The sequence below is a fragment of the Argiope bruennichi genome, chromosome 2 (assembly GCF_947563725.1).
Source record: "Argiope bruennichi chromosome 2, qqArgBrue1.1, whole genome shotgun sequence".
NCBI lineage: Eukaryota > Metazoa > Arthropoda > Arachnida > Araneae > Araneidae > Argiope > Argiope bruennichi.
Window position 1 is genome coordinate 32144284 of NC_079152.1, and position 133067 is coordinate 32277350.

The 133067-nt window shown below is 30.2% G+C and overlaps 1 protein-coding gene across 6 annotated transcripts; it reads right to left on the reverse strand.

Moving 5' to 3' along the window:
* Positions 1–22770: 22770 nt before the first annotated feature.
* LOC129961564 (P protein-like) lies at positions 22771–120056 on the reverse strand. 6 transcript variants are annotated; one of them, XM_056075057.1, is made up of 19 exons: positions 120013–120056; positions 65148–65262; positions 60596–60668; positions 59289–59437; positions 57000–57112; positions 55333–55483; positions 51050–51121; positions 49120–49242; positions 47228–47352; positions 44440–44578; positions 42471–42606; positions 39432–39576; positions 35307–35358; positions 35018–35123; positions 33128–33255; positions 28001–28165; positions 26953–27046; positions 24785–24878; positions 22771–23275 (listed from the first exon to the last, which is right to left on the reverse strand). In XM_056075057.1, exons 1-19 carry the CDS (start codon positions 120039–120041, stop codon positions 23188–23190), a joined length of 2097 nt encoding a protein of 698 aa, XP_055931032.1. In that variant the 5' UTR covers positions 120042–120056; the 3' UTR covers positions 22771–23187. The 6 variants fall into 6 exon arrangements, with proteins under 6 accessions (XP_055931032.1, XP_055931033.1, XP_055931034.1 ...); XM_056075058.1 differs by lacking the exon at positions 120013–120056 and adding an exon at positions 118555–118595; XM_056075059.1 differs by lacking the exon at positions 120013–120056 and adding an exon at positions 110756–110962.
* Positions 120057–133067: the final 13011 nt, after the last annotated feature.

Below are 133067 nucleotides of genomic sequence, written 5' to 3' on the forward strand. Positions count from 1 at the left end.
TCACCATTTAGCCACATCTGAATTTAAAGCATTTTAAATGTTTTTGGTGTTTCTTCTTATAAACATACTCCGAGAGCTTGTGCCCTTTTTGAAGTACGCTGAAACATTCAAAACTGGTCAAAGTTATATCTTGTTCGAAATAATTTATTTGAGTATAATTGATGTTTTATCTTTTAGTAAACGACTTCCACCTCGAATGTCCCATTTAATTCCTTTTTAGTAATTGCAAATCACAGATTAATGAACTTCGAATTTGTTAATTCGTCTATGCTTTTGATTTTGGGAAGCTCATTTATAAAAATGATCACTTGCAACAGGCTTCTTTTGTTTAGATGGTCCGAGATAAAAAAAAAATTGTTCAGATTTTCGAAAGTGTTAGTATCTATTCCACTTATTCTTTCTTCTGAATAATTTTACAAATGCAAAAGAGCCCAGCAAGGCAAATGATTGTTTTGTTTAGTGAAATTTGCAAGCGTTTTCAGGAGCAATTTTCTATTCATTATTATTAATCTATTATTCATTATTCCGTATTGATTCCCCATTAGCATTATTATATTTTTAATTATATTCTTTAACTTCTAGATGAAGTACTGACGTCAAAAAAAGGAACATTTTTGGAACTTTACTTACTATCGCATCTTCACAAAATTACTATCATAGAAAATAGCTTAAAGAAGCAGGGTTTCTTTAGTTAGTTACTAATTCTAGGTACTTCTTTAGTGAAACTTAGGTACTTTACTTAGATAAACTGGTTAACTAAACTAATTAACATAGGTAATTAATTAGTATATCAAAACTTTCCCATTACGGAAATTGAGTTTCTTCAAACACTCGATCCAACAGGCCTTTCAGTATCAGTATCAAAAACAGTATCAAATTTTGTTTCGAAATTTCCAGTAGTTCTTGATACATTCTTAATTTTCTTTGCTGTAAACTCCACCCAAGAAGATCCTACCTGCCGGGGATTATATATTAAGTAAATGTCAGCTTGTTAAAACCAAAATGCGACTTTTATTTTACCAAAATTCCAGTAAAAAATAAGATTTAAATTTTGAGTTTTTCAAATTTTAAATATTTTTTATTTAAATGTAGCCACTTTTGGTTACCAGCTGGTTCGTCGTCATGATGATTATATTTAATTTTAATTAAATCGCTTCATCATAATTTTATGCCCATGTCAGACTTTCAAAGAATGTTCTATTAATAGATTTGCATATGTTCTATTAATTGTGTAAATGAACCTGTCTAATAGATCAGTCGTGTAAAATCCTAATTTTATTTTTTAAAAAAACGGAAATGTGCAGTCTTTATCTATTTTCTAAATTTCCCAGTATTTTGATACTTTGGTTTAATCTTGTAAGTTATACAGATATTAAACAGATACTACCTTCTTCCTTAGCTTTCAATAATTGAAAGAAAACTACGTGATTAAATGTTTGATATAACGGTTTAATTCTTAACCTTTATAATGGTTTGAACTCGAAAGTAATGATTTAATCTGTTTTGGAAACTGGGCAAATTGAAAGACACTGATGCAATTTTGGAAAAATTTGCACGTTTATTAGATGGATATCATTAAAAGGCAATTTTTTAAAATTTCAAAATGATGTAAATTACATTTTCTTTTGTATGCTGTAAACGTTTTGGAAGTTATCATAGAAAAACACCAAAATTCAATTTAATTTTTAATTGATTAATATTTTAAATTTCTTTTTAAAAAAATCCTACGAGATCACATTTTTACTCTCCAAGTTTATGTATATCCCAAGTTTGGTAGCTCTAAATCGAACTGTCTGGATTGTACAGCCCCAACACGTATACACTCGCACTCGCGCACACTTACTTTCATCTTTACTATTAACTGGTCACCTCAGAATTCCCCAGGAATACTGGTTATAGTTGATAATTGTCTGGCATTAAAACCGTGTTATTTTAATTGTCAGTTAAATTCCGCTTCTCTTGTACATGAAACATTCTATAGGATATCAGTCATGTGACATGATGTCAGAAGTACACTCGTGTCCAAAATTAAGGTCACAAACATAAAATCTGCGAAAAAGCAAACTATTCACTGTGTTGCCACAAAATTTGGCACAGAGGTACACTACAATGGAAGAAAGAACATAGACACATAACAACATGGAAAAGATTTTAATTGGGAATTAAGAAACAGGGTATATCAAAAAGTGTTACATTATGAATCAGAGTCAAAGCATTTATCTCGAGGAAAGCCTGTCTAATATGGAGTGTGACCATCGTGCACTGCTATACATACTTCGCAATGAGCTTTCATGCTGCTTATGAGGGTGTCAATAAATGTTTGGGGCAACAAAGTCCATTCTTCCAAAAGCGCGGCTTTTAACTCTTGAAGGGTATTAAGAGGGGGGTTACGCTGTGCAAAGGCTCTTCCGAGACCATCCCAAACATGTTCAATAGGATTGAGAACCGTCGACATCGAGAGCCATTCCATACGTCAAATATCCTCTTCCTCAAGAAAATCATTAACGATCTGGGTTCTGTGTGGACGCGCGTTATCGCCCATAAACATGAAGTCTGGGCCAAAAGCATCCCGGAACAACCACACATAGGCTTCAAGGATCTCATCCCTATACCGATGTGCATTGACAGTACCCGCATCGAAGACGTACAGTGGTGTACAACTGCCCAACATTATGCCACACCAGACAAGAATTCTTCTGCCACCAAATCTGTTGATTTCTTTTACGTAGGAGGGATGATAGCGAGCTCCTCGCTCTCTCCAGATGAATATTCGACGAGTGCCACTCTGTGCGGTAAATCTCAACTCAACACAGAAAAGAACACGCCCCCATTCTTGCTGTGCCCAAGACTGATGTGTTCGGCACCACAACAACCAGGCTTTTCTGTTGGATGCAGTCAAAAGGACGCACTCAACTGGTCGCCGGGCATAAAGGGCCCTCTCTGCTAGATGTCTGTATACTGTTTGTCTGGAAATTCTTATTCCAGACGCAGCAGCAAGGTCACGAGCAAGTTGAGGAGCCGTTGTCAGCCTATGACGTCGTGCGCTTATTGCTAAATAGCGATCCTGTGCAGATATCGTTGCTTTGTGACGACCTTGGCCGGCGTTCCTGGTTACAGTACCACTTGTTTGGAATTGATTACACAACCTGGATACCACTTTCGGTGCCTCTTGTAACCATCGAGCCACCTCCGCTTGAGACTGCCCAGCTTCAAGCCTGCCAACGGATCTCCATCTCAAGGAATCGTCTAAACGATTATGAGAATTCATTCTCACTGGAAACAGGTTAAATTTTTAGTTTTAATGCAATATTCACAAAATTGCAGGCAAAAATCCTAGATGCTTAAACGGTCTAATTTCAGTAGTTCCTCAAAAACTAATGCTAAACAACATTTTTTTTTCCACAACAAAGGTTAATGTCGTGTTACAGCTCCTTCACAATATATAAAATATAATTTGTTTAAATTTTACTGGTAGCCATTTAAAATTACTTTGAAAAACACTTTTGTGACCTTAATTTTGGACATGAGTGTAAAAATGTAAATTTGTATTCATAAATCTTATCAGTATCTAAATTCACTGTTTTATGTATCTGTAAACTATGTAGAAAACTGACTGGTTGCAAGATTATTTTTAAACTTTGTTGTATCTTTCTTGTATCTGGCAATTTCTTTTTATGAGCACTTCTGTTTTCAATGTTTATGTTTTGATGTAATGTTTTGTGTGCGTCGTAGTTTTAGATGTCCGTGAATGTTATTAGATGTAGTTAAAGTAGATTGAAAGCTTTAGTAAGTCTTTGAAGAGCATTGAGTTTTATATACTACATCACATGAGTATTGAGAATTAGGAGTATTGGTCCATAATAGAGTTTTTGGAGATCGATATCCGACATCTGGCGTCCGCGACAGGATATCTGCTACGATTCGAGTAAGCCATAATTTTTGAGCTTGTTATGTTTTCGTAATGGAGAAACTAAAAAAATTCTCGAAAACAGTATCGGTGACTCTTTACGATTGCTCATAGTGATTTTTTGAACTGTGAAAATGAGTTGACTATCGAAGATAAAATTTTGAAATCAAAAATTGTAGAAGAGAAAGCGAAACTAATGATAGCGTGTGAGTACGAATTTCGAGAACTATTGTTTGCTTCCGAAGAGACTGAGGAAAATATCAATAATGAAATCGACATTTCAGAGAGCTATATTGATAAGTGGCGAATTTTAGAAAATAAATTACATGATCTTTTGGATGAGGAAAAAAGAACATTCTTCGGCTTCTACTGTTTCCGGAGCAGTGAGTACTACACCGAACAATTTATTGCATTATCCTAAAATCAATTTACTCACTTTTGATGGAAATATAAAAAACTGGTTGTGTTTTTGGGGACAATTTCAAAAAATTGATAACAATTCCAACCTCGATAATCATAAATATGTTTATTTAGCACACGCTATGGAGAAAGGTTCACCCGCTGACGAGTTGATTAAAAGTTCCCCCCCCTGGCTGCGAAAATTATGAAAAAGCGGTTAGACAGTTAAAGCTACGCTATGGCAAAGAAGAGTTGCTTGTCGAGCTTTACTTGGGACATCTGTTGTCTATTATACTATTAAAACAATAGTTGCTTTATGATAAGTTAGAAACGAAACTAAGAGCTTTAGAGACTTTGGGAGCGACCAAGGATAAATATGCAGCTATGTTGTTCCCTCTAGTTGAATCTTCTCTCCTTGACGAGACTTTAAAGGCATGGGAGCGATTCCGAATTACACATAGACGAGTGAGTGAGGAGCTGACGTATAGTTTAACAACCAAGGAAAAATATGCCTCTTCAAATAAGAAAATGCCAAGTAATGATCTAGATAGGCTTTTAGACTTTCTCCAGGATGATGTGGAGGGAGAAGAAAGAATTTTGTTAGCTTCCCAAAGTTTTGATCAATCTAAAAAATCAAGCTTTTCCAACAGTCGTCGAGAATCCAATGAGAAGTTTCAAACAAGAGTATCCTCAGCAACTGATCTTTTGGCCTCTAATCTCAATAAGAAGAAGCTTTGCATTTTTTGTACTGAGGAAAATAATTCATGGAACTGTAAAAAAGCTTCTAAACTGACTTTGCATGAAAAACAAAGTGCAGTAGAGAAGGCCCGTTGTTGTTTCTTGTGTTTGAGAGAGGGACATGGAGTGAAGACGTGCCGTTCCAAGTTCAACTGTCAATTATGTGGGAAGAAACACCATTTATTTTTGTGTAGAACATTGTCACCAGAACCCAATTCTTCCTCTGTCCCTACCCTACAGATGTTAAAGTTCAAGAATCAATGATACAACACGACGAAGCTCTGGCCAACTTGTCTAAATCTTCCAATGTTTTCCTACAAACTTTAACCATTCTTGTGAGAGGAGAAACCACTAAACGTAAAGCTCGAGCCATCATTGATTCTGGATCTCAGCGGTCGTATAGTCTGAAAGTAACAGCTGAAGAAATGAATTACAAGGCCAAAAGGAGAGAGTATTTACAACACTCACTGTTCGGAGGTTCTAATACCTCAACCTGCCAACATGATGTATATATGATATATTTGTCAAGTGTTTCAAAGGAGTATAACTGTCATTTTGAAGTACTCGGACAGGAAGTAATTTGTGACTCAATATTATCTAGAAAACGAGGGTCACATTTTGAAGAACTCAGAAACTACAACATTCATTTGGCGGAAGATTTGGATGGTCCAATTGAAATTCGCATAGGAGCTGATATTGCAGGAAAGCTGATTACTGGAAACCATTTCCAACTGAAAAATGGAATCACGGCAATTGAAACAAAGCTAAGTTGGACAGTTATTGAACGTGCCAATAGTGAGAATACAAGTTTATTAATCACTTCAATGCTCACGACAAGTGCTTGCATAACAGATTTGTGGACTCTTGACTCTCTTGGTATCAGACCCATCTGAAAAGAAGACAGCGGTTGAATTACAAGAAGCAGCGAGGCAGCATTTCTTAGACACAGTTAAAATAGAGAACAACAGGTATATTGTGAGTTTACCTTGGATTGAAGATCATCTTCCACTTCCTGACAATTTTGAACTTTCTGAGAAGAGATTACACAAAATTGTAAAGAGACTTAAAACCGAAGGACTGCTCGAAGCCTATGAAGCAGTGTTTAAAGAGTGGTTGGAAGAAAATATCATAGAAGTGACTAAAGACGAGGTTAATCTCCCTGCACATTATTTACCACACCTTCCTGTTTTGAAGGAGAATAGTACAACCAAAATCAGACCTGTATTCAATGCTTCTGCCAGACAGAAGGGTGCCCCTTGCCTCAATGACTCTTTAGAAACTGGAGTTGATTTGATTGAATTGATATCAAACATCTTACATTGTTTTCGGTTGGAAAAAATTGGAGTTATTGCTGATATTCGAGGGGCAACTTGTCCTGTTGCATTCTTTCCAAAATTGCTGTTACAGAAAACTTGGGAGCGAAAATTGAATTGGAAGGAAGAAGTGGACTCTTAAGTGGAGTTTCTGAAAGGGATGGGAGACATATTTCATCTCGAAAAGGTGCAAATTTCTCGATACTTAAAGACTGGTAATGCGGATGAGAAATGTTCCTTGCATTTTCTCAGTGATGCGAGCATGTATGCTTATGCAGCAGTAGCTTTTCTTCGAGTTGAGATGAGTGAGTATGTCAAAATTCAGTTAAGTGCTAAAGCCAGATTTTCCCCAACAGGAAAGACCATTATTGCAAGACTAGAGTTGTTGGCGGCTACAATCACTGCTCGCCTTGCCTCATCTATCATAAGAGAGATCCCGCATGAAGAAATCTATTTGTGGTCTGACTCAACAACATTGATAATTTGGAGAAAGAAGATGCTTGGAGTACCTTCGTACGAAACCGTGTTGTTGAAATCAGAACTTTGACTTCCAAAGAAAATTGGATACATATGCATGTTTCGTTTAATCCTGCCTACCTTCCAAGTAGAGGTTGTTCTGCCAAGAAACTAGTGCAGTCCAGATGGTGGGAGGGCCCTGACTGGATACGTTTACCTGCTGATCAGTGGCCTTTCTCGGATGTAGTAGTCAATGAAGATGAAGTGCTGAAGGAACGAAAGAAAATTCTTGTGTCTACTCCGACTGCCTGTTTGAGTGCTCACGCCATCGAAAACGTGAATGTGGAAGAACCTGATTGGTACTATCGTTACTTTTCGCAGTATGAGAAAATTGTATGTATGATCGACTGGATATTGAGATTTTTTAGAAACTGTAAAAAACCAAAAGAGCTGAGAAAATGGGATATTCTGCATGCAGAGGTCTTTGAAGAAGCGGAGAAAATTGTAATAAAGATCATTTAAAGTGAAGCATTCGTTAACGAGAGAGACGAGAAATTGAAAACTTTAAGAGTTTACAACGATCAGGATGGCATCATGAGAATAAGAACAAAAACTGAGTTACGCGAAGACGACCGTTCTTTTCGAAGACCTGTAGTTCCTTCTTCTCAACACCATGTTTTGAAACTTTTAATAGTTTCTTTTCACAAAAGACACGGCCATGTCGGGACTCAAATGCTAGTTAACCTGCTGAGAGAACATATGTGGAGCTTAAATAGTCGAAAAACTGTGCGATTGATCATCTCAAAATGTGTTATCTGCAAGAGGCATTCTGGGAAAAGATTCAGGTCTGAGTATTTAGGCTCGTTGATTCAAAGGCCAAAACGGCAAAATAGGTCACCTATTTCTGTTGGTGATATTGTTCTTCTAGGAAACAATCAGAAGCGTATCAACTGGCCCCTGGGACGTGTGACAGAAATCCTCCCAGGAAAAGAGGGAATTACCAGACTTGTCAGACTCATAAACAGCCCTTGGAGAAATACTAAGACCGATTCAACGACTGTTCCCGTTGGAGATACTTATGATGTGGCTAAGGATGTCAAAGCTAAATTGCAACAAAAGCAAGCTACTCATGAGGTGTCGCAGACACGAGATCCCATTTCAGAAACAGTTAAAACTCGGCCTGGAAGAATCGTCCAGGGACCAACAAGACTTTATTTGAGACTTTGTGACTTGTTGAGTTGCGAACTTTCCCAACTCAAGGTGGGAGGATGTAGAAAACTGACTGGTTGCAAGATTATTTTAAAACTTTGTTGCATCTTTCTTGTATCTGGCAATTTCTTTTTATGAGCACTTCTGTTTTCAATGTTTATGTTTTGATGTAATGTTTTGTGTGCGTCGTAGTTTTAGATGTCCGTGAATGTAATTAGATGTAGTTAAAGTAGATTGAAAGCTTTAGAAAGTCTTCGAAGAGCATTGAGTTTTATATACTACATCACATGAGTATTGAGAATTAGGAATATTGATCCATAATAGAGTTTTTGGTGATCGATATCCGACATAAATCTTATCAATATTTAAATTCACTTATTTAATCAATATCTGTTCACTATCTGTAAACTGCACAGACACAGATATTAAGTTCTTTAGTTATCAACATGGAAGAAAAATCAATCGCTTTATCATTTGATTGATGAAACGATGAAAACAGTTTGAAATTCAGAGTAATGATGTAATTTATTGTTAAAAAATTAGGAACAAAAAATTATTTTTAAATTGCTAAAATTCAGCAAAAATTCATACGACTGCTAAACTGGTATGAAAGGGAACATTTTACATCGTTTCAACATTTAAAAAATTTACTTTTTTGCAGTACTATTTTCGCAAGCTATCGTGAAATAAGACCAAAATTTAGATTAGTTTCTAATTAAAATTTCAAAAAAAAAATCGCTCCGAGTTGCACATTTCCGACATAAAATATACATGTATCAAATTTGGTAATTATAGATCAAAAGATCCCACCTGGGTAACGCCAACACGCACGTGCGCACACACACAATCATTAGGTTGATTCCTGTAGGAAGACTACCTTTTGAAGTGGTTCTCATGGCGCGACTTTAGGAAACTTTCTGCATGTCTTCACCGATTAAGGTCCCTAGAGTCAAAAACCCCCCTTCGTTCAAAAGTGTATACATAATATGCGTATAACGCTTTCCCCTTTTTATCTTGTGAACAAGACAACTACAGTAATTTCATTTGAATATTAAATGACTTGGAATATGTTAAAAATGTGGAAACCTCGGATGAGTTCGTAATTGGGCCCTCCAGCTCATGGAAATGGTTGGAGGTTGAAATTTTCCTTTCACTATAACTACCTGGTTATTAATGATAGTAAAGTAAACCAAATTAACCCAATTAGTGCCTCATTAAGACGAACAACTTCTGTACTTAAGGGTTTTTTGATGACTAATATTTCTTAGAAATGAAGGGCTAACGAATGACTTTCTAGCCCTGCTTTTGCTTGAAATTAAATTTACAAACTATTAACTTGGATGAAAAGGAATCTACCTTTGCTTAAATCAGCTTGTCGAGAGGAATTTTTTATTACAAGTAGTAATTGCAGCATTACCATTACTTCTTAAATTAGAGATTCGTTCTGCCTTTTTAGTTGACACCTCAATGAAAAATTAACTGCAGCTAAATTCTTATGTCGAATGAAATACATTACTCTAACCATTATTTTAAATCCCCAATGGATGGAATTTGCATTTCTTACACACATTTTAAAACAATTGTATGTGTTAACTAAAAACAGGGAATTTTATTTTCAAGCTGAAGAGATTATTAATGGAATAGGATATTTATTAAGTGTAATAAGGTTACTTTACTATAAAAATATTAATTTTTTACATAGTTCAACAATATGCGGATATTATTGTTGTGGATAATGTGGACAGTAAGTGGATTTCAATGCTGTAAGCAAATGCTGAATATTCAAGATTTAACTTATAATAATAATAATAATAATAATAAAATTTACAAAAATATCGAAGTAAAAGTTCGAGGAATAAAATTCCACTTATCTGGTTACAGAAATGCACTAGGGTAATATTTATGGCGATAAAACAATATTTGGAATAAATTTTTTTTTTTTGTTCTAGGGCGAATTATATTGAGTAAAGAGCTGTTTTGCTTCAATACATGAACTACTAGATTTTAGCAAATCTTTACATTTGGGAACATTCCGAGCCCGAAAAAGCGCATTTGAAATGACATGCATCTCTCAACTACAACGCAAACTTAAAAATGAAGTGAGTTTAAAAGGATGAAATTCGTTATGTTAATTGAAAAATTGACGACTAATCTTTTGACACGCAAATCTTTAATTCTGGAAATTTTCATTAGAAGCACAGAAAAAGAAATTTGAAAGCTAATTTCATGACAAGCAATCGATTGAACGAAAAACATTGGCAAACGTAATGGAAAAAATTGGCATAATTCGTTAAAATGTCTAAACTAAGATGTCTTTTTGAGCTATTTCCCAAGACACCAGTTTTGTGAAAATGCGATAGTAAATAATAAAGCTGCAGATCGGCACAGTTCAGTGGGGGGGGATACCATTTTTGTTTTCCTCGGTGGAAGGAAGGGAATAGAAGTCGCTGCTTTCATTAGAAATCCTAAACTCGTCATAGATGCCACCATATTGTTCTCTTGGTCAGTATTGGGGGGGGACAACATATGCGTAATGATCATTTCAGTATTCTGAGACGACCACTTTTCGCCGGTTCTATCTCACTAAGGGGTGAGACGCAGAAAGATGCGGGCTTTCCGGAATATATTAACTTCATTGTTAAATGTAAACATCTCCTTTCCACTTTCCTTTCACCCATATTTTGCCGAATTAGACCCATTCTAACGCATATGTAAAAGAGCGGAAAGTTTTAAAATCTGTTGGCAAAGAATAGTTTATTTTTATTAACTAAAAACTAATTCACTAACACTAAAACTTCCGGTATTTTGATTACATTTAAACGTTTCGACACCGCGATATAAAATAATTTTAATAATGAAATAATTGCGGGACTACTGTTCAGTAGGGTTTAGTTTTTAAGACTTTTTAATATTATTTTATGTAATTACCATATATTATGACCTGTAACAATACAGAAACTGTAACAAAACAAATTTGTTAATTTTGTAAAATGAAATAAAAAATAATATTCATAAATATTAGTATAATAAGCAAAATCGTAATTTTTGTGAGAACGCAAGTTTTTCAATGATTTATGGTTTTTACGCATAATGTTTTGTGCATACCTCATTTGCAATGGATACAGTGATATTCAATTTTTTCTGTACATTTTCCGCACACCATTTTCGTGCAAGAGACGCACTTTTCTTTAATTGCATTTTCATTACACTTCTTAATTTAGAATCGAAAATCGAATGATTTTTTTTTGTATGAGCAGATAAGCAAATGCTATGTACCGAAACACTTAGACACAACAATTTCAGAATAATTGATTCTTTTCCGCTGTGAACCCAATAACACTGCATTCAAGGTCAAATAAATGTGCGGTAGTACTTCGGGAAGTTTGTTTTAGAATTGTCGTTTGTTGAACGACAGCTATTATAGTGATAAATTGCCTTGGTATCGAAACGACTTATAGGTATATTTAGTTGTTAAATCTCTCCTAATTACCCTAGAACCACAAAACTTTTTTCTGTGTAATCACCATGTTAAATGATTAAAAGTCATGAAATTTTTTTAAATTCCTTGCTAAAATGCGGAAAAGAGAACCAACTAAACAGGCTGCGGTGTCCAATACACATCGACGGACGTTCTAGTGTTAATTGTCCCAAATCCTTTCTTATATTCCAATAGCATTTGTGAGAAAATCGTATTAAAAATTAGTAATTTGGATTTTATGAGGTACAAAAGATTCAGTATTCGAGTTTCATTTACATAGATTTTTACTTACCAAGCATAGAAAGAAAATTCATTTATTATCATTAAAAACTTTTGTCCCCACATTTTGAATTTCTGCGTTTTAAACATGCACGTCACAAAAGTGCAACGATCTAGGTGAATGCAATTTGTTATATTGTCAATGTTTAGATCTGTACCAAAATTATTGCCAGTTCTTCTGGGGGAAGTCTGTCTTTATTTGAATTGGGTACCTAAAATGGGACTAATGATATCAGGATACCAATCGAGAGCTTTGCCCCCCCCCCCTTTTTTATATCTGTCCAGAATGAAAAGCTTCAAATGATTTAAGTAATTAATTGGTTGAAAATTATCACTAGACATTATTACAGAAATAAGATTCTAGCATCGCATGAATTAACTGCATAGAAACGAAGTAAAGGCGTGGCAAAAAAAAAAAAAAAATGGAGAGTGTCGAGACTGCTATTTCACAAGATATAACTTTGAGATTACGCAAAACGATGGATTTAGATTCCGTCTAATCGAAGGAACAAAGATGCAGATTAAATAAAGGTGTTAATTTGATTTCAGAATTTAATCTACTCAAACATATAAGGGACAGCTTTCAATAAAATCTTACTTTATTTATCTAAATCATTCCGGCTATTTAGATATCTTGTTCACCGGCACATAATTGTACATACAGAATGGATGATCAACGAAGGCGAAGTTGCACTGCCACGAAAGTTAGTGTGTAATTAGAAAATAATTTGTTCGGTTGCTTGGTTAATGGCATTGTGATGCTATGAGATTTGATTTATGTAGAGTTCATTTATACAGTGAATGGAGCAAGTGAGAGGATTTTAAAATGAAAGTTTTAATGTCTAGAACAATTTTATGCTTAATGCATTCATTTCCTGTGATTCACACCTTAAGATGCTTAATCCTTAACTATATTTTAATTATAATAGAGATAAGCTTAACTAATTGAATAATAGGTTTGAATCACGGCCGATTCACATTATGGACAATGGAAATTGCAAACATAAACTGTTTAAAGATACATAACTGTAAAACATAGAAACATAACTGTAAAAAGATATAAACTGTTTCATACGCATCTAATTTTACACTGAATGGCAACTTTTGCTGTCATCCAAATAGGGGTTACATGGCATTTGATTAAAAAAATTTGTTTATAGAGCATCAAGATTTTTTTTATAAAGGATGACATTAAAATTGAACGCAATCAGTCTGTCCGATGAACTAGCTGGTCACCAAACATTGCTTATAAATTTGTAAATGCATACAAATTTTCACAGAATTGTAAAAATAGTATAAAATAAACTGAAATAAATAATTAACAAGCTGTTTAATTTAAATAACTGGTGAAATATGAAATCAAATTGATCAATTTATCAAAGGAGGGACCGCGTAATATGTAATGCCTAGGATCACCAAATGATTGAATCCACTTCTGCCTTCCAGTGAAATTCAATTTTTTTTTATCACTGATTCTTTATTTTTCCTCAATTTTTAATACGAGATAAGACAGCGAACACATGTATTTTTTGGCAAAAGCAGATAGTAAGTTCTATCTGGCGGATATCGATTTCTCGCTTGCGATATAATTGACTCGATAAAATTTACGTTTCGGCTACACCTGCTACTGATAATGAAATTCTGATTTATGATGATTAGCGATTATATCCATTTCTTTAAATTAATATCTTTTCACTAATAGATAATGTAAGAAAGGCACTTGGCCAATCCTAATCATAACGAGAAATGGACGCTGCATAAAGACCAGCGGCAGTGGTCATCCCAAAACTTTCTAGTATACTCTAATAAAGGTGTGATTTCAAAGAATGCCTTGCCTGGTTATTGGCGTACAGTAGTTACGAAATATCAACCTTTGGCGTAGTTTTAGCATTTTTACTGAATCAATCGTGTGAACCGTGGCGTGTGTTTTGGCGATGAATCCCTGGCAAATGGTAAATAGTATCCAAAAATCGAATTTGTGCTTTAGGCACGTTATTCCCAAGTAACTAAAACGAAAATTTCACGCAGAATTACATTTATATCAAATTTGGTATGTGGTTTTATGACTACTTTAAAGGTATTGTAATCCCGTCCACAGGCTTCTGAAATATCGCGTTACAGAGCGATAGACGTTCAACTCCTAATGATTTAATTCAAAATTTGATGCTTGTCTAGTATTCAGTGAAATCTGTGTCTCAAATCATATCTATCTAGCTATCTTCCTTCTGTTTTATCGTGTTAACTTATATTTGAACAGCTGGACAGACAACTTCCACCGAACGAACTTAGCTCAAAATAAAAATTTGGAGCAAAGCTAGTATACCAAATTTCATACGTCTAGCTCAAACCATTTTTGAGTTATCTGGCATAGACGGACAGACATACAAACATAATGCCAGAAATGTGTATTTCGAATTCGAAAAGAACTGAAACATGAAGATTCGTCAAAATCTCGATTTCGAATTTTTTTGACTGCGATATTTTCTCTCTCTCTCTCTCTCTCTCTCTCTCTCTCTCTCTCGTATGTAAGAAAGTAATCACTAATAACCATTTACTTCATAACAATTGCAAAATGTTGCTCCTGAATTAAACAGAAAATACTTCAGAAAATGTTGAACTGTCTAAAGCAAATTCATTACTGATTTTTATTATTGCCTTTTATGATATTGTTTTACTTTTGTGCATTGCATTGTCATTAATATAAATTTTTTTTCTTTTCTTTTCTTTTCCATATCTCGTGAGGCGAATACTCTTCTCCCAGCATGCTACTGGATGGATGTGAATATTGACTTTTGCGACATGTATGCCATGTTCATACTACAGAGTGATAAAACTTCAATTAAGGAAAACTGACATTCAGCGATGGATTGGACTGTCCTTTGCTCTAATGAAGAATTTTCGCAGAAATTATTACTCATAAGTGAACAAACTCCGTGTTTTTTTCTCTGCTTCTTTTGTGGATGTTTTGTGGAGAATTTGGACTTTTTTTATGAACTCAGTCATCTGAATTTTATTTGACATACTTGAGCCTTATAGAAAAAAAATGTTTGTATGTATTTTTATCTTTATCAAAATCAGATTGATTTTAATTGTATTTAAATTTTGAAAGAAAAAAAACTTCGTTATTCTCTTACAAAAGAAAAAGGAGATACTTGGGTGGCCAATCAAAAGGCTGCTGTGACCCCACATCTCTCGCATCCGGACGCCGTTTTTATGAGCCGGCATGCGACTGCTGTGTGGTTTCAATGCGACCGCGTTCTGTGTTTGTGTTCTTTTATTCCCCATTACATACGCGAACATTAATTCGCTGGTAATGACTAGTGTATCATATAAACATTTTCTGCTCCCAACTACTCTTATGAAAGTTTTTTCTCCTTTCAAAGGATTGTTTCCTTTCAAATTCCCTTATTAAAATTGTACGTTGTTTTTTTAGCAAAGATACTTAATGTGAGGGAAGATTTATAAATTTAAGCAAACAGCTCTAAATTCTTTTTTATTGTTAGTTTAAAAGGTCGTTAATTTTAATATTAAGCAAACCATACTATCGTAAGATCATATTTAATTGATTTAGGTTTAAGTAGTAAAGAACTAGTTCAGTTGCCATTTATTTAATTTAAAACGTACCGGGTAGCGTCGGATGCATTCACTTAAAAGGATATTTGTGATCTGAACCTCATTTATTTTTCTTTAATTGCAATCCCAATCGTTTTTATACATTTGTGATTGATCGAAATCTTCAATTAAAAATTTATCTTAAATTTTTAATTCAATTGCAGCGCTGATGTTAAGAGTTGACCCCTTTTAAATCATTTACACGTTTTCATTATTTGATTTAATTTTTTAATGTCCGGATTAATTGAATTTCAAGTATCTGTTAATTTCAGTAGGGAAACGAAAGAAGTGATTTTATCTTAATATATAAGAATTCGAATTTCTGGTAGAGTGCGCATGTTTTCGACTTATTCACTCCAGTCTCGTACAATCACGAGTCTGTCTCGTTCCTCGAATCACTGAATTTAAAATCTTTAATGAAGTGGAAAGTGCACAATCATTTAAAATTCAAACATCATTTATAAACGCATCACCATTTCAGAAGTCCTTATATTATTATAAGATTTTAAATAATTGTACAATTAAGATGTCATCGTGTAAGGAAGTCAAGTAAATTACTATGTCAAAATCTTCTTCGCTATAATTGTTATATATATATCACTCGAATCTTTTAATTATAAATTTTGTCGATTTACTTCTTAATTTTCAGTTTTTGCGACCTGAGGCTGGGAGCTTCTAGTTTCATAAAACTAAACATTCCTTTCATATATATATTTATGTAGGGTTGGCAACTCGGTGATTGCATATTTTAAATGAAAAGGGGGGGGATTCAAAATTTTCGCTTAAAAGCTTAACTTTATTCATTTAAGGCTTCTCATCTTTTTCGCTGACCTTTTTCCACCTTTCAAGCAGTGTCATAATTCCATATTCATAGAATTTCCCATTTTTGCAAACAAAAAAAAAACGGAATTAAATGCGATTTTGCATCATGAGCGTCATTATAAATTTTACCGCTTAAGGAGTTCTGCTTTTAACAAAATAAATGGTAATCTGAAGACCAAAGGTATATATGGTGGATGCTACAAAACAACCCAATATAGTTCTAATAATTTTTAGTGAGTGAACAAAGATATGTGGGGCTTTGCATTATCATAATGGAAAACATCGTTAAGATTTGCCAATTCTACCCACTTTTCTTGAGCCGAGTCGCTCAGTTCGGCGAGTTGTTGAATGTAACGTTTGGTTTCTTGGTAAAAGTTCGAAGTGCAAAATTCCTTTATAATCGCACAAAACTGGCAGCAATTTTTTTAAAAATGAAACTCAGTTTTTGGTATCATCTGGGCTTGGCCCTTTTCAATGCATGATCTTTTCTGATTGACGTTGTTTATCCTTTTTCATCAGTATTTAGTCGATTCAGGATGAATTTATATAAGCTTATAAGAGTTCCATAAATCGACTTTCTTGACGCAGTTAAGCTGTTTTAATATTTTTAAATGCATGTGTGCAATAAATACATCGAGCTTTTCTGCATTCTCACGTGTTGCGCTAAGACGATATGAATTAACAATATGCTTGAAATGGGTCTCAAACTTCAACTGGGCGGACAGATTGTGGCTCATTTTTCAGTGAAAAATCATCGGAACGATATTTTCAAACCAGTTTTGATACTGTCTTTCTTTCAAATCCTCATTCCTCTATACGGCACATAACTTTTTGTGGGTGTGCAATGGGTTTTTGTCTTTTCGGAAATAATACAATAAAATATACTTGACATGCTCGGCTTGTTCTTTTATATCTAAATTGGGATTAAAGCGGAATTAAATAACTAATCGATGCAATTTTTTTTTTATTAAATTGAAGGTGAAAGTTCAAACAATATAAATTAGGTGCTTTGAACATGTTGACAAAACAAAAGAAGGTGCTAAAACTATCTATTGACAAAATCCGCAATGACTTGGTTGCCAACCCAATATTTCATTTTTTTATTACCTGGATCTACAATGTAAATAAGTTTTAAAATGATTATTTAGACTAAAAGCGCATGATGAAAATAAGAAAAAATACTCGCGGAACAGATGTAATTTTTTTTTCTTTTAGTACTTACTAATTTACTCATGAATAATATAAATTTCGATGGGTAATTTAAAACCCAAGTTAATCTTTCAGTACAAGACGGCTGAATATAATAGATATAATATAACAGAGCTGAAGTGGAACTTATCTACATACATTATAAAATGAAACTATGTTGTCAGTCTACATTAATATCTAATCCATATTTTGTTCGCAATCAACACAAGGTTTCGATTTAGTAAGAGTTTGTCCCTTAAAAATCAGTTCTGGCAAATACTAATTGCTCGACTGCCATAATCATCAGAACAGGGTCAGAAAGAAATATTGTACAAGTATCAATTTATAAAGCAACGCTTCGACTGTTTTCATTTCGCTTTCTTACTGAAAACTGTTACTATGTTATGCTGAATTTGCTTCAAACAAATCGTTTCATCTAGTATGACTATTTTGAATCTAAATATAAACATGACCCATAGAAGAGGGAAGTGTCTGTATCAGGAGAGTCAAACCAAGCCTGAACTGGATTGAGAACATCAGTTAACTCTAACAAAAAGATGCCGAATATTTATGAGATGTCCAAGACTCAATCGAGGAGAGTAAATTTAATATGCTTAAAATTTCAGAGAGGGGTTAATTTTTAGAAATATAGTAAAAATAACATATGTGACCCAGTACCGCATTTTAAACCTCTGCACAATAGAAATCAATCTTTTTAAATTTAGCAATGTGAAAGTGAATAAAAAGTTATTAGATGATAAAAAATACCCACGGAACTTAATTTATACATTAAAAGAAAATAAATTTTCACAAACAACAACAAAAAAAAATGAGCAATCTAAATAAAGCAGGGAAAAATTGAACTCGGAAGTACGGATATGTATTTATATATTAAAAACATGGCGAGCAAAGGGAAAATATTTAGTTCGACTATAATAAAATAGTAAAGAATATGTGAAACTTTTTTTGAGCCTTTCGAAATAAATTTATAACATACCAAAGCAAAAAAGAAATTTAATTATTATGCATTTTTCCGTTATGTAATACTTAATATAAATATTTACACATAAATTAGAAAAAGAATTGGGTATGAAGTTATAGATAATTAAAAAATTTCCGGCTATGAAATTTCAGTAACTATATTTTGCCATCCGAAATTACTAACCGTTCTGTCACTGGACCTTTTTATTTTTAACCTTTGCTAGGGTCATGGACAAGTATGCTTCGCACCAAATCATCAATATTTGCATGAAGTTATGTAGGCTGGTATAAATTCTGACAAACTTTTCAATGGGAAAGAAACAGACGGCTAAATTCCTTATCTCTCACAAATTGGTGTGACTTGATTTTTTTCTTGGTTCCAAATTAATTTATTAATTAAATTATATTTATCTCGTAAGCTAAATGAATCACTTTTTATAAGCCAATTTCAATTCTAAAAATATTTTAATATAACGTGATTAAAAAAATCTGTTTTTTAAGAGTTAAAATAAAATTAAATTCTTGGAACTCGTAATTTTTTTCTCAGTTTGTGAAATCTCGCTACGTTTACCTTATTACAATGAATTAGAATTGGAACTATTAGAAGCTTAAAGTATCTATCTGCGGAGACAAATTTTTGAAATATCCTTCTAATCAGCTATTTCATTTCATTTTCTGGAGCGGGAAGTTCGTTGCCAATTGATATTCTGTAAAATGTGCCAATTTGGGTAAAAATTGCAACAAAAAGCAAAACATTCTACAAAAAAATAATACTGCACATATTCCAATTATTTTTTTTCACAACACATTCACAGCTATGGTGAAGGGAATGAACTGGAATCTAAGAAATATATCCATTTTTAAAAATTTTATAGCCAATCGAGTATTTCTGTATTGAAAATTTCACAAAATTCGTTGTTGAAAATTACATTATGCATCTCTAAAAGAAAAACTAGTCAGTTTAAAGTAATATCCATTGTTTATTGTCTTTGGAAACTTGAGGTATCAAACGTGCGAAATTTCAAGGTAATATATTAATAAGTTTTTAAGATATCTTTTTGGGTATTAAATTTTTTAGGAAATCCAAGTTTTTTAAGAAATCAATTTAAAGTTTTCATTTGCCTTGTACTAAAAAGATTTTGTAAATATAACAATGTTCCAAAGGAGATGTAATTGCCAATCCTTTTGGCATAAAAAGTACTCAAAACGTATTCTAATTCGCGTAACTTGCTTATAGAACATATAAAATGAATTATAATTCAGAAAGGCATGAATTTGATAAAATGTAGGAAAACATTTTACTTCCGGTTTTGTTTTCAGCTCCAATGGTTTATAAAACATCACATATCTAGTTCTGTTTATCGTAGAATTAAAACAAACACAGCTTTGGAAACCTAAATAAATGGGTTTTAAAATAAAAAATGTGGGAAGTTTGACCAAAGGCTGCCTTTTAAACGTAGATAGGTACCTTAAAACCATCCTCGAATGCCCCATTAATCGAGTGCCAATAGTTCAGCCTGAAGCAGAAGCGGAAAATTTTAAATTTAAAGCATGAATTTTAATTGCATCTAAGTGTTTAATGAACATACTGCTTATCTGCATGCACTTTTATTCTGGAAACTGGATTATTATGTTTAGAAATTACATTTCTAAATGTACTTCAGGTGCCTAGTTTAACCCTTCAGTTGCGTATCTGCGATTTCTGTGGGTTGGCAATCAGTCCATTTTTTGTTGCATCCCGCGTTTTTCGGAGTTTAGAATGTTTATTTTTACGCTTACGGATTTTTATTATATTGTTATTGTGTGACATATAGTATCAGTGAACTTTCTTTGAAGAGTAATTGAACTTATTTGCAAAAATTGCATCTAAATATTGATTACGCAGCGAGAGGGTTAAGACTTCTTGGATTTCAAGTTCCCGGTGAAGGTCTTTCTCCTCTATCTGATTAAGTGGAGATTAACTTTTCTGGATAAAATGCTATTATTCAGTTGCATATATTTGGGGGAAGTAGCACTTATTTTAGCACCCTCAATAAAAAATAAGACTATACAAGCAAAAAAATCGTCACTCCTATTGGAAAATCCTGCAAACCCTCTTGAATGGACTGCAGTGTTTTCTATAAGTGGTTTGTATTAAATTCTTTTTAATTTGTTGAGCCCGTTTTATTGTATTACTCTTTCAGTTTTTAATAACGAATAATCGTCATGTAAAATAGCATTATACATAATTCTTTTTTTTAAATATATTTTTTCATACATATAAAATGTTGCCTGTCTTAAACACTTTGGGCATATCTATGTAGGCAGTAGCAATTAGAATTAAAAGCGACTTGAAAAGATTTATAGCCAGTGTTTAAAAATAATTTTAACATAAGCTAACATTTATTTATAAATTTAATGTTGAATTCAATACTATAAAAATTTAATCATTAATCGTGTTGAAAAAAGTAAAAAATGTAGCATAAAGTTTATCTCTCTTAGCGGCAAGCGTTTTGGAGTCTTATATTATCTTACGAGGTGGCGGAATGAAAAGAGTTTTAGCTGTAAGAGATATTCATTATGTCTTTCAAGTGTTCGATATCTTATCCATTTTCAAACATGTATTCGCTATTTTATGACTTTTTTTTTGTCTTCAGTGGAAGTCAAAAAATATTGAACAGGTTGTTTCATTGTAGGTTATGTGACTTTCAAAAATAAGTGAATAATCGAAATACTTTTAAACTGCACGAAGGCAGATACTTTAATCATTCCTACAGAATTTTGCATTATGTTTCGACAATTATAAAATGGTATAGGGCTATTCTAAACCAGGCTTTAAAAATCGGCTAAGCATACAAAAACGAATCATTTTTACAATAGAACAAGTGGCCGCTAACTTAAAGGGTGACCTGTAAAGAGGTTTATTTTTGGCTTGCGAATTAAATGATATATTTGTGCTTCATTAAACATAAAGTGTTACTATATGTTTAATGAAGCATAAATTTAAAAGATCAAAACCGCACAATTGCAGGAATAAGAACATGCAAAATGTATATAGATTCAGATGGCCTGTAAGCATTTATTTTTAGGTCTCTAAACGATCTTTGTTTATACTGCCTTCTTTTTGCCACTGCATCTGTTATACTACTTATCACTCTTAATGATATTAGTTATGCAACTGCGCTGTTGTAAAATTATATTCCTCTTAACTTGAATTGAGCATTTTATCTGGTATATCCGTTCCTTTTCATTCCATTAACCATACAAATGCCGCCTATAAAAGTCAACCTTTACTTTTGTGTCTCCATGTTCTATTGTAAATGCAATATTTCTGTATACCTAGTATATTCTTTTATCCGTTTTCCTGTGATTTCAGAATTGCCCTATACATATGGAAACACTATACTTGTGAAATTGGCACTGGTATATTGTATTTTTATTAACACTGTTATATTGTACACTGTATTTGCTTTGTAATATTAATGTGCATTTCATTATTTTCTTTGAGTTGATTGCATTGTTATTTGTATTTTTTTCTTCATATATATAAATATATATCACCCTATATGTATAAAATGGCAATCATCTTAAATGTATTAGACTCACACATATCAGCTTTGAAATAATCGGTTTTCTATCTTTATTTTGAGTATGTGAAAGAAGATCTCTATAAACTATGGATATGGGACTATTTAAACTCTTCTTTAAAAATGGCTGAAGAAATTCTTTGTGAATCATGGATATATAAGAAAAAGAATCAGAAAAGTACACTTCTCTATTTTTCTTAAACAAATCTCAAACGATAGTCGCATTTCGATATATACTTCGAATCATGTTATTCCTTCAGTCAGCAATATTTAATGAATAAAGACTTGCTCCACTGCATGTCTATTTGGCCCATATTAATAAAAAGCCATTATGCTTCCAGTGATTGTCGATTCTTTAAAACTTGATCAAAAACAGTAAAGATAAATATAAAAAACAATAATCACTTATGCATATCAGATATAAAAGTGATTCTTTTTCTTCATACTGACAGAATTATTCTTTCCAACAAGTGACAAAGCATTAATCCACTTAGCGGATATCACTGTGTACGAGTTTCGCCAAAAGAATACACCCATGAGCCATGAGAATAGTTTGGCAAAAGTAGCAGAGTATTCTTTCATTTAAATTATTCAAAATTTTAGTAGAACGGAGTACCATCGATTGTCTTTCAATAATACGCCCATTTATGAATTGGAAATATTATGGAACTTAAAAGATTAATTTTAGAATTGTTTCCTTTCCAAGCCACCTTTGAGGCTAATCACTTTTTAGTCCTCATTCGTTGCTAAAGAGGACTTCTGCAGAAAATGTGTCTAACTTTAAATCGAAATAGATCAGAAAATTAATTCCAATATCAAATCTTAAATGGCCAGAAATAAGGATGAATTTTATTAGAAACATAATGTACTTACGAAAGGTTTTGCTAAGAACAACCAGTTTTAAAATGCAATGAATATACAGGAGAATGCTGGGAATACAAAAGATTCAGAAAAACACATTTCACAACTATACATTTAAATGAAAGCAACAAAAATATGTGTTTGAATACTTCTGTCATGGCTGTCGTTTTCTCAAACAAATCTTGTTACGGGGTTAAAGCAAGTTTAGAGTTTGCTTTTTTTTTACCTTCCTGGGATGGATTCAAAAGCAAAATAGAAATAAAACAGATCCATTAGATAACAGTCGCTTGTAGACAATATCTTGTCACTTGAAAAAAAGAAAATCATAAAGTCTGTCGTTTCTGAAATGTGCGACTTCGCGAAATTTTTTGTTCGGTTTCAGTCGTTCCAACCCAGCCAAACATGACAAAAAAGAAGATAAGCTGTTGACAGAGTAGTTGTCAGGAGCATAACTGGAAAACCAATCCTAAAATTTAAAAAAAAATAGCGTTAATTTTTAAGAAAATAAGGCACGATACATAAATTAACTAGTTGAAAACATAAATAAAAGTTGGTACGAATATGTAGCTTTGTTTTCCTACTAATGTTATTAGAAGTTGTACTTGAAAGACGTAGGTTATTGGGATTTATAGCTACAATGGCTTTTATCCCCTATTTTCAGATGAAGTTTCAGTCAGTTAACAGTTAAGAAGCAGTTGCGATGATGCGATTTAGTTCATATTCGAGATTCTAAAGTTCCAGTAATGTTATTAGAATATACAAAATATTTTGTATATATTGGCCCTAGAAAGGATTAAATAACTACGATCCTAATTTGATAACACTAGGTCCAACAGCATTATTGGAATAGCGGATTTTAAGTAGGCAAATTAGGCTGTTGCCTAGGGCCACTGGACTGAAAGAGGGTTGCAGAGTATCAATGTTAATGAAAATAAATTAATATTTAAATGTTTAAAATGAGCATACTGCGGAATAAACTTATAAAAAATTCTACGAATTTTAAAATATTAGCATAACATTAACCCTTTATCAAATATAATCGGTCAGGTTCCTATATTTTTCAGCACATTCATTTAGCTATTGCAAGTTTATAAGCACCGAAAGTCAGCATGTTAACTTAGTTATTGCAAGTTTAAAAGCGTCGAAAGTCAGCATGTTATCTTAGTTATTGCAAGTTTATAATCAACGAATGTCTTCTTAAATACTGGTGTGTATGGATGTGGATGTTGCACAATCATGATTAGTAATAAATCAAAAAATAAAAGAATATGCAAAATTACAAAATTATTAACATGAAAAAGTAAACTAAATTAAATCATTAACACGTTGGTTGAGCTAAATTTATGCTGAAACGGATACAAAATAACCCAATTAGTTTAAGACGTGGTGGTGGTAGTCGATGGAGTTCATAATGTGCATTGTCGTAAAATGTCAAAAAACTACAAAATACTCAGATCCGCTATTGAGCAGTTTGCTCAATGAGCATTTTGAAAAACTTTTATTTCAAGCATGTCGCATATCCACAACCTGCAAACATTTTCGTATTAAAATTGTCCCATAGAGAAAATTTATCTCTAGATTTTTACAGGGAAACGCCATTTATTTAATTTGTATTTTCGTTATCTTTCATGTTTTACATTGTATCTGTTGTAGCGGGCTTTTTTCCTATCGTGAATACAATGAAATATGAATTCAAAAGCCAAATTAAATGCTAACAATATTTGATTGTTCCGTTTCAAAAGTTTGACGACCTATGGATTAATGCATAGCTCTAATTAAATATAGGAAATAATATGGAACGAAAGAGTAAGAATGTTTCTAACTATATTTGCTTAGTAAAATGTTTTTTTTTTCTATGTTTCAAGATAGAGTTTCAAAGATTTAGTATATCAACTAAACGGAAAAAATTTAAAAAACTTTTAAAACTATTTTACAACTTTTGTATTGTACAGTCTTGAAATAAACAGAAACTTACCTGAAAAAATCGAAAAACGAAAATCTGTAACCGTGCTGTTCGGCAATTCCGGCCGTAACGACGTTCGCTGATGCTCCAATCAAAGTCCCGTTTCCTAGAAAAAAGGAAAAAAAAAATCATATACATATAATGATTAAAATATATTTACATTATAGGGCACATAATCTCCACTAATAATAAAAGAAAAGTGTATGTTAGTTGGCGTTTTACAAGCTAGATTCTTTGATTTAGAGTTACGAAATTTGATGCAAATATATTTTTGGAACATGGAGATAAGCAGACCGAAGCGATTTATGTTGAAATTTTAATTAAAATTTCAATTAATTGAGAGTTAATTGGGAGTATGGGGTTTTACGCGGTAATTCCCCAAAAAAAAAAAATTTCTGCACAAAAATAATTTTTAAAATTTAAAAATTGACTTTTTTTTTTGTATTTCACTAATTTAATTATAGGGCAGATTTTCCCTGAATTTTGGCAATTTTTAAAACAGAATTTTTCGTCTAATTTTCAACAATGTATTTCATTACTAATGAAATTCAAATCGTTTTCACTCATTATTTCACCATTTTCATGATATTTAATCTCATGGCTTTTTTTTTCAGTTTTGAAAGTTGGGCTAAAATGATTCTGGCAATTATCAATGCAGTTTCATGAAAAAAATCAGAAATTGAAGTCTTAAAATGAAGCCTCAATAATGAAAGAAAATGAAAATGAAGCCATAATAATTTTCATACAAATTTTAAGTAAGGAAAAAAAATTCTCTTGCAATGAATTGAACTTGAATTTAATGATATGGACTTGAATTTCCATTAACCATTATATAGTTTTGATGACAGTTTTCATATTTTCAGTTGCAAGGCTTTTTCTTTTGCTGTTTACTCCTCTTATAACGTTTTTTATTCGAAATTCAATTCTTCTACGAAGAAAAAAAAAATGAAAAAAATATTTTTCAAAAGAGTTAGGTTGATTGTAATTAGAAATATTTTATTGGAAAAAATTTACTAAAGCAGAAATTTTACCTTGAAACAATTCTTGATTAAATCTTTTATATTTTTACACATAAAGTTTCAGCTTTTAATAATTTTAAAGCAGAGTATGTTACAGATATTTTAATTGTTTAAAACTGCCACCTAAAAATAGAAATATTAATCAAAATGTCATGCCTCATTGGGATGCATTTAAAAAGACTAAAAATTATTATACTGTAAAATAGGAAAAAAATAAATTATTTATGAAAAACTTTATTGGCAACAACCGAGATAAAAGTTTTGTTCCTAAATGACATATATATATATGCTTTGTAGGGCCGAAATGTGCATTTCTAAGCGATTTTTTGAAATTTTAATTAATTAAAAATAATTAAGCGACATTTTTACTTTTTTCTGTGATAATTTTCGAAAATATTACAGTATGAAAATTAATTTTTACATAAAAAAATGATTTTTTTAATAATATGAATTTTTATTCATACGATTTTGCTTCTATTTTGCATCAATTTAAAAAAATATTTAAAGCGTATTTTACAATAATAATTTTATTGTTGAAGTGAAACTCAAATCGTTTTCATTATTGCTACTAATACTTGATCCTAGATTTTTTTCATTTTTATGATCAAGGTAGGAATATTAGGCTTATTTTTCCTTATTTTGTAGGTTTCAGTATAAGATAAACTTTTAATAAATTTTTTGAAATTTTGATTTACTTACAATTAATATTGAACTTCAGAGCCAAGCAGTGGCGAAAATTTTTTAAATGCATCGATTTTTAAATAATATTGCTCTTTTTACCTGTGGTATAACTGGATGTATAAGTTATAGTATGAAAATTAGGAAAATGCGTAGCACAATGAATAGAGTAATATGTGGCTTCCGAAAAAGAATGAGTTTTATCGCTATCAAACTTTTAAGTTGAAAACTAATTTATTGAGGAAAGCATGAAGATATAATCAAATAAAATAGTTAATGGTAATTTTTAGCTACCGTTAATCTTAGCTAATCAACTGGTCATCAAAGGCGTCATAGAAGTAATTAACTGGTCATAAAAGTAATATTTGGTAACATGACGAAAGTATTTTATATCAATGTTTATATGGTTTATATATCTTGCCAATATGGCATTATATGGAATAATATAAAAGGTTTAAGCTTTCAAAAGTAATTTTGTTTTACCTCCCAGACATGCTCCAAGGGCTAGGGCAAATACTAAAGGTTTGATGGGGAGCTTTGTTTCCTCCTGATCGGCAATGTCTACAACCACTTGAACCTGAAAAATTTCAATTTTAATTGGATGTGTTCTCAGGTGAGAGAAATATTAAATAAAAGTTTGTTGAAAATTCATTTTTCTCAATATATATACATAACACATAATTTTTTAAGAAGAGGTCGAAGAGAGAGAAGACACTTTGAATTTTTAAACTTTGCTTTTATCTCTATCTCTAAATGTAATGATTAAAACTGTACGCTCCACTTTTTTTGGAATTCCAGGGACAACGCGCAGAATAGAAAAATGCATGTAATAAACGCAGTGACTAATATTCTACAAAATATTTTCCAAGAAATAATAAATAAGCACAATGACTAATATTGGGATCATGTGCTATTTCCATAGAATGTTAGGAATAACGTAAAGATAAATAAATACAACATTCACAAATGATGCAATATTTTCATTCAAAGCGAATGGCAAAACGCATGCTAAAAGTAACTTTGAAAATCTTGTTTCATGTTATTTGGACGCTTTTCAAAAGGTACTTTTTTTACCGCTTAACTGTTTTGCCCGAATGCCATACGTGTATCGATTTATCGAATTTTGATAGTTGTAAGCAAAACATAAACAATTTATAACGATTATAATTCAATATTAAAAGTACTTCGCATACATAGATAAGTCAAGTATTCAATGGATTTCCATCTGAATCAAAATAAGAAAATACTCCCCAAATAGAAAGTGTCATCTTATTAGATAGTAAAGAAAATGAATCTGGTTAAGTAGTTAATAATGCCAATCAAGACTTTTGGATTTCACGGTATATAAGTAAAATCACTTTTGATTATACACCCTAGAGTGGAAATATATGAAAAATTCGAAAGAAGAAAGTTCTCGGTTTTAACAGGCAGGGTTAAAATTGATATTTATATATTTCAAAATCCTGAACTTTTCTATATTGATATTAATTTTTCTATGTTACTGATAAAACATTTGTAAACAAAAATATACCATGACAGTAGTGAAGGGAATGTTGTCGATGAAACTCGACGACAGGGCCGAGATCCATAGTATGAGGACGATTGCAACGAGAAGTCGATGACTTTCATCCACACTGGTGATTGCTTTTTGCGTCATATTCACGATATACCACACAAGATCAAGTCTAGACAAAGCCTGCGAAAAAAAATACACGATTTTAAACTCAGAAAGGAAAGCAATACGATTAAAAATAACTTGATATACAAATAAGAGCTTATAGCAAAAAAAGAAAGTCAAAATACGAAGGCAATTCAAAAAGTAAAGGGACTTTTGCAATTTCTCTTTCCAGGGCTTGGTAACATAACTAGTATCCAGAGCTGAATTAATGTAGTTGACACACTTCTATGTAATGTGTCACTCTTATTCCCGCATTAATTTTTGGAGTGTAACAGACCGTTAAATATGACAGCTCCATTGTCGATCTGCGCCAAGGTGGAAATAAGGTCAGTGATTCGCTTTTTGTCTGGGGAAGATGTTAAACCTGCAAAAATTATTCGTCGAATCCAGGCGCAATCACGCCCAAACGTCGTGAAAAACTGGGAAAAGGTATCATCCTGCAGTAAAATAGTGCTCGACCATATTCTGTTCAACGGACAACCGAAACGATAAAGAAATTGGGATTTGAAGTGCTGGAACACCTGCCATATAGTGAAGATTTGGCTCAAAGTGATTTTCATATGTTTGGACCATTGAAAAAAGCGCTAAGACGAAGAAGATTTGCAACCAATCAAGAAGTCATTGATGTGATGCAAAATCAGATACAACCGAAGAAGTCATTGATTGGTTACAGATACAAACAAAAAACGTTAATGGAAACAAACAAACAAAAAGCCCTTATTGAAAAGTTGGGAAAAGTACTTTGAAATCATGTAGAAAAATAATACATGAGTTAGTTTCTTGTCATTAGAATAAATGCACATTTTCACAAATGTCCCTTTACTTTTTTACTAACCCTCGCGAGGGGCACCTCGAAATGAGGATGAGATGCTTCCGGTATGGTGGTTGGATCTCGCCACTTTGGACGGTATACAAAAAGGTGGGGGAATCTGGCTGCTCCCATCGATGAAGGGACGTATTTCCTTCGGGAAGGGTTGTATCGTGGCCGGTGATGGCCCTTAGGACTCAACCACAGTTCCTGCCAATGTTGCTGTTGCGACGGTCCAGTCAGTATTACTTATCCGAGTGCTTTTGGGGCGGGGCGGAGAGTTAGTGATGTGACTTACTTTTTGACTAGGGAAGGTGCACTTAAAGAAATCTTTGATATGAATATAATTAAAATTGCATATTTATAAGCTGCATTTTACTTTAAATACAACCCTCTGCATTAAATAGAGCATTTATAATAGTCATAAAATTTCTTTATCATTATTTTAAAATCTACAGCCGGCCGGATAGAACTTTTAAGTGGTTCACATATGGCCCGCTAGTCATAATTCTTCCATAATTAGTCTAATGTCATTAATGAATTTTCTGAATAGATGTAGTTTGGCTGTAAATACATATATATTTTTTTATTTCGTGATCAACTTATCAAGAGTATGTGATTTTTTTTCAATCGCACCTACGGAATGTAAGGAATTTTATAGTTACATTTAAGGAGTGTAAGTTAATTTATAGATCGCACTTACAACCATTGCATCAGCATTGTATGAAATAACACTCAAAAAGTAATACAATAAAACTCCAAAATTTTGAAATGAATGCAAACAAACTCAATTCAAATGCTTAAATGTTATGCAAATTTTTAAAGAAAGTAGTCTAAGGAGAAGTTCAAATAAATATACAGTTGTTAATTATTTAGTACAAACAAATGCATAAAATATAAAATTAATTACAGATCTGAATCACTCAACAAATGATATCTAAAAGTTTTAGAAGAAATTAGTATTTCTCCGAAAAGCTAAAAAAAAATATATGTGATATTTTAAAATGGAGGCTTTTATCTTTAATAAGTTCTCTATGAGTGTACCTGAAACCCTAAAAATTTCTTATAATTCTATCAAATGATTAATATAAATGAATGATGTTAATGTAATAAAATGAATGATGTTAATCAAATGAATTGATGTTAATAAGTTAAAACTCGCAATTTTGTTTCTGTGTGTAGTTCTATTTAAATAAACTGACGTGTTAATTAATAATTTGAAACAGAAGAAATGAAGAATAAAAAAAAAAGAATATCATAAATATACAAATAGGAATTAAAAAAAACTCCGCATATCTATAGGCATGTTTGCTGTTCTAATTTCTGTTGTTGTATTGTGACTTATGGCACTTTATAAGCCCGCTGACAGCTATTTGTCAACGATTTAAACCGAATGAGCGTCTCTTATTTTTTAAGTAGGGCCAAGAATACAACTTAGCTACTCACTCGTCACAACCCTTTTTACGGGGCGGACTTCATTCATGCATTTCATTCACAGATCGTAAGTTAGACCTGAATCAGAAAACGATCACATCCCCCCCCCCCAGTGGTATTACTCTCGACATGGAGGGCATTATATATTTATACGTGTGCCAGTCACCACACACGCGGAGAGTCTTCGGCCGGTGGAGTTCGAACTGACAACTTAAGGAATGAGAGTCCAACACCGTAACAACCAGGCTATCCCGGCCTGTTCTAATTTCTATTGAACTAATTCCAGTAATTTTCTATAAAAAACTTATTATTGCAAAACATTAATTTTAAAAAATATTACCCATTTTTAAAATGTGTTCATAAATTTGTGACACTTTATATCCGATTTTAAAGAATGCCAGTACATGTAAAATGCTGTGAAATAAATTGCAAATATTTTTTTAATAGCAAATTAGTAATTTTTTATATTTTTTGTTAATACTTACTAAAAGATTAGTTTAGACTATATGCATCATTTCATCGTATCAAAAACCAGTATTATTTAGAGAAGAGTATTATGAAAGAGCTTTTTTTTTATTCTTTTTCTATAGATAACTGGAGTGCTCATTTTTATATCATGTTTTGGAAATATTTAGAAGATTTTTTCAATGGCCTATGTACTTTTTTACTTTTAACTAAATAATGAAAGAGTAGAAAGTTCAACAACATTTTTTCTTTTCACCTGAAAGGAGTCACGTGTTATAAGTGTGAAGATATTTTGATCTTGAACTTATCAAGCTCCTTAAAGCTTATCATCATACATATGCAAGTGTTATTATCTTTTCTCCCATTTACACGTACTTGAATCGCAGATTTTATTTACTTTGTTTAGCTGCTGCAATCAACTGTTAGAGAAAGCTCCAAAACAGATTCTTTATCAAGCTTAAAATATTAAGAAAAAGAGTATAGCTTCACTGTCAACGAATCTTAAGCAATTTCCAACAAAAAATATTTTCATTTTTTTATGTTCTTGTTGTTTATCGATCTAGATGTCTGTTGAATGTTTTATCGCTAAAAGGTTTATAAAAAAAGGAAAGAAAAGAAACAAACATCTTATCATATCATATCATACAAATTATAGTTTAAAAGCAAAAAAAAAAAAAAAAAAAAAAAAAAGGAAACAAGCATTAGAGGATATCTCAAAGAGGATCACTGACAAGATTAAAAATAAAAACTGATTTTCAAAATTTTTTTATGTTTGCCTACGAAAGAATCTTCTCTGAAAAATCTTGCTACATATCAGTAATTAATACAGGGAGAATAAAAAAAAGAGATTTTAAGTACCTAATTTTCAAAATTTAATAATGCTGTTAGCAAAAGAACTTCTAAAAATATAAAAATCTTATTAATTCGTGTTTAAAAAATTCTTGTGACGTTTTGCAACAGTGAATATTTCAGAACAAACTACAAAGTGAATTTAAATAATGAATTTTCTAAGCTAAACTATGTTGTTCATAATGAAACATTTCACATAAAAAAATGTAATGTTACTGTTAGTTTCATAAAGAATTTTCTTCCCTTTCCTGGTTATTGTATAATTGAAGTAGCAAAATTTTGCATGAAAATTAGATTAATCTGAAGTCATGTTTATTGGAGTTATGGCTGATCTGCCGTAGTGGATTAAATGTTTTCTTGTTAATGTGGTGTAAAAGTTTAGAGATTAGTATTAAGGAGATGCTTCCAAGTTATTTGATTTCAATTCCTAATCACGAAGGTCATTCTTGAAGAAGATCTATGTAATTTCGAAATGAGATGCATGACAATTTATATAACAAATTAATTAATCAATCCATTTTTAACTTTACAAAAATTGAGAAAATGTGTGCTTGTATATACAATTCTTGGAATAATTTAAAAAAATGTTTTCTTGTTTTTCGAATGTATTTAATTGTTTTTTACTTATATATATCAGAATTGATATGGCAGCTTTGTTTGATAGATGGCGCTAATGAGGCTATAAAATGCATGATAATTCAAGCCAAGCAGTGCAGTGCTTTGTTTCACAGATTGATCTTATAGTTTGAAAGTAGTAGGAAATGATTTAACTTGTGACTTATCAAGAACCAATTCACATAATTTCCCATTTGAGCGAAAAAATTAATACATACCAATCAAATTTTTTCACAATACTCGAAATGCATTTCCAAAAACTTTTACTTTAAAATATATATATATATATATATTTTAATCATTCATTTCAGTTAAAATCAATAACTTTTTTAAAGTTTCCCAGGAAACCATGATTCAGTAACAGTGATGCAATGATAAACAGCATGGAAAGGTTATACAAGCTCAAGGTGCCAGCTTTAAAGAATGTTGCAAAAACAAAATATTATTAATTTTATTTTTAAACAAAATATGGATGGGGGGGGGACCAGAAAATTATATCATGACCAGATCATTGTTTATCCTGGATGTTTCATTTGCCACTTTTATAAATGAAACAATTTCTATAATCGATTAGTTTTTGAGAGGTAAAAATTATTCTTTCAGAACAATTCATTTTAAAATTTCATAGTATGAACTCATAAAATAATTATATATTAGGTTATTATTATTTTTAGTGAATCAGAAAGATTTTGAAGGGAAAACATGCGATTAATAATTTTTTGTTAATTCTTTTCTGGGTCAAAAGATTGTTGCATATGCGATGGAACGAACTGATTAATGAAAAATACATTTTATTTGCTTAACCTTACTTCCATAACAACGAAAAGTGCTCCAAAAAACAGAAGTGTTGACCATTCAACTCGACTCAGAATACTCTCCAGTTCATCAAAATCACCGAGTACCAACAGGAAAATGGCTCCCAAAATGGCGATCCAACCTAAAATCAAAAGACCATTTTTAAACACAATTTTAACACAATAATTTTTACGCTGCTTTTCACTTTCTCATATGCGAAATATAGAGAATCATTAAAATCAACAAAAAATAAGTAATCGTCAAAAAATTGGAATTCGATATTTTGAGGTATTCAAAACGTTTTAGACCTCTCTGAGTTCGGAAAACACATTTTTGGAAAATAACCGTCTGTTTGTAAAAAAATATTTCCAAAATAGTTTGAGTTATACGGAATACGAATGAAATTTTGTATACAGTCTTTACACCGGATTTATAGATTTCTTTTAAATGTTGAGCAAAATCCATTCAGTGGAAGTTTATCTGTTCGGTTGTTTGAATATAAGTTAACACAATAATTTAGAGATAATACAGAGATATACAGATAAAATTTAGTACACAGAATTAACATCTATATCAAATTTTAAGCCAAATCTAACTACGGATTGATTGTCTGTCAGTCCATATTTTCAGACGCATGTAAATGCAATAGCTCTAAAAACGCAGTGATTTAAATTTATCAAATTTGGTATGGGATTTTGTGATTGCAAGTATAGTTTAGTGTCAAATTTGTGTTTCAGGAAGAAGATTACAAGTAGTTTTATGGGAAGAAGGCGTCTAAAATACAAATTCGAATTTCGAACACTTATAACTGCATGCCAGGAATTAATTGCCAAAAACCTCTCGAAGGATCACATGATAAGTTCAATAAAAATGCTAAATTCAAGCGGAAAGTTAATATTTCGTAATTATTTTATGTTAATTCCATGCAATTTGTTCTCTAGGGTAACGTCTTTAATAGAGAATATGCGAGAAAGTTTTGGGGAGACAAAACCGACTGAATTTTTCCCTATAAGTGAATAAGATTTTTTAAAAATCAAATATATGACATAGCACATTCAGTTCACGTTGAAACACAATGTTCGTTTAAAACTTCAGTTAAAAAAATTGAAATAACCTAGACATTGTGTCATGACAATTGCTCAATTTCCATAATTTTTTCATATGATGGAAAAATTTATTCACAAATTTATATAAAGTGAGATGATTGAAAGTGCAGAATTTTGCCGGAATTTATTGTTATTTATAAATGTAATTAATTTATCCAGTAAAAATTTCGGGATTAATCTATCTATATAATTCTATAATAATTATATAATTGGAATATTGTTCTAGAATAAATGTAATTAATTTCTCCAGAAAAAATTTCGGGAGAAATTTATCTATTTAATTATATAATAATTATATAATTGTAATATTGTTCTAGAATAAATGTAATTAATTTCTCCAGTAAAAATTTCAGGAAAAATCTATCTATTTAATTCTATAATAATTATATAATTGTAATATTGTTCTAGAATAAATGTAATTAATTTCTCCAGAAAAAATTTCAGGAGAAATCTATCTATTTAATTCTATAATAATTATATAATTGTAATATTGTTCTAGAATAAATGTAATTAATTTCTCCAGAAAAAATTTCAGGAGAAATCTATCTATTTAATTCTATAATAATTATATAATTGTAATATTGTTCTAGAATAAATGTAATTAATTTCTCCAGAAAAAATTTCAGGAGAAATCTATCTATTTAATTCTATAATAATTATATAATTGTAATATTGTTCTAGAATAAATGTAATTAATTTCTAAAGTAAAAATTTCAGGAGAAATCTAACTATTTAATTCTATAATAATTATATAATTGCAATATTGTTCTAGAATAGTATGAAAATAAAAGACAGTACCTATGCTCAACTTCAAACCAGGAATGCTTTCCAAGAAAAACAACAAAATGACGATTCCTATAACAACACCGGACTTCAGAAGTAGTGATTTATTTTTCACTCTGAACTATAATAAAAAGTGTAAAATTAATTAATTCAATCTTTAAGATGAATGATGACGAACTAATGAAAAATAACAATTTATAATTAAGTATTGTATAAAATAAATTAATTTAACTATACACATTTGTAAGCGAAATATAAAAACTTTGAATTGTTATGATAAAGCACTAAAACAGATTGAACTTACTGTTTTGGACAATTCTTTCAGATGATCCCTGTAATCGTCTTCAGAAATTTTGCTGAAACACAAATAAGAAAAACATATTATTATTATTACATTTTTATAAATACACGTTTCAAATTATGTTTTAAAGTCCTTTTTAATGAATGAAATGGAGTCAAATAATTCCAAAAACCTCTTAAAAATCTATAATAATATAAGATGTACACTTAATTGTACATGTCATATAAATGCATACTGTTATATTTATTCGTGACACATCATGTCCTTATTCCTACCCCAAGAACACGAATTTCCCAGATTTTAAGATTCCCATAGCAGTATTATTCAATAACCGAAGTAGGCAACTGCCTAGCGACCTCACAAGTTTAAGGCATTCAAGCCCAAGATATTTTTTTTTCTGAAAATTATTTAATTTTGAAAAGTTGATTATTTTTGGGTTTTCATTTAATTATAAAGGCCGTGTAATCGGAAATTTAATCAGGCTAAAATCATGTATTGTTTAAATTAATTTCGAAAAATTATTCTAGTAGCTTTAACATTTAATCATTATTTGTTAATACCATATTGTTTTACATTCCATACCATATTGTTCAAAAACATGTCTAATCCAATTATTAATTATTTAGATTATATTAAGAAAAGTTTTGCTATTTTTAAGGTTTTATTTAAAATTATTTTAAAATTTTGGTTATGCATATTATTTTAATGCGATGTACTGAAACCAATTTTTTAGAAAATGATCTACAATTAAGCACTGTGCTCTTAGCGTTAAGCAAAGTTGGCGTTTTTGGAGATATTGTTAATATAAGAAGTCAACTTCTATCAATTATTGCTAAAATATTTGAACCGCTGCGTCTGTTTTCGCCGTCCGCAATTATACTAAAAATTATGTTGCTAGAATAATGGAAATCTAAAGCAACTTCGGATAATTCTATTCCTTCTGCCATTCTGAAAATCTGAACTGATTGCAACAAATCTACAATTTAAATTTTATTTCAGTTCCCCGGTTCTTGGAAGGCAGCAATAATTGCACGGTTTCTGCGACGCATTTACAAAATCGTTCGCTGCCTTTCATTTAAAATCTTCATAGAATCAAATGTCACTAGTAAGCTCCAAAACACGTGTTGCTCATATAAAAGTACTTAATATTTATTTCAAGGTTGGAACAATGTGGAGCTCTTCTGCTCGATGAGTATTAACAGCCATCCAAAATGCATTACCTTTTCTGAAAAAATAGCTATATTTGACAGATTGAACTATCGTATTAAGTAGGATAAATAAATATCTAAGTAAAGGTAATATTTTCATTCAAAATCGGGTTATTAAATGTATCTTAACTACAACTTCGCAATGGAATCACACTCCTACTAAACCAATCCAGCCAATTGTGCTTCTCATTAACTTTTTCCAGAGCAGCTCAAAGTTGCATCTTATTAGTGGAGTGACCCTTATTGGATCAAACAAGACCTTCATCCTATTGTAGTCACCTTAGAAATTCTAACTACCAAATTAGAGAGCCAGAACCTACTCCTTTAAATATGGACATGAATCCTTTGAACGACGTACAGTTCAAATTTTCTTCATGCACTAAACTAATAAAAGTATTTGAATGGATTGAACGTTTCATTCAAAACTGTAAATCTACTCAGAAATCAAAAATATACTTTCAAGCAGAAGAAGTAGAGTCTTCGGTTAAAAGTATACTCAAAATTATTCTGTCAGGAAATTAAATGCTTGAAATTGAACAAGTCCATACAAAAATCTAGTAAACTACTTCCATTAAATGTATTCATGGTTAAAGATGGGATTCTCAAGTTTGGGATCAGTTATCGAAACATCCGACTCTCCCCCTATGATAAAAAATTTCCTATAGTCGTCTCAAAAAAGCATCATCTAACCCCTCTTATAATGCAGCATTTTCATCAACTCAGTTTCCATGCTGGTCCAGAATCGGTTTTACCCTTCATTTGTCAAAAGCTCTAGATTCCAGAAGGTCGTTCTAGTTCGTCGTGAAATTAAACGTTGAATCATTTTTTGTCGTCGGCTTCATTCAAAACCTTCGAACCCTAAAATGAGAGACTTGCCAAATATCTGGAAAATAAAATCTAGTCCTTCTGAAAGAATTGAGGGAAGATTTTGCTGGCTCGTTGATCACAAAATGTCAGCATCTCAGAAGAGCTATCCAATTCAAGTCTTAATTTTGTTTGTTCATATGCAAAGTGATTAGAGCAATTCATCTAGAACTCGTGCTCAGTATGTCTCATTTTTAGCTTTGTCGGCTTATTGTCTGACGGGGTCACCCCACTGACATCTTCTCAGACAATGGATCCAACTTCGTAAGTTCAGATAATTATCTAAAGAAATTATTGAAGTTAACCCAAGAAACTCCTGTACAAAAAGAATACTCTGAGAAATATCAATTCATCTAACCATACGCTCCCAATTTTGGCGGGATTTAAGGGTCATTGACCAAACTCACTAAATATACAATACATCTTTTTAAGACTTGTCAAGGAAATTTGTGTATTTTTTTAAAAATGTCCACCCTCTTATGTCAGATAGAGGCCTACATCAATTCAAGACACCTAGTACAACTCTCCAATCACTCAACTGGTCTCCCTCGGAATTTCCTATCCTGGGAGTCCCTCCTTGAGCTCCGTGAAGGAACTGATGGTTTTAATTAAAATCTTAGTCTTTCTTGCAGATTTGAAAATTCTCTTATATTTGAAACATCCATTTTGAAATAGATGGAACTAGGTCCGTCCTTCACCATTTGCGGACAAAAGTACCATCAACATTGACCTCCATTACATGTCGGAGATCTTGTCATTCTTCAAACTAACAATTTGCTTCCACTATCTTGGTCGCTTGCTCATATCTTGGAGATCATCTCCGGAGCTGATGATATCCCTAGAATTGTCCTGCTTCTTACTCCATCTGGATCTCCCAGCAGAACACTCATCGCTTTACCGGTGCCGACATTCCGCACTCCAGAAGATTGTAATGCCAACAGATGGCGCATTGAAAGGACTGAGCGCTGAACTCTTTTTCTCTTTTTAGATCCATTATTCTTGGATGTTTTGATGTAAACAGTCGCATTCTGCAGACGCGTGAAAAATGTGTAATATCAGGGCCACATGCCCAAAATCTATTCTTTGTATTTTAAATCTTCAAACAATTCATATTCCGTATGTTCAAACCAATGAATAGCATTCCTAACTAATTATCAAGATTTGAAAGAGGTGAGTTAATACTTTATTTATTATAATATTCATTTATTGAAGTTTGACCATAACTCTGTTCTTGATTTTGCATCTAATTCATGTATATAATTAAATTAACAGAGATCATTTGAGTTGTATGGCTAAAATAAAAAGTAGATGTCTTTGTGAAATAAATGCATCAGTACTATCAGTTGAACTTTGTAATACCTATGAAGGTATTTTCAGTACCTCATAGAATACCTATAGATTTCAATACCTCAACTGATGCATTAGTGCTATCAGTTGAGCTTTGTAATATCTATGACGGTATTTTCAATACTTTTTTTGCAGTTTTTTTACCTTGAGTTTATTCGATTTTGCTTGGATAATAACTCTTATTAGAGTCTTTAAATTATTAGAAATGAGATCTGCATATTTATCCATTTTGCGAGCATGGACAATAGTGTTATTTTGATAACTTTATATTTTTTACTGTACAATAATCTGTTATAACTGTTGAAGTTTCTCCTATAAGGATACGGCTTTCTTATGGGAAAACACTGGTATTATGATCAGAATGAGTGGAGGTTTGAATTTCGATTCCGACAAAAATATTTTATTCTAAGCGCCTATAAAAAATTTTGGAGAATCGTATATCAACATTATCCTCTTCAATCGATTATGATCAATTTTTAAAAAAAAATTAACATTGGTAATTTTACGAATACGAGTGCATAATATTTATTAAAAGTAAGCTTAGAAAAAGATTATTAAATTTAACAATTGAAGTTTCATCGAAAGAGCAAAACCTTCATCTATTAGCTTTAAAATGTGATGAATTTCGAAACAACAATTAAATTTTTGCTTAAGATGTGGGTAAAGTAACCTCTGTGATAAGTTAATTTAGACTCATTAGATATCTTACTTATTGTAATGAGGTGTTCTTTTCAATGATGCTTCCAAAGTTGAGATTTTTTGATGTAGCGAATCTCTCACCATATCGTCTTCTCTCGAATACCCGGATAGAGAGTAGAACGCCCTTTTCCATTTCTCGATTTCATGTTTCCTTTCTGTCGAAAAAAAATATTCAAATGTTTAGAGAAAGAATCATCTTTAATATTCAATATTTTTTTAATACGCAAAAAAATTTGCATCTTTTTGCAAATATATGCAAATTTGGGTCAGTTTATTCATTCATTTGGGTTTTTTATTCAGTATCGTATTTCATAACTAGCCGCCTTAAGTGACCAGCTTGTTCAGCAAGATTATTGACTTTTTAGGCTGTTAAATGATTAATATGGAATGCATTTTTTAAAAATTCACCTTGTTATTCAATTAAATCAGTTTACATCAAATTAAGAAAGTTATATTAATAAAAAAAATATTTCAAAATAAAAAGGAAAGTGAAAATTCTAGTGGGGAGATAATGATTGGCAAAAACATGCGATTGAATGTTTTGGTGGATGAGTTTCAATTCCATTACCAGAATTCAAAACGGATTATTATCAAATTGAATTTTAAAAAATAATAAAATTACGGGAAACAATCAAGCTGGTTTCATTTAAACCTTATATTTTGAGACCATTTTTGTAAAATTATTGTTTTAGAAAATATGAACATCGATTTGAATAAGCAAGTCATAGCATTTATTCATTTGGTGATGGTTAGGCCTATTTTTGCTCTCGCTTAAACTTTCTTTTAGAGGCCCTTTCTTAATTCCTTTTATATTTTCTTTCTTCTGACTGGTTGGACTTTTTGATGGCACATAGAACTCTCTGCAGAACATTTCTACTAATATTTTGCAGCTGCAGCTTCATATTTTAGCTAAGCGAAAGATGGTATTCAATGCAGCAGTAAAACTGTTTGATGAATCATTTTACTGGCTTATACTAAACGCTCAATGAAGCTGTCCAAAATTCGTACGATGTTTGTTTACATTTGATTGTTGCTATTCGACAGTAGGTAATAATAGCGATTTCTGTGCCACGTGCGTTAGCGTTTTATGACGAGAAACAGCCAGATTTAGATTTGATTGCCTCCTTTTTAAAAATTTTATCAATCAAATTCAACAAAAATGCTATATGAAACCAAAATTTATAGCTTATAATTCACAATATAACTGTATTAATCTGTTTGTATTTAAATTAATAATCTGTACTGTAAATTAATGCAACACGAACAGACTTATTTTATTTACGATTACGAGAATAACGGATGTGACATGCAACAAGCATACTAGAATTTGGGTTTCTTTAAAAAAAATCGTCAACTGAAACCTATGTGATGTTTCAGGACATTCATCCTTTCTTACAGCACAAATAGCTGATGTTTAAAATGTCAAAAAGGGAAGACAATCGAATGGAAATGGCCCGGCGATCCATTGACAACTCTACCAGAAGTAAACACTAACACAACTGTTATGATAAGGATTGAAAACATTCCCAATCGATCAACTACTATGCCTTGAACAGAACTGAGGGAGGTCCACCCAATGCTTACTACAGTTCTGCAGCACTATCAGAAACATCCCAACACGCCCGGGCAAACCAGCCGATTATAGTATGTGTGAAGAATTACCCCAGAGATCCAGCAAATCGGAGCCTTTTAGACTCATAGTCACCATTCTCTGCAAGACAAATCCCTAGTTATGAGAAGACCAAGGCCATACAATTCGGAAGATCGCGTAATTGTCCCAATTCCAGGCGGACGTTGTGTCCCGTGTAGGTAGGTCCTTCCATTCCCGTGAAAGAACGATGAGGCCAATATCCACTTGGCGCTGGAGTGTCCATAAGTATTGCTGAAAAAAGAGGAGAGGGTCCAATTACCAGGTTGGCTCTCGGACCTCTGAATGCTAATTTTGGTATTCAATCAGTATTACACTGGACCTGGACTCCCTTTATTCCCGGGATCAGGAACCCAAAGGCACAGGCAGTCAAAGTTGGAATTGAATCCAGAAGCTCCCACGCCACCTCCAAGCTAATCGTAAAGTGCTTCCTTCTTATCACTCCTGACCATAAGAAGGTTCCATTGCTACTAGATGTGCTGAGGCCAGACAATATACAGAGGCACTACCCTCAACAGAGAAGAGCGCATGACTCTATCTCTCAACTATCGTTGGAGTAACTGCTGCTATGATAGTGAGAAAAGTTGATCGAATCACGTTAAGAGAATTATCAAAAAGACTGAAAGATTCACTAGGGGGAGATTGGTCATACATTGTTCACAGCAAAACTACCCGCGACATATTTGTGCGCTGTGCTTTCTGAGATTGCTTACCATTATCTTTCAAAGGCCAACGTCACATGTGCTCTTCAACCTTCTTATGATCTTGATTGCACACCATACTATTTTTTTTCTTCGTGGATTTGAAGAAAAACCTCAAAGATAATCGTTTTTCTTTATCAGAGGGTAGTGGTAAGAGTTGTGGAGATGATTTTGAAGAAAAAGCTCCATATCAAAAAATAGCGCTGTGTTTGAAGACTGGAAAAAGATTAGGATAAACACGCTACATGTAATAGAGACTATTTTGAGAAGGATAATCAAAATTTGAAACATTAGTATCCGTAATTATTTTTATTAGTTTATGATCATTCTTCATTGAACAGACTTCATACTTCTAATTACGGTACAGTTTGTCCCGGCTGAGAATTGTACACTACGGAAACTCAAATTCCTTTGATAAAGTCAGTCCATTACTTTGATATTGCTCCCCCAAAAAATTCTGTACATATTTTTAAATATAGCAACTATTTTTGGAAACTATTCATACATTTTTTCTTTTACATAGAAAGTCGATTAAACTGATATAATTTTAGGAAAAGGATACAGCAGAGAATTTGTTGAGTAAAATATAGATAACCCTACAGCAATTGAAAATACTAGAAGGAATTCTTCACTCGCCTGTAATCAATACAAAAATCTGATGGATTTTTAAGTTAGAATACTTTCGATCAAAAATACTTACCAACTATTTCGGGTGGATCCGTGTACCTCATCTTAGAGGGATCTCGATACATTAATCTGACAAGGATGTAAGTTGCAGCTAAACTTATCAAAACAATAGGAACCATATGCAATGTGAAGACTCCAAATCCAATGCCCTGTATGTAAAAGCAGACAATATATTTCAGAATCTATTTTGGGTTAATTGTTTATTTATTTTTCGATATGATAATGATAACCTAATTTTACGGAAATTAGCTAGCCATTAAATTGTAATTTGAAGTTGAATTGTTGAAGTAATTGTTATTTGAAGTAGGAAATCATAGTTGAGAAATAAAAATTCCATCTTTTGTTTTCATCGTTTTTAATATTTAGTATGCTTAAATAAGGAGAAAAGGAAATATGATTTAAATGTATGCATTAGAGAAAGTTCCTAAACAATATTTATTGTTTAACTTTGTTATCTTTCTTAAAGTAACAGTTTCAGATCTCACCAAAGTTAATTTGTTTTCCTTAAATGTTGGACACCTGGATACTTTAATATGAAAATTTTTCAATGTGCTTATTAAATGATCGGAAGATGTGCCTGTAAAGATGGCTATTTTTCTATTAACAATATCTCAGATATGATTACCACAGATTAATTAATGAAAATATAGTAAAAGAAAATCTTACGCCCACTAGCAGAGTATTTAAGAAATAACGAAAAAAATATCATTTACAATACCTTTCAAATCTAAATATACATGGTCGTTATAATTAAAGTGGTCTAAATAAGATTTATGTAGAAATCGTTTTCTGATTGACGTATTTTGTTAAAACAGTATATACGTTTATTTGGACACCGAAGAAAGGAAATCTACAATAAAAATAGACAAAAGTCTTCGACAAAAACATATTCTAAATATACATAAATCTTTGCAAGAGTACTTTTTTGATAGTTACCGTGTTATCCTCTAAAATATTTCTTGTAATTCAAAATAATTTTGAGATATAGTTGAACAAAGTTATTGAACTGGTAATTTTTCTTAAAAAATAAGCATTTAAAAATATAACATTTTTAACATTCTTAGCTTTTAGAGAAAAAACATAAAAGAACTTCAAAGAACAATCTTAGAGTATTTCATATAATACTTGAATAACTTTTTGAGGAAACATTGTTACGGTCGACCGCTTTCTTAAAAAATATCTCTGACAACGTATTTAAAGTTTTAATAAAACACAAAATAATACTTGTAACTCATTTATAAACAGCTATAATTTAGTTTGTAATTCCCATACAGTAAAAAGGTAAGATAATTTCGGAAGGTTTTAAAATAGGCTATAAAATTATAAAAAAAAATTTCGATCATTTCATCGACAAAAAGACGATTTTAAACTAATCGGATACAATAAGCACTCTCCCATTATGGTATTTTCTACTACAGCTTTCCTTAATTATTCTGTAACAATCAGTTCCGAGGTATTAGAAAAAGGATAACAACCCGTCTATTGATAAGAGTTTTGTCAAGCTACAAAACTTTTGATTAATCTGATCACCTTTTAATCCTTTCGCCGTCCTCTCCTGTTCGCGAAAATTTTTGTTTTTCACCTCATTAGAACAAACAAAAATAAAAACTCAAACAAGTAAACATTTACAAAGCGTTTTAAACGTTTAAAAGTTTTAAAATATAGAAGAACGCTTGAAGCGCGTTATGATCGCTTTGCAGAAGTTTCACTTGAACGCGCTAGAAGCGTTACGGATGATGAAGATGTTAATTTTTATGCTTTATCACAGATCCTTTAATTATAACATTATGTTACATAATTAGGAAGCAGTGCTAAAAAGTGCACAAATCTGAAAATTGGTAACAGTAAGAAAATTCCAGTCTAGCCCCTCTTTCCCATCCCCATCCCAGATGCATCAGGAGCATAGGATGGCATTAATTATAATAGAAGTCTTTCACCCAGATGCTCGCGTATGCTATAAGCTTACTTTCAGATTCTCTTACCGCGTCCTGTATCTTTCTGTTGTTAATGATGATGATGTTCGGTGGATCTCCGATGGGTGTCATGGCGCCACCGATGTTCGAAAATATCACCATAGCTATCAGCATATGTTTCGGGTCTATGTTCATGGTTTCACACAACCTAAAGAGAAAGAGGCAAAGTAAATGAATGTGAAAACTTTCACTCATTCATAAGCCTGTTTGATTTATGTTAAGAACCGCTGCTGTCCCTCAGTAGCACATGCATATTGTACACTATTAAATAATATTAAACAGTATTCTTAATATTGTATAATATTACTGAATATTAAAAAAATAAATATAATCTATACTTAAAGCTCAATGTGTGTGTGTGTGTGTGTGTGTGTGTGTGTGTGTGTGTGTGTGTGTGTGTGTGTGTTGGCGCTTTACAGAAAAGACCATTTGACCTACAGCTACCAAATTTGATACATGTATACCTTGGAGGTCGGGAATGTGCACCTGGTGTCCCCTTTTTTTGAAATTTTAATTAGAATTTTAATTATTAATTAAAAACTAACTCCCCCCCAAATTTCATTTCCCCACTGCCAAATGAGTAAGGCTTCAGCATTTTTTCCCCACGCTAATGAAGCTTAGGCTTAACATTTTTTGGCCGATTATTTCAAACGATTCTGTTTATTTTTTTAATGTTTGATGCATTTAAAATTAAACATTGTTAATTAGTCGATCTTTCAGATTCATTCTGAAGTACTTTTGAATTAAAATAAAACAGAATAAAGGAAATTAAAAATGTCTAATCAGCATAGAGTTACTCCAACTGGCGTAGAAAAATTCACGCATTGCGTTACCGTAACTGGCGTTGAAAATTCACGCATGCGCATTGTGTTCTGATTGTTAACAACGGATGCGGACTTCATTTAAATTGTTTATATAAGTATATATTTTTTGTATATGCTTATAGTTTTAAGTACATCATTTTTTAAATAGTTTTTTTAACCTGTTTTCAACCGATTATTTTAAACGATTCATTTTATTTTCTTAGTGTTTGATGCATTTAAAACATTGTTAATTAATCGATCATGATGAATCTGAGAAAATTTTGTTGACAAATTCTTGAAATATTACATAAATTAAGAAAGATATTCTTTAGTGCCCATAAAGTTTAAACGCTCAGTGACTGTTTTCAGTAATCATATTACAAAAAAAAAAATACTTTATTTCAGTAAAAAATATTATTATATTAATTGCAGATTAATCCTTTTCACTTTAATTTAAAGTATAAATTCTACGGGAGCTAAAAGAAAATTAGAGAGATACATATTACGTTATGACTGAAGTCCTTTAATATTATGAGTGAATTTAATTTGAAGTTTTAAAATATTTTAATGAAGAAGCTATTAAAGTAGGAATTGCATAAAATATTTAATTATTAAAATTTTAACGAACATTAAGATTGGCCAACAGGCTGGTCGTCAAAGGCGGCTAGTATATAATAAAGCTAAACAATCTCGAAACATTCAAATTTCTTTGAATCATACAATATTTCAAAAGAATTTTAAAACCTTAATATTTCAATTATTATGATTTCAATAGCTAGTACTGGATGCTATCACTTTGGAACTTAAGAAATTTGATAAACTTAAAGGGCCGATAACTGAAATGGATTAAAAAGAAAACAAATGCAATCATAACTATATTTTTATCTCATCAAGGTAAAGGATAAAAAACTCTTGTCTCAGAAATATCTATACATTATTATATTGATATAAGAATGTATAGATATATTTTAAAAAAATTTTAAATGATTTAAAGAAATCAAATAAAGCAAATGCTAAATTTTCGAGATTTTTTTTTTGTTAGAATTCAAATACTTTAATGAAGATAATTACACAAAAAAATGCAGTATGCTGTATGGCAATAAAAGTCTTCCAAATTATTTTCGATCTTTATTTGGGTTGTAAAAAACGAATACTCTGTAAAATATATTTTAATTAATTGTAATCCATACGAAATTGTGATTTAAGTCTCAAAATGCTATGTAAATATTAACAAATGCAATGATAATAATAAAAAGCTGAATTTCTATATACTTAGTTTAGTCATATTAACGTCCGGTTTAAAAGCAACACTACGGCTATTTTGGGACGGACCTCGTCATTTTGAACCGCGGTCAGATGAAGAGGATGACACCTGAGCTGGCACCCCCCTCTCCACACCACGCCACACCAGAGAAGGACGTTTGGCCCGAACGTTTAATGTGCACCAGACCCGCTTACACGACGGTTCTTTGGTGGATTCGGGTCCCGAAACCCTCTGGTTATGAAGCCGAGACCTTACCATCAGGCCACTGCGGCCTCTGAATTTCTATCCGAGCTGTTTAAGCCTAATTTCAAGTCGGCGAAGTGTTAACTGAATTCGCAGCTTTTAATAAGTACATAAATTAAATAAAGAAAATAAGAAAAAATTATTTTTGTGTATAATTTATTCTATCTACTACAATGATAGTTTTTTAAATTAAAATTAAAAAATGATAATCACAGAAATAATAAGGAGTAAAGAAAAAAATTTTTTTTTTTTTCAATTTTTCCCTTGAGAAGTCATGCCATTTTTTATCTGTTTGAAACGGCATATTTGAGGTTAAATATTTATATTGATAACTATTATTGGTAATGATACATTTCAATGTATCTGAATCAAATGAATTTTCAGAGAAGAATACAAAAAAATAGAAATATGAAGTGATTATTTCGCTCAGAAATAATGTTTATTGCATGCTTTTAAATTTCCATATTTAAAAAAAGAAACATCTTACCTTATTGTCATTGCTGACATAAGAAGAATCGTGGTTACGTTATCCAGAAAAGCAGATAAAAATGCAGTTACCATACAGAGACTTGTTACGAGGGCCCAAATCTTTCCCCTTGCAAGTTTGTAAGTCTATGAAAAGAGAATAAAAGGCATATTAAATATCCATTATTCATTTTGCAATTAAAATGGAAACTAAAAGGTAGTAAAAATATTTAGTTGCAGACTTGGGTATCCTATTTAACACAAAACTTGATTTTTCCGAACGCATTGATTCCTGGATTTCCAGAGTTGATGCCATCAACTGCGGCTAAGAAATTTATAAAAGGAAAAAATTCATTTCCAGATTCTAAACATTCCTGTTTCAAGAAGTTTAATAAAAAAAATGAAGGAAATAGAAAAATAATACTACATGACTTTTGTCACGCTTCCGAAAAGGCGTATGCTACTTTGGTATTTTTGCGGAATGAAAGAAATGATTCCAAGAGCTGTCAATTTATACAAGCAAAATCAAATTTTCTTGCTAAAATCTCTCTGTATATACAGATAAGTTTAATTAGTGTGAAATATAGAACCAATATAACATGTGTCAGATTTCTGTGTAGATATACAACATTTGTTAGGCTTCTATACGGAGATACAGCATTTGTCAGATTTCTGTCCTGTATTTTATTGTATAAAGGAATACGAAATCTGGGCTACTTTTCTTTACAATAGAGAAAATTCGTATTTTAAGCGAGTCAGAAGACGCGAATCATATTTCTGGCTACATGAATCCAGTTGACTAGCCATGTCATGGTCACATCGTTGAAAATCTAGCCATATGTTGTTGAAGGTTAAACCCCCTTGATCGAAGAACGCTGTTGAATATTGGCTAGAGACTAATTATTTGTAATGAAATTATGAATGCAGAAAAAAAAAAGGCAATAGTTATTGTTACAAACATCAAAAATTAAGTTAGAATTATAATCTTTTGTTCATCTCATGTTAAATTTATGATGACTGTGTCTTGGATACATCCATTTTTTTTGACATGGTGAAGAAGTAATAACACGTAATTTCAAATGTTTAAAGTCTTAATCTCTTGGATATATTTATACAGAGGAAATCCTTCATAATTCCAAATGACAAGTTTCTAGAAACGGCAAATTATCCATCACAAAGAAAAATTTAGAAAATATAAAATTACGTAATGTGCCGTCTAGTAAATACCAATTGTTAAAAAGAAAACACTCGCTAGAAAAACACTTCTCTTTAGGGTATTCAGATATTACAGAAGTGATAAAGAACTTCCGAGAAGAAATTTGTATTTTGAAATATGGAAAGAACTGTCAGCAAATTTATAAGATTAGAGTATAATAAAACATGAGTATGATAGGAAGATAAAGCATAAGCATAATATCGATAGATTATGAAATATAATTTATGAAAAAAAATGCAGCAATTTCTGAAAAAATTGTAACCGCCAATTTTATGCATAGACGTTTGATCTTCGATCCCATATTAGGCAAATATTGGCAAAACCACAAATATTTTCTAACTGGCTGATGCAATTAAAGAAATCCTAAAGCAAGAATCTCATCGATAGAGATGAATATATCGTAGATAAAGTTACAGGAAAAATCTAGACAGGTGAGACTCAACCTGCCACGACACTCGATGGGATTACTCATAATCCACGACACTCGATGGATTATGAGAAAGTTTATTAACTCATTAATGTTAGAGTTGCGGATAATCAGCGTGAGTTTATCTATGCTTATTTAGGAGTATATTAATAGATGCATTCCTCAAAATGTGTGATAAGAGTTTTAATCACCTTACCAGAGAAACTGTTAAGAATCAATCTGTCTAATATATTTTTTCCAACTTGATTTCTGAAAAGATTTTCTCACTTACCTGCAGAGCAACGAAATCAAAGAAACCTGTTTCGCTAAGGATAGATACCAGCACCATCATTCCAAATAGTAGTTTCATTGTCTCCACGTCCATCCATGTTAAAATTTCCACAGAGGAGGGGCGCTGCGAAATAGTAAATATATATATTATGCTAAGAAAAGAATGCTTTCATTTTCGATCTGATTAAAATTTAAATTCGGTCTGATTAATTTTGTTTAATCGTTATCATAATCATTTCTTAATTTCTTATTAGATAATTTCTGTTAGCTAAGATTATCTAGTTACTTAGTAATTTTGTAGATCTATTTTCGTGGCAAAAAATGTAATAAAATTCTTTAAGAACGATTTCATTCTCTGCATATTTATTGATACTGTATACAAAATGCCAGCAAAAGTGAATAAACTGATTTTTATTTAATTTCAAGATTTAAATCAGAAAATAAAATTTGCATTGTAACCAGCAACATTTCATACTTGTGGCGGTTACATAACTCTTCTACCTTCTCTTTTGATACAACAGATGTTACCTTATCAACATCAAGGTATATTTCCCATGATCCTTCTTGGGGGTCATTATCAGATTGTATTCTAAGTGAGAGTCGCATTTTTTCGTGTTCGTGTTTGTTTTGTCTTGTGAAATGTGGAACTTAGGAAATAAACTGTTAAATAACTGTTCCTGAAACTTGTCTATTATTTTCTACCTCATAATGAAGTTATAAAGAGTTCTGTTCCTCGACATACTAATTTTCATTTGCCAAACCGATGAGAGAGAGAGAGAGAGAGAGAGAGAGAGAGATGTAATTTCTGCACAGACAGCTTCTAGCATGCTCTCAATTTCTTTAACTTGCTAAAGAAAACAAAACAAATTCGGGGAAACAAACGAAAAATAAAATCAAAGAACAAAAATCTACATGGCAAGCCGATACGAATCTAATGTGATGATGTAAAATTTTTTTTTAAAGTTTTATAGTAAGTCAAGTGTAGAAGCAATACTCTCACATTTGAAACATATTAGTACTAGATATATTTACATCAATATGATTCTTAATTTTATAAATGTATCTATCATATTTATAGATGGCAAATGTGTAGCACTTTCGTTGCAAGATCTTTAAATTCCACACACTATTTTAACCACTTACAGTGGAAAGACGTGACACGCATTTAGATATGTTTTTGTCACAGAACCGCCAACGACGTGCTATATACGCCAGTGGACAACTGTCATAAAAGTAAAAATGAATTTCGCGACCCGTCAATTGAAATTTTTTGCCGAAAAGGAGCAAAGTATTTGGGCGAAAAATTAATTAATTTAAAAGATATGAATCTGTTTCCGATTTCTATAAGATATCGGAAATTTGTGTGACATAGTTGAAAGTTACAATAGATTGTTCTGGCACGCACACCTATGAATTGCTTGCCACATCAAATGGTTAATTAATTCTTTTTATGGAACGAATAGCATCAGATAACTGTCTCCAGTGCAAAGATAATGCCAAGTAAAATGAAATAGTTATTAATCTCATAGTTATTAAACAGCTAATGAATGGTGATCACTAATTATGGGATATAGTTCTTGTATCAGGATACAATGAGAATGTGAGCTTTGTTCTGGGGCTTTATATTCACTCATATATAGTACTCATACATACTCATATATATTCTCATATATACAGCACTCATTCACATATTCATACTCATTCACATATATATAGAACTCATTTATCTTTTATCAGATAAATGAGTACTCTATTCTGTGGTAATTAAATTTCACTGTATATCTCGTAAATGAAATGATTCGGTATGGTTATTCAATGACTCTAACAAAAGAAGTTCGCTAGTGATGTTAATAGAATTTCCTTTTTATGGACAGATTAATGTGAATACAGCTTTAATTTTTTTCTCTGAAAAAGTAATTTGTGGTACATACCTCACCAACCACAGCCAAACACGCAATGGCGACAGTGGCTCCAATCATCGCTGCAAGAGTCTGATGAACCAACTACGAGGACACAAAAATTTGAATGAATTATTTTATTAGAATACATCACATAATATATTTCGTATATAACTAGGCAAACATATTGTTTGTGGATCAAACGTAATCTCTGCTAATAATAAGGATGGAAATGTATATATGTGTGTTGGTGCTCTACAGGACAGACCGTTTGATCTATAGCTACCGAATTTGGAACATATATACCTTGAAAGATGCAAATGTGACCCCTACTATTTTTTAAAACTTTAATTAAAAAATAAGCCGGATTTTGAAGTTTACCGCAATCACTGTCAAAATTATCATCGCCCCAAAATTTTTTTACATCGTTTAAACTGTTTAAAAAATAGTCTTTTTAATAATACCAGTTTCGTTGTCTGGTATTATTGCTGAATTTTGGCGAATTGAAAGTGTTTTTTTATTCGTTATTTCCAACAATAAATTACATTGTTGCCCTGAAATTCAAACCGTTTTTAATGTTTCATGAAGCATTAAATCAATTTTTCTTCTACTAGATTTTCTTCGATTTCTTCCGGAGATACTAGAATCCCACATAATATCTGTGCAGTTTACCAGACGGATAAAAAGGTGAAGTTACAATATCGCGAATTTAGAAAATAGATGAACTGGATATTTACGTTTTTAATAGCGCTAATGTTATGGAATATATTTAATATGATGAAACTATCTCCATTAGAAAGTTTAGTATACACAAAGAACATAAGTAAGAACAATTAAAATAGCACGTCTTTTATCAGATAATTTGGTGAAATCATCTACATGAGGTTAAATCTAGACGATTTATCTGAAATCAAAAATAATCAGTATTCCTGGCGAATAATGTTATGGAATATATTTAATATTATGGAACTATCTCCATTAAAAAGGTTAGTATACACAAAGAACATAAGTAAGAACAATTAAAATAGCACCTCTTTTATCAGATAATTTGGTGAAATCATCTACATGAGGTTATATCTAGACGATTTATCTGAAATCAAAAATAATCAGTATTCCTGGCGAATAATGTTATGGAATATATTTAATATTATGGAACTATCTCCATTAAAAAGGTTAGTATACACAAAAAACATAAGTAAGAACAATTAAAATAGCCCGTCTTTTATCAGATAATTTGGTGAAATCATCTACATGAGGTTAAATCTAGACGATTTATCTGAAATCAAAAATAATCAGTATTCCTGGCGAACGAGACTAGTAAGTCAATAAAGGGACAAATATACTTTTCGTATCTATTTTCATAGAATTTTTTTGAAAAAAATGTATTAATATAGATGTAAAAATTCATCAGTTATTTATTACGATAAATAACATAGCTGATTTTGTAACAGAATAATGAGCAAAACATGTTTACTAGTAATTTATTTATATTTGTAATTATTTATATTTGCATTGAGCAAATGAGCAAACTATGTTTAAGTTAGTATTTTATTTATATTTGCATTGATTAATGCATTGTAATTAAATTGCTTTGATCATTGTAATTTGTTTGCATTTATTAACTGTATTCTTAACAGAATAATGAGTAAAACATATTTGAGCATTTTAGCATTTATTTACATTTCCACACGTTTTAAAATTCTTTTTTTCAGAATAAAATCTATTCTAATTCTTCTAAAACTTTTAAAACATTGCTTTCTTTAGAATAAATTAAAAGATGCACTCCTATTTAAATTAAAACAAAAAAATATATATGCATCTCCACAAAACAAATCCAAAAGGGGAGAGAAGCTAATGAATGATTAAAAAATACTTGTATTTTTCGAAAACACTTCAATATTTGGTAATTGTTTCAAACGGCAATCAAATACAAAAATAGAAACGAAACGAACTGCTCAATAGTTGATAGTTTTACGAGGAATTAAGCTTTCAAGGTTAAGCTAAGCGGGAAAAAAGTCAGCACATGCGTATTACTGATCAATTAAAAATTATATTTAGAGACAAAATAAGGCAAATAATTATTAAGCAATAACCGCAATATTTGCATATTTCGGCAACAAACAAAAACATAAAATATGAATTTAAATTATACGACAGCCGATATATTGCGTATTTACGATATTTTTTAATTGGCCAATTGCATGTATTTATTCCTTTAGTGTTATCTAAAATAACAGTTTTATTGATGCAATATGCATTAAGCTGAATCGCGCAAATATAAGAGTTCAGCCACGGCGGCTATAAAATTGAGATTTTGTTATACGAAAATTAAGATTAATGCATAATCTTATATTAATTAAGATAAACCTTCTCGTATTTATTTTTTTAATTGGCGGTTAAACTGTGAAACTAAGATGATATGAAGTATTTAAAAAATTAATTTATTCTGATAATTTTTTAGCAGAGTTTAAAATTTTATTTCTATTTATAAATACGATATCTTGTACATAAATAAATCTATTTAATATTTTCACTGACATGAATGGCAACACGCTTATAAATAAAAGCAGGATCAGAAAGAATGAACGTTAAAGTTTCTGTAGAGTCACTAAGTGCAGGAAAATAAGCAGAATTAATTCAAAAATAATTTTATTTAATATGATTTTTATTTTTGTACTTCATGGCACTTATTCATTTTTGATATAGTGAGAAAATTAAATATATGTTTAGGACTTGAACATCTTCACTGATTAAAAATTTCTGATTAAAATATTTAAAAATCACCAAGAAGCGTGCGTGTTGCAGTTTACCCCTGTTGCAATCAGCCCCTGGTTCCCATACTTCGTTTGCAAGAAAGTTTAAAAAAAAAAAAAAAACTGTAAGAAACTTTTTATCTGAACGGTTATCATGGGAAAAATGTATCTTCAAAATACGTTGCATTCCAAAAGCATGACTCATTCGTCTTTCAACGAGCAAGAAGCAAGACGCACGCGTTAAATTTGGTCATGAGCATTTGTTGTTCTCACTTGGCCATATACACAAACATGCCCGTTCACTATAAAAAGCAGTTCCGACTAGTATCTAACCGAGTCTAACAAGTGCTCAAGCAGCATAGTTAATCCATACTTCAGTAAAAGCATTTTCCAGCGTTCCTGGAATCACTATCAAATTTGTCAGTCACCGATGAAATAGAATGGTTCATTAATCTAGTTAAAAAAGTTTAATTTATCTTCCCGATCTCTTTAGTAACTATAGATTTTTTTTTAATTTTACGAAAATGAATCAGATGTCAAAGAATTTCGTAAGACATGATAGTTCTCATATATGCAAATTACTCTCTTATGAATATCGTTATCTATCTAGAGTGAAAAATGATACCATAGATCTTCGTTTGTTTACTGAAGCGTTTCGAAGTGAAAGGAACAAATTAGTATTTAAATATCTGATGCACCAAACAGCGAGCATGTTATGTGCTTTATCTATCAGATTAACGCTGATTATTAGAAATGTTTAACACTTTCTTCTTTCATTATGATATATTCACGAATAATAAAGCTATTCATTGAAAAACGCAGCATTAAATCTTCATTCAAAATAAAGTATATTTTGTTTGTCGTTGAGATTATCTGCGTTTAGCAATTTTGGATGTTTTCATGAAATATGACATTACGGAATTTAATGGGAAAAAATGTAATAAAATTAATCTTATGTCTATGATGTAGTATTTGATTTTCCTTAAACAAAGTGATGAAAAACGGTCAAGTGAAAAGTGCGCTTCCAATTTCATGGTCTCTTATTTAGTGATTTCATTTAGTCACCTAATTATGTATCTTTAGTGTCGATAATTGTCATAATTTCTAAATAAATCTACTTATTGTCCTTTGATACTATAATTAACGCATTATTCCCTTTATTGTCATTAACTGACATATGTTTCTTTTTATTATCTTTAATTGGTAAAAATGATAATGCTACATTGAATAATTTGAACATAAAGGTTATGAAAACAAACCAAAAGTTGAGTTTCTCTTATCATTTATATTGTATATAAATATATATTATAAATGTATTATAAAAATTTGTTTTGTGATAAAAGTCATAGTTAATTATATATATAATATTGTACTCTATATTTTCTTAGTAAGTTAATTTCAAGATACGCTATAATATATAAAATAAATTTACCAAACCTTATACTAAAAACTGAAAAATACTTCAGAATTTTTAAGACTCGAGAACAATGTTATTTCATAGATTTGGATGGCAATGGCTTTAAATGAAGTAAAAATGACTTTATTGCGTTTTGAATAACTTACCTCGAAAATAATCATCGCATATAGCCCAATTAGAATGAAGAGAGCCATTAAAATATGTCCGATCGCTAGTTTTGGACGTACAGCGACATCTACCGACAATGATACATAATCTCTTTTCTTGTTGGTAGAGATGGTTAGCTGATAAGTTTTACTGCAAGTAAAAAAAAAAAAAAAACTTTTGTAAAACATTTCTGAAACAATGTATGAATTTCAAATTTTTTTAGAATACTTCCTTTCAGTTAACAATATTAAAAAAATTAAATATTTGCAATATTAAAAAATTTTTTTTAATTGGTTATAAGAATATTTAATAATAATTTCAGTTCGCAACAACTAACAATCATATTTAGATATAAGTAATACATAACAGTCATAAATGGTTAGGGTTCGTAGCCGCGTAACATAACTACTAGACAAAAGTGATCACCCTAATCCGGAGTCTGTTAACTGGCTTATGAAGCTACCACCACAAATTTACATTTAAATGTTCCCTCTGGTAGCACTAAACTCAGATCAGGAATTATGGTCGAACCTTGCAAAAGCAAAATTGTGTGAAATAGTTCCAATATCTTTGTTGAAAGTACCGCGAAAAATAACAAGACTGAATGCCAACACTATGAGTACAAGATACTCTACATTGTTGTTAAGATATCTTCACAATATTATAAAGCAATCAGAATATCGAATAACATTATGGAACAATATCGAATCGCATATTTTGGTAGAATTAGAGAAATTAATATAGAAAGTTATTTTCTAAAGATTCCTGCTAATTTTAAATATTTAAAAAATTTTCTGATTCAAAACGGGAATGTGGAAGTTTCTGCCAAACTAACTTTCATATTTAACTATATACTATGTCAACTATAGAAATATATTAAAAATTCGAAATCTAATAACTTCAATAGCAGTTAGCATTAACAAATTTAAAATTTAAAAAATCAAAGTAAAGTGTAAATTACCTTTCCTTCCGGGTTAAACAGTATCTAATATTCAAACAATTGTGTAGTGATGACAAAATTTATTATTTTACAATGATTAAAGTGGATAATATTTTCTGTTAAAAACATCGAGGAAATTTGATTTTTTTAAATATTTGCAATTATCTATAGTATAAGTTGGTTCTTTACTCCTTTTTTAATTTCAAACGATTTATTTCTCTTTTAAGTAAAAGAATTAGTGAATTCTAAGTCACTGTTAATTATCTCTACTGAAATAATAAAAAAACTCTCTAAATAATAAAAATGAAGTAATTTTTTTAGGAAGGTGTGTTAGTAAACGGTAAAGAACCTTATTAATTTTATGCCAAACGATTCATTTCATCTTAATTAATAATAAAAAAATTAAATGCTATGAAAAATATAAATTGGCTTATCAGTGAATCCTCATCATAATCTCGATTATGAGATATTCTATTAACCGAATTTATTTTCAAAGTTTTTCTCTGTTATTTCCAGTAGTATAACTTGAAAATTGAATACTGAATGACTTCTACAGCATTTAAAGCGTTATGAAAATATTTTTTTACAGCGTTATAAATATATTTTAATTTTTCCATAGGTAAAAAAAATGCCTTTCTTGGATCATTGTAAGACATGTGATTTTTCAAAATACATTCAAATAACATAATTCGGTTGCATTCGAAAAGCAAATCGTAAAATGCTTACCTTTCAGACATTTCGTACGACTCTAAATTGAAATCATGTTCCAGAACGTTAGAATCAATTTTGAAATCACGTGTATTAGAATCTAAAAGAAGTTTCCAATCTCTCGAGATTTTCTGGAAAAAAAATTATAATTTAAAAAACAGAAATCCCTTTTAGAGGATAACTAAGGAAAATTTTGAAAGTTGCTTAAAAGTTTAATATTTGTGAAACATTCAGCAAGCACGTTATTTTCAAAAGCAATGAGGATGTAGGATGAAACTTGAAATTGTTAATATCCTTAAATTGAAATCAATTAAGCGATTATTCTAGAGCAAAAATCTGCACGAAACTGGATAACAATAAAAGAGTTTCTTCTTCTTTTGAAAAATGCAATCAGGTTTTCTTTATTTAAAATTTCGATTAAATTGGAATCATTAAAATAGAAAATATTTTATTTTTAAAGTTTTTTTCATACTAAGATACATTATTTTAATTAAAATTAAATTGTATTTATTTTCATTTCGTGTTGACATCAAGGATAAAACAAAACAAAACAAAGAAAAAAATGCAGAAATTATGTAATCACAATGTGATCACGGTTCATATTATCAATCGCTTTATATTAAGAAATTCTGAAATGTCGTATTCAAATGTACACAATTATTCGTTTAATATGATCACTATATTGTTTGATGTTATCAGTTTTGAAATTAAAAAAAAATTACCCATCTTTCATTTTCAAACAACTTTAATGGTAAAAATATGTGAAGTATCTCATTTCACTTATAAGAAGATATCCAACAATGATCCCCCCCTTATGATAATTTTAATATTATTTTACATAGATTAGAGTGGTCTGGATTGGTTTAAAAGTAATGCTAAACTGGGCTGAATCTGTACAGTCATGACCCACGGCTACCTGTAATGGAATTATGGATGGGAAATCAATAAAAAAAACTGAAAGACAAATTTATTTGAGTATTAAAGGCAAAATTTAAATTCTTACCAAATATGAAAGTTTATTTAAAATGAATCAACATAAAGTTGCAGCTCACTTGGAACTTTCATAACCCTTTGTAAAAATTTTGAAAAATCGTTAGCTTTTTGTAAGCAAAGCCAAGTAATAAATGTTGATGATTCATTGGAGACAAATCTGTTGAAAAAATTGCTCCAACTTACGACGAAGTGATTTAAATTTTTGATATTTAAAATGTCTTAATATAAAAAATAAGTATGAACAATATCTAAGTGAAATATTTAGGAATAGTTGTTACAATAAATTTTTAATTTATTTTTGAAATAAATTATAGATAGTCTTAAAGTAAATATTTTTTTTTTCTTTTCCTTGATCTAATAAAAGTGTAGATTGAGTTTACTCGTATCGGTTCAGCTACTTTGGGTTACTTACTACTACTTCTACATATGGGCTCTTTAAGTATTTTCTTAGAGCATAATTCCTACATTTACAAGTGATAACTTATGGTAAATATTGATTAAATCTTATTACTTTTTTTTTATTTCACATGCGATCTTCCAAATGTAGTTTCAGACGAGTCGGTGTGGAGCAAATTTGTATCTTTTGTGCTTGTATTTTTTTTACTACTTAATATGGAAAAAAAGATAACACTGTATATTTGGCAACGATTTGAAATTACAAAAATAATTTAATTCTTCTTTAATAAAGCTGTAACGGCTTATAATAGAAATATTTTTAAATTTTCTTGTTTTAAAATTTACATCAAAATTTTAGTACAGCTTCTGCATCCTTCTATGAAAGAATATTATTCAATGCATCATTGCAAATGCAAAATTAAATTTTATTTAAATTATTTTTGATACAATAGTTTAAGTCATAATCAATTGAATGAATTGTGTATTTATAAAGTTTATTATTTAAGTCTTCATGCATGAAACTTCATTTGGAGCAAAAACACGAAGATGATGTACAATATAGTACAATATCTACAATATACATGGAGTAATTGAAGACTATTCAAAGATGTCAGAATAAAAATTTTGAAATACTAAAAGTACAATAAAATAACAAAATGATATCGGCTGTGCCGACTATGAATGGCGCAATATTTGTTTCTAACCATCCTTCAGGTACAGAGAATGTCCATGAAACATCCCAACTTTCATTCTAAATACCGATAATTTTTTATTTTAAATTATATTATCTTTATTTGTATCGGTTATTTCTAAAATAAATTAAAACTTATTTAATAATACAAGGAATTTCTAACCCCTCTAATATTATCTGGATTTTCATTGTCCACTTAAATATTAAAGAAAGAGATTTATACTTACTTCGTATGTTCCGTTAGCCGAGATTTTTGCTACACTGAATGTAACGAAGTCTTCTGTGACGCCATATTGATTCAGTGGCAGAAATGGACCTTTAGCGCTTACGTGGATAGTTTCTTTGTCAAATATGATATCACCAGTTACGTTGGTATCTTAGATTTCAGTTCAGGAATATCTGGGAGACTTTTCATATTCATACATAACAAAATGTGACGTGTTATTCAAGTTATATTAACATTTAATATGATGTTTATAGATTAGATATATATCAGCAATTTACGATATGCATAATTAATTAAAAAATTGATTTACAAAGTTGACAGTTGGACTTAAGGAATTTTGCAAGTAATTGAGTAGTAAGTACTCACTAAAGAATAATTTTACAGTCTTTTAGAGTCTTCGGCCGGCGGGATTCGAACTCGCAACCCAAGAGATGCGAATCCAAAACCCTACCAACCAGGTTTATAGTAACTAATTCTGCAATTGTCTAAACAAGAGCAATTATCGAAAATCTATCTTTACAAATTTGTTCATTATGATAATGCAGTAATGCAATCTACGAATTCTGCCGTGATTTTTATGTTAACAACTCACCCCATCATATTATTCGACGCTGAGTTTTGAGATCTAGAGAGGGCCGCGGTGGCCTGGTGGTAAGAAGGTGCAGAACCGGATATCGGGTGCAGAACCGGAGGGTGCCAGCTTTGGTGTCATCCTCATCATCCGACCGCAGTTCAAAATTACGTGATCAGTCCCTAAATAGTCCTAGTGTTGCTTTAAAACGGAACGTTAATATAACTAAACTAAACTTGGGATCTAGGAAGCGTAACTGTTGAAGATCTACGAAAAGTTCCCCGATGTCACATCGTGATTACCATTGCAATAAGTGTTATTCCTTTAAGAAACTATCTAAAATGTAATTCTGTAATTTCTTTGATAGCCTAATTATTTTTATTTAACAGGTTTAAGGTCGGATAATCTATAAAGCGAATAAAGCTATATTTTCTTACATTAAATCAAAACTGATATTTTCATCCCTGTAGTTTTAAGAATGCATATTAACATATACTAACATTACATATAACATTAACATATGTTTGTTAATATATGTTATGTTATGTTAAGAATATATATACATTTTAAGAATATACGACTTATAAAATGAACATAGAAAATCGAAAAAAATAATGTGAAAAAAGAAAAGTTAAATAGTATTAAAAAAATATCATGAATATTTAAATTGATATTAGAGAAAATACAGATGTTTTAATGCAGGCAATAATTTTGCTAAAAAATATTTTTAAGGATACGAAATGGACGTTTTCTTGTTATTGCTATGGAATTCCAATTGTCGTCACGGACTTTGATGAAGCTGAGAGACACCTGAAAAGCAAACTTGGTGAGAAAACTTCTACAAATTAAAAATATATATATATGTAGCTACATAAATATAGCATTGATTTTTTCATTGTTTTAATTTAACTGTACTGTTTATATCATAATTAAAGAGACCAGATTTTCTGAACCTTCTAGCGGATATTTTAGATATTAAATGTAAAAAAAATCTCCCCAAAAATATAATACATAAGAAAACCAGCTACAGTGGTCTCCTCAAAGTTTTCCGCATATTCTTTTGTAAAGGTCTCATCCCCTGTATCCACATAAATTGGAGATCTCCGGCAATCCGATTGACATTAAGATTTGATACAAATTTATAGTTGTAGTCATAAAAACAAAAGACACCGAATTTCATTGATTTATATTATTTCGTTTTTCAAGTATTATGTTTACACACATGCGAAATTAAAGTCCGACAGAGGATCAACCCCTCCAAGGATTTTGTTCAAAATTGGATTCGGATATGCGTTTTAAATACTAGTGTACGAAATTTTATATCTTTAACTCTTTATGGTTTATAGATATCGAGTTCATTTGTAGTCAGAAGGGAACGACCCCTTCTTAATGTTTTTCGTAAAACGTCTGATAGAAATATTAAAATTTGGTGTCAAGTCCTTTTTACCAAATTCCATCCATCTAGCTCAAAGCGCTATGGATTTATCTTATCCACAAGTAAACAGCTAATTTGACTAACAAACAGACAGACATAATGCCAAAAATGTGTTTTTCGATCTCCAGAAAGCCTATAATGACAAATGCGTCAAAATATCAATTTCCACTTTTTTTGACGCTTACAATACTTCCTCAATATTTCGTATACGACAAAGTAAAAATATATTACTAGTTTAGAAATACCGAAAATGAATGAATAATTAAAAATTTACAAAACGAACGCATGAATATTTATAAAGAACTACAAACAATATATTTACTAGTATTTATAATTTTTTTCTTTTATTTCATTCATTCATTCACATTTAATTCACCTTATATATATGTGATTTATGAATATTCTTTAAAAAATTTTTATTTTTAAGAAGAACTTGCAGAATCTTATATTACTTTTTTCATAATTAATTCTGGTAAAAAATAGCGTTACCAATGTTTTGACTTCTCATTGTTTTATCCAATTTTTCTAATTATTGTTCATGTTTTAAAATATGTGAAACATTAGTGCAAAGCAATCGAGAGAGAAAAAAAGGAGTGTAGTTATTATCAGAATGGGAAAAGATTTCAATTAAAATTTTTCAGGATCTATCATTTTAAAATTGAAATCTGTAAGTTTTATATGCATTTATTTAACTCGGCGTGTTTCATATTTTTTTTTTTAATTTATAATCGATTTTTTACTCTTTTAGATGCGCCAGAATTTTAAAACTTTGCAAAGCTGCGCATTCACCATAACAATACAGCATTTTAATATTTTCAGAATTCATTTATTAGCTTATAGTTTAATTTCAAATGAATTTTATTTTTAAATGAATGGCCCCCTCTGCTAATGAATTTCAGAAAAAAATGATTTAAAAATTTAATAATAAATAATTTAATGAGTCATGAAATACATTTATGCAATTATGAATAGTACGAAATCTTTAAATTACAAATATATTAAAGATTTAAAAGTAGAAAAACATAAATATAATTTTTTTAAAATCATACATTAAATGTTAGAAAATATTTTGTTTCCTAATCAAAAATATAGAGTAAAAAATGGAATCTTAAAACTGATAAATAAATTGAGTCAAAATGAATATCACATCAAAATTACATACTATATATAATATAATATCACGTATCACATTAAATACTTATTAAAAATTAAAGTATATAATAAATGTGATTCAATTCTCTTACAGAATGTTTTGGGATGAGTCTATAATGAACATGAGTCTCTAATGAATGTTTTGGGAAAAGTCTGGTAACTTTAAACCACAATTAGATGGCTTGGCGACATCTGTATTCCGCATCTCACTAATTAGAGACCTTTTATACTGTTTTATTTGATACTAGCCGCCTTTGGCGACCAGTCGGTTCGCCAATCTTAATGTTCGTTTAAATTTTAATAATTAAATATTTTACGCAATTCCTACTTTAATAGATTCTTCATCAAAATATTTTAAAACTTCAAATTTTGATAGTCATATAATTCACTCATAATATTATAAAGGCCTTCAGTCATAACGTAATATGTATCTCTCTAATTTTCTGCTAGCTCACGTAGAATTTATGCTTTAAATTAAAGTCGAAAGAATTAATCTGCAATTAATATAATAATATTTTTTACTAAAATAAAGTTTATATATATATATATATATATATATATATATATATATATATATATATATATATGATTACTGAAAACAGTGTCACTGAGCATTTACACCTTATGGACACTAAAGAATGTCTTTCTTAATTTATGTAATATTTCAAGAATTTGTCAATAAAATTTTCTCAGATTCATCATGAACAGATCGATTCATTAACAATGTTTAATTTTAAATACATAAAACATTGGAAAAAAAAACAGAATCGTTTGAAATAATCGGCCGAAAAATGTTAACCCTAGCCTCATTACTGTTGGGAAAAAAAACTGAAGCCTTACTCATTTGACGTTGGGGAAAATGAAAAGATTTTTTGGCGGGAAAGTTAGTTTTTAATTAATAATTAATATTTTAATCAAAAATTCAAAAAAAGGGACCCCAGGTGCACATTCCTGACCTCTAAGGTATGCATGTACCAAATTTGGTAGCTGTAGGTCAAATGATCTTTTCTGTAGAGCGCCAACACACACACGCACACACACACATTGAGCTTTATATATAAGTATAGATGAACGAGGCAGGGATGCCTAGTAGATGGGCGAGCTACTTAGGTAGATCCGAGCTACTTCTATAATTTCGGATTCGCAATATTCTTATCTCGAAGTCGAGACTCTGACATCAGGCCATAGTGACCAGCTTTAATACTAACTACTGTTCATTATGGGATTTGAAAACCCTTCGCACTTTTGCGCATGTGTCAGGAGGAATTTATTTCGCCAAAGAAGTGGTGAGAAGTCAGAATGAAAGGAGGAAACGTTTACAATTAGCGATAGAGTGAATTCAGATTATTCGTGGAATTAGGAAACTTAATAACCGCTCATTTTTTTTTTGTATTTTATTTCTTAGTGTTATCGCCGAAAAGTGCTAATCTTGAGATTCTAAAACGAACAGTCTCTTACTTATAAATAAAATTCGGGACAGTTCTTTCAAAGTAAAACAAACGTGGGATATTTTATCAAGCTTACGAATATGTCTGGATCTTGAACCTAATCCCGGATTTCTGGACAATTAAATAAAACTCAAGTGAATGTCACGCTTAAATGTAGCAAAGAAATATTGAATATATATATATATATATATATATATATATATATATATATATATATATTCAATATATATATATATATATTGAATATATATATATATATATATATATATATATATATATATATATATATATATATATATATATATATATATATATATATATATATATATGTAATGAAATTTTAAAATCCAATTTAAATCTTATTTAATTTCCTAATTTTTTTATCTCAATTTAGTCCATGTTAACTTCATTCTGAAATTGTCTCTTATTTCCTGATCCAATTTCCACTATTTATTTAATTAATTATACACGTGCGTTATAAAACTGTTGACTCCAGCATTTTCTCATGCTTCAAGAAAAGGCATAAAATCCTTAATGCTTACAACATTCTTTTAAAGATACCTAAGATTCCCTTTTTTAAATTGAAACGTGTAAAAGAAATCCCTATAAAAATCTCATAGTAAAATCACTGAAGAGAAAAATTTCTCACTCTTTTTGCACTTATATCACGATGAAAACGGACGCTACTTTTATCATCGCTTCTTGTGCATAAAATGCCTCCCGTAGTGAAGTAAAACAAAGTTTAAAATATCAAAAGTTATTTGTCAAAAGACTGAAGAGAGAGAAGACACTTTCGAAATTTAAACTTCGCTTTTATTCCAAGCCCTGGAGGCATAATATATGTACAAGCAGAAGCGACGAGGCACATCAACGCAGAACCACACAAGAGCGAAAAGAGAAAATATTTTATGAAATATTTATCCCCATGATTATATACTGTGAGATTTTGATAGCCCTTCTCACATCACTCTTTCTTTGCACTTGTCGATTTAAGTAAGGAAATTATAGGGATCTTTTAAAAGAATGTTAGATCGACACATTTTTATTCCTTCACTCAGAGTGTGGGAACTTATCGATCTCAGATTTTCTGTTGCATTAATTAAATAATTGGATCAGGAAATAAGAGAACGTTTTAGAAAGAAATTAATATGGACTAAATTAAAATAAAACTTTGAAAATTAATTAGAATTGAAATTAGATTTTAAAATATCATTACATACATATATAATATAATATGAAATTCAAATTACTTACGACACAGAATATCATAACAGTGGACAGAAGGGCAAGTTTAACTCTCTTCATGATTCTTCTAGGGGTTATGTGTTCTTCAGAAACGTTTTCAGCTGATACCATCAATTCATCATCTCTGTAAGAAAATCAAGCCCGTCAATATTATATTTTAATTATTATATTACATACATCATAAATTTACAGTACATTATAAATTTTTTTAAACCTATAAAAGACTCAAAATAATAATTTTTATTAGTTTTTACTTACTGGGTTAGTGTTAAGATAAAGCAATCGGAAAAAGTTTCTTTTTTCATATAAAACCTCAGGTAAATCTGGCTAATCCTAAATTATGTTTGATTTCACGAGCCACAAGAGTACAAATCAGTTCACGCAACTGATAGCTTCGAATTTTCCTACAGTTATACAAATAACAACAAATATTTCATACTGATAACATAAAGTGAATTTTTGGTCTTGAGGCAAATGCATCATTTAGAATTTCAATTTATCATATTTGTATCGTGATAACGATAATATTTTGAAAGAGGATGTGTTAACACATAAGTTTTTAACGTAGGAGATTAGAGTAAAATATCGCCATGAAACATCTATAATTACGATAATATTACCTAGGAAGATTCAAGGCTTTCTTCACAATTAAGAAAGATAATTTTTCCCCTTTTTTTTATCATCAATGAGAGCGAAACGTTTGTAGTTTGCGACAGATGTTATTGAACTTTAAGTTTATAAATGGTATAATAAATACAGCAAGAGAAGTTTAGTTCATCAAATATACGAATTTTGTTTAATTGGGCTAACATACCTTCCAGAAACAACAATAGGACTATTTTAGGACAGATATCATAATTTTGCTCCCCCCCCCGTCAGATGACGAGGCCGATACCTGAACAGCTGTATCTCATCAAACTTCAGCATCGCACAAACAAGAGGGCATTTGACCCACGGCCTCAGATTTAACAAGCACCAAACTCGCATGCATGGCATATTTTTATCGAAATATTGCTTAGAACAAACAGATCTTAACCACGTATGATTGTATCTTACTTGAAAAATAATAAAACTACCCGCAAGCAAAAAACTAACACAATTTTAAATAATTCAGAATTGTCTGATGTATAAATTTATTTAAGACAATTTCGTTTGTGAAATAATCAGTGGAAGGGTTCTTCTCTAGAGTTCTAGTACGATATGACAATATGGCGCTAGCCATCCCTTCAACGGGAAATATAAATGTCCACCGTCATCTGTAACGCCATAACGCCAAGGAAATTAAAATATCTCCGTCCTTTTGATCTAAGTCTTTATTAGATGCGAAATACGAACTTTTGTTTTGGCGTTAGCAAATGAGGCAGTTTTTTTAAAAATTGTTTAACTTGACACATTTATCTGTTTGCGAATAAAGTTAAGCATGAATAAAAATTAGTTATTCATTATTCTTTCTTCATGGGCTTAGTTTTGATATGAATATTTGAGAACGTTATAGATAAAGCAAATTTCACTGCAAGGAAACAGAACTTTTAATGTAACTTAATATTAAAATCTAAAAAGTATTACAAATAATTAAAAAAAAAAAATTCTTAGACTCTGCCAATGTGCATGAAATTTTCCTATTAAAATCTTCGTTAATTAATCTGTGACAAGTGGATTTGAAATATTGTTAATAGATAACAATATTGTTATCCTATTAATATCTATGTTATATCAATAGATATAACATAGATAACAATAATATTGTTATCCTATTAACAATATTACAGATCCAATTTGATGAACGCATCTAGCCGAGAACATTCCGTCTAGATAGGTACATCTCTTAGCTTTTCTATTTCAAACAAGGGATGCAGGATGTAAAATGAGGAGATCCTTGGAGTTAAATCGTTTTACATCCTACACGTCTAGTTTGAAACAGAAACCGGTCTGCCTGGATAGAATTTGCACGGCCGGATGGGCCGGATCAGTAGTGAAAGAGTTAATATAAATCCCTGGGATGTAGCAAGCCTCGTGCGTTGGATATGTCGTATGGTATTCGATTCGGGATCTACGATTTACGTTGTACTGACACAATATGGTCTTTTTCGATTTTGTGGCAAAAAAAGTATAAAATTATGTATTAAGTTTGGTTATTTTTCTTTCAAATGAATGGAGTCAAAATTTGGTATTGATTATACTTTTGGTCACAAGATCACATGCTAAATTTCATTTATATAATAGTGTTTTTTGTTTATCGTATTTAATCAACCGATTGGGTCCAACTTTTGTTAAAGATTTGCACTTTGATCACGTGATCCAAAATTAATTTTTATTTATTTAAATAGTTTAGCCAAATTTTATTTATATAAATAGTGTAACTTCCGGGGGGTGCACCACAAAATGAGGATGAGATGTTTCCGGTATGGTGGTTGGATTTCGCCACCCAGCTGGGTACATAAATAGGTGGGGGATCTGACTCCTCCCATGGATGACAGGACTTTACTTCCTTAGGGAAGGGTTGTACCGTGGCCGGTGATGGCCCTTAGAACTCAACCACAGTTCCTGCCAATGTTGCTGTTGCGGCGGTCCGGTCATTCATTATTACTTATCAGTATGCCTTCGGGCGGGACAGAGAATCAGTGATATAACTTATATAAAAAAAGTTATTTTTTTACCATATTTGCCTATACACAAAATGCAAACAGTCCATCCGTAATAGAATTTGGTAGCACATTTATAATTTTGAAAAAACAAACAAACCTTAATATACGTTTTTATTATTTCGTCCACATATACTAAGTTATTGTGTCCGTATTCAGACGGGCAAATAGATATACTTCCTGTAGGTTAATTTCGTTCAAATTTTAATTGATATCTACGATTTTACTATAAAGACCTCTTATAAAATTTAATGCGTCTAGCTTATCGCAATTTTAAGTTACTGGTTATTCAGAACCACGATGATATCGAACTTATAGACAGGGATAATTAGACAAAATGTATTTTTTGGACTCAGAAATGCCTGAAATGTTGATATTTAACAAGATCTGGATATTTTTTTTGCCTGAAATGCTATCTGTTTGTATGCTTCATACAACAACAAAAAACATAATTGGATAAAGTTATACAGAAAGATATTACCATTTTTTGGATTTCGAATTTGCTATTGGAAATTGTTATATTATTTGCCGTCCAAATTCAATCCAATTGCACTCTGTTGCATAACAGATTATTTCCATTGCTATTAATAATTACAGAAAATGCAAAGGAAAAAAAAAATCGTTTTTTTTTTTTTTTTTTTTTTTTTTTTTTTTTTACTGTAACCTTTTGTGAAAATAATTATATCATAAAATATTATTTTGAAATTGTTTTCTTACTCTACAAGTACATTCGATTTCTTATATTAAATGAAAAAGAAATATTGCTTCATTACACAGTTTCATAAAAATGCTTAATTTTATGCTTCTCAATCTAGCTGCTCAGTTTAGTTTGCTTTTTTAAAACTTTTAGTGGATTACGTTATGAGAAGTGATGCTTTAATTTCTTTGCAAACTGTTGAAAATTCAGCATGACTAGGAAGCTATTTTGATGTATGACCTTTCACTTAATTCCTCACATACAGAGTTGTTCAAAATTATTAAACTGATTGTAAATGGTCAAAATTTCCTTCCAAGAGATGGTAGGATTAACAACGATAAGAAAATCTTAATACATTATTAAAGGAAACTGAAAGATTAAAGATTTAAAAATCTAAAGAGAACTTCAAATTTTTAAACTAAAAGATTTTAGACTTAAGGATTAAAGATAAAGCATAATAAAGATTAATGTGATTTCCCTTGGTCACATGGTGCATCGATGTGCATTCGATCATCGCATACACTTTAGCTTCTGGCTATCTACATATTAAATTATTTCTTCTGTCGTCCCTTTCATTGGAATAAGCCCTAGCCATGCTTCATTTGTTTGCAACAGCGATGAAACTGAAGATATGCATAGGAAATGTCTTATACTGTAGTGAAAGGGACTACCGTTGTCTGTGAGACCAAGGAAAGTTACATAGGGCAATTATTAGCTATTATATTCTCAAACAAAATTTTGAATCTCCTTCTGTATGTTTTGAAGTATTTTCATTCCATCGTTGTTTACAAGGAAATTATAAAATTTGTAACCTGTGCAATAATTTTATATTAGATAAAAATCTGAAATATGCATATTCACAGGAAGTCAAAAGTTCATATAAATAGTTAAATTTAATAGATTTAGCAGAAGATACATATGCGTGCTTGTCACAAGAATTCCTTCTAAATAGTGAGAGCAAGCTGCATGAAATTTTCGTATCAACTTTTCTAGGTGAAATGTGGTCAAAATTATTTAATTCTTCAGGCATTTAATTAAATAGCGAAAATAAAGATCGAATAATAGCGAAAATAAAGATTAAAAAATAGCGAAAATAAAGATAAAGAGTTCATTGTTTTTCGTCAATAGCTTCGAAAATAATTTTTACAATATCTTAAAAAGCACTAAATCATCTTTTTAAATTAATTTTTTTATCAGTTTGATTCATTGAAATTTTTTTTAATTTAAAAAAATTTCCAGAATAGATTTAAAGCAATTCCTAACAATCCAATTAAAACTAATTCATTGTTTCACCAAATAGGAAAAAAATATAGGGGTTAAGATTCTAGACAACGATGAGGCTAAACTTATACTTTTATTTTTTAATATTTTTTTAAAAATATTTTTGTAATATTTTTTATGGATTTAAAAAAAAATTCTAAAGTTTGTTAAATTCGACTAAAAATTACTTGCCATTTAAATCTTCTGTGGTCTTCAAATTTCAATTAATTCAAAATTAAACAATATTTTCGAATTTTCTTACAATATCTTTCGAAAATATTTAAAAAAATATTTTTTGTAATGCATTAAAGTTAAAAAAAAAATAAGCTGTACAGAGACGTAATTTTTATTTCCATACAATTTTTTACTCATTTTAATTTCAATTAATTTTCAACATAATATGTAACAAGAAAATTTTTTATTGTTGACGAATAAGAATAAATGAGAATTGCTGCCAGCTCACATTAGTAAAATTCTAGAAGAAAACATAAAAGAAATGCATAAAAGCAGACGATTAAGAATTTATATTCGGAATAACTATTAATATGCTTTATTTCGCTGTTTTTTATTAAAGAAAAATTCATTATTTAATGAATTGTCTTAAAACATTCATTAACATTTTTCTTGCACTTCAAAACAAGATTTCTTAGATAAAATATAAAATAGTTATATAAAAAAATTAACTTTTGGAGTCAATTTGTTAACGATAATCTTAAAAAAAAAATCCCGGCTGACTCAATTATTAAAAGATTAAAAAAAATATTTCAGATGATAAAAGAATTTTATTTGCTATTCAAAAATAGTTTTTGCTTTAAAGATATAAGACATGTAAGTAATTTACTGTCGAACAACGACAAGTATACCAGCATCCATTTTATAAAAATAACTGTAGATTGTACAGTTTTAAGCATTGATTTAAAATCATATATCTTGTTTGATATTTTAATGAAATATTAAAACCTTCTCCGTAATTTGTCAAAGAAAAATGGCCAAGTTCGATTCTACTTATACAACTAAAATATTAATTAACCAATCAATCAAAGGCAATGTCGCATTTATATAATTTAATTCAATAAGACAATGTCGCATTAATGAATTTAATTCATTTCTATTAGTTTTTAAAAGACAATGCCACTAAAAAATAATTTATATATCTTCGATCATTCTAATCCTATTAGATTCATTTACACATATATGCATTCAAGAAAAATTACTATACTTTATTTCCCTAATTTTACTCTTTAAACAGAAATTATTTTAAAAATCAATATTTAATTGACATGCATATAAAAGAAATCTTTAAATGCCTAGTAATTTAAAGATAATCTGGAATTATTTTATGAGAAATCTTTTATTTTAGAACTGCTTTATAATTTGGGAGCAAACATTATAGAACCAATTCCGATTTCCCATTCTGGTATGAATTAAAATTATCAATAGAGTCAAGAATACTCACGCCTCACAAGTCAAATGCGTAATACCAATTTAATTTCGGAATCCAATGCGCATTTTACACGAAGAAGAGAGAGAGAGAGAGAGAGAAAAGAACTTGACAGCGAACGTGCAGTTAAATATCAGATCACATGCTCTATGATGCCGGCGCCACGTGAATGACTTCAATCTTTTTTTCTCTCTTTTGTTTACTTTTTTCATCATTTTTTCTTCTCTTTTTCTTTTCATCTGTCTTCGATAAGCGAGCATTACTGGAGATGAGGAACAACATCTTCTTGAATTATTAGAAAAACAATTGTCATCTCACAAATTAACCGTACACTGTCCAATTTAACAAACTCTTTTCCAAATGACTGAAGATAGTTTAGGTCTTCCATAATCAGTACAAAGGCAGTAAGACAGCTCTTGGCTTTGCACTGCTTGTCAATAATTCTCGTGAACATTAATTTTCATATTAATTCAGGGCTATTCAGCTGGCTGTCTAGCTCACCGATAGATAAACATTTGAAGAGATCAGAGTATTTGAACTTTAACCTCGGACACTCTAGTTATTGAAAGGATGAATCATAAAATCGGGTCATAGTAAGTAAAAAGCAAAATTGTATGGTTAATTTGCTATTTAAGCTAATGATAAAGTAACTGTAAATAAGGATTTAAATTTTACTCTACATTCTTTTATAGTTTTCAAGAGACCAAAGAAATATTTACGAAAACCGAACAAAAAAGATATCGTGCGAAATTACTTACATTAATTACCATATAAATTTAATTCGAGAGACCAGTAAAATAATGTTCTGATTGCAAAAGTTTATATAGTTTATATTCAAAAGAACTGCGCTGTGTAATTGGAATTATACGTTAAAACGTTGATATCATTCATTGTAAACGTTGAGAAAAGGAATACTTCAGATGTAAAATTTTCATTTAATTATATAAAAGCTTAAAATTCTGAAAAATTAATAGTTTTAAATCATTCTTTATATAAAAAGAGGATAGAAATGAACAATTCAGACGTTTTATTCAAAATGACTGAAAACCGAAAATCGAGATATCAGACAATTTTTACGAAAATTTGCAATTTTAATTTCAAGTGGTGACTTCTGAAATTGTTAATGTGGTAATAAATGAATAATTAAAATAAATAAAATGATATAAACCACCACATTAGCATGAATATTATTCTAGACAAGGTCAGCTGTTATTGATTTAAAGAACTATGAGAAATCCTGCTCAATCATTAATTTCTTTTGCTTGAAAAACAAATATTTACTCCAAGTTATTTTTACAATTTAGCAAAAAATAAAATATATTTATATAAATATTTTCCTTCTTCATTGCATTTCAAGCAGTTCTGGCCAAATTGTTGTTAAAGAAACACGCGGACAGAGGATATGGTGGTAAATTATTTTTTGAGCGAACTTGTTAGTAGCATTTGTATTCCTGGTAAGTCATTAAATATTTTTTTAATATTTCGTATCAACAATTTAATTCACCTTCAGTCAATAATACCTTCTTCTATTAATGCGACTGTAATCTGTAAATTTTTTGTTTGTTTCATCTGCTGTTATAGAAGCAACAAATTAATTCATGTCATCGTTGCTTTCTACAACGGAAGATTCTAGACATTTCTTTAGTTTACCAGACAAATGTTCAGGACTTTTCTTACCGTCTCCAGAAAAGTATTTTGGAACTTTCCCTGCTAGTATAAAAGCAGAAGATCTGTCATTCACTGTGTTCTCAGTTCAGAGTTGAGTTAATGAATTGGTTTAGTTCTACTTCTTGTGTGTGTCATTGAGTTCCATTCTAAAGAACCTACGTGACAATATAACTGACTTATTTTGAGAATATACGATTACTGTTGGAGTTGGTCTCATGATTTTAAACCGGGTTCAGATAAAAAAGAAATCTCATAATAAATATATTATCCTGGTATATCTCATAAACTACAAGAAGAGTATAATTTATGCCGAGTATTGAATTCATATCTAAATTAATAATAGTTTAGTTAGCAAACACCAAAGCGAAATGATTAAAAAAACATAAAAATCGATATTCAAAGATTCGTAAAGTTTATAACTTATTTAAAAAATTTATAATGATGAAAATATAAACGAAGAAAATTTTTTAAATCCAAATAATAGTTTTTAAAAAAAAAATGTGAAACGAATGAAAAATAATACCCATCGAATTGGAAAGTGATATGTTTGAATATTTTAATGCATGTGTGATTATATATATGTGGTTGATCCGGTGATTAATCGTAATCACCACTAAGTGGTGATCATGAATAATCACCGGTGATAAATCGTACTCACCACTAAGTGGTGATCATGAATAGAACATAATCACCAATTTATTATCTTTACTATAACATATATGAAGGTTATATTTTATTCTCCATGTCCTGAAACTGAATAAAAATAACTTTTTAATTGCCATATTCTGAATAATATTTTGATTAAAACTTCAAAGTTATCAATCGTAGTAAATTTATTTTTTATTTATTCATATTCATCATAAAAGAATAAAATTAGGAAAACAAAAACAAACAAACAAAAAAAAAACATGCGTGGTTTTCTGGATCAAGGACATTCTCATCAATTAAGAAAACTGATAAAGTAAGCGAAAATATTATTTTCACGTCTAAGGTACAGATTGTTTTGACATATGTAACCTTTTTAAGTTGAAACATGGATCAAAATCTGATAGTAATATCTATATATCAGTATATATACACAGATATCGTAATTTATGATTCTCTTGAGATGAATAACATTGATTAGAGATTCCCCATATATACATGTATAGCTATGAATAATTACAATAAATTATTAAGACATTTCTGACCTAATAAAGACTAATAAAACTAATAAGACCTAATAAAGACTAATAAACTAATAAGACTAATAAAAGACCTAATAAAACTGATTTATATTTATTAATTTCTCCTTTTATCTTTGTCAAAAGCAAAAGAGAATGATTGTTAATATTAATGAGCTAAAGGCCAAAGTGTTTGACCTTGAACTACCAAATTTAGCAAGATATATTTTGAAATCTAGAAATGCGCCCCTTTAGCGATTTCTTTAAAACTTTAATAATATTAATATAATTTTAAAAAAGCAAAATTTTGGCGCTCTTCTACGGTAATTTCTGAAAATATTCTTGCACAAAACTGATTCCTTCAATATTTTAACATTTTAAAAATACTGTTTTAATTATTGTAAAATTACTGTTATCGCACATTTTCCCTATAAAGTTTGATAGTTAAAAATATTTTTTGAGTGATTTTCAACAATCGGGTATCACAAATGGCTATTCGTTAGGATATTTGTTAAATATATGTATATCAATTAAAATAAAATAGTATAAATTTATATAATTTACTGCTAGTTAATGAATTTTATTGCTTTGTTTTTACGCGCATATTAATTCGGTTTATTACATTATAACATTATTAACAAATTCTAATGTCCATTTAATTATAAATACACAAATGGATGCAGATTATACAGTTTTTTTAGTGAATTAACTTTTTATTTAATCATTTGTTTCCTGTTATATTATGTTAAAGTCAATATGATTAATCTATTATTAATTATACCCACAGTTCGTATTAATAAAAACCGGTAATCCAAAATTTATATAACTTACCGCTAGTTATCGCATTTTATTGATTTATTTTTACGCGTATATTAATTCGAATTTATTATATTATAACATTAACAAAAAAATTGCAATAGATCATTTGATTCACAAATATGCAAATAATATAGATTACATAATTTTTTCATTCGTTAATTTTTTTAATTCATTTGCTTTCTTTTGAATTATGTCACAGTCAATATGATTAATAAATTATTGATAATAACTACGATTAGTATTAATAAAAATCGATCAGTTTTATTATAAACCTAGTTTTTAAATCTGTTAATGTTAAAAATAATCGATTAATCATATTGGCCGAAATATATCTTATGTGCATTCATGCTTTTTAGGCTACATTATTTTTAATTGCTATAACACTTTTACATATTGCTGCTGAATTATTTAGTTTCAATTACACAAAATAGACACTAAATATTAAATATCATCGTTAATTTTGATTTAAGATGTTTTTAGGTACACACACATACATATTTGTATTTTCTGGTATAGAGAAAAGATTTTAATATTAAAAAATTCCCTCCCTCTCCCACCTCTCAGGGAAAAAAAGAATATTTGAAAAGTCCTCGATAGATATAATGATCTAAAAAAACTTTCCCTCAGTTTATCTGTCTAAATCTAAGATAAGCACTTTGAAAATTAAATTAGTTCTTTCTTCAAATCTTCACAAAGCAATATTACAGTGCTTTAAAATAACTTAATCTAAAGATAAACGAAACTATTTTTAAAACACGAAACTATAATTTTAATTCCAAAATCATGAAAATAGAATCACTGATTGACTCGGAAAACGCTCTTACCTAGTCTCGTGTTGGATTCTCTCTTGACTCACGTCGAGAAGTGGTGTGTTCTCTGTGAGGCCAGTGGTCACGTTTCTGGGGTCAATACAGTCCGTGTGTTGCGCCATCCCCGTCAATTAGTCAAAGGAGTCACTGTGTCCAATGCTTTTGATTAAAACAGGAATTTTCTGGAGTTTCGTAGAGACCTCTTACACGATAATGGCTTTCCTCTCTCTCAGAACTGATCAGGAGCATCTCTTAATATAAGGATACGATAAGTCTGTGCAGCTGATAAGGGGGTGGCTTCGGAAAGAGAGCTGTGTCAATAGCTCGGGATGCGGCGTCTTTTTTGAAAATGTAAAATGAAGATAATAAGCCATGTAGATACGAGGGCTGATTATAAAATATGGTGGCTAACAAGGTTGTTTCGGAAATAATAAAGGGGAATCACATTTCGATATGCACCGTATTTGTATCCATGGTACATAACATCAGTTGTGTAATTCCGCAGAAGTGTAACATTTGTGAAATAAAAGAAAAAATATTCATATGTGCTCTAAATTTTTTTTCCACTTTTTTCAATCTTGAAGAAAATTTCTTATCAAGTGATGTTTGCGATTGCTTTCTTGGAAAGTGGAAAAAAAAAACTTTCTTCTTCATCCACCCTCTTTATTTTTTTCTTTTTATGATTTTCTTCCTCTTTTTATGTATTTGTTTTGTAAATTTTGAAGGAAATTTCTTATCAGTTATTCAGCTAAGAAAGTTAATAAGAATGGTGCTAAGGCTATTTCGATTTGTAATGGGAATGATTTTTTTCCCTCCGGTTTGTACAGATCGCCGGAAAAAAAGCAAAGTAAAAAAAGAAATCGAAAATACGAAAATGTAAATAAATATAATAATTTATAAAAGAAATAATAAATGCCTAACAATATTATTTTATAAAGGACGTGGGAATTTAAAATTAATTCCTAGTATTAAATTTAAAAGTATGGTTTCTATAGAATGTAACATCATTTGTCAGCTTCCAAAAAAAGCGTTACATCTTTAGTAAAATAGAGATTTTATCAAGTAAAAAACAGATCCTTCTTAATTCTATTCTTTTTTTATAACTCTTCTTTCTTCTTTTTTTTACTAATATTTTTTAACAAGTAATGTTATCATTGACGAAATTCAATTACCGAATGGCTCAGAGGTGTTTTTTTATTTGTAATATAGTCAATTAAAAAAAAACTTGTACGGTCTTTGGAAAAGAGTTAATTATTGAAAAATTGAATTACTGAAGGGCTGAAAGGCGGCTTTTTCTTTTTTGAAATTCAATCAATTTTTTTAAAACCATGTATGGTCTTTAGAGAATTATTGAAAAATTTAATTACTGACTGGCTCAAATTTGGGTTTTTTTATTTGCAATACAGTAGTTTTTTTTTAATCATGTTTGGTCTTTGGAAAAGGCTTTTCATAAATAAAAAAAATTTGTAGTCGTAATAAAAAATTTTGTTTTAATTTATCAAACTTATTTAATGTCCTTTACCAATACAGCATTCTTTTAATTTATTAAACATGCTATTCCTTTATCATCGATACTATATGCAGCTCTTATTTCTTTGAAACGATTTTCACATAACAAGATATAAACAAAACTTAGCCATTTTTCACAAATCGTAGATTTGTCAGTGACTCTATTTTGCTGACGCCATATCTATTCTTTTCTTTATTAAACATTTTCTTCCCTGTAATATTAGGGGGATTGAATATTATTTTTTTATCTTTTTATAATTTTGGGTGCTTATTGATTTCTACTGTGACCGCGATAAATTGCCAAATCATGTAATAAAAAAAACCCCACCTAAAAGTAGCCAACTAAAAGCAGCCATACACATTTTCAGTTTTGGTTTCACTAGCTTGGCGTTATTTTTGGCGTCGTTTTAATAGCGGTCGGCAGTACTACCTAATTTTGTTTTTGCTTGAATTTCATTTTGATTAACTGGATTTGAAATCTTGAAATCATAAAGAAATTTTCAGGAAGTTCATGTTTTTTTATTTCTTAAATATGTAATATGTAAAAAGAACAAATCTCATTTATGGCATGACCGCCTATTAATAGAACGACATTTCTACAATTGTGACTGTTTATAAAATCGATAATTAACAAATGTATTATGTAAACCGAAAGAGCTTTGGACCTTTCTTACACCACAAATGGAGATTTTGTACAAAATCCGTTTATTTAATATTTAATAATATTGAATTATTTAATAATAGTGAAAATGAGAAGAAAATGAATTGCTGGAAGTATTAAAGTTATAAGGGCAAAAACATTCAGAAAAAAATGGCTAAACTTTTCGCAAATGCGCATAATCAGTATTATAAAACTTGTCCGAAAGAAATATCTAATGTAAATTGCGGATACTATTCTGTCTCCGTAATTCAACTGACCCATTTGCTAGGAAAAAGCCTGTAACACGTAGAAAACATTCTTTTTCTGCATGAAATGTTAAAATTTTGATAATTATACTGATCGGTATTTGAAGTGACCACGGATCAATAATTAATCAGACTGATTGTTACATCCACGTATTTATCAAAATGACGCAAACAGATTTCCCGTATCCAAATACATAGAAAAAATATCAGTTCTAGTGATCAACAATTCGCTTGTAGTGACCAATTTCGATGTCTAGGATGCATGGCTTGGAAGTTTTAGGTGCAAGAAGATGACCTTGATTCATTGAAAAGTCAGCAGCTTTTTCTACATAAGATTATGAGGTCTGATTCAACATTAAGTTCAAATGGAAGATAATTAGAGAAAACTACAAAAGGAGCAATTTGTCATGGGCAGATAAAGCATGAGGACAATAATGATGAAGTGTAGAAGAGAAACCATCATTAGCTTATGAAACTCTGTAGGCCCTTCGACACGTAACATTAGTTCAATACTGTGTTAAATCTTTCTCTGAATATTATTCACATGAAAGACTAATAAAATGAATACTCGATAACTTGACAGTCTCTCTAATCTTTTAAGAGACTTTTAAAAATTAAATATCTATAAATATTTTTCAATCCTATACATTGTATTGATTTTTTTTTCTTTTTGATATGAATGAATGATGCTGTGCGGTCTATTTTTAATTCTACAGTTGTATAAGTACAAAGTTGTATCATTAAAAAAAATTTAGATGCACTGGCTATTCATATGGAGTGATCAGTTAAATTTGGACACCAAAATTATCAATACCAGCTTATCCATTGGAATAGCTATAATTTGAAGAAAAATAAAAATACTACAGTGGACGGTTAAAATACAACCAGTTTAAAAATACAATTACTGCTTCGTACTAAAATAAGCAATCATCGATGCCTGTTTGAATACTTAATTATTTGCATCCTCTATTTGTATTTCAAAAAATATTATCCTCTATTTCAAATTTCATAATATTTATCAAAATTATTTTTATACCCCCTGTATAGATAGCAGATTTACATAAAGCCCATATCACACATGGCAATTTTATTGAAAGAGCATGAGTTTTGATGTTTGAAACCAGATTTTGATAGCGGAACGAAATGATGCGCACTTTCATTTCGATAATCAAAACTCATGGTGTGTGGCGATTTCCACCATAGACCATCGTTCCGTGTCATACCTACAACACAATATAATACATTTATTGCTAGAATTGCCTGTTATAGTGCAAAAACTTCATAACCGAACTCAAAATAAAAGACAGGATCCACAAAATGGTATTTTACATGAATGGAAAGCTTGAAAGATGGAAATTATAAAGCTCGTTTATGTATTATTTGACTAACAATCCGTTTATTCATTCATTATCGAAAATTAACAAATTTCCCAAATCATTTAAATTGCTTCATTTTTATGAGAATGTATTAGCGAATCATATTTATGAGAATAGAATTACGAGCACATTAACTAATTACTGATGGCTTCACTTCTTAAGATTCATTTTACAGAAAATCACTCGGATGATATTCGTAATTTAATCCTGTGAGGAATAATCTGTGTTGGAGTTTATTTTGGAATATGCTGTTCTTGATATTTGGATCTTCCAATTTGCTTGTAATTAACCTTAAAATTGATCATCAGCTTAAAAGTATATTAGCCGCTTTCAGTTCGTCAACTGTTACCCAGTGATACTGACAGCAATCATTTAGAAGTGCCAAGCAATTTTGATAAACTATACCTTATTCCATAAAAAGAAATAACTATTTTAAATTACATTTGTAACATGAACTTGAAATATCCTTATTGTTTCGTTATGCATAGAAATCAGTTTAGTTGGTGAGATTGAAAGTTGTGTCACAATTTTATTTTTTCTTTCTTTTTTTCTCCAAGAAAATGAAAAATGGAGAGGGGCAGGAGATCATGACGTATGTAACCATGATGACGTATCTAAATGTCAGGAGTTTTGAAATGAAATAAAAATTGATGAAATCGTTGCAGTGATTGAGACTGGGGGATATAATTTTGATTTTTTTTTCAGAAAGAATGTACGGTGGCTTCTTGTGAAAATGGAGGCCGGAAAAATGCTAGTCATCTTTGATGACACATCTAAATGTTACGAGTTTTCGTACAGAATAAAAATTGGTGAAAACGGACTAGTGATTAGGGTTTAAGGATTAATTCTTGGATTTTCTTTATTATTTTAAAATGGAAATCATATATTCCGAATTAATTAGCTGACAGCTTTTGCTGTGCTACTCTTTTTAGAAACGGCAACTAAAATTCCAAAACATTTTTTTTATTGATTGGGTTGATTATTTCTTAGCTCCATTCTAGTCTTTTGTTATTTGCCTGAAGATAATACCTTGAATTTTCTTTAGAATTAAATTAGAAGATGTGTCATGTGGATGATATCATTAAGAACTGCCAAACGATTAAGCTCTTTGCCTCTATTTTTGATCAGAAATTGCACTTTAAAAAAAATGCTTTGTTTGAAAACAGCACCTTTACATGAACAAAGGCATTTTTGCGATATTCCTACAATAGTCACAAATCAAATTAAAAAGAAAAAACTTAATAGCTAAAAATGGAATTTTACTGGGGTTTATTATTTTTATTTAAAAATTGTTTTTTTCTCTTTTGTTTCCCTTACCACATGTTAGATATTATTTTGGAATATTTCCAGCAAGATTTCTTTCGTTTCTAATGGCATTGTTGAAAAATTTAGAACGAAACACTTCTGAATCACACACATATATATAGATCTTTCCATTTATGATGTAATTTCTGACAATAAATGCTTGGAAAATATTTAATTGATAATTATAATGTTTATTAATCAATAAAAGTGCCTTCTTAAAATGTATTTTTAAGTTAAATGACGGTAGAAATATTGAAATTATTCAGCGACATCTGCATAGCTGATCACAATAAATACTTATAACAATAAGAGCCAATAAAACAACAAATAAATTTTCGAAAACTGAAAATTAAAATAAAAAAGAGTTACGTTCGAATAAAAGAGGGAATAGCCTACAAATTTAGAAAGTTTCGAAGAAAAAAATTTTTTTGTTTATCTTATTGAAAATTAAAAACGTAAACTTAAAATTTATTTTTCTGGAAACATAGTTTTTTTCACATAATTTTTATTTTTCTAAAATATTTGCTTGAAACATGATATAAAATTCGTTTATAATATTATCTAGTGATTATAGTGATGATGTTTTGTAAAGTTCTTAATCTTTGGAAAAAGACCGAAATTCCAAAAAATATGATTAATATTAAATATTTTGTGATTTACAAAAATTTCGTGTTATTGCTGTACTTTTGGAATTCATTGATTTATTGGCTCATTTCTCTAGCCAATAAATCAATGAATTTATGTATGGAAAAATATATCAATCCTGCCATTTTTTTTATTGATTTTGAAGTTTCCACATATATTTAAAAAAATGATTAAACTACAATTTTTTTCCTCCGTTTTATTGTTTTTTCATATATGTCATTTGAAAAAAAAAAAAGCTTTAGAATGTTATTTTTTAGAAATTATAAAAAAAAAGTCCTTAGAACGTAGTCGTATACTTAAAATAGAACAACATACTAATTTTTTGAAAAATAATGGAATTGAAGCATATATAACAAAGAATAAAATAATACCAGTTTAAACATTTTTCTCAAAAATAATGAGACGAATCACGAAATGCCAGGGTTATAATTTATCTGATGGCATTGTAGAGGATTGAATTGAGCGAGGATAGAACTGTTAACTGGCTTATAAGCTTTCACCGCAGCATACTAAACTGTCATGCCGCGATCTAAGGGGGTCCGGGACACATTTTGAAAATTTTTTTATTAATTAATTTAAAATTTTGAAATTTTTTGTACTGATCAACCATCTTATGAATAAGCAAAATCACAACACAAAAGTTTTCAAAAAAATTTTTTAAACTTAAAATTTAAATTTTTTTAAAAAAAAGTGACGTTGTTTTAAATCGATATAACTCAAAATATTTTTGATCAATTTTCAAAATTTTTTCATTAAATCAAACACAAATATATATTCTTTCATTTTGATTCGGCAATTTAAAAAATATTAATTTAAAAAAAAATTTTTAAAAATTTGAATGAAAATTTTGAAAAAATCTTGGGTACTTTTTTTAAAAAAAATTCATATCTTGAAAAGTAATTTTTTTTTTTAATTTGCTGAATCTAAATTAAGGCAAACAGTTTGAAAAGTATGTTTTTCAAATTTCAGACCTCTATCTTTATATGATCTGGACTTATATCAATTTGATCACAACAAATAATGAAAAAACGCAACATGGTTAAAAATGCGTTTAAAGTTTAAAAATAAAATTTAGAAGAATTAAAACTATTTAAATACATTTAAAAGCTTCCAGATGCATAAGAGACGCCTCCCTTCCTCACAAGTGTTTATTTTAATTAAATTTTACATTTACAATTAAGAAAACCAACTTTAGAGTAGAAAATTAAAAAGCACGTTGTCTCATGAATTGTAAACACAGAGGTTCTAATAAACACTGAATCTCTTCGTTTCACTTCATTATTGAAGGAGTTGAGTTGTATACAAACTAAACCTAGGATTTAAAATAAATTCTTTAAAAATTTATTTAAAAAAAATCAAAAATTAAGCTAAAACAGTGCCGAGAAATGTCTGTTTACATTTAAAGAGATGAAGTTGCCATGGCAACGCCTTTTTGACAGTTGGCATTTCAAAGCAATAGTCAACAAAAATTATGATATCTCTCGTTCTAATTTAGACAGAAACATGATTTAAATGTTATTTTAAGCAGAAAAGAATGCAGAATTTTTTCAGCTAAAAAAAAATTCGAAAATTTGACGATTTTTGTGTCTCAGACCCCCTAAGACATCACCCTAATTCCGAAACCTAATTGGTGTAGCATACTTTATAATGTGAATTTGAACTAAATCCACTTAAAAAATAATTGTTTCATCTTGGTTTAAGCACAAAATTGAAAATAACTTACTTATTATGAATCAGTTAATATATGTGATAACGGGGAATTTGAGAATCCTTTAAAATCAACAGTTTCATTTTAAAGAAATCTAGAGAAATAACTCGATTTTTGATAAATGAAACATTGATTTTACAAATTATGAGTCCCACTAGGATGAGGGGTGACCTCAGATATGGGGATGAGAAACTTCCGGTATGGTGGTTGGTTCCCGCCGCCCTGGTAGGTACAGAAAGAGGTAGAAATTGGCTACCGTTGCCGGTGAGGGCCCTTAGAACTGAATCACACTTCCCGTTGCTGTCACTTCAGTGAGCGCATCTCGAGTATAGCCTATGTACCAAATTGTTGGACCACTTGTTGGATTTGGTTCAAAATTGGAATGTCTACAATGTAGATGGTAGATATGTGCACCAAATTTTATTCATCTAGATCTGCTCATTTTGTAGTTATCGTGTTAACTTATATTTGAACAGCCGGACAGGCAGACTTCCTCTGAATAGATTTTGTTCAAAGTTAGATAGAAATTTAAAAATTTGGGGTAAAGACCATGTATAAAATTCCATCTAAGTCATCGCATTTTCGAGTTATGTTTGTCACAGATAAACATTTTTCAAAAATGTTTTTTTTTATAACTCAAGTTTAGTTTAGCTTAGTTATATTAACGTCCCATGTCAAAACAGCACTAGGGCTATTTTAGGACGGACATCGTAATTTTGAGCCGCGGTTAAATGACGACGACGAAACCTGAGCAGGCACCCTCTCTCCATACTTCCACACCACACCAGAGGGAATGCGTTTGGTCTCGACGGATTTAACATGCACCAGACCCGCTTACAGGATGGTTCTTTGGTGGAATTGGGTCTAGAACCCGGTCCTGAAGCTCAGACCTTACCACCAGGCCACAACAGCCCCTTTTGCGAACTCAAGAAGGTCTGAAACGTGGAGATTCGTTAAGTTATAATATTTTAGCGATTGTAATACTTTCTCTGCATTTCGTATACTAGAAAGTAAAAATGTAGATGTTCGGTTACAAAAGCTAAGAAATGTAATTTTAAAATATACCCCCAGCGGATGAGCATGTGAGAAAACAAATTGAAACAATGTTTCTGTATGCAAACAGTCTAAAGATACGTTACCTCATATAGGTCAAGATCAAGTAAAATGGAATAATATTTTTAGCGCTTTTTTGATAAGCTTCTCTCTCCAGGAACGACTATCTTAAAAGAACATAAATATGCCCTTCAGGAGAGAGATTGATAAGGACTCCTCTCTGAAAGTGATTAGCTCTCAAGAAATGCCAATCTCTTGAGTCCTTATGGCTGAAGCATTAATTTATTAAAAATAGGTCGAATTTCAAAATTACATTGAGTCATACTAAATTACATACAAGTATATCATCGTGGGTGATAATATCCAATGATAAAGATAATCTCGATTAGAAAAAATCGATTAAAAAGCTTTTTTTTTAGAATTTGGAATTTATTAAAATTTTCAAAATTTACCTATTGCACGGAAGTAAGATTTACTTTTAAAATGAACTAATAATAAGAAATAGTAGATTAGTAATTTGAAAAATAGTATTCAAATTTATACGGTGAAGTCATTTATTTAAGTATGTATGATCCATATTTCTTCCTAAACGACTGGATAGAATTTCAACCAAACTTTGTACATTTACTTTACCAAACTTTACACTTTGCACCTATTTATAATTTCAACTTTTTAATGTGCAAAAATGTATTAAGTTTTCAATTAATTAGAAATTAACCGAAATGTTGCCGTTTTCCTGCAGTAATTTCGGAGCAAATAATTTAATTTTACAAAAATATTTCAATACCTACTTAACATTCGAAAATGTACCATGTTTACTGATATAAATTCCATTTTTTGAGCAATATTTATTTCACGGGAATATAATTAAAAAAATGTAGCAGTTTCAAAAATAATGTTAAATCTGAATTATTCTACAACTATTTTTTTAAAATTTCTGTTTTATTTAAATATATTTCTTTTTCTTTTTTTAATCGAATTTTCATTTCCTTCGAAGCAGTAGTTTAACAAAGTTTATACATAATTTCAATCACTTAGACGGAGGAGGAAAAAGTAAAACAGTAGAATTTGGCGGGTTTTTTTGGCGTGAAAAAATTGATTACTTATCATATATTAATTCTGACTTTTTTTCTCTTTCTGATGCGAAGATGTGGGTTTTTTTTTCCCTCACTTAATTTGCCATTTCTCTTCTATAATTTTCCAAATTTAAGTATGTTAACTTTTTTTTTTTTTTTTTTTTTTTTTTACTTTACCATGGGTTTTTTTTTGTGAAAATATTCATTATTTTCATACGATACGCAGTGAAATAGAAAAATGCAGAGTTGCCAAAACGGCAATTTGCATCCCAGTATGGAGTGCCGAAATTTATCTAATGAAATTGTGACAAACATAAATGAGTACCTTTCTACGCATGCGCTGCCTATTGGCAGTCTTATAACTGACAGAGTGTAAACATAGCATAAATTCTAGCGGGTCAAACGTTCAAGCAGAGGCAGATAAAGTAAAGCTTTCGCGAATGAATGAAAAAAAAAAATCTTCAAAACAACGGCGGTTTCAGGCTATGAAAAATAACCAACATTTTGTCTCTTTTCTATAAATAATATCGAAGGAAATTATTTCTGAAACTATATTTTTACACCATCTTGAAATTCAAAATTTTATATTTTCAACGATATCAATATCAATTCTGCGTAATTTTTTCAACTGATATTAATTTTCTTAAAAAGAATTCAGAGCAAACGATTCTAAAATAAGGAAATTTATAGGTACTCCTCTGCTAGAGAATGTTAAAACTGAACTATTCTATCACAATTTTTTTTTTAAATTTCTCGTTTATGTTAATAATATATGTTGACAATGCATTTTATTTGTTTTAAAGTAGTGATTTAACGATGACCAAAAAAAAAAAAATAGTTGCACGACTTTAATTTAAATAAAAGCTCGGAAAGAATATCTCGTGAGAAATGAAATATTTTTTAATAAGAAAAAATTTTAAAAGCAGAGTCAATTAATAATTTGTATCAGAAACACTATTGATTTACATTGTCTTCATTAATAAAAATATTAATTATTTAATTAAATATCTCTCAAAATATTCTTTATATTTTTTTCTTATATATTTACATTTGTGAACGCAATTCGAAACAATAGTATAACAAATATTTCAAACTAATTAGGGGGGCGGGGATCAACTATCGGCAGTTTTGAAAACTGCATGCTTCAATTGATATTTTAATTTGAATTAAAAGTCATTTCACATAATAAAAGAAATTTGTTATGTTAGTACTGCAAAAAGACGGGATTGAATATATTAAATTTGTTACGGCATTTTGTGACTACAAGCATATCTTTTAAAGGAATCTTTGTTTCAATCGATTGAGAAAAAACGCATCTAAAATACAGATTAGATTTTTGAATATTATTAACCACATGCCAAGCCTTAATCGAAAAAACAAAACAAAAAAACTTGTCAAGGATGATACGATAGATTCAGCAAAAATGCTAAATTCATACCAATGGTTAATATTTCGTAACTATTGTATGTCAATGCCATGCAAGAGTTTCTTTGGTATAACGCCTTCATTAGAGTGTATGCGAGAAAGTTTTGGGGAGACCATTGCCACTGGTTAAGTCATCTTGTTGCATAACTGATTTTGATTCTAAAGGAGATCTGAAACATGAATTTTCCTTGAAATCTCCAGACAAAAGTTTTTGATGACTAAACCCAGTACTTTATGTATATAGTTCTTGCACAAGAAAGAGAGAAGATTCCAGGAAAAATTTAATTTTCAGCAAATAATAATAAAAATAGAAATAACCACTTATTTTCGTCATTTCTTCGACCAAAAATCTATTGTGTCAGAAACATGTGCTAAAGACAGTCACCTGCATGAGATGTTGCCTTAAACAGCACGTGGCATTTTCAGAATCGATAGAAATTTGCTCAGCTCTACCTGGTTTTGTCAGATTTCATAATTTGCTTTGTCGCCAGAAATGCTATTCTGGTCGCCAAAGAAAAGTAAGACATATACGTAATGACGTAGCATATTTCTTAGGATGACAATATTTTCCCATGAATTTACAGCCAAAGGCAGTCAGGAAATTTTACTTACAGATATGATAAATGAAAGAAATGATGACTAATTTCCGAAGTGTGTATAGTTTTTGTTCCAGTAAGGGAGCTTAATCTGTGGATGTAACGTAATGTGAAAAAAAAAAAAAAAATACGTTGAAGGGGGGTAAATGTATTACTTGACTATAGCTTAATGCATTTTAAAATTGATTTTATAATCATAACTACATTATGAAAATAAGCGCATTTTAGACTTTCTCTATTATGTTAATATAAAAATTAAACAAATAACGCTTTGTAAATTATTATTCTGTGCCATCGCTATGTGATCCGAGACCGGAAGTCACAAGATCACATAGCGATTTCATTTATTTTTCAGTTTCGTTGCTTTTGAATTAGCGCATTTATAGGCATGAGAAAGTATAGATCGACAGTCGGTCAACCTTTTGAGAAATTTGATTTTAAAGTTTCCGAAGAAGTAGTACTTGAGGTGCTAACACTGTGAACCAAATTTCATTTATCTAACTTGTCATTCTTTTGGATGATCGCATTTACATATATGCAAAAGTACAAATTGATGGTGGCCAACCCCTTTAAGGATTTAATTCATATTTAGATACGAATATATATTATGAATGATAAATCTATGTATAAAATTCTATCTATCTAACTATTTAGTTTTTATAGTTATCACCTTCATTTGCACTTTGCTGGAGAGTTAAAGATCCTGTAAATAAATTTCATCCAAAATTTGACAGAAATCTAGAAATTTGCTAATATTATAATACCATATACTAAATTTCACTCATCTAGCTCAAAACGTTTTTGAGTTATCGAGTTCACAGGCAGATATAATTCTAAAATTGTTTTTTCGGACTTTCTGGCATGCGGAAATTCTCCAAATTCTGAGGAATGACTTTTTTTTAACGATTAAATAACATCTTTTTTGTATGCTTTGCATACGCAAAAGTAGAAATATACGTTTTATTTATCTAGAGCCGAACATTTTAAATAGCTTATCCTTTTTATAATATATTTTTATTTACTCGCTTTCTGCTATTCTGTTTGCATGTTCAGTGCAAATTTTGCAATCGATTTTAAACTAACTTCCCAATGAGTTAGAGACTCGAAACTTTAAACATAGTTCATAACTAGATGACAGTGCAATATCAATCCACTTTTTTTTTTATCTGTCTGCTTCTTTGTCTGTTCTACAGAAATTTTGCTATCGATTAAAAATTTTCATTACCGATAGATGGCTCCTTGCCAAATTTTTAGCTTATTTGGAAGTTAGTTTAAAATTGATTGTAATCTAAGATACACTAGATCAAAAAGCATCAAAAAATTATTTAATTAAAAAAAGTAATATACCATGTTTTTAAAAACGTTAAGTATAAATTTATAACCCCATTCAAATTGCCCCGAAGATTTGAAATTATGAATTTTTTAAGAACATTTTATATTAAAAAATATTTTTAAATATTAACTTATGATATAAATTGATAATCTTATGTCTGCCCTGTCCAATGAGCATATGAACCATCCTAATAAAATTCAAATCTCAAGACATCCTAGAGGACGTAATCGTCTGGTTCAGCTATCTTTTAAATTTTGGTACATTACACTTTCTTATTCGTCAAGTAAATTACAGTTATTAAGAAAAGTTTTTCTTTCTTAGTTTTCAGCAATGAAAAAATCACACGATTAAATATTTAATAAAACAATGAAAGAGATTTAAATTTCTGAACCACAATGTAATTTATTGCTGAAAATCAAGTTAAAACTGTTATTTAAAATATGCAGCATTCGATGAAAAGTTTGCACTGCTACCATTAAAAAGGTAATTTTTTGAGTTTTAAGATGGCGTAAAAATTATTTCTGTACAGTTATATTTTCGGTATTTATTATGGAAAAAGGCAAAATTCTGCTTACCTTTTGAGTAATTTGAAATTTCAAAAATAATCATTCCGACGTGCACATTACTACTTTCCTAAATATATCTGTGCCAAATTTGTATTTATAGATTCTAACGGTCTGATATATAGAGTTACTAACGCACATACACTCTCATAATCATCTCTATTTTTAGTAGACATAAAATATGTTGATTTAATTTGAAAAAAGAATAAGAAATCATCAGTTGCAATAACATTCACGTTTTCAATACAATACTATATTTCTATCTATTCATATAATGAACATGGCAATAATTGATTTACAAAACTGTTGTTTTTTTAATCTTATTATTCAAATAGCACGGAAAAGTTTCTTCGATACAATAATAATTAAGGTCTTACTTCGCTAAAAAAGATTTCATTTTTTTTTCAATCAGAACAATTCTGATTGAATGCATCGACGCCGAACAAATAAACCGAATTTGCTCTATATATTTGCTCGAAAAAATTATAAAAAATGCTTTTTGCGTGAGTACTATTAATTTTTGTTCTGAATTTATTCGGCAATTTACCATAAAATGTGCATTAAATGAATATGGAATTTTTCTTAATTTATCTTATTTATTTTAAGCACAATAATTTAATCAATTCCATGAGAGTATTCTCATTTCAGAATGTGATTTCATTATATTAGTTATAAATAATAAATGTTCTGAAATGGCAACTCAAATGACCAGGTTATCTTTTTTATATTATAGCTACTAAAATCAATGTTCATGCAGCAAGAAACTCAGAGATAGGTTTCTACGAAACTAATTTTATTGACAGTAAGTACTATTGATTACTTATTGGAAGTACTTTCATTCAACTTTTAAACGAGGAATAAAACAGTTGAGTTAGAATTTTCTTCAGTCTATGCATCTACAAATTGTAATTTTGTCATAGGAAATAATCAAGATATTTATAGACAAGCATTCAGTTACATAATGCCAGTTTATATAAATTTCAAGAACCTCTTGAGTCCCGTGTTTTTCTTGCTTTTACTAACTGGAATGAGTTCTACCAAATCATCTAAGAATTATAGAATTATCTTTTCTATTCTTTTTCATGCGTCATTCATAGTGATTCTATCTATCAGAATAGTTTGCGTTGTCAGATTTTTTGTCGCAGGCAGAGTTATAGATATTGTAGAAAAGATTATTTTATTAATCCTTCGGTGGTTGGTTCAAAAAAGAATGGGAAGAATCGACATGCTCATTGGTCAACTTGAAGAATTAAAATTCAGCAGTGACATTCGACAATTAAATAAACTTAAGACCGTTTTTAGAATTTCAGCTGCTGGTGTGATATTCTTAATGTTCTTCATTTCCATTGCTCGCACAATGCATTATATCTTGGCGCCAGAACATCTGCAAAATTGCTTCGTTCAATTAATGCCATTTTATGGAACAACAGCTAAGATTACCGAATTTATATACGAGATTCTCGAAATTTATATCAATTTACCTTTACTCCACAGTGTTTCGTTACTTTATACAGCTCTTTGCAGTATATGTTCTGCATGTTTTGAAAATAAGCAATTATCACTTACTGGAAAACATGAACTGCTTCTGAAAAGCTTCAGATGTTTCAAACAGATTGAAAATGTGTTCTCACTTATTGTATTCACCGTGTTTGCCTCGTACTTATGTAGATATTTTAAGATGATATATTTTTTTGTGTATATGATGAAGAATCACCAATCTATCATGATTTATAGCTATTTTTTGGATTTTATATCGCACATCTTCGTTGCCATTGCTCTGGTTTTCTCAGCCGATAGTTTTCAAAACAAGGTAAATAGTTTCCATATGGAATATAACGACTTTCACAATTCTCAAGCTCTCGATCATTCGGATGAGATGTTCTTTAATACCTACGGCTATCCTAAATTTTTGGTTCTTACTGGATGGGGAATGTTCGTTATAAGGAAACCCCTTATTTTATCGATTTCAGCTTGGCTGTTCACTTATGCTGTTATAATCATGCAATTTTACTCTACTGCTACATAAAATCAAAATACCAAGCTCTTTCTTGCGCACTATTTACTTATTAGATACAGGCGTGGTTTGGCATAAAAATGTAAATCGTCGATCCATATTTGTAATCTGTGCATATTTGTCTAATCAGTAGGTTGTCTTAGTTATTAGATTCTGTATAGATGTTGGCTAGTTACATATTGATTATTATCGTTTAATTCTCATTTAAAATCGATAAAATCTCACTTATCGATGATTTTTCATAAGAACGAATTATCTCTTGTTTTATAATAAGAACGCTCTATTAGAATAATACCAAGTTAAAAAATACAGATGGTTAACATCAATAAATTTTATTTTCTAAATATAAACAAAATTATCTGCAAAACACACCCTTTTTTCTTTCTCGTCATATTTGAAGCTTAGAGCTTCAAATATGATGTAAGCTTGTAATCGTATGAGCTTGTAATCGTCAAAAAATTCCATCTTTAAATTTTGATGAATATCCATGAAAACGCATTGACTATCGCTTAAAGTGTTATAAAAAATTCCATAAGGCACAAGATTTCAGAGCAAAAGTTAACATTTATTATCTGCTCTTAACATAGACACCATCCATTACTATATTCTTATTTTTTTTAAAGCCTTGAAACCTGACATAACCTGTATTTTACTGGTAAACAAAATCTAAAATATTCTTTCAAAGCAAATATTTTAAATAATAAATAGAAACTCTTTCTCCAAAACTGGAAGGAAAATTTTCAGGCCTAGTTTGATTGACCATAGACCACGATTAGTTTGTTCTTTTATAAGAAATTCATCTAGTGATTGAAAATCTGAGATGATACATTAGGATAGAGAAGTAAAATTAGCTACAAGGTGATTAGTGATCTTTACAGATGAATTATCTAAAGGAAGTGAAAGTCTATTAGATTTTATAGAATGTAAGAAGTGCTAGTCCTAAAGCAAAGAAAAAAATATACAAGTACAGCATATGCACAGTTCATAAAAATAGAATTTTCAATAGACTTTGTTTTATTGTTTCCAATGGATTTAATAACAGAAATCAGAAGAACAATTTTTTAACACATTTTCTTGCAATCAGGAGTCTGGTTCGTGTATTGAATTGCAATTCTTAGTACGTAAATGAGTAATTATATAAAGAAAGCAATAAAATTCAAAAGACGAAGCTCACTTGGTAACATTAAGCATTTCATCTGCCTTTTATGTTCTTTCAGATCACTTGATTTGCCGATATCATTATATTAATGGCTGTTAAAACTTTCTAACGTTAATGCTAATTTTAAGCATTTTATTTTCTATTTATGTTCTTTTGTTACCAGTTGATTTGCCAATATCGATGTTGTTAAAACTTTCTAAGTAAACTGAATTTTAAGCATTTCATCTGCATTTATGTTCTTATGTTATCAATTGATTTGCAGATATCAATGCTGTTGAAACTTCCTAACGTTATTGGTAATTTTACGCATTTCATCTTCCCTTTATGTTCTTTTGCGTCCACTTTTGAGACCAGTTGATTTACCTGTATCAAAGGTTGTTAAAACTCTCTGTTTAAAATGTTATCTACTTGTTTAGTGGTTGCCTGAACACAAATTTTTGAATTTCAAATTTTGATAAAAATATTATACTATTACTCTTTGTTTAATCCTATTTTACGCTTTTCTATTTATTGTGCTATGCATTCCATTACTTTTCTATCCATATCTTTATATATTCAAATCTGTCGCAGAAAAGACAATCAGTGTCTTTTGGAAGCACTGTCAAAAATGGAAGTCAAAAATGGAAGCACTTAACATTTTTCGCCGTTGTTTGATTCTGAAGTTAAACATTCAATGTAAGTGCACAACGAAATAAAAAAAAAATATTAAAAAATGTCTGATATTGAAACATACTTATTCTACTAATAAAAAAGCTATAAATCATACATTTAATAAACAAAATTCTTCTTCCTTAGTTTTTCCACAGCGTGAAAAAGATCACACGATTAAATATTTGGAACACTGGAAACGGTTTGGGTTTCATTCAAAACACGGTAAATATTTTTTTAAAAAAAATACATTAAAAATTGAATTAAATTTTGGACTAAAGAATTTTCAGAAATTAAATTGGTATCGGTAAAAAGATAATATTTTGTTGTGCAAAGATATTTTTGAAAGTTATCGCAAAAAAGGGCTAAAATTTCTTCTTTTTTTTAATTAATAAAATTCGCTCTTTTCAAAATATCCATCTTTTAAAATATGCAATCCGTCAATAATATATGCAACAAAGCTGTTACATCAAAGACAAAAGATCTGGGCTGTTAAAGGCCAACACACATACACACACACGCACACACAGGGCTATATTTCATGAAAAGAAAATTTCAAATAGGTTTCTTTCTGGTATCGAAACCTATGTTTTATCACTATCCCACCAAAAATCATTTCATTTTATAACTGCTCACTCAAAAAATGTAATAATGTTTTGACACATTTTCTAAGAGTAAAAAAAAGGGGGGGGGGAGTGAAATTAAAGTGCTCAATGTACCAATTAGCTCTAATTTTAAGATACATGGTAATTCCAAAAACATGAATAAAGTCTGTAAATAGTTTGCATGATAATGCGATTTATAAGCTAAAATGCTATAGAATTCATATCATTTTGCATTACAATGAAAATTAATGCTATAACTTTCCGGGTTCATATTAATTTATTCAAATCTCTATTCTCAATTGTTTAATCCATAATTTTTAGTAAGATGCGTGGCGCCATCTAGATGCAAAGATAAAAACTAAATGAAAGATTTCATAATAATTATATTAATTGAAAACCAAGAAGTAAAAAATAATTATAAGTAAAAATGAAGTTTAAAAAGCTTTTATAAATGTACTATTTAATTGAATAAATAAATGTTTTATAATTTAATAATTTAATTAATAATTAAAATTATGATTAAAATATATTATGTGATTGTAGCTAAAATTTCAGTTTATGTAAAAAAATATAAAATAAAATTTGCAAATAAATCGTATGCCACTGGCATACAATAATTACAAAAGAGTCTGTCAGAGTGCAATCTTCATCGAATTTTATTTTTGACGATTAATCGCTGGTATAAGGTTATTAAACATGCACTAAAGTACCGAAAAAATATTTTGGATACATTTTTATAACCAAATGACAGAATATTTTCCTCGTAGTCTCAATATGACATACCAAATTTCGCCCATTTAGTTCATTGCGTTTTTGCGTTATCACCTTTATATGCATGAGAAAATACAAACCAATAGTCGTAAACGTTTCGAAGGATTAGATACAAAATCTGATGAGGATCTATATTTTAAAGATTAAAATCGTGAAACAACTTTCAAATTAAAAATTTGGAATTATGGAATCCACTAGCATACGAAAGTACAAATGGACAGACGGTCATCTCCTTGACAGATTTCGTTCAAAATTTAACACTAAACTGCATTTTAGATGTTAAACCTATATACTAAATTCTATCGATCTGATTCTTAATATTTGGTAATTATTGTATTATCCTGTATTCGAAACCTGTTCTTCTCCTGTACGGTTTGTAAATGTATAAACTGACAGACAGTAAACCGTTTGAGGAATTTGATTCAAACTTTGATATTATATATTTTAAATGTTAAACCTATATGTAAATTTTATCGATCTAGCTCTAGCGTTTTTAGTAATCCTGTTCACAGAGAAACACAGTTTTTTAAAAAATATATTTTTCGAATATGGCGAAGTCTGAAATGTTGGAACTCTTCAAAATTTTGAGGGTTTTTTTTTTTTTTTTTTTAATAATTACAATATTTTGTTTTTCTATAACGTCAAATAGGATAAAATAGAAATTATTTTCTACTTTTAGTGTACTAATAAAAACTTTTTAAAAAAATTGTATTATCATTATTCTCATTAATATCGATATATAATTGTGTGCTTTGTCTTTTATCACTATATTCAATATTTGTGTGAAGAAATCCAGATTTTTTTTTTTCACCGAAAAAATTTTTCTGCAATCTTTTAAGTTAGGTTAGGTTAGGTTATATTAACGTCCCGTTTGAAGCAACACAAGGGCTATTTTGGGACGGACCTCGTAATTTTGAACCGCGGTCAGATGACGAGGACGACACCTGAGCTGGCACCCCCCTCTCCACACCACACCACACCAGCGGGAGGACGTTTGGTCATGACGGATTTAACGTGCAACTGACCCCCTTACACGACTGCAATCTTTTAAGATTTTTTATTGTAATGATGTCGAACTTCTCGAAAAGTTTTAATTTATTTTTAGAGATTTATTTTTATTTAGAATGATTAGTAAAATATAATTGTAAGCTTACATTTCTTTAGAAAAATCAATTACTAAAATTAGAAATGATTTGAATAAAAGAACATTTTATGGAATCAAATCATATAAATTTACCAATGCAAAATATTTCCTTTAAAAGATTTTGCATAATGAGTATTAAAAACGATAAATAAAGCATGTGACATTAAATTTGAAAACTGAGACGAATAAATAAATGAGAGAGAAGAAAATTGACATAATTTATTTGATAATTATTTATATATTTTTGAATTTGCAGCAAGAATATTTTATTTAATTCATCGATTAATTTCTATAAAATCTTTAACTCTCTCAAAGCAGGCATAAGATCAAAATTTTTGGTCAATAGAGTAATTTGAAATATATATATAGTTTAGATAGAAGAAACATATTGGAGCTACAAATAAAAAAATCTCTTAATTATAAAACAAAATATCTATTAGTATTTTAAAATTGAATAAATGATTGTAAATATGTATATTATTGTATAGAAATAGATTAATCTATTCAAAAAAAAAGAAGTATAAAATGTTCAAATATTTGAAACGATATACGTAAATAAAAATGGTTCATAAAATGTAAAACAGATGGCAGCATAATCGTAGAAAAAAATTTCTGATGCACAGCAAGCCTGCTATTTCTTATTAAATTGGTATAAAATCCCTGCTTGAATTATGTAGCTATGAGGATATTATATTAAAAAATATTTAAATTCCCCTTTTTTTATTTTTCAAGGTTCCAGATTTTTTAAAAGTATCTTCAAAATTTTTAAAAATGTGTAATGTTCTATGGCATTTTTCTACTATCAGGGCCCAGCTTCAATGTTAATAAATGGATTTTGATGCTTCGTACATATGAGCTATTTAATTATTTCTTGTCTTAATTTTCGTCCGTCCTAATTTTGAAAAATAAAATCGCATGCAATAATGATTGTTTAAATGATACCGCAAAATTTCACTTAAATCAAGAATGGCATGATCAAGGAAATTTATTGAAAAGTAAGTTAATTTATTTTAAAGATTTGTTGAACATTGTCAACTAATATTTAATAATATCAATTCTGAAATTCTTGGAATATATTTCCGATTTTCCTACAATTAAGACCTTGAGAGTTCTAAAATTATATAAGTAAAAATCTTTGAAGTCAGATAACTACAGCAAAACAGATTTAAAATAGATTTGAAGAGATAATCTTATATTCAAATTTGAGTTCAACACTATTTCTAAAAATTAAACTGTTAAGATATCCTCGCTGTAACACCTTTGATGGATTATGTAGCTATTTGAGTAGCGAGTATAGAACCTGGAACCTTGTGGTTCGCAGCTCAGTAACATGACCACGATACAAAAGCAATTGCTCGGATAGTGTAGCTGTTAACTGGCATTATAAGCTTTCACCAAAATTACATCATTGTTGTCGCAATGCTAGGTTTACTTGAAAATTTAAACAATGTATTTGAATATTAATATCAAGGATTGAAAAAAAGATTAAAAATTGGGACAGAATTGCAGGAATTCCAATGCCAAGGCATCTGTGCATAATATAGAATTATTCGGATTCGTATACATTGTACTTGCGCGCTTTACTTGATGTTGCTTCAGATAGAGAAAAAGTGAAGTCTGCAAAAAGTTATAGATTATATATATGCCGTCAATTAAACAGCGGATCGGAGTGCCCTGCTATGTGTGATGCTAGTGGTGAAGTGTGAAGATTTTTATTTGTACTCGTTTAATTAATTTACATTATGTTTTAAAATACGAAATTAATTGCATGCTGTGAAGTCTTACATATATATGTAATGAAGATATATATATATATATATATATATATATATATATATATATATATATATATATATATATGATATTATATGACGCAAAGAATATTGAACAACCCCACGGAGATACCGCGTATTCTTATGGTAGAGTATAACCAGCGGGAGTGATATTCTCAAAACTTTCTCGCATAAATTATAAGAAAGGTGTTATGCAAGAGAACGCCTTGCATGGCATTGGCATACAATAGCTACGAAATATTAACCTTTGTGGGAATTTAGAATTTTTTTTACTTATCGTGTGATACTTGGCGAGTGTTTTGGCGATTAATACCTAGCATGCCGTTAAAAGTATCCAAAAACCGAATTTAAGTTTTAGATTCGTTTTCCCAAATGATTGAAATTGAAATTTGACACAGTACTACACAAAAATAATGTACCAAAATTTAAACTTAATTAATTTCCTAATTTTTAGCTCAATTCATCACATATTAACTTCATTCCAAAATGTTCTCTTATTTCCTGATCCCATTCCACTTTCTCTATTTAATTAATACAACAGAAAGCTCTGAAAAAAGGCTTTCGTCAGCGGTTCTTACGCTCCGAGTGAAGGGATAAAAAATTGCTGACCTAAGCAAATTCTTTTAAAAGATCCTTATCATTCCCTTACCTAAATTCGACACGTGTAGGAAATCCTTACCAAAATCTCACAGAATATATTCACAGGGATAAAATTTTCATTAGCCTTTCCTCATTTCGCTCTGTGTTGATGTGCACGTCGCTTATGCTTGTACATGAATCATGCCTCCCGGGATGAAATAAAACGGAGTTAAAAATTCAGAGTGTCTCTCTGTCTCCGGCCACGACTCTGCTTCAATATATATATATATATATATATATATATATATATATATATATATATATATGTGTGTGTGTGTGTGTGTGTGTGTGTGTGTCATTACGTTTTAGAATTATGGCGTTTTTATGTTTCTGAAAGTACGGATGGATCAACAGACGTTCAATCCCTTGCTGGGTTTGGCGCAAAATTTGATATGTGTCTACATTATAGATGTTAAATCTAAATACCCAATTTTATCTATCTAGCTCTCTTCTCATTGAAATTATGAGGTTAACTTATATTCCAATAGCCGAAAACAGAGAGACTTCTTCTGTACGGATTTTGGGCCGCGGTGGCCTGGTGGTAAGGTCTCGGCTTCGAAACCGGAGGGTTTCAGGTTCGAGACCCAATTCCACCGAAGAACCGCCGTGTAAGGGGGTCTGTTGCACGTTAAATCCGTCCTGACCAAACGTCCTCCCGCTGGTGTGGTGTGGAGAGAGGGGTGCCAGCTCTGGTGTCGTCCTCGTCATCTGACCGTGGTTTAAATTTACGAAGTCCGTCCCAAAATAGCCCAAGTGTTGCTTCAAACGGGACGTTAATGTAACTAAAACAAACCAACTATCTATACGGATTTTGCACAAATTTGATAGAAATCTACAAATTTAGTGTAAAGAATCTGTACCTAATTTCATTAGTCTAGCTCAAAGCGTTTTTTTTTGTTGTTGTTGTTGCCTTTGTCACAGACAGACATATTCCAAAAATGTGTTTTTCGAACTCACGGAGATCTAAACGAGGAAATTCGTTGAAATCTCAAGTTTGAATTTTTTTTGATAACTACAATACTTTTTTTTTATATTTGAAATACGTGAAAGTAAAAAGACAAGTGTTGTAGAAAGAAAAAAAGATAACTATTTTTAATCATACGAATATTGAAAAAAATTGGCTAAAATATGAGTTTGTAATGGCAATATAAAGTAAAAAGGAATTCTGCTTGTAGATAAACACTCTATGTAATCACATATTTCTGATTCAAGGGTGAGTTACAAGAAAAAACAACGCGTGCTTTTTGTAGTAATATCTTACTCTCTATGTCTATTCGCCGAACGAGTTCACGAACTTCTACCTCGTGATCTTTTGTAAAATTATCCCCTGAAGGTACCTACTTTAACCTATTCATTTCCTACGAGACCAAAGTCCACTGAGAACAAATGCATGTGAATATTTTATTTTGAAATAATTCATATTATAATTTTGAAAGATATATTTGCCTTTATTTTATTTTGTCACTAAATAAGCATGAAACTGGTTCCTTAGTTACAAACGATGTAGAGTAGAAAAATAATAGCTGGATTTCAACTCCTTAGAAAATTTTATTAGGAGATTTCAAAACCTGCTTTTTTTATACAAGTTAGGATTTCTATTAAAGTATGTTTGCTTTTGTTGTCGGGAGATTACCTGTCTCATAAGAAGAATAATTATAAATTTTAGCTGATCATTTTAAATTTTTTCAACAACTGGAAATGAGGATGATCAAGTTAAAAGAAACTAAAAATTATCCCAACTAGTGGAAATTAGCTCTGAAGAATTTTGAATAAGCTTTACGACAAAAAAAATCCTATGACTGAAGGTAAATAGTTGAAATTATATAAAAAGTTTGAGAATTATAAATAGGGTGAAATATAACTGAGGTAGCTCGTTCACGCATCAAGTATATATTATTCATTTCTTCAAGGATAGTCTCCAAAATTAAAAATCAAGATGGCTGACAAAAAAAAATCTTTTACAATATTGCTTTTCAGATTTGCCATCTTGATTGACGACTTCACCTTATTGGCATCCTTGACGAGATGAAAGAATACCGTAAATCGGATTTCATTATACAAGTGGTTATCAAAATAATGGAAACACCTTAGATTTACAAAGAATCCTTGAATAGGATGGTGTAGGGCAGCCTTTGGAATGTAATACAGCTTGGATTCACCTAGGGATCGATTCATACAAGTGTTGAAGTGTTTAGAGTAATACTGTACCATTCTTTAAGTTCTGGAATAGATTCCGATGAAGGATATAGATTCCGTATTGAACGCTCTAAAATAGACCATAAAGGTTTTAATTACATTGACTGTGCGGGCCAAGGCTTCATTCTTGTGTTCATCAAACCATGATTGGACAAATCTCGCTGTATGGATAGGTGAATTATCATCCTGGAAAATTCCATCTCTTGCAGGAAACAAAGTTTGCGTTATAGGATGGATCTAGTCAGCTAAAATGTCTCTATACCTCTCCCCAGTGATCCTTCCTTTCAGGGTTACGATTGGTCCAGTAGAAAACCACGACATGTCTGCCCATATCATGATAGATCCACTTCCTTACAATCACAATCATACACTTGTGCAGGTGTCCTCAAAACGTGTTCCCGTCCTGTTGTAGGTAAAAGTGTAAAACACGATTCGTCAGACCATATTACTTTTGTCCACTTATCAATCGACCAGGTTTTGTATGTGTGACACCACTGTAGACGACGTTTATCATAAACATCTGTGACAAGTGGCTTGTGAATTTCTGCTCTGCCATAAATGTTCTGTTTATGATGGTGCCTTATAATTGTAATCAGTGACACTGGAGAATTCAGATGGGGATTGAGCTCTGTGGTCATTTTTGCTGCAGTTGTTCGCCTTTTAGACATTACAATTCACTTCAACACCCATCGGTCTCTTTCACTGAACTTCTTTTTCCGCCCACTGTTTTGCTTCGCTTTGTGTATGCTGTCATGACTTTAGACACTGTACCTCGAGAAACGCCTAAAGGTTGGGACGTTTCGGCCACACTTGCTCCAGCTAGATTGGCTCCTACAATTTGGCCTCTGAAAATCTGAGAGGTCCGACATTTTACGCTTTTGAAAAAAAAATCCAACAATTACAGAATTTCAATAAGACTAACACATACTACCAGAATATATACTTTATATTATTTATAAAAAGAAACTGGTGGCTATTATTTTATTGTGATGCTTACGAACCGCATTAAAAATGTCACTTTTATTCACAGGTGTTTCCATTATTTTCATGACCATCTGTATATGTTTATACATTAAAAAACGCCAAATCAAGAACTTAGTTACTGTTAAATTTCGATATCTTCCACCACATGCTTTGACGAGTGTAATTCGGTCGTTTTTAAATACTTGAATAGAAGAAAATAATAAATCGTAACAAATTTCTAAAATTAATTCATACATTTGTCAAATGATATACATCAAACACATAATCTCAATTTCATTTTAGAGTCTATTGCGCAACCTGCAGCAGAAACTAAGCCGTGAATTTGCTGCATAGCGCCAGACAACTCAAATTTGGATGCGTAATAACATGAATTAATTACCTACGGATTGTAGAAATGTCATGTTATTTGACTGTATATTATTATTACTTATGACATAAAAATTAAATTCTATTCTTGAGAAACAAAATAATTTACGGAGGTTATAGGATTTATGCCTATTTAGAATTATTATTTATTAAAAAAAGTAAGATAATTGTTAATTCTTAAGCACATATTACTTAAAGATAATACATTTACAAATTATACTTTCTCTTTATATAGATTATGTACACGTAAGCATTATAATAAAGCAGTCAATTCTGTTTCAAATGAATGGTTCGTTACAATTGAGATAGTTTCTGGAGAGATTCTTGATTTTCCTCTTGAATTTTTCCTGATCTGAACTTGCTCAATAAAATCCGCTGGAATAGAACCTACCCCTCCCTCTATATACTCTATATTGCAAACTTTTAATTTATATGTTATATAGGAGCTCCAAGGTCACCTCACTTAATAACAGATGCCAGACTCATCTTTTATCATTAATCTTCATTCGCTATTATAATAACTCTTTGTTTGTTATTATAAACCAATTAGGATTCGAACGAAAATCATTGCAATTAATTATATATACTAAGGTTTTATTATTGATCTTTTTTTATCATCTAGATGCTGATACATTTTCTCCAATCAATGGAAGCACCTATCGTACAATCAACTCATGCTGATTACTTTAAAAGAACAGATCCTTAGTTATTAGCGTACTGCATATAGTTTTTATAGATTCATTTTACAAGAGGTACATCACCCTCAAGAATGATCTTAGATAACTGTTCTACATTAATAACAAAAAAGTTATTTTTTTCAAAAAAGATAATCATTTTATTCATTGCTGCTTTTCTTGTTTTTTGGTTTAAGACTGTTCATTCAACGATCAAGTACCTTTCAACCAAGTGGCTATGGTTTAAAGTCAATGTCTCCTCTTATCTTCTGTAGCTACCCTCTCTCTAAAGATACACTTTTCCCTTAATTCCATTTGTGCAAAGATCAATAACAATGCATATATATTCCTTTGAAGATAGTCTTTATCTGATTCATCATGCAATTTACTGAAGAAATAAATCGAAGTCAATACTGTAATTTCTTGGCCATCGCCTAGTAATCACGCAGCAAACAAACGTTCCAGTTATGCATTCTCCATCTATTTTTCTAAATATAAACACAACAAATCGGATTCCCACCAGCTCTTTTAAAGGGCGAGGTTAAAATCTCCCCGATAATCACACGTTCATTAGCCATTTCAGGCCCCACTTTCTCGTCTTAATGGTAGCATTTGAAGTCTCCGATGAACCGCGACAAATGAAGCCTTTTCATCATCACTTTCTATAGTTTTCAACCTTTTCATGAGGATTCATTTCTCCCTGTGACCTACCGAAGAAACGGTAAAGTATGAATTAGGTGGTTAAATTTGTGTGGTGTAAAAAAAAAAACTGTTCACCGAGGAACAGGTTTCACTCTAGTTACCGATCCAGGAGGAAGATCAATGGTTTGGCGATAAGCTGTTGTTTGCAGCGAACAACAAGAGGGTCTTTCACCCATTTTTGTAATTTGGAGAGAACATTGATGAATTTGGACTGGTTTTCAGTCAAAATCGATTTGTAGATATAAGTTTCTTTTTTGTTTGGGATATTTGCGGCGCTAAAGCAGTAGTTGTTTATTTATAGATAGAATAACCTCAAATCTAAAATTATTTGGTAAGACGTGAAGTGCTTTTTCAATTTTATTCAGTACGATACATTACATTAGGCCAAACAAAAATTCTATTCGCAGGAACTAGATAGATAAAATTTGAACGAGAGAAGAGAGCTAGATAGATAAGATTTGAACGAGAGAAGAGAGCTGGATAGATAAGATTTGAACGAGAGAAGAGAGCCAGATAGATAAGATTTGAACGAGAGAAGAGAGCCAGATAGATAAGATTTGAACGAGAGAAGAGAGCTGGATAGATAAGATTTGAACGAGAGAAGAGAGCCAGATAGATAAGATTTGAACGAGAGAAGAGAGCCAGATAGATAAGATTTGAACGAGAGAAGAGAGCCAGATAGATAAGATTTGAACGAGAGAAGAGAGCCAGATAGATAAGATTTGAAAGAGAGAAGAGAGCCAGATAGATAAGATTTGAACGAGAGAAGAGAGCTAGATAGATAAAATTTGAACGCGATAACTAAAAAAAGGCATTGACTGAGCTGAGATTTGTTATATGGATTTTAGACCAAATTTGTAGATTTCTATCACATTTTAAACAAAATTCATTCAATCTGTCTGTCTGTCTGCTTAGAACAAGTGAACTCGATAACTTCAAAATGTAGATTTGGCACACAGGATAAGAATCTAAAATGTATATTCTTATCAATTTTTGAACCAAATCAAAGAAGAGGTTGATCATCTGTTGGTCTGTACTTTCAGAAACATAAAAACGTGAAAACTCGAAATTAAATATATCAAATTTGGTACGTGGATTTGTGACAAGTGTATTTCTGTTTCGGATTTAGGTTTAAATCGGCTGGGAAAAACGCATTCAAAACACATATTCGATTTTTGGATGCTTTTGACCGCGAGTCCGGTATTAATCGCAAAAAAAAAAAAAAAAAAAAAAAAAAACCTCTCCAAAAATCGCACGACAGATTCAGTAAAGATGCTAAATTCACAAATTTCGTAACTGTTATATGCTAATACCTTGCAAGACGTTCTCTGTGATAACAACGTTATATGAGAGTAAGCGAGAAAGGTTTGTGGAGACCACCCCATTAGCTTAAATGTGCGCTTACTTGTCAAAGTAACCATGCTTCAGGCATTAAAGACAAATATTTCATCAGAAAGTCTTTTCTTATGAAGTCATTTGAAGAAGGATGGTAGTGTGCTCGCGGTAGAATTCGGCTTCATAAAAGGAAAAATTGAGATTCACGACTCAATTCCCAAAATGAACCATTACATAAAAATCAGATGATCGTTTTATTACAATTTCTTGGTACAAACTGCCTTGGTGAACTAGCTTTTCTCAAAGCTATTGATAATAGAGATTGAGTTTTGTTCCGATTAAGTCTCTTATGTATCATTTGATATTCAGGGTTTCCATAATATTGTATACATAAAACTTAACCTGTGATAGACATGTATTATTATAGCAGCTTTTCATTCTGTTCTTCGAGTGCATGAATTTCCCTAATGACCTAAAGTCACATGATGCAATTATTTGTAATCATAAGCATAAGATTCTCAGTCCTTATGCAAATATTTATTTGGTTTCAAGTATTTCATGTCCCGTGGATGTTACTAAGTTTAAAACATATTGATGTATAGAGTATAAAAATGATAACTATAAGTTTTCAGGTTGCCGGATATGTTTCATAATATACTTAATGCCTTAGAAATTTTTATTTGCAAGTTCCATTAAAATTTTGATGAAAAAGAAATATAAAGTCAAATGCACCATGATTTTATCCAAGAATATAAATAAATAATGGAAAATTTTATTCATTAATTTTAGGGAGTGGAAGAGATATACGTAATTTAATACAGTACACTGGTGTCTGGCTTAAATTACCTATATCTGGTATCTGGCTTAAATTACCTATATCTGGTATCTGGCATAAATTACATATATCTGGTATCTGGCTTAAATTACATATATCTGGTATCTGGCTTAAATTACCTATATCTGGTATCTGGCTTAAATTACATATATCTGGTATCTGGCTTAAATTACATATATCTGGTATCTGGCTTAAATTACATATATCTGGTATCTGGCTTAAATTACCTATATCTGGTATCTGGCTTAAATTACCTATATCTGGTATCTGGCTTAAATTACATATATCTGGTATCTGGCTTAAATTACCTATATCTGGTATCTGGCTTAAATTACCTATATCTGGTATCTGGCTTAAATTACATATATCTGGTATCTGGCTTAAATTACATATATCTGGTATCTGGCTTAAATTACCTATATCTGGTGTCTGGCTTAAATTACCTATATCTGGTATCTGGCTTAAATTACATATATCTGGTATCTGGCTTAAATTACCTATATCTGGTATCTGGCTTAAATTACCTATATCTGGTATCTGGCTTAAATTACCTATATCTGGTATCTGGCTTAAATTACATATATCTGGTATCTGGCTTAAATTACCTATATCTGGTATCTGGCTTAATGTGACAAAAAAGTAGACTGGATTGGTCGGAGTTCTATGAACTCTTTTCTTTGTTCATCGATACCAGAAGACAAAGTTTTTTATACCAAAACTTATTGTTATAATAAGTTTTTTCTCACTTCATATTTAGTACTAAGCCCTCCATTCATATCAAGCTCCGCGGAATGTGAACGTGGCTCCGGTCCGGTGAATCATAAATGCCGATGCCAGCAACGTGTCGAATTAAAATAGACGGCTATATACTGATTTTTTTATAAATGTTTATACACTTCATTAAATATTTCAAGAATTTATAAAAGAAAAAATAAGTTAAAGGATATAAACTGTTCATATTTTAACATAAATTCTGAAATGCCTAACTTAACTGCAGGAAACTTAAACGAAATATTAACGTAAATCTTAGGCCTAATTCATAAGAAAATTGACTCAAGCAGATTTTATTTTTTACTTATAAATGATATACAGATATGAAAAGGTAAGTTTAAGATAAGAGTCAAAATTTACAGTCTTCAGTTTTTGAAAAACTAGGACGGATAGTAAAGGCCGGATACTCGGTAGTATACTTTATTTGAAATAACAATAAAAATGGTTCCATGTCATTGCTACAATGATTTTTTTTTTGCAAATTATGCATACAAATATGTAAAATTAGGGAGTTGGGTGATAGATAAATTAATTTCTTTTCTTATATTTTAAAGTTGTGTAAAAACTATTGTTTTATATATTAATAATTTGAAAGTTATTACAAAAAATCCAAAAATTTTTTTAAAAAATTAATTAATTAATTTTTTAAATCGCTCCGAAGTGCACATTCCCACCCTTCAATATATACTTGTGCCAAATTCGGTAACTCTTGATCAATGTTCCGTATAGAGCGTCAATAATTACACATTACCGGCCCACATATGCTTCAATTAATGGTAGGAAAGGGTACATATAAATTATTCTGCTTTTAAATTTAGTGATTTCATAATTTTTGCAGCGGTTTTGAATAACGGAAGAAAAATATTTTTCATAAAAGAAAAACCCAAAACTTAATACTTTCATTGTTTACTTGCAAACGCCGTTTTGTAATAATTGAAAAGCTTAAAATATGAAGAAAAAAATGACTGATTTAATGAAAAATAAAACTATTTTAACCAAACAATTAATTATCAGGTTATTTTTCTATAAAAATATTTCAAAAATGTGTCTGTTGGATCGTGAGAGGGATATTTTGAACCCAAAAATTCCCTATGTACTGTAAGATCTCTCGCATTCGACACCCAATTAACTAACAATTTCAAAGTAATAGAATTTTTGAAGATATGGATTTAAATTTAAAATTTAGGCCCATGAGAAAAAGTAGGTGATGGATTAATGTGAAAAGGATGCTGGATAAAGCGTATGTTATTCATTCAGTTTTTTTGTATACTCATGTCTTCATGACGAAAATGTAATCACCTGCCTATTGAAGAAGGAGAAAGAACATGAGGAAGAGGAAGGAGACGATGAAGTTGAAGAAAGTAAGTTTTGAAAAAAGCAGACGAAAAATTTCAGGTTTTCGCTAAAATATGTCAAGCCATGTTCACTTATGTTCATCGCATGTTGAAAGAAGCTTTAGTGAATTTTAGTGCGGAATTTTTAAAGCTCCGACAAAAGTCTGGTAAGCAGAAGGAAATTCGAAAGTACATGCTGTATACTACTCTAAGAAGTGCACCAGTTTCATGTATTGATTGATATATTAGGGACATTCAGACATGAACTTCCGTTTCCAATTTTTTTGTTGCGGAAGTACTGCGTTTGTGATTTTACGCTTCTGTGTCCATTTTGCTGAGTCATTGGCAAACAAGAGAAGTCATTTTTAGATAGTTTTAGCTTTTAAAATGTTTTTAAAGAATGAATACCCCGTCTCATATGAATTGCATTCTGTTAATCGCTTTCTTAATGGTAGGAACACTGATCTAATCGCAATTCACAGGCAAATTTGTGAAACACAAAATGTGATGAGTCATTCAATGTTAAAGAGGTGTAGATGAACTTTCAATGAAGGTGTGTAAAATTTTCACTATGAAGAAAGAAGTGGACGGCAGTCTTTGATTAATGAAGATTTGCTTGCAGTGGTTAAAGAAGGTTAAGAAGAACAGAAGATTCATCATTAAAACACTATCAATTCATTTTCCTCAAATTTCAAGTTGTTTATCATCGTAGATGGTATCTTTCTATGATAGGATTATATAACAATACATGCCCCGCTAACATAAATGCGTCATTAATATTGATAACTATATGGAAAAATAATCTAAGCCTTTTACTTCATTATGCAGTAAAAGTGTTTTTTCGAATAACTGCTCTCTCTTTTTTCTTTCTTTTTTTTTCAATTGTTTAACGGATCTTCGTTTCTGCATTATTATATATATAGACATATAATAATTTAAAAATATTATTGCAGTATGAAATATAAAATGATGAAAATAATGAAACGAATATCAAGTATGAAATTATTTAAATTTTAAATAATATGTACGAGTTTCGATATTTTTTATTTAATTGCGATCGATAAATCAAAAAACATGACTAGCGAATTTCACGTACTACAATTCCTATAATGGCATATAAAACGCAGTTAGTACAGCAACGTGTATTTAATTAATAGCAAAAATCTGTTATAAAGTATCTGCAATGCTCATTTGTAGATGAATAAAAAAATATTATATATTTTTGCTTAATGAGAGTAAATATTTCTCGTCTTTCCCAGCATCTGGGTTTTTAATGTTCGAAGTGTTCTCATTTATTGAAACATCTCTAAATCTAAATTAAATACTAATTAATTTCTTAATTTTTATCTTAATTTAATTCATATTAACTTCATTCTAACATATTCTCTTATTTCCTGATCCAATTCCACCTTTTCTCATTTAATTAATGCTGCACGAGCTCTAAAATTTCTGAAATCGTCAAGTTTCCACACTCCGATTGAAGGAATAAAAATCTGTCAAACTAAACGAATTCTTTTAAAAGGTAACTATATTCCCTTTAGCTAAAACGATACGTGTAAAGAAATCTCTGTCAGAATCTCACTGTAGATAATCATGGGGATAAATATTTCGTTAGTTCTTTTCTCTTTTTGCTGTTGTGTCGTGGTGTGGATTGACGTACCTCGTCATTTCTTGATAGTACATAAAATATGCCTCATGGGATGGCATAAAAGCGAAGTTTAAAATTTTAAAAGTGTCTTCTTTCTGTTCGGCCACGAAATTGCTAAAAAATATGTGTTTTACATTGTTTATATATATATATATATATATATATATATATATATATATGAACTAATTTATCATTCCTTAATGTACTTTTTCCAAAGCAAATTTAATAAATTGAATGAATCTACATTCCACGATCTTCAGCCAGGAGTTGTCTAATCTGTTTAGCACCCCCCTCATAGACATATGTACGACCCCCCCCCGCATGATCATCTGTCCCCCATTGTCCACATTTTTGAGAAAAATCTCAAAAATACTTCATCCTCTTACTTTCTTTACGGGGAAAATATTGAGATGGTCTAGCAGATATCAGATTATCAGATGAACAAATTAATTAGAAAAACACAAGATTCCAACAATTCCAGAAATGAACTATGAATATTCAAAAAGGAAATTCATAAAAGGATGTCTAAATTTTCATAAAATTTTCAATGTTTTCTTTTCCAAATCATTATTTGAATTTGGATATCAAATAAAAGTAAGTGTTGTAAATTAAAAAAAAAAACTTAATTAAATTAGGCTCTGAATAGAAACTTTAGATTTCTGGACAAACTTCCTGCAACATATTATTTTTTTAAAGCGATGTGATATTAATTATAAAAGCAAGCTGCTTGATATATATTAAATAAAAAATTAAACTCGTATAAAAAAAGGGGGTTAAAATATTACAAAATGATTTCAAAATATTGTTCAAATTATTGTTATATTACAAATGATCGAATCCATTTCTTTATAATAAGAATAATAAATAAATGGATTAAATAGGAAATGATTCTTTAGAAAACAATATATTTTAAAACTGTTACCAAAATTATATTTATATATATATTTTAAAATCATTTCAAAGTACGTAATTGTATACAAACAGATAATCATTGATTTATATAATACTTCCTCTATTTTTATAGTGATATTTAAGAGAAAACACATATTTCTAATAAAAAGTAGTAAAAAAAGTTTTAAACTTGAAAAAATACTTGCGTTATCTTTATTAAATTATGGAAATATCTTGAATTATAAGAAAAACTACAACTTGTTGTAGAGAAAAATATAACATTTTAGTTATAAACGATAGTTTTAACAAATAAAGTTAATTTAAAATTATATTTAAAAATAAAGTTTAGAATTTCTTTAAACTTGGATAATAAGTACTGAAACTAAACCAACATTGGAAAGAAGATTTTCTAAACTACAGGCCAAAAATTGCATTAACACATTAAATATTTTTAAAAATTGTTGATTAAGAAACTAAGAAAATTTTCGAGAAATGTTACTTGTTGTTCGAATTAAAATTTCAAAATATTGTTCAGAATTAACTTGGTTATCATTCAAAGTATATTGATTTCAAATTTCATTTGTGCTGAATTCAGTACACATCGAATTAAATTACTAATGTTACTAATTACTAATGTCTGTATATTAATATAGACATATCATCTGCTTTAGAGATAAACAGCAGTTTTGGGACCAGTTGTCTTCTAAGTACGCTGTCTTAATTTATTGTTGCAATTACGCCAACCAACATTTCCGTCATTCTATTAAATCAAGGAAATAGTATTATTTAAAAGATAATTAAAGGATTTATTGAACTGAAATGCGTTGTGAAAGAAATTCCATAAAATAAGTATGTTAAAAAATAATTAAAAATGAATTTCAATTTTTAAATTCAAAATAAAAGCGAATTAATAGCGGAATCAAGTTTCATAGAATTAAATAACTGGATACAAACAAAAAATCATTCTACTAACGTTTCAAACAACTTGAAAAATATTAGTTTAACGCATTTATAAGTTAATATAGAAAATAAACTATCAAAATAAAGAATAAGTATGCAACTTAGACAGCAAAACAAAACTGAGAAATTTCTAGAAATATAGCAGTTTACTTACAAGTAGTACTAAGTGACGAAGAAGTAACACTGAAGATCAATTGATAATTGGATTTAAAATGCGTAATTCTAATAATCACTTTTTAAAAAATTACGCTCAAAAATCAAAATTGTTTTACAATTGCGATTAAACATTGATTGATTATCGACGATAACAAATTGAATAGCTATAGCTTTACGCGCTGCATTCGCATCGGGATTTTATGACTTTTATTGAAAGGCAAATCTATTTCTTAATAAAAGGCTATGTCATTGAGAACCAATCTAAAATGAGAGTATTGACGTCACTCAAAGGCTGATATATGTCCGTCTGTCTGTAACCTAAAGGATACTCTCAATTTTCGCTTGTACACTTTTATTTTAACCCAGAACTCACTTCCTAATTTTCACGTCATTCCCAATCATAAACGGTCTTAATATGATAGTGAAAAAAGCGAACGTTTCAGATGTGTATTTGAAAAATAGTTAATATTGTAGAGAGGGAAGAAAACAAGAGATTACGAACTTCTGAATATATAGTACTTAATTCTTAGCAAATGATGTTTATATATTCTGTCAAAAAAAAAGAACCAGAATTCAGAAAAAAAAATGAAGAAAATATTCGAATAATTTTTAAGAATAAAGTAATAAGAATATTCGTGTTCTGATTTTGTGTTCCATTTTGTTGTCATACCTCTGGATTATTTTTTTTCGATGATATTATACTAAAGACAAAAAAAAAAGGCTCAATATTTGTAAAATTTTAATTATTTTATTTTAACTTGTCTTTCTAAAAAAAAAATCTCCATATTTTTTATAAGGTAGCTATAAATTTTGTATGGTTGAATAAGTTATTATTAATTTATAGTAATAATATGATTAATTATGCAGCCAGAATTATATGTTCAAATCTATCGTCATATGTATATCTATCAAATTAATAATTTTGTTATTATAAATTAACGATAATGATCAATCTTACAAAATTTATAACTACCTTATAAAAAAACAGCTGGAGATTTTTTTTGTTATGAGAAAAACGAGTTATTTATTATTATTATTCTAAAAATAAAGAAATTCTTGTTTGAAATTGGAATAATAATACTAATAATTCCTTTGGTTTGCTTTCCAAAACGAAAAAATTACTTTTCAAAGTGATTATCGAAAGTTTAAATTCTCTACAAGTTGAACTGAAATAATTCATCATAACATGAAGATACATGTAGAGCAGGTTTCCACTAGGTGGATTAGGCAGCTGCCTAGAACGCAAAAAAGAAAAGGGAGGGCGTCGAAAAAGGGGACTGCAAGCATGTCAATCAAAATACTTTAATTTTCTAGTTACCAAATAGTTACTAAATTTGTAAAAAATACAAATTCTTTAAATGATCAAATATTGAGATAATATCAACATTTTATCGAGTATATTCGGTCAGGCTCCTTACTTATTTCATTACATTCATTTAATTATAACAGTATTTAAAAAATTCGAATATCTGCTTCAATAATATTGACTACTCACATAATTCATATGAATTCCGGTTATTATGGAGTCCTAATAAATGAATAAAAACAAATACACATGCATAAATTTAATAAAATGAAAATATATTAACCAACAATAAATCTTTAACGTATTAAAAATATGCTAAAAGGTGAAAATAAATCGAGTCCCGTCTTGTTAAAAAAGGGGACTCATGGTGTGTACTGCCTAAAGTCGCAAAATACCTAAATTCGCCAATAATAATGTGCCATTTTATTAAAGAGCATTATTGAGAATATAATAGTAAAACACAAAGAAATTTTTGAGATCAATATTTATATCAGATGTTTTCAGATCAAATAATAAAAAATGTTTCTATGTTAAGCATTATAGAGTTGAAAAGAAAATTAAAATTAATAGTTCCAGAGGATACGAAATTAAATAATAAGGAAAAATTTATTCTAAATCCTTCTTCTTCCCTCAAAAAATACTGTAAATATAAGAGTTCTCTAACAATTAAGGTAATAGTTATTTAAAAATTGGAGAAGGGTTTTAATTTTATTAGAGATATATTAAATAACGTTGAAAATAATTTCACATTAAAAAGAAATTCTTTAAAGCGGCGAACATACAAGCGTTATTAAATAGATAAATTATTAAAATTTAAAATATTGTGTTGATTCTTTTTTAAAAAAAGTCATTAAAGAAAAAGTAAACAAAGACTACTTATTTAAAATCATTGAATTTTCCTGATATGTAAAGAATAATAAAAAAAAAGAAAAAGTCTGCCTTAGTAAACCTGATCATCATTATTAACCCTTTTTATAAATATTTCACATCCAATTTAAAATATTTTTCTTAAAAATCGAAATAAAAAAAACATACGTGATGCAATGTACAAAAATAAAATTCAAAAGAAGCAATATTTTCACTTTTTTTTTTCTTTTCTTTTTTTGAGACTCCAATCATTAAGGTCTTCTATATTCCAATTTTTATTCTAAATATCATTCGAATATCATTTTTTATTTAATCCGGTAACTTGATTACGTATTATATCTTTTTTGAATGATTTCAGCGTGATATATTTCAGATTTCTTTAAAATTAAAATTCTGATGCTCTACATGTTCTATTTCATTACTCTTCTTCTTAACTCCTATTCTTCGTTTTAATTTCCATAATAACAATTCTGTAAAAAAAATTGCAAAACTGTTCTTCCTAATTATTTAATCATTCTTTCTTAAATATTTTTAATAAAATATTATTTTGAAACTAAGATGAATTAATTTTTCCATTTCCTATTATTTTTAATTTTCCATTATACAGAACCAGTAACAACCACAAATCCTTTACTAAAAGATTTTTTAAATTCTTTAAACCGTGTTTTCACCTTTTCTGTTTTTTGTTATTAAATATTTTTTTTATTGTAGTTGGTTCGATAAGGCCAATTTTAGTCGAATGCTGGAAGTACGTTTTTATTTTTCAGTAAGTAAATAAAATATATATAGTTTCGAATTCTTTTTACATTTAACCTTATGTCTAAGGGGATTATTATAAAACCTACAATTCTCTTTTTTTTCTTTGAAGAATAAAATGATTATTTATTGATTTGTAGTTAAAGTTGAGCAGTTTATGACTTTGCCATATTTTTATATATTTTAGTTTAAAAATTATCTTATTTAATATTAATTTTGATTTAAAATGAAAATTACCTTTGTACTCATTCCGTTGGAATTGTAAAACTTTAGAAATATTTTCAAAAGTTCGTTTCTTATTTAAATATTTTGGAATTTTTATAGAAGACTTCCAATGCTTGTTTGTTTATCCCTTATAATTATCATTAATCAATCTGAATCAACTTTAAATACATTGAATTCATGACTTTTATAGCTTTCTGGAATAACAGAACACGAATATTTCTCTTCGAAAATAGAACAAAGAATTTTTTTTATGATCGTTTATTTGCAAATAATATTTTGAAATTAAATGGATATTAATTTCAAGTTTAAGGAAATAATCAATGAAAAAAATAAATTAGTTTAAGCGAAGCAGTAGTTTATGCATTTCTTTAAAAACTTTGGAAAATGTATAATTCACGTCTCTATTAAGCAATTATATGAATTAATATTAAACACGAATAAAAACTGTAAAATTTAAGAACACTTAAATTCGAATTACCTTAAGTATCACTCATATTATTAAAAATATTTAACTAAAAAAATAAGGAAGTGGCTTTGAATGGAAAGAAATGTAATGTTTGATACTCGAATTAAAGAACAGTATTTCAAAGAAGGGAAAAAAAATAAGGAAGCAGACTTCTAGGGGAAACAAAACTTACGTTTGATGCTCAATTTTTTTCCCCTCAGAAAATTCCAATGAGGAAGTCAGTTATTTACTGGACAGCTCAAGGCATACCCATTACTTTACAAACCAACTACCGTAATCAAACAGAACTGACCTTGAAGTTCATAGCCGTGCTAGACCTTTAAACCCATTCATTCCAGTGTGATTGTAGCATACTATATATTGCGGAAGACCCCTAGAGCAGAAGACGCAAAAAATATACGATAAACGTAGCTATATTCCCGCACCTGGTATCATCTCGAGGAAAAAATAACATCTTTGCTTTGGCCGGAATGGGAAGACTTCAATGCATAAAAAATTAAAATTAGCCAAAGGGAATTATTATCCGTAAATAATAATATTTACTTTGTTAAATGTTTTGCACAAATCTTAACGGATATAATTTAAGCTTTAGAAGTGTCATGCATTCTTTCTATTTTTTATCTATATATATAAATGCTTTTACATTAGTAAGAATATTGTTTGGAGGTATTGTCTGCATCTAAGATTTTTTTCAAAGAAGATGCCTTTGAATTTAAGTTCTTTGCAATTATAACTCGATAAAACTAATTTGTAACTTTTATATTGGCTTTCAAAGAATTTTATTATGTTTATACAATTGTCGCAAAGGGATATGTCATGAAAATATTTTTAAGAATCCGGTTGCCGATTTTTTTCAAGCTTTAATGTGGTGCATTATTATTATTTTTTATTCTCTTGTTTACTCTAAATGTTAAGGACAAATTTTGTTTTTTCACAATACACTGATAATGAGTGTAATCTGTTCAAAGTCGTCGTATGTTTTTTGGAATATTCGGCAACCGATCAACTATTTAGCATTGATTATTATAGAAATTTCACTTTCTGGTTCTTGAGATTTACTAAATAAATGAAAATGTAATTTATTACTTTGTTTGCTTATATGCTCATTATCTCTTTAATTTTTTTCTGTGATGAGGGCAGTTCTTAACAATTCCTTCTTTAAACACCAATATAGTTTTAATTTAAAAAAAAATTCAAAAACTTAAAATCTAATATGCCGTGTACAAAATTGTATGTAATTGCCAGAAAACGCTCATAGATGCATTAAATTTACAATTTTTATTTTACTTCTGACTTTCTGAAGGCATGCTGCTTTTGAGAGCCTGCCGTTTCGGACCGACAATACTTTGCATCTCACTGTTATCTATTCATATCTTTTGTAATGCTTTTACTAGATGACAGTAAAAGGTTAGAAATCAAAATGTGACAAAAATATAATATCAGGCGATATAACCTGTGTATCAGTTGAAACGATTATAGTTCCACGTTGTATGTTGTCCCAAAATGAACAAAAGATTTGAATTTGTCACCATTCATGCAGTAAAGTGATGACAACCCTATTAAAAAACTAATTCACAGCTGATAGTTTAGGGTTAGTAAAAATGGAGCCTTACACGATAGAACAACGTGTTTTCATTACTGAACAATATTTCAAAAATAATGAAATTCTGGCGGCCACTGTTCGAAAATTTGAAATTGGACTCTTAGATCGCGTGATTTAATAACATTGGATTTCTTTTTATGGAGTTATTTGAAGTCAAAAGTCTATGCCAACAAGCCCACAAGCACGCCTGCATCAAAGGAGGAAATTCATCCATGCATCAATGAAATTAGCCACATTTATGTAAAATGGTCATGGAAAATTTCGACAAAACTGTGCGTATGTGCCAGCAAAGCGATGGAGGCCATTTGTCCTATTTGTTATTTCATACATAACTCTATATCAAGTGTACTTTACGGTGCAATAAAAATATAACAATGTAAAGTAAAAATCTGTGTTCTTTTATTTAATTCAAATCTTGCTCTTTCGTGTAAACGCTCCATTTTTACTAACCCTAAACTATCAGCTTTCAGATGGTTTTTTAATAAGGTTATCAACACTTTACTGCATGAATGGTGGTAAATTCAAATCTTGCGTTAATTTTGGGACTCTGTTTAGTCACGCAGCATTGTGCACAACTTATTTACTGTAAAACAGTTGAAGCAGTACAAGTTCTACCGATAGTTTTGGCGGAGCATAATTGCAGGGTCTCAAATCAGTGAAGGGCAATTCTCATCTCTAAAGAGAGAGAAAATCAGTCAAGGGTTTTCTACCCGAAATTTTTAAAGCGATAGATCTCTCCATCCAAACTATTAACTATTTCAAATGCTATGTAACTTTCATACCGCTGTAAACAAAGTGTGCTCAACGCTAGCAACAATATCGAAGAAATATAATTGTTCCCAATAGTTCCAAGCTTGTATCTGTCATAATTGCATACAATACATTATTAACACATTAGCTTTAAAATGAACATAAATCATTAGCATAATTCTTATAAATATACCGAGTTGGGTTTGATACTCGGTTTTATGTGTCAGATGCAGGTTGATGCTGATACTCGATTGTACCTGATATAAGTTAAACGATCCCTTGCCAGTTGGAATGAAGTCGGATATTCCGTGGGTATCGGTTCTTGTGCCAAGAATGATAACTAATAATGACACGAATGTGATTACAGATTGGGTTTTCATTTTTTCAGAAGAGGTATTGATGGTGACGTGACACTGGCTTTGATTTTGACAGTGATTAATGGGTGTATAAAAAGAGAAAAAGAATGGTTTTGCTTGCAGTTAAAATTGTAGAAGATGTGTGCACGATATGTGTACTGTAATATGGGATAAAAAACAGTAGTTTTCTGGGGATAAAATATATGCAGTTAAAAAAAAACATCATGCATGTTCATACCTTCATCGAGGTAAGACAGCATTCTAGGCCAAATCGACTTTGTATCAGATTAACATAGTATCATCTATTCAGAAAAGAATGAGGTCAAGGAGATTACCAGTTGGCATCAATCCTGATACTATTAGTTTGTATCACTTTTATGTACCAGATGCAAAGTAGCAGAATGATATATCATTCATCCCCACTAAATATTTATTTTATTGCTTATTGGTATTGGTAGTTTTTAACACTTTTATGTACCACATACAAAGTAGCAGAATGATATAATATCATTCGTCCTTACTAATATATTTATTTTATTGCTTATTGATAATTTGCTTATTGGTATTGGTAGTTTTTATCATTTTTATGTACCACATACAAAGTAGCAGAATGATATAATATCATTCGTCCTTACTAATATATTTATTTTATTGCTTATTGATAATTTGCTTATTGGTATTGGTAGTTTTTATCATTTTTATGTACCACATACAAAGTAGCAGAATGATATAATATCATTCGTCCCTACTAATATATTTATTTTATTACTTATTGATAATTTGCTTATTGGTATTGGTAGTTTTTAACACATTTATGTACCACATACAAAGTAGCAGAATGATATAATGTCATTCATCCCTACTAATATATTTATTTTATTACTTATTGATAATTTGCTTATTGGTATTGGTAGTTTTTAACACATTTATGTACCACATACAAAGTAGCAGAATGATATAATATCATTCATCCCTACTAATATTTTATTTTATTACTTATTGATAATTTGCTTATTGGTATTGGTAGTTTTTAACACATTTATGTACCACATACAAAGTAGCAGAATTATATAATATCATTCATCCCTACTAATATTTTATTTTATTACTTATTGATAATTTGCTTATTGGTATTGGTAGTTTTTAACACATTTATGTACCACATACAAAGTAGCAGAATTATATAATATCATTCATCCCTACTAATATTTTATTTTATTGCTTATTGATAAAGAGTTATGTTAAAAAAGAAAAAACAAACATAAGACAGGATAATCAAATCTGTCAGAATTTAGTTTTCGGAAAAGAATTTCTTTGACATTTGTTTCGACCTTTTAAACAATTTTTTTCTGCATTGAATTGCTTTCTTAGTTAGGCCGAATAGCCCAAAATTTGTTTTAATATCAAAATAGAAAAAAAAATTAATTAAAAAATTATATATATATATATGTAAATTTTTTATACCTACCTTCGCTGTTTCGCGCTCATTCCCATTTTCTTCTTTGTGTTTCTTCAGGCGATAATTACTTATGACCCTGTTTTTTATTGGCCACACATGAGAATCGAATGCATGGTGGACATTCGCGCCAAGTTGTAACTTTTTGTTGGCGACAAGTGTCGCCAAACGTGACAATCTTCTTTATCATTTTCTAATAATGCTAAAAGTGAAAAATTGATGCCGCCAAAACGATAAATGGCCAATTTTCTGCTTGTGCATTTTGTGGCATCAATAAACCTCAAACCAAAACAGCATCATGTCCTCACATGATAATAACAGTTGTGAACAATGAGTACTATTACAGAAGTAAAAAGTTTTACTCTTGCATATGGACAGCAAAAGTGAGCATAGTGACACGTCGTTCTGGATAAATCCTGACAATTCCAACTTTAGTCTCTGCTTTTCTAAATTAGAAAATGACCCAATTATTTCCAATTTCGAATAAAATACGTTAAAATTACACTGTTTTTTAAACTTATAACTAAATAATTCATTTAAATATAAGCTTGCCTTTAGTAAAAAAATTAGCAAATGAAGAATTTACCTTCTCAGATTTTAATATGCAAATAAGTAATATTGTATTCTAAAAACTTAGTATTTATTAGTATATCAATATTCAACTTTTTTTCAATAATTGCTATCTATTACGTTTTTTTGTATTACATTACGCAATTTTGGAGAATAGTGTTAAATTCCGCACGTTCATGGTTCCCTTTCGTATTAATTACGGACTGATGGTTTAGATGTGAAAAATTCCGTAATGATTTGGGACTATTCATTGGCTCTTTTCAATATTTAAGGTTTACTCGAATGAAGTTACAAAGTTTTGGTATCCTGTAAAAAATAATTTTTTTTTTTCAAAATAAAATCTACGCTCAAAAAGTACAATCAGCTTCGCATTATTCTAAGCCTATTTATTTATTTAAATTGGATAAATATTAATAATCAAAAGCTGAAATAAATAAATACATCTTTATGTTATAAACATTAATAAAAAATTTCTAAATTTGCTAATTTATCAATTAGTTAAAAAGTTGAATCCAAACTAATGAACTAACTGATATAAAACGTCAAAATTTAGAAATAAATGTGTCATATCTCACTTTTAAAATACATTTTTCTATAAATAATTAATTGCTGTACTCTTTGGAACCTATTTTAAAACTAGTTTGAAATATCTTACTTTTTGACAGACAAAAAAAAAACAAAATTAATTGTAAACCTATTCATAGCCTGAATTTGTTAAGAATAAATCTATTTAACTTTCTAACCTTCCAACAGATAAAGGCATACACATCCTTTTTACATTCAATATTTTTCAACTATCAAAAAAGCTTTTTTTTTTCCAACACGTGGAAAAGAAAAAGAAAAAAAATTTCTCAATTCAAAAGCAATCAGAAATAACGGGTTCAAATGACAGTCGAATACCTTACACAAACAAAACGACTTGACACCATTTTCTAGTGGCGATCCAAATTCAAGAGCAGAGAATTTTTTTGTTGCAGACGATCACGACTTTCGAAAGGTTGTTCCATCCATTTAACCTTACGAACCTTATCCCAAAATGAAACTGACCACCTGCTTTCTCGTACAGACTAAATAAAACCGGCTGTTTTTGAAGTTTGCATTCTATGTATATATCTTTCGTTGTTGCCTCCAGTGTCTATCAGTGATGTGATTATTAGATCGCTTTTTTCCGCGTTCTTCCGTAATGCATAAAGTGGCCTTAATGTGACATGAAGCTAATTTATTATTATTCACGTTTCTGAATTGAGCTTCTGCAATAAGTGGAACGTCTGGAAAATTATTTATGGCGTTCCGGTTTAATATCTGCATCATATAGATTAAATATATAAATGAGGGGAAAAATAAATGTGATGAGATGAAAGGTCGATCATTAGACCTCGTCTTGATATACATATGGATAGAATAAATGTAGAATCTCTATAGTATCTATCTGTGAATAGTATCTCTATTCAGAGCAAAGTAAAGAGTAACAGTTACCATACATCGGCACGAATGCCTTGATACTCGTTTCAATAAACGGGAGTGTTCTTCCCAAAACTTACTCGATTACTTTCTAATAAAGGTGATAACTCGATTTCGAACGGTCGACCAATAAGCAGTATAATCGAAAGGTCGATCATTAGTATATCGCTTCTTGATATTCATATGGCTAGAATAAATATAGAATCTCTATAGTATCTATCTCTGAATAGTATCTCTTTTCAGAGCAATTTAAAGAGTAATAGTTACCATATATCGGCACTCATGCCTTGATACTCGTTTCAATAAACGGAAGTGGTCTTCCCAAAACTTACTCGATTACTTTCTAATAAAGGTGATAACTCGATTTCGAACGGTCGACCAATAAGCAGTATAATCGAAAGGTCGATCATTAGTATATCGCGTCTTGATATTCATATGGCTAGAATAAATATAGAATCTCTGTTGTATCTGGCCAACTCTCCTGGCTGTAGATGTGGGGAGATAGAATCCCCAATTCACTATGTCACAGACTATTTAATGACTCTCATGGCACATGAAAAAGCCAGAAACAAGTCTCAAGGAAAAATGATACCGGAGAGTTGCATCGAATACCCTTTCACGCGGCACGAGCCACTCTATAGTAAATCATATTCATAAATACTAAGATCTCTTCAAGACTACACAGTAACTAAGACCAAAATTCCATTTGTCAAAATCAATTAAATTATTCATTCAAAAATGCAGTTCTCACGAAGGAAATCAAAACACAGGACCCAGGCGGATGCTACAGATTTCTGACTGTACAATGTTTGTTTATATGCTTATACATGTCATGCAGATGTTCTCAATATAATTTATCATTTTTTTTTTCCTTTTCAGTTAGTAATCTCATTTCCTCTCATTTCCCTGCAAGTTCAACCCATAGTCACCATTTGTTTAAGTATTCATGTCCCCTCCATTTAGTTATTGCTTCACCAAAAATTGAATACAGTCGTGTAGGATTTGACACCGATGGGATTCTCACTGGAGATTCCTGGATGATTTATCGTCTCTTTCTCTCTTTTTACATTTTCTTTCTTTCTTTTTCCCTTCTTTCCATCTTGTGCTCATCCAACAAGTTAGATAACTTAGTGTTATAGGCACCGAGGCACAGGTTGGCGTTATGTTATGTAGTATCTATCGCTGTATAGTATCTCTATTCAGAGCTATGAAAAGAGTAAACAGTTGCCATACATCGGCACTCATGTCTTGATACGTATTCATTTCCATAAACGGGATTACTTTCTAATAAAGGTGTTAACTCTATTTCTCCACATAAAATTAGGACATTGGGCGAATGCTTTGCACAGAATTGGCGAACTTTAGTTCTAAATATTCCTCTTTGACAAGTATCTAACATTTTTACTGATTCTATTGCGTGATCTTTGGTATTTTTTAGCTAATAATCCTTGGCCTGTGTTTAATGCGCAAGCATTAGAAAATCGAATATTTATTTCGAACTCCTTTTTTCCGACCGATTAAAACAAAAGTAGAATTACGTATTCCAAAAATAGAATAAAAATAGAACTACAATTGTAGTCATTTGGTATGTGTTTGTAAGATCTCATACCGAATTTTCATTTATTTAATTCATTTTATTTTTGAATTGACATGCATGCTAAAGTCCTAGCCGACAAGCAATCAATACAAAACTAAGCTAAACTTGATTGAATCCAAATTAGACACGGAACTACGGGCATATTCATAAGATCACATACCGAATTTCGTTGATTTAAATCATTGTATTGATGAGTTGTTGTGTTTATACCTGCATCAGATTCTAGAATTGATCCCCTTCATGGATTTGGTTCCAAATTTAGATACTGTATTTAGATAATACTTTTGTATATACAAATCTCTAGCACTACTTTACGTTTTTATATTCGCTCGTACTTGTTTACCGGACAGACAAGCATCCTCTCAATGGATTTCATTCAAAATTTGAAAGAAATTAGTAAATTTGGTGTTAAGACCAATTAATAAATTTCTTCCGTCTAGCTGAAAACATTTTTGAGTTACTGAGTTCACAGACAAATATAATTCCATATATATATATATATATATATATATATATATATATATATATATATATATATATATATATATATATATATAAACATTATTTTGTTTACAGCAGAAGGCAAGTTTGAAGACATAGATGAGACGTTGTATTTTTAATTTTGTTTTATTCTCTTTTTAATACCCATCTCGGGAAAGCAATTTATTTACAATCAGACGCAGCGCGGCACAAAAGCAGAAGCAAAAAGGAACGAACAAATGATCACTAGTCTTATATAAGATGAGATTTCAGGCCATGCGCCACTTCAATACACGTGGTGACCTTTAACACCTTTTCAAGGGCACCGAAGGGATCACTTTCATTTAAGACGTAGGTTGATTGCGCAGTAATTTTTACACAGCGTCATACGTAGAATGAGATCAGAAAATAAGAGAATATTTTACTATGTGTTAAATTAAGTTAATGTTTTGGAAATTAATTTGGATTAAATTAAGAGTTTAAAATATCATTACATATTATATATATATATATATATATATATATATATATATATATATATATATATATATATATATATATTTGGACAGAGATTTATCTAAATCACTATTTAAAATGTTAAAATATTTTGATGATTACAATCCTTTCTCTTGGTGTATTTCATATGCGAGAAAGTAAAAGCGTTCTGACTTGACTAAGACTTCCTTTTCTATTCATTCGATTTTTTTTTTCTAAATCTGCAGTTAAGTGAACAATCTCGAATGAATAGCACAGACTGTATCCGCCGTCCATTAAATCCATCACACTGGTTAGCGCTGGTTGTATCCGGCATCTTTTAAATGCTTCACAATAGCTGGCGGAGATTCTATCAATCATTGTTGTCAGGGGATGTGTTTAGTGGCTTTAATGCGAGACATTTTCTGTTATTCTTTTAAAAATAAATAACCGAATGCGAAAATTTAGTTGAAATTTCAAAATATTGCAAATTAATTAAAATTTATTTGACTCTCTTGAATTGTAACATTACTAAAGCTGTCGATAAGAAAAGCGAGACGTCTCTCCTTAATCAAGAGGTAAATTAATGGATAAATTATTGTTTATATGACACAGCATCAAACAATAATTTAATTGTTTAATATTTATATCAATGCCATTGTTAGTGCATACTTTTCATTTTGGTGGCAACTTTTAATTTCTATAAAATATTTATTAAATTTTTCAGAGAACAGATGCGTTCAAATATGTTTCAATTCAATTCAATAGGAAACAAAAATTTATTTTTATATAAGAGTTTCCCAAATAAAAAGTGGACAAATTGAATGAAAAGAATATCTTGATTGGAAATCGAAATCCCCATGGGCATTGTAGCACGGGTCCCAAAATTTAGGCAATAGGTCTATGCCTTCGCTGTAGAAAGATGGTTATTGATTTTTGAGGAAATCCAGCATAGCTTCCTTCAGTTCGCCGTCCGAATAGAAACGTGTCTCCTGTAAAGCTCTCTTAAGTGGCTCAAAGATGTGGAAGTCATAGGGTGACAAATCCGGGCTTACGGTGGATGTTCCAAGCACTTCCAAACGGAATTTTTTTAAGGTCATCTGGGTTTCACGAGAGATGTGCGAACGGGCATTGTCATGGAGAAGGGTCGCTTGTTGTGTGAGAAGGCCTGACCGTTTGCTTTTGATTGGTTCCGTATTACCGTCAGAGTACTGCAATATTTTGTTGAATTGATAGTGATCCCTCGGGGCATGAAATCAATCAAGTGTGGCTCATTGCAATCGAAGAGGCAGAAACCGTATTACCGAGCGTTGTTCCGATCTGGACGCATCCATGTATAGTACGACTTTAATCCTGATCAGTTTTCTCTACCACCAACAGATTTCAAAGTTCAACGCCATATGCAGTGCACATCTCCTACCGCCCTTTATATCCCTGTTCAGTAATGCTGCCCTACCTGCAGTCATTATGACGCAATCGCAAGTGTCCATTTTTCATTTGAGCAACCCTCATAATTTTTAAGATATTTAAATTTTTTTTTCAGTATTTTACTATAGTGTAAGGCATAGTTCTGCATAGCGCTTCTTTACACTGAAATGTCATGAAACTGTAATAAGCTATCACGTGAGTTTAAAGGGTCTACAATGATGTGGGATTACAAATGGGGACAATTTGTCTGGCATCACATTTATTAAGTGATCGCTGTGTAATATCTTGGTGGACTATATGGGACACATTTCACCGGATGGATAGGATATTTTTTTATATATCTTTTGTAGAATTCTTATTTGACATTCTAAACTCTATTGTAGATGTTATCATTACCTAGTAAACATGTGCTTATTTTTTCATAAAATTGACTCGTCTTAATTTTTAGCAATAATAAAGATGGTCGTGTGTGTAAGTTTGTTGGTCAGATGATTTGACCAAAAAATTCTAAATTGAGGCATATATGCTTTGGAGAATATAAATATGCACCTCAATGCTATTCGTTTAAAATTTTTTAATTAAATTTTAAAATAATTAACATGTTGACTGCTATTTCACTCATATTCACGGGACATCGAAAGTTCTCAATCAATGCAAAATTTAATACGAGTAGAACGAGCCTACGTTTAGTTTATATCTCCTTGCTTTAAAGCGTAGCTCAGCACGTGAATCACCTGTGATTCACGCCTACTATCTAATGAGATATTTTTTTTCTCTACTAAAATTAAAGGAGAGCAAATAAGTAGGCATCTTATTAGATAGTGGCCTGAATCCAAAGCATCAGTCACGGCAGTGAACGTGTTAAATAATTGAGCAAATTTTTAGCGTTCTTACTCAGTCAGTTTCTGTAAATATAACTGAACAAAAAATACTTTTACATCATTTTTAAATTAAAAAAAAAAAATCTTTTCATTGAATATCAATTTTTGTTGCTATATAATTTTTGAAATTTTATTTCACTTACAATTAAAGCTTATATTCAGAATCAAGCAATTTTTTCAGAATCAAGCAAGCTTATATTCAGAATCAAGTGATTTTTTAAATGCGTCCATTTTTAAAGACTGATGCTCTTTCCTGTACTATAATTGGAAATATAAGAAAATATCGATTACAAATGAAGCAAATGAACCGCACAATGAAAACGGTGTAGGCATCTGAAATAATGCGAGTTATATATTTATCGGAATTTGAAGTTCAAAAATATTTTACTGAGGAAGTCATTAAAGCATAATCACACAAAATATTTAATTAGATTTGTAGCAACTAATTTTCCTGGCAAACCATCGGTGCGTCAATAACGGCTAGATTTTTCTTTAATTAAAAAAAAAAAACTTTTCTTTCTTAAAAACAATTTGAATCACTTAGAACAGGGGTGGACATTGAATCTATCTCGATCGGCTGGTGGAGCACCAAGACATTTGGGGGTGACCGCCTTTACTAAAACGCGCATAGTAAAATAAATTAATTGTTGCATACCCATTTGGCAATGTTGATGTGTAAGAAATAACGGAAAATATAAATTATATACATTTTATTTATCTCTTAAAGGAAACGAAGTTTTTCTCACTTCAAAATCACAATTTTAAAAGCACGTAATTCAGAACCAAAAATAACTTTTGGAATCTAATGGGTGAAGTAAAATATCCTAATTAAAATAAAAAGTTATACATTTAACATCGGTCTTTGGCTTTATCTACCTATGCAAATCTGCAATTTCCACGATGAATATAATTAGGACAATATATAGTTCCCATCTCACAGACGACCACTTAGAATCCAGTATACGATTAACAGTTAATAATCATATACCAAGATGTTTAAAATTGGCGGACTGTATACACATTAAGTCTTCTACTAACTATAACTACTAGAACTAATTTTATATGAAAATGATTTATCTTTTAATGTATTTTGAATTGCTTAATATTAAATGCATCTTTTGATATTATTATATTTGTGGTTTTTATTATTATGTTTACTTCTTGCTATTAATATTATGTTTGTAGTTATGTAGGTAAATACATATTTCGTATTTATTATTTAGGTGTAATAAATATTATAGACCATTTTTTAGCTTACTACACCTATACCAATGATTGGATCGCAGCACCTACAAAAAATCAAAAGTAGCCTGCGCCCTGGAGACGTTTTCCCACCCCTGAATTAGAAGAATAAGATCATTCTGAAAGCAGCATTCCAGAAAGTACAAATTTGGGAACACAATCTTTTCTGTTATCTCCACTTCCTTCGCTAATCTTCCAGAATCAGAAGACGAGCGAAGAAAAAGGCAATTAATGAACTCGTAAAGATTAAATCTGGACCCGATAACAAATCATTTCCTGCGGGGACGCAACTCATTATTTCCTCTGTTTTTCCGAGTCTCGAAACAATGTTTGGAAACGTGTTCGATCCATTTGGACCTTTTGGTCCGTCCGAGTGTTTCCCCCGCAGGTGGCACTGTCAATAGCGCAAGTTATCAGTGGGTCAATGGGTAAGTGTGGCAAGAAAAAGTTATTGAGGACGTGCTTTCTGTGCGCGTGTGTCTCTTTGAAGCCCAAACAGACGCAGCTAATTAAATCATGTATTGGAGTTAATGTGACGCTGATTCTGAAGCCACCGGCAAGGTTCCTTGTGTTTCGATTTGTATTTATTTCCATTTTTTGAAAAACATAAATTAAAATTTGTGATGACTAAAAAGACTAAATAAAACTCTAATGAGTAAGTGAGTAAATGATTTTTTATGGCAAAAGAACTAATTAAGGCACCACGTTGCGTCAAAATAAATTTATAGTAGTTAAAATTTTAAAGTGTTAGTTATTTACGCATGGTAATAAATAACTAAAACAATTTGATGAAAGTCTTTTTTTTAAAACTTGCTTTTCAATAAATGAAAAAAATTCTAAAAAATACTAGCTGTATATGTATTTTTGGAAAGTAGGAAAATCCTAAGTGAGAACCGTGATGATGAAAATTGTAGGTTTAAGTTTAATTATGTTAACGTTCCGTTTTAAAGTAACACTAAGGCTATTTTGGGACGGATCTCGTAATTTTGAACCATCGGCAGATGACGAGGACGACATCTGAGCTGACATCCCCCACTCTCACAACTTCTACACCACTCCAGCGGGAGGACGTTTGGTCCCGACAGATTTAACGTACAACAGGCCTGCTTACACTACGGATCTTCGGTGGAATCGGGTCTTGAACTTGAAACCCACCGGTTTCGAAGCCGAGACCTTTACCACCACGCCCCCCCCCACTCCAAAAGAAATTCTAATAAGTAAGTGAATAAATAAATTTTTATGGCAAAAAAAAATTAATATTTCACGAAGACAGAATAAAAAACAAACAAGCGCACAATGAGACAATGTATTGTAGTCAGCAAAATAAAAAAAAAGACAATCATTAAAAAAATAAATCATTTTCTACGCTTTCATAACACAATATTCCGCAAATTGTTTAGATTCCTAGTGATATATTTCTAAACATTTTTGCATAACTAAGGCTGCCAGACATCTGCGCAGTCTGAATTAAAATTTTAAAGTGCTAGTCAGTTGCGCATGGTGATAAGTAAAACAAAAATTGATGAAATAAAATGTTCCGAATGAGAAATATGTTCTGGATTTTATTTAAAAGCTCTGGATTGTTTCCGTTTTTTGTTAAATAAATAACTGATGTTAGAAAATATTAATCAGATTTAATTTTAAGAAAATTTTGTTAAAACAATTCATTTAAAAGAAAAGGAATTCTTTTTACAGCTTTTGTTGGACGTTCTGAAGTACGTATTCACGTTAATCTCGGTTTTCAAATTTTTTTATTCTTTTAGGAAAGTAGTCCTGAGGTGAAAAGATGTGGATTGTTATTCCGTTTTTATACTTTATAATAAATAGTTTATATTCACAAAAAATAAAAGAGCTTCGCTGTTATAAAAATTAATCTTACAAGACCCCTCCCCCCTCCGAACTTTTACTCTACACAGAATGGGTGTCCTTAACATATTACGTACCGTTCTCGTTTTTCTGGCCCCATATGTTAAGGGCCGTTTCTCGTCTCCACGTCTATTCTCGTTTCCATATATTAGATTAATTTCTGAAAGTGCATTATGATATGCACTTAAGATACTTTAAATAACGTGCTGTTTACCACAAAACATGCGTTCCCTGGTCTTAGAGACTTCTATGGGGTACGCAATGTGCTAATACAGAGAATGCACATAAATTAGCCAAAACGAAAAGTAATTGCAAAATATTTATATCATTTTATTATTACATATATTATATCATTACAATATATATACAGGGTGGTTATAATTAACTCTTCCCCTATAACAAGCGCAAACGGATGAACGAAATGCAGCGAAATTTGGTATAAAGACTACACATAAAATACGATCGCGGAATTTCGGAAAAAATTTTTAGTTCCACAATGTCCACTAGAGGGCGTCTTTTCCCAAAAAGCATTTAATTTTAAGACAATAAATGACCAAAACGTAGTACAGAAACATTATTAACATTTATTGACTAGTTTCTGATCTCTTTGTCATCGAACCACATTAAGTAAGGTGGAAAAAATAACAGTACGATGTTTGAGAGAGAGATAGAAAAAAAAAAAAAAGCAGTTCAGTTTGCAGAAACAAGAACAGACGAGGGCAAAATTGCACAAGAGGAGTAGTTGTTAATCGTGTCCAAGATGATGTAGGGAAAGATGCTCCATGTGACCACCCACATTCACCTGCAAAATTTCAAGTCAATGGACAGTGTGTTCAACAGCAGATCGTAACTGATCAGTTGTGATGCTTCGCACATGAAGCGTTATGGAGTTCTTTAAGTCATTCAACGTCGCAACAAGATACCGTCATCATTACAGCCGGAAGCATCGACATAAAACATGAAAACGACTTCAAATATTTTTTATCCTAACCTGTTTTGCATAAAACTTCTTCTTCTTCGCAAGCAAGCAAATCCCGATACTTTTTTTCCTATAATTGACAACTTTTCCCGGTTTTACATTTTATTACTCGTTCTGGATTGCTAATATTGTTTCTATATTCCGTTTCGTGGTTTATTGTGTTAAATTTAATGTTTTTCCGGAAAAGGCGCCCTCTGGTGGACATTTTGGAACTTTTTTTTTTTTTTTTTTTGTGAAATTCCGTGAGCACATTTCGTGTATAGTCTATAGACTTAATTCCGCTGCAATCCGTTCACCCGATTGCGTTGTATATTGTTTATAGGGGAAACTGCCCTGTTTATATATATATATATATACTATATATATATAGATATATATATATATAGATATATATATATATATACAAACTTTCAGATTTTTTTTCAAAAAAAATTATTATTAAATAGAATGAAGGCAGCCATTTTAACGTAGTCTTTTTGATAATAACTAATATTAATTTTTAATAATAATCAAAAGTCTTTTTAGAATTTTTTAAAAATAATAACTTTTATAATATGAAAGAGATTAGTTCTTAAAATGAACTATTACAGATTTAATATTAATAGATTTTTAAAAATTTATTTTCTCGTTTTGAAATCTAGCAAACGAAGTTCAAAAAATTTTCTAACATTAATACAGTCCAGCAGTGGCAACTCCGCTTCATTTTTTTGAAAACTTTTAAAAGGACGCATGCCGATTCCTGCTTTTCGTTGCAAATCCGAACCACGGAAGTTTACAAAATCATTTTCCTCAATCAAAAACGTGCTTCTTTGCGCAAGATGGCGAAATCGTGATTGAGAGCTTATAAATTAACTCCAAGGTTCTCTGAATCAGATATTTAACTCCATCAGAAACATTGTATGGTATCATGGCATGGATCTTTCATTGCAGTTATAAACTGCCCTATTTTTTAACTACGCATCCATCTTATGAATAATGTTTTACAGCTTCGCAGGAACATTGACTTTGACCTTTCCCTGTTTCCTGAGCTTTTTAATTTTTTTTTCTCTTACCGGTTCTAAATTATAAGGAAATATTCTTCATATCGTAAACTATGCAAATGTTACTACCTTCATCAAATAACTTTCATAATTTATCATGTAAATTACTATTTAAATTGATCTCCTAATTAGGAGGGAGACAAGTTTCAAGCTATTATATGAGACTCAGTCATCCTAATATAAGTTGCCTGTTAACCGCAGTGTTGGAAATTCGTGGCTATAAATATTTTCTTTTTCCTTTCAGTTAAATTTATAATCGATATTAAGAATCAAAATCGATTTTATGCGTATTAGTGAATCTAAAAGAAATGTCTTTAGCATAGGTTTTTATTTTTTCCTGTATATACAAGTAAGAAAAATATTGTAATCATGAAAAGAATTTAAAATAGAGATGTTGACGAATTTTCTCGTTCCAGACTTCATTGAGTTCAAAAAAATTATGTCTGTCTGTCTGAATATAACTCAGAAACACTTTCAACTAGATGGATGATAATTGGTGTATGGATTTAAGACCAATTTTTTACCAAATGTTACTCAAAATGTATTTAGAAGATGTCTACCCGTTCGAATACAAGTGAACGCGATAATTACAAAACGTAAAGAACAACAGAGAAGCAACCACGCAAAGGGTTAACAGTCTATCGGGTGGGTATTTTTCGCATGTAATCATGAAAATAGAAACTTACTTAAGGGAAATTTAATATGCAAATCTACAAATTTTGGTTTCATTCAGTTGGTATAAAGATGTCCAAAACACAAATTCGATTCGATTTACCAGCAGCCCGAGATCATATGATAGATTCAGTAATAATATTGATTCACGTCAAAGATCAAAACTATTTTCATAAACACCATGCAAGGCTTAGTTTGGTTTAGTTTAGTTTAATTATATTAACGTCCCGTTTTAAAGAAACATTAGGGCAATTTTGGGACGGACCTCATAATCTCGAACCGCTGTCAGATGACGAGGACGACACCTGAGCTAGCAACACCACTCTCACAAATTCAGTGGTATCATGAAAGGCATTCGCAGGTTTACTCTAGGTCAAAAATTTTATACAGTAGGAGGAGGAGTATGAAAGAGGAAGTGGGAAGAGGAGTATGAAAGAGGAAGTGGGAAGAGGAGTTATTAAAGAGTATGCGAGAAATTTTTGAGAAAATCTAATATTGTATATTCATTATTAATTTACTACATTTTACACTACAATTTACTACAATTCATTATTAATTTTTTCATTCATTATTAATATTTTTTTGATTCTAAATAAATTGGAATAAATAATTAAGCATAATAAAGATGATCCAAAATTAACGCGAGATTTGAATTTGTTAGAACGTGTTAACGCAAGATTTGGATTAAATAAAAAACACAGTTTTTTTTTCTTCTTTAAACTGTTATATTTTTATTGAATTGAACATTACACAGGATAGGGTTATGTATGAAATAGCACATAGGACAAATGGCCTCCGCGGCTTTGCTGGCACATACGCACTCTTTTGTCGAAATTCTCCATAACCATTTTGCATAAATATGGCTGAATTTTTGTCGATGCAGCGTTGAATTTCCTCCTTCAATGCACGCGTGCTTGTGGACTTGTTGGCATAAATCTTTGACTTCAAATAAACCCATAAAAAGAAATCCAATGGCGTTAAATCACACGATCTGTGTGTGTGTGGGGGGGGGAGCAATTCTGAAATTTTCGAACTGTGGCCGCCAGATTTTCATTGTTTTTGAAATATTGTTCAACAATGAAAACGCGTTGCTCTATCGTCTAATGCTCCATTTTTACTATAATCCTAAACTATCAGCTGTCAAATAGTTTTCTTAATAGGGTTGCCAACATTTTACTGCACTATGGTGGTAAATCTAGATCTTTCACTCATTTTGGGATGCCCTTTATAAAATCGCTGTAATGTCAATTTTTATATGCAAACATTTCAAAATTACATCATTCTTAAATTTTTTACATAATTCTGTTTTTCTACACTCATAAAACCATTTAAATAAAAACAATTAGTTTTTGTTTTTCGAACTAATTCGACATGAACTTTAGGCAGAGTTTGAATCTATTGCACTACATATGTAAGGTGTTATTCCTCGTCAATTTTAAGAAAGTTTTTAAAACTAGAGTTTGGAATTTCGTTTGGATGTTAAAAAAATAAACGAAAAATAAGAGCGATGCATTGAAATTAATAATTTCTTTATAGGTTTACTTTTGAAAAATAAATTTAAATGTGTTTAGTTTGCCATATAAAAGGAGTGAAATCTATACTATTGCATAAAAGACTTCTCGTAGTCTAAAAATTAATAAAATTGCAAAAAAAAAAAAAAGATTTTTTTAAATGTATTTTGTTAAAGAGCATATATATATATATCGCTTATTGCCTGTTTCCAAATAAAATTATTTTTGTGGTTTTAAACGAAAATATACTCTTGCACAGGAAGGACAAAAGATTATCCGTCTTTCTCGATTTGTCTTATTTTTTGTCTTTTTTGACAAATACCA

Coding starts and splice junctions, on each gene's coding strand:
- LOC129961564 (XM_056075054.1), bottom strand. CDS start 75,759: ATGGCGCAACACACGGACTGTATTGACCCCAGAAACGTGACCACTGGC. Junction 65,263..75,652: donor AGAATCCAACACGAGACTAG/GTAAGAGCGTTT, acceptor ATTTTCTTACAG/AGATGATGAATTGATGGTAT. Junction 51,122..55,332: donor ATGCGATGATTATTTTCGAG/GTAAGTTATTCA, acceptor GTGTCCTCGTAG/TTGGTTCATCAGACTCTTGC.